The following is a 126,180-nucleotide window of genomic DNA, read 5'->3' as shown; positions in this document are numbered from 1 at the left end:
ATTCTGGACTCTCCATAAATTCACGTTCAGCCACTGTGGATTATCGTTATTTTCCTGGGAATTGTTTGCACTTTCCACTTTGTAACGTCAATGGTTCTCAAAGAAATCCTGGTCGTCGGTATGTCCGATCAAATTATAGGTTGAAATTCGTTCAGCGTGTACGAGAAACGCGTGGATCCTCGTGAAAGCTGAAATAATGAAACGAAACTGTTGGCGGACTAAATACCCGGAAACACGATAGGTAGCACTCGTGAATTATATGTTATTAATTGCTCGACGAACATTAACGCGCCGTTGCAACTTGATCTCAGGATTTCGGATTATAAATTGAACGTTAGAAGTTTACAACGATGTAAACAATAATAATTAGAGCTTAGACATTAATCAGAGCTTAGACATAACTAAGTTTCTGAGCTGTATTGAATTCCTGACGCGTACAATTTAATTACTCCTCTAACCGAAATTATAACGCATAGGGAGCATGAAATTCCGAATAAAGGAATTATAGATTTCAATCGATTAGAATATTTCTGTTCAGAGCTGAGAAAAATTTGGACGAAGAGAACTGAATCTTCAAGTAAACTGAATATTTTACAATTTTACTATTGCGCTGTGCGGTATTTATTCTCAATACTACACTTCTCTTCTAGACACGCTGAAAGTTATTGTCGCGTTGATCGAAGTAAACAGTTCATTCGATCTTAAGTTATTTTCGAAATCAAAGCAACCCATTTTCCAAATACTATTTCTCTTTCTACATTTCACAGAATTCTTACCCAAGCCTGCTAACGAGTCAATTTAACTCCACCCGATCTCAACCCCCATCCAACCGAATTCCCTCCCCCGCAAGGCACCTATACAAAGAAACACCCCTGCAATATCCATCCCCAATATCCAGCATTTGCACCAAACCCGCCCGTATACCCCGAAATTCACGCCACTCCGACCACCAGCAGTTCTTTAACCGCTCACTTTTCCAAACGCTCATCGAGCGCGAACAAAACCGCGCGCTATTCCCTGGGAAACGATCGCGCGCCCCGAAATTGCCCGCTTTGCGGGGTAAGTAACACTTAATATTCGATTCGACGGCGGCCCCATTATCGCCCCGATACCAGGCCGCGTGTTTGGGCGAGGCATTCACAGGCAAGTATCCCTTTTAGCTAGAAAATTTCGAGAGGAGCCCCTAGATCCCGCGCGCACCCCCGCCCTCGGTCGTGCCGGAAAAGCAAAAGGTCTCGGCGGAACGGGGCACTGCGCCAGTCTCAGCCTATAGCCGTGCACCGTCGTCGTCTACGGTATTTCCATTTTATCAGCTTCCCGATATCTAACGTCGGATTTCCCATCGCAATATTCCGCGGGGTTTCTCTCTATCGCGCCTTCCAACCCCGTTCGCCCGCCCTCCACCCTTTCCTGCTCCCTCGAGTGGAGCCTCGACCCCGGCTCTCGCCGCTCCTCCAGCGACGTGGCGCAATCGTTCGCCATAGGGAAGAAGCGAAGGGGGCCACTGGTAAACAGAATTATAGTAAGCCAAGTGGTGGCCGGTGAAGGACGGACTCCGTCGAGGAGGAGCCTCCGACTCGTTCCAGGGCCTTTTACCATCGGGAAGAGATGGCCGGACTCTATCCCGATAGGAGGAACCAGCCATTCAGGTTCTGTGCAGGGGAACTCGATTGCTCTCGGTGTCTCGCGAGGAATTATTAGTTACATCAGAGATGCGGTGTGTGAGAAATCAGCTGGTGTTAAGGTTCAGAGTAATTGATTCTCTAGGAGTCAAACAGCTGGCTGAATGTGTTTTCCGCGAGTCTAGAAGTCTATAGAGTCGGAAGTATAGCGACAGCACCAACCCTCCGGCCCGACCGCGTCTCCCGGATTTACCCTGTGCACCCCCCTTTTGAGTAACGGATGATGACCAACAGGAGGCACGGTTCGTTCGTTTCCCTCGAGTAATTATGCCATAGAATTTGTGCCCACCATGAAATCTTACAAATCGTATTTGTTAGATAGAAATAAGAATGCAAGTTGGCAGTGAAGGATGGACCTGAAGAGATAACGAACGAGTGAAAATATGGGGAAAACAAAACTCCGTGCAAGTTGTATAATTTGGTTCGTCTATACGCACCGAGTTCGTGTTACATTGATAGGCGAGAAGGTTCGAAGCAAGTGGAATTTATAGGAAGCAAAGTGGTAGTCGATATAACACGAACTTGAGAGTATCGCTTCTAGAACTCGAGACGTGACGCGATTGAGATAGTAAGCTCTCGTAAGATATACCCTGGCCCGAGCACGTGGAGCAGATTCCCCGGACTCTTTGGAAATTCTACACGAATCACGTGACAATCCACCGAAACCCTACTACCGCCATCGTACAATTTCTCAGCCGGTAATATTTCTTTAAAGAATTTCCTTTCGAATACATTTTGATCGAACGCTCCTAGAATTTGTGACATAATTATTTACCGAACGAACACGTTGGAAATAAACACATTGTTTCATCTATTCATACACTATTAATCCTCCGCGGGTTATAATTAATATTCCCAAATGTGCCATGCATCACACGCAAGAATCGCTAACCACAATTTGCTAACGTTAATTATTGACTCACTTGTGAGCATCTACATAGCGCCCACGATATTAAAGTTAGAATTCTAGGCATCGTTCTTCTTCATACTTCAAAGTAGACTAACTATTCTTAATCAATTGTATTTTCTGACAAAAAGAGAATTGAAGAGTCCTTGTAAAAAACCCTGTAAGTGCCCAAAATCGAATTCTATGCAATAATAATACCACTGGCACATAGAATATTTTTTGATAAAAATTTTTTGTTTCAATTTTTTCACTTACAGAGTTTCCTACAAGGACTCTTCAATTATTGACACTAAATGTTATTTACTCACTTTTCCACTGTCCAAACGAAGACCATGCCCTTCCTTCAGCTCACCTAGTCGAGACGCTCGCAACTCGCGATAGAGCCCCTGCGTTTCGCCACGGATATCCGCAGCATGCGTACCGAGATCTGAACACAGAAAGCCGTCACGCATTATTTCGACCGCGTGCGAATGGGGAGCCCAGCTAAACACTTCTGTGCTTGCGAAGCGAGGGCCGGAACGCGGGCGATCGACATGCTGTCGCGATTTATACTGACGCGGATGCTAGCATACCTGACCTCCGTACACTAGGCTGCCTTATGGCGTATGGCGTGTATCGATCCCCTTGTACCAATGAAATATTTCTTCTCGCTAACAGAAATTAAAACCAGACCCGCCAATCGCTAGGCAGGTGTGCTTCGCTCGGACATGAATAATTACTCAATTACTTCTCAGAGATGGGCAAAAAATTATTTTAAATAAAAATTTTCAGCTCGAGTAAAAGATACAAATTTTATTCGTTACTCGTCGAATAAAGATAACTCCGGCTAGGAAATTGCTATTACATATTCAATCTTCTTAGTTTTCGAATTAAATTTGCCCAATTGTTACATTAACGTATGTATGTATTTTAAGATGCGCATAAAGATGTTTCAATTAAAAAATATTTTCAATGGAAAAGAAACTGTCAAAGTTCACCCTGATTTTTCTAGTTCTCGGTTGCCCATTAAGGGGCGTTTATGAATTATCCGCCCACCCCATATGTACAAAGATATGGATATTCATGAAATGCGGAAATCTAGCACGAAGTTAATCCATATAAAGGCTTCTTAAAAATGTAGAAGAAAAATCAACATTTCATTCTTTTCTTTTAACTTTCGCGATCTACCTCGAGATTAATTACTACCTCTCTTAAGAGTCTAAAATCTAGGCAAACAACTTCGCGAAGAAAATACACTGTGACCAGCAAATTACCATAATCTTAAACTACCAGAATCCTTTTAATTCTCCCGTGAATCAAATGGAAGCTTTAGAAAATTTACGTCCAACTCGAGAATCGGTTCCTAATCTACCACTCCGACCCGCACCACGCGCGCAAAATACCGTCGTTATTAACTCTATCATCCCCCGGGAAAAAAGCAACGAAAGAAGTAGATAAAACTGTCGCGTGGTTCGTATTCCGTTAAATTTATCACTTTATTCAGTGGCTCCGAATCGAAGCAAGTCGACCCGCTTTTCTTGGCTGGCATTCGCCCGCTCGTAAGGAGCCCCCGGATCGATGTTCTAATTCAACAGGTGCAGGAACGCCGAAGATGCAGGCCATTCTGCGTTCGACGCGAATTTCTGGGAATCGTACCGCTGCCAACGGCCAGGAAAACCGATAAGATCCGCGGCGATGTTCGCGAAATTCCATCGGTGCCCGACCCGATACGGTGGCGAGATAGCTGAGGGCGATGTCAGCCCGAGAAGATGCACTGCTCGGATATTCGATCGTCGGGGAAGAAAGAAAGGAGGCAACGAGAGAGGGAGGGGGGGCTGCGCCCTCCATTCCATAAGGGAGCGGAACGACAGAGTTCGCTCGGAATAAATTTCCGAGGATGTTGCTGAACGTGGGCAGTGAATAAAGTGTCTATTTGTGGGAAAAGCTTTGATGATGGTTTAAACTAACTCGGTAGCACTGCTTTCATCCATTCGAATTGTGCAAGTCGATTGATTAACAGAGACGTGATGTTAAAGTGCGGAGGCTTTTTGTTCTTTAATTTCTGTAGATGCGCATTGATTTGGTGACGTTGGTGTATAGTCTGAGGTTTGGGTACTGGCAAGTGAGTGAATTTAAGTATTGCTTTCCAAGGTGGGTGGATGAAATGGGAATGGAGGGAAATGGGGTAAGAATGGAGACGAGCAGCGATTCCTCGTAAAACGGATAAGTTGTTGGGAGTTTTCTCAGCACCGATGACTCGTGAATTTTGCGGTAAACTAAAATCGATCGCGAGGACTATCTTCCAGGAGCATCCTCTCAGGAGGGAATTTGAAAAAGGAGGAGCCCTTTTCCAGTGAACAGATTATATACCCCTTTCTCATCTACCCGGGTCTATTCTCCACGATTAACATTCAAAAGGGAATTAGCAAACGAATATTAAAATGAAACGTAAACTTCAATCTGAGAACTTTAATTTATTCTTTCATCAACGTAGCATATTCTTCCCTCCTACAAAAATTTAAATACTTCAAAAAAAAAATTAATTAACACAGAACTTTCTATAGCTTCAACATTTTAGATTCCAAATCTCCGAATTTCCTCCTGAAGCAGTCATATTAAATCGCAGAGTCTAGTATTAAATCCGCTACGCAGACACGTAAAAATACGAGTTTCAAATTTCCTTTTGACCGAAGAGGCAACGGTCGTATTTCAGGTTTCGTTGCTGGATGTGGGAAAAGGGAGCGCGCGAGTACTTCGGATTGAGAACAATATTGACCACGGTTGACGAATGAAACGTTCCATTCCAGAGACACTCGCCCTACCTGATATATTCCCAGTAATCACTCATTTTCTCCCACGCTTGGGACCCGGGTTCGACGTTCGTCGAGCGATAAATGGCCGTCGCGGAAATCGGCTCGACGGCCTATGAAAGAACGTAACCAAAACGAGGATTTTCATTTTCGCGTGATATAAATCGCCGGGAAATATCGACGTCGTTCCGGCTCGATCGAGCCCCTGTCATTCGGCGTGCAAAATAGACGGAAGCGCTGAAGTTTCTGGCTCCCTACCGCGATTTTTCCATTTTATCGCAATCGACAGCAGAATCTGTTTCTGGGCATATGGAGTTGTTTAATCGATGGCAGAAACTATTTCTGGACAGATGTAGTTGTTTAATTGATGGGATCGGTTATTGACTCAACTGTCAATCGAAAAATATAAAGATTGGTATCGACGAATTTTTTTTTATTTCTATGTGCTGGAACGATACTTTTATTCGAATCGATTTTTGCAGAAGTTCGATTACCGTGTACTAAATTCTGTATCCACTTGCAACTTTCGTTTGTTCACTTAATATCGAATAATGCATATTCAAATTTATAATATACATTGGGGGTTGCCAGTGTTACCAATATAATACTTCAAGCTTTGTATTAACTCATTTAGTCACGAAGACACGTAAAAATGTGAGCTTTAAAATGTCTTTTCACCATCCCTGTACTTTGGCAAGGTACAAGTGGAGAGAAGAGGGTAGTACCTAAGTATAATTAATTGGTGGTCGAGTTTTGCACTTATGTCGTTCGTCCACACGATGAACACGCGAATGTTGGTCCTCAATGATGAAGAAGACTCGCTGGTAACTGTTCACACTTTGTTAGATAGGGTAAATTGAATGGAGAGGGTGGAAGGTTGAAGACAACGGTTTACGAAGTTTGTCCAGCCACGTGTTAATGTCAAATGAAGGCTTAAAGACATAGCGAAGCTTCGTAGGGGATGAAGCAGGCTGAATAGAGCAGCCCGAGTTCCACTGCCCGCGTTAATCCACTTTGTTAGCGCTAACGACGGGCGTGGTTTATACCCTCAGGTTTTATCGAATCGCCCAAGCACCGCCAATGAGCCTCCTTCGCGTTCACCAAGCACTTTGCGATTACCTAGTTATTTCGTCGACCCAGAAGAATCGTTACATCATCACGAATGCACGGTGGCGAGCAACCAGAAATATATAATTGATAGCTTCATAGGGGTATGTTTGCGACTAACTTTAATTCTTCTTACTAACTTAACTTAACTATTCATTAATACTTGAACATCTTCCAAACTGCATCTCGTAAATGCAACAGAAATCTTTAAATGATATAGTTTCATCGATGATGAATAATAAAGGTGATTTAATTTTTAAACTCACGCGTGATCGAAAATGGAAATCGTCAGTTCCTGTTGATGTGTTAATAACGACCCCAAAACTTGGAATTTAAAAGAAAAAAGTAAAAATGATAATGTGATTCGATTGTTCTAAAGTTCAACGTGAGTGTAATTGTACTTACCCTTGAATTGTACTGATTCAGGTGCATTTCAGGGAATTGTTTGAAAATGGTGGCTGATGGAAGGTCATGCTTAGATCTTGCAAGGATAATGGTGTACCATTATTTAGGCTCCCAATCCCCGTAACTGAACGTAAATCCGTTAATGTCCTGTAATATGAGGTATGTATACGTATTATCTAATTATTCCCCAACTGCGCTACTAATGGCCGACTGTACAATCGATCCACCAAGCATAACTCTCCTGAATTGCAAAATCGACCGACAGGAAACCACAATTTACGAATTAAACGTGTTTCGGGCATCGATACCGACCATCACCCCTCCCACATAAACTTTCATGGGTATTTTCTCAGCGTTATCGAAACCGCTCCTATCGTATCCAAAATACGACTTGCATACAGGGCGGAGCAGCGTGACAGTCTGATACAAGGATATTTTTCGAAATACAATTATAATCAAATCGGTGGGAAGAAATATTTCATGAGAATATATGGACAATTTAATTCTAAAGTCTCCGGTTTTTTCAATAACTATTTTAATTGTGGTATGGCACTAGTCAGTGACGCACTCAGGATTTAATCTTAGGTGCAGCCGCGTTGAACGGATAAAAATTCAATAAAATTCATCGGGTGATTATAAAAATTGATTTAAAGAATAAAATCCATTTTTTTTTCTTTTTACAAAGCTTCTTCTTTGGGAGTTGCGAGGGCCCCTTGCTCCCCACTCTGGGTGCGTCACTGGCACTAGAGCGAAAAGGAAACCAGTACCTTCTTTTTAAAAAAAACTAAAAATTATTTATCGGCATAATATTGTATATTTAAGGAGAGTTTAAGTCTTTTTGCAAATGCCCACGACAGATGTACCTATTATATATGATAATATAGATAATTGTTTAGATAATATTCATTTCTTCTAAGGGACCGAATTTATTCTTCAAAAAGATTGAAACCCTTTCAAATTTATTATCTCCGTGCCACCCTAACAGCGCCTAATTCTTTTAAGAACCAATCCAACTTCCCTTCACCCTTTCGTTCCTACGCGCGACCACCCCCTGTCGAGAAGTGGACTTTAAGTTTCCTTAAAACCTTAAATAAAATGAACTTCCGCGTACAATATTCTACTGCCTCATAATCGTAAGGTATAAAAAGTTCGTGTCAAAAGTGTTTTTTACACCATCGTAAAAAGAGGGTACGGTCTTAGCGGAACGTTATAGCTTCTCAGCTGCCTCTCGCTCCCCCTCGACAGTTCATAAAGAAAAGGGAGCCACTTTCGAGGAAATATATACTCAAGCTGCTAAAGCACGAGCAACAAACCTCGTCGACATTCGTCTGCAAACCGTTTCGCACATTCGAGTCGCCATTAAACGTAACTGCAGACGAACGTTCGCTAGGCATTCACAAAATTCGCGTCACAATCAACTTCCCAGCACCGGCAAAATGTTTCAGAACCATTTAAAGAAAAGCGTGCCTCAATAGCAAAAATTAGAAACAAGTAGCAACGTTATTATCACCAAAAAAGAACGAGGAAATAAAATTGAAAATGATAATGTACATAGCTCGTCGATAATTCATTTCTTTCTTTTTAATTCACCCCCTCCCCCCCCCCCCCCGCCCCCATTTCGTTACCACCGGAACGAAATTCCATCCGAAAGACTGTCAAACGAAGCGAGCGCATAAAAATCACAATGTAGTCTTTAGCGGTCGTAAAGCGCGAGGATTTTATTTCAAAAATGCCTTTCATACGATCATAAAATGGGGTGATATCCATAGCGGGGACGTTATCGCTGCACTCGCAGTATGTTGCTCGTAAACGGCCGTCAAATACTTCAACCGACGTGCGCCTGTGTGCGAAACAAATACGTTCGCGAGAACGCTTTTCTCCGCGTTGCTGCCTTTTTCAAACCCGCCTTTCCGATTTTTCTGTCTTAACGCAAGCGAAACACCTGAATTCCGACGAAAATTCGCCCTTTCAAAGGAGAAAAAATATTCGATATAAAACGCGCTGGTCTCTTCCGAGTAACACTTTCAGCGGGCAAGCTACTGCTCGGAAGTATTTCATCGCTCGTTACAGATACGGTTGAGAACAGAGAAAGTAGAACGCTCTTCCTCACCTCTTTGCGCCGATTTGGATCATTCTTCAAACATTAATAAACACGCTCGAAGCGAAAGATTGAATATAAGTTGTTAGGAGCTGAACAGTTGAATCACAAAAACAACCATAGTAGCCGTGCATGTGGATACAGTAGTGTACACGAAGGGTGAGGGAAAAAACAGGGAATGCCGCAAAACAGCTCTAGCGAGAGAATTAAATTTTAATACTTTAGTCCATTAGTAAAGAAACAAGGCTCAATGGAAAGGAAGGCTTTAATTTTCTTATATAATTTTCTTCTTAAATAAGTTCTTCTTTTACCTTGACGACAGAAGCTTGTGCTTGGGCAAAGACTGGGGACATTCTTTATCTTGTTGGAGTGCAGAGTGGACATTTTCTGATTTTAAGCAGAATACCAAATCTTTAACGTTATCTTACGGAGGTATTTGAATTTTATCACCCTTCGTGATGCGACAGTTCTGGGGACAAAAATGGACATTCCCTGTCTGTCCCCTTGCGCTTCATTTATAAGAGGCATGGTATATATTTTGTTCGTTACTATTAATGACAAGATACGACGTTTTAATTTTCCTGATATCGAGCTTCGTTTTACACTGATGAAAACGAGCAGGAGAAGCAGTTCGTTGCCATTATCTGATGGAACGATTCATTGCGTTCAGTGGAACACATTATTACCTTGCGGCAAACGCCAACAGGATTACTAATCGATATTAATGATAGAAGCCTCGATCCATTCTAATCTATGCACGTACGAGCACATTGCGAGGAAAAAGGTGGACTTCCCTTTCGTGAAGCGATACTCGTGTTTGCAGAGCGGGCCCACTAATTATTTCCTTAATTACTTCAGCTGGATTTCGATGAAAACTGGAATCCTCTGAATTCTCGTACACTTTTACATCGACGTCTACACGAGGGGATGTAAAATAAAATGTAAAAATCTGTTACAAGTGGATAGAGAATTTGCATTACACGATAATAATGTTGTAAGTGGATCGGAACCTGGGAATTCCTTTTACGATAAACGTTTATCCAGTTACGATCTCTGGACGTAGAATTAAATCGTGGCGATATGGATATCATGCGTTTTAATTTCGAATGATGTGCTAATTCGCATGGTACTCGATTCATTCTAACGCGATAAATAAAACACTTAAGTGTTTTTCAGTTCCATACCGCGCGCTATTTTATCAGTGCAAGTTTCACGCGAATTTCCCTGGTGCGGAACAGAAGATTTATGCGAATTTGGTAAAACGTTTCGATACGTTGAATTAGTGGAGATTTTGGCCTCTGATTGATAATATTCGTGCTACGGCGATAATTCACCGAGAAACGACATTTCCCAGCGTGGTTCGTAGTTTTTCGCGGTAATGGTATTCGTGCGTCGATAATGAAAGGCATTCCTAATCGAAAGCGCTTTATCACCAGCACGCGAGCCGTTTATTTGTCGTTTATCTTGCAACGCTACTTAACGTCAGCAATTAATTAGTACAAACGAGGTCATCAGTCAGCCCCGGTAAAACTCGAGGACCCTGCTTTGGATTTTGTAAACGCGCAACTGTACCGCGACTCTCGAATCGAAATCAAAGCAAAGTGGAAGGATGTGACAAAACTTTGAAGCCGTAGGCGACACTTTCTATAGAAACGTACGATAAGAAATTAACCACTTCGGACGAACTCAGAAAGTTAATCCAAATACCACTGACTCACTGACTGACTCATCAACATTTCTCTGGAACCGCTGATCCTATGACCATGAAACTTGGTAGGTACGTTTCTCTCAGCCCCTAGGTGGTTGCTAAGATTTTTTTTAAAAAAACTCCCTCCCCTTCTAAGTACTTTACAAGCTAAACTCTCAAACACCAAAGCCTGTCAACTTCAAAATTCCACCGCCGAAACAAACTTTATACCCTGCAGCTATATAAAACTCAAGAATAATACCATCACACACTTCCCACAACACACGTTACAGAAGAATCTCACCTTTCTTCCTCCTCCAGGAACAACTACCACGCAATCACACATCCACCCAGCACAGCTGTCTTCTGGATCGCCATGTTCCCTTGGTCCAACTAAATAACGTCCACTTCCGTACGCTTCTCTGCTGCTTTCCTCATTCATCCTGGATTTGATTCCATTCGAAATCACACGACTCTATTCAACTGGCCTGCAAGCGTAATAGAGCCCTGTTCTTCGCCATGGCGGCTTCGATAGACCCAGGGTCGCTGCACGGGGCAACGTTTCCAGCCAGCACACGCTGCCCTCATTTACATTCGAGTCACCGGTGTTATAGCAGCAATATAGCCAGGGTATATACATATCTGCCAGTACACTCGGTCTATGCCATGGACTGTATGGCATGACTAATTATACTTCAGCCCGCGGCGGATCTCGTTGGCTCGGCCCTCAAGAGGCGGGAAGCACCCCATTAAAGCTCGAGCTTCGGCCACCCTACGCTAGGAAGACCACGAGACGCCGATACGAGGACGACGAGCCAGAAGGGATGGAACGCGGAAGAGACCTGCCAGAACGTACATACGTTATTCTTTTTCTTCCAACGTCGCTACCTGGCTACGTGCTCAACTATCTTGATACACGATCCTCGCTACCTTCGCCCCCGTGGCTCTTCTTATTTTCAGATTAAATGACGCTCGTTTCATCCGCGGGATCTCCGCGTGACTGTCGCGGGACGCGTACCTAGTACTTGGATTTTTTATTTATACGAGTGTTAGATGTAGATAAATGATTGATGTGGGTGATCTCCAGGGGCGGATTTGTGTATGCGCTAAGTAGGCTGCAATCTAGGGCGGCAAATTTTGGGAAGCGACAAATTTGGTGAGCAGCCAAATGTGGGGAGCGGATAAATTTTGGGGCGCAAATTTGGGGCAGCGGTAAATTTTGGGGGGTTGCAAAATGTGGGGAGTGTAAAATTTTTGGGGGGCGCGAATTTCGGGAGCGATGAATTTTGGAGCGCAAATTTGGGGGAGTGGCAAAATGTGAGGAGCGTACAATTTTTGGGGGGCGCGAATTTCGGGAGCGATGAATTTTGGAGCGCAAATTTGGGGGAGCGGCAAATTTTGGGGAGTGGCAAACTTTGGGGGGCGCAAATTGGGAGGAGCGACAAATTTTGGGCCGCAAATTGGGGGAAGCGACAAATTTTTGTGAGCGACAAATTTTGAGCGAAAGAAACTGGGAAACGTTTAAACACAGGGATTCAGACAACTTTAAAATCAAATTCACTTTATTTTCTAAAAGGAGCCACTTGTTCGGAGACTAATGCTACACTATCCTAACCACTCCACATTAGCTGATTTCAAATTACAGACACCTTGCAACCCATCTGAACTCGCATCAACAAAATCCATCGCAATCCGACGAACTACCCTATTCCCTCATCAAACCCACCCCTAGGCATAGCTCGAGCTCCCCTGCTCGGGCGTTGAACGTGACGGATGAATCTGATCCTTGACACACCCCGTAGATAGAGGAATACGGGGCAGGGGGTGCGCGCGCGCGCGCTCCCGTACGTCCACACGTACACAAGTTTGTCGCACGTGCCACTTTGGCAGGCCAAGGAGGTGCGGTATATAGCTCAGCCAGAAACGATCCTCGAGATTGCTCGTTCTCGAGGAGCCGCGAGGGGACCGGAATTTCCATTACCCTAAAACATCGAGTGTCTCCGTGGTTTTCACGGCAGCTGGCATCGCCGACGGTGGCAGATCCTCAACAAGGGATGCTCCGCTTCCCTGTGATCGAAACAGAGCGTGCTCTACTCGGGGAAGCGGAGCACCGCCTCGGGATAGGATACTCCGCGCCCCGTTTTGCGCGCCTTTTACACCAAGTACACGGTATTCCACCGAACCCTCTCACCCCCTCGCCCCTCTTCGGTTGTTATTTGTGATTCCCTTTGGGAGCTGGCGTCACTTTACGCCCAGACGGAGGCAGGATGCGCTGCGTCGGTGGCAGGAACCCACGCGTCATGCGATAATTCAAGGCTCGTCGGTTTTGCCCCGCTAATGCGAATAATGGCACCGATCACTGGAGCTGCCGAGGCTGGGAGGGTGTAGCGCTTGCGAGTAAGGTTGGAGGAGAAGTTTCCAGAAAATTCTCTAGCGTTTGAGCAGACGAGAGACAGGAATGGAATTCTACTGTAGTGGGTATAATTTATTGACAGGAGAATTGAAGGGGTTGGGAGGCTCTCCTCCTTTTAGACTTCTTTGGGTTTGTGTGTGAGAGGCAATGATAAAGGGATTTTACAGGATTTTGTTGAGAACTGTTGCGAGATGATGCAGGGAAAAGTGTAGGTGTAAGGGAATTTTGTATTGGTTAACTATGGATAAATTGGATAACTATTTTCTAGAAGATTTTGATGAATTATGGGAGAACGAGTTGAAAATATTTTTTAGAAGGAACTGTAGCAATCTACACGCTGTATGGCGAGTGATTGCTGAGACTAAATAATACTGAACATTTGAATTTGTTGAACTCTGGAAACTCGTAGAAGCTCTCCACGATATAGGGGTTCCTGTAAAATATATTTCCTTCTAGGTACATAACAATTTTGCCCAGAAAATGCTGAATGTATCCATTTGTCGCGCATAAAACTGCCTACAGCGAGTGTAACTGCTGCGGTATCCATCATCTGGGATGATATGCCGCTTCTACGTGTAACTGGTGATCCTTGCAAGAGTGATATCTTACTTTAAGCTGATATATCTGCTTAAAGTACTTTCCACCGCGACGCTCGCTGTAGAATATAAGAAATTCGCCCCGAACTCACCATTCCCATTCTGTGACGTAACGTTATCGAGATCCCATTCCTCATACGAATGGCAGGCGATTTAGCAAAGGAAAAGTGAGCAGCCAAAAATCTAGGGAGCACTTCTCTCCGTACAGCTGGTATTTTTCGTCCGCGGGGACGATGAAAAGAATAGATTTTCGATTTGTATTAATCACGTAGGTATCATTCAGTTGGAAATAAAAGAGCAGAGAATCTAGAATCAAAGTAACATTTCTCTCTATACCGAGTTACTATATATAAGTCAATTTTTTTATAACTATGATTGGACAGTTAATTCTGAAGGGCAAAAAATGAAGAATGAGAATTAACAAATTATTCAATAAACACGAAAGAAGCTCCACCGAAATCGATTATAACGAATAATGAGCACGTTATCTGTGGGTCGCACAACATTTCATATTTTCAATTCAGATAGGCATCGGCTAATCACGAAATATGTTTCGTACCTATTATCCAAATTTCAAATTTAATAACATTCCCACAGAATCGTACCATTCAGTTGCAATAAATAAAATTCCCACTTACATATTCTGCTGAACGATGAATAACGTAGAAGCCTCCGACGCTGCGTCCAAAGGGGTTGCGAGCGAAGGGCGATCGCCGGAACTGTAGAATTAAATGAAACGAATGAAATAAAACATCTAAAAGCAGGCGAATCAATTAACAAACTAAACAAAAGATCGAATAACTATTCAGAAACGGAAAGTTGCGGTGTTTCTCGCAGGACGATATTAAAATGCAAAGGGACCCCGGAAGAGACGCAACCACCGGCAAAGGGATCTCACGGAACAAGGGTTGCAATCCAAGCACCAATGCGTACGCTTTAAATGCTTTAATTATTTATTTAAACAAATCCCAACATTCCAAACATTGATAGTTGTGTATGCATGTGTGCACGTGTACGTGTATGTTCCATTTTTAATTCTGTATGTGTAAATGACGCTGAAGATGTCGCTGTTCCGCGCGTTAATTCATCGAGAATCCTAGATCTACGGAGGGCCGTTCGGAACCGAAGAACGTGCCTTTTCGAAATCATCAACCGCGGGTCAAAATGAAACAAGGAGACGCGTCTTGTCTTCACTAATCAAGGATCCGTCGATGAATCGACGAGTTTCCAACGACAGGACTTTCGAACCACTCTCACTCGGCCTCGTTCTCTCTCTCTCTCACACACTTTCGCGCGCTGTTCCCCTTCATCCCCTTCTTCCTCGCGCTCGTGGAAAATTTCCAGCCAATGTCGCAGCCTGACAAATACCTCGCGGCCATTGAGCCTCGCCACTCTTGCGCGCTAACACGCACGAACTCTTTTACGACGGCGTTCCTTGACTAAACTAAATTAGTAGTTAGGTTACATACAACGTCTGGCCCCTCGCGCGGGTTCTCTCTTTCACTCACTCGGAATGCTCGCACGGATGCTTACAGCTACTCGCTTTTTGCCCTACCCTGCGAAAAGGAAATTGTCTCCAGCTCTCTTCGTCTTCCGCTTCGCCAATGGCTTCTATTTTCTTTTTCGATCGTGGTGGTGGGGGATTTCGGATAAATTGCGAAATAGATCTTATGGGGGAATTGGGGTAGCGAAGCTGAGTGAATAACGGAGGTGACGATGCGATGGAGGGAGACTCAAAGTGGGGTGGTGTTTGGGTAAAGAAAATTTGGGTACTTTGAACTTGGAATTGAATTGGAGTTAGTGTGATTATGGATGATGTTAATTTTGATAGTATTCTAGGTAAGAATTTTGAAACTGAAATATATAATGCAAGTTACTGAAATATTTCTGCGGACTTTGGAAACATGGTGATGCGTGTCTGACTAGCGCTGTTCGATACTACTTGCACAAAGAATAAGGCGAACGCATCAATTGAGTAAAAACCAGTGGCAGGTTTTGGGGTCAATTTTAAATTAACATACTGTCAATTATGTCCACTGTAAGCATCAAGTTATGTTGTTGTCAACTGTGATAATTAGAATTTAATTGTATATTTCCAATGTGATTGGATATTTTTAGAAATCACGAATTTTCAGAGGAGAAAATTATTTTGGTGATATAGTCGTGTAGTAGACTGAAGAAGATTCTAACTAGAAGCGGTGAAACATCGTTTCTGCATTCGGTGAAACGTAATCAAGGGTAAATTGTTCATGAGGCAGGAGGACAATGAGGAACAATTCACTTAAGCAGCAGTATTTGTCGGCGAGGATGGCATACACTCGAAACAATAACGAGGAACCTCGAAATTTACTGATTGAAAATTTCATTTACGTTTGAGAACTAATTTCACGATTCAATTGCCGTTTCACACGCTGCAGCCTGGATTCAAATTGTCGCGAAGGGGGAATTAGGGTCAGAAAATAACATTTAAACTCCCACTCGACTACTTAAATTATGAGTTCGACTTTTAAGTCTGGTTAAAGAAATATTTATCAAAAATATAAAAAGTCGCGGTGATAAGCTTCCTGAATCAACCAGTATTTCAGAGTTACAGATAGGAGATGATTTAACAAAGCTGCGATTATTGAAACTTAAACTTTCAAGAAACTTGAATTAATCAAAAATATATACAAATCTAATTCACAAGAAAATATCTGTCTGGCTCAATTTTCATGTCCCACATTTATAATTCTATATCATCTTCCCATCTTCGATATCAAAACCTACTGCTTTGAAACCCATCCGCGCGAAAATGATCTTTCATCAACACCATTACTCAATGCATGAACTTTCATGAATTTCATTAACCAATCTAGTTTGTATCTCCATTTCTGAAACACCTTGTAGAATTCCTTTTGAACGCACCAGTGGTGCCGTTAGAAGCGCTAGGAAACAAATTAGAAACGTAACACCATGAATATTATGATCAACTCACCGAACATCTAAGGGAATCATCCGCGTAAGCATCCTTAAGAAGGAAAGAAGGATAGAATCAGGTTTGTCCAGTCCACTGTTCGCGTTCCAAGCGTTTTCCACATCGAATACAATTTACAATTTTATTTAGTCCATTGCTCTCTTCCATGCCCCGTGTCACTGTCGATCTCTCGTTCTCTCCCACGCACACTCGGGTCCTTTCTCTCTCTCTCTCTCTCTCACACACACACACACACACGAGCGCGCTCTTTCTCTCCATTCCTCTCGCGCAGAACTAAGGACACACGCGATTACACTGACAAGAACTTCGACGATTCACCAATTCATTAGCTAGCAGGCTCCGTCTTCGTTCACCTGCAGTCTCTTCAGCTTGATCAGGTCCAGCAGCCCCGTTCGACTCTCGTCCCCCATCACGGGATCCGAAAAAGTCGGGGTCAGACCTTCCAATTCCTCGAGTATAATTCCACTTAGTGCTCCGACAAATCCGGATAAGGGAAGCCCGTGCCTCCACGGGCTTCCTGCGCGTTGTCTTTTGGGTTCCTGAGATTATATCAATCCCCTCGTTTCACGGCGTCGAGCGTCGCGACGACCTCCGCCGACGATTCAACTTCTTGTACGGATGCTCGACGAGTCGAACTCGTGTTCTCGATATCCCCCTTTCAATGGAATTCTCCCCGCCCTCCTGCTTCTTCCCCTCCCTTAAACCCGTCCTCCTTGTCCAGCTTATGTTCCCTCCTCCTTCCCCTATACCTCATCCAACTGCCTATACCGAAGCTCGCCTTCGAACGAAGGCAAAAGAACCGATTCTCCCATCGAGGTTCCTCGAATCCTCCGCCTCCACCCCCTCGGAGGAGCTTCCGGCAAAGACTCCGATGATCTCAATAGCCCGATAAAGTCTCCCACCCCCTCCCCTCCCCTCCCACCCCCCGATATCGTTAATCCCGAAGAACCCGAGCAAGCAGCTAAGGACCTTCGAATTAGGCGCGTCCCGCATCTACCGATAACGCTGAACGTGCGAAACACTTGTGCGCGATTAACAATGAATAAAATCGTTGGCAAAAATCCAAGGAGTCGCCCCACTCCGTGTCTGAGTCTTATCCTCTTCACGCTGTAAGAAATACTGGAAAATATTTTCATCGAACTCCGCTCATCCCCGTCTGCGACTCGGAATGGTGTAACAGTGTAACGCGCCAGCGTAGACAGTCCGCCTATCGATACATCGAGCGCTTCGAAGTAGCGAATTCTCGTTAAGGCCGTCGATACTTGTGCTCTTATTCGCTGTCGTTATCGCGCCCCTTTCGCGCGCCGCTCGAATCCCCTCGATTAAATCGCGGCGGACGTCGAGCCTGGAACCGCGCTGTGCGACGTCGCTTGCTAATGGTATAATCTTCAGCTACGAATCCTCCCGAACAAGACTCTAAGAAACCATAAGTACAGGCTTCGCCCGCGACACGTGCTCGTTCCACCGGGGCCTGTACCCCGCGAATTAGACTGCGTCCCTTCAGTCTCCGTCGAGGGACGTCCCTGACGATTCTCCGAATCCTTCAAATCCATGGCACGCGGCTTCGGGAACAGCTGGATGACACTAATCCCCTCCCGGTACTTTCTAATCGAAGCTCACCGGAGCTCCCCTATCCCAGTCCACTACTGCCAGCAGTAGCGACAGCCAAGGTCGCCGGAGAAGCTCGCGAGCGACCCTGACGAGTGACAAGCAGACCCGCAGTCCTCGGAACAGCCTTCACACCGAGATCTCTTGAATCTGAACACGTTTCTTGGCGCTGCCTGGGGTCCCCGGCTGCCTGAGGATCCCTGGGCAGGACAGGCCCACGTTGGGCGCTGGGACCTTGGGCGGTGGCGGTGGTTCGGGTAGATTATCATCGTCGTTGTCGTCGTCGCTGCTGTCCCCGTCTTCGTCGTCGTCGTCGTCGTCCATCCTGGCGGTGGTGGCGTCGACGCAGGGCGACGGCGTCCGGGTCCTCTGGACGCAGGGGTTCCTGCTGTACAACGGTGGCTCCAGGATCCTCTTGCCTCCGCCTGGCGGCGGGGAGCACTGGAACTCCTGCAGCTGCAGCTCCAGCTCCTGCGCAAGCTTCACCTTGTGGGACGGCGGGCTCGACGACGGCGAGTCCATCAGGTTCAGCGAGGACAGCCTCTGCTTCCCGGAGGGCACCTCGATGCCGGAGCAGCCGGCCTCTAACAGCTCCTCCTTCTTCTTGTCGCCGAAGGCAGAGGACAGGCCGCCCCCGGTGCTGGTCACGTTCCTGTCCCTCTGGTGGTAGATCCCGGCGAAGATGAGGATGTTCAGCAGTAACAGGAACACACCGACCGCTATGGTGACCGTCAGAGCTGTGGTGTAGCTCTGGTAGTGGCTGGAGGCCAGCTTCCGCAAGAGGTTATTGGGGCCGGGGCCTAAGTTCGAGTGCTGCAACGTCCTGGGCGTGGTGGCCACCGTGGTCGCGACCGTCGCGTTCGGCGTGCACTCGGTGGTCGATATCACGCTGGACACCGATGACGGCTCGGTGGGCGACGGAGCCGGCAACGGCGGCGCAGGAAGCGGTTGCGCCATCGACTGGGGCCGCACGGCCCCTTCGTAGAGGCTGGGACTCTCGGCCAGGTGGTGGTGGCGCATGCTGATCTCGTAACCGGGTCGGTGCAGCTGGGGCAACAGATTCAGCCACAGAGACATCTTGTGGCCCCTGTAGTGCGACCGCATTTCCGTGCTACGACCGGCCTCCAGGTACAGCTGATTTATCGAATCGTACGAGTCCCAGAACGGCGGGCTGGTCGGAAGCCCGTCCGAGCCTGATGTCAGCGGGCTGGCGCCGTTCGGATCCCTGAAACATCCCCGTGCACGGACGCTGTACGCGTCTGGATTCTGGATACGATGCGGATGCGGGAGGGGGAGGTGGAAATTGTGTTTCGGTCTGATCGATTGAGACACAGTAGCGGCACAAATCGAGGAATGGCCGTATTGTATATCTTTGCGACATATTCGGCGCTTTCGGTCGCACGGGATACGGGGGTTGTTTGAAGTGGCGTGCTGGGATGTCCGCGTTTTGGGGGGTGGGTATGTAATTTGTATGGGTGGACGAGGGATGTGCTGGTGGAAGAATTAGTGGTGATTCTTTTTCGGGTTGTGATAGGGAATTGGGGCTGGGAGAAATTATTTCATTAATGTCTTTACTTGTTCATGCTGGGACGGCGGGTTCATTTGTCGCGTCAAACTGTTCTTGGACCAAGTAATTACTAAAAACCGTGAATCGGAAGTTACATAACGATGTCCCGAGGCGAAGTACACATTCTTGCCCGAGACTTCTCCTCGTGTATAATAGGATACAAAGAGTACGATGTATTACGAACTATCGATCGAAAGAGCAGGTATTGAATTTCAAATCTGTTGAAAGAAATTGGAATTTCAAAAGAATGTTTACTCAAAGACTCGTGATTCATTGTATAATTTCGACTGACCACGACAAATCGAGTACTGCAGATTTTATAGACGACTCAAGACTAGATAAATACTTTGTACTCAATTTGTACGAACTTTGTGTCACTGAAATTAATCACACCAAGCTTCTAAATTTTAGAAAACTTCCCAGAACCTGTTAACCGTGGAATTTCTCAACCGAACCGTGCAACGACAAATGTGTAAAGATGAGTCAACACGTCTCACCCACAGCAAATGCGAACATGTTACAATTTATTTCAAATACAAATATACTGAAAAAATTAAAGACGCGGATTCTTAGACAAATAACTACCCGAGTAGAAATCTTTATTTCACTTTGCACGACAAAAATGTTACAAGCAGAACCAAATTAAAAAGGTAAACTTGTTTGTCATTGCATTAAAGAATAAAAAACGATACACAAATAACATAAATAAATAGAAATAGCTAAAACTATCATTTTTGTAGTGGAGATCAAAAATATATACCTATATCAACCCTTTCAAAACGACTGTAATTTTTACAAACATCTTTAAATGAAGAGTTAACTCGCTTTGCCCGGTTAACAGGTTGAATATACCAACGACACAAACGAATCGTTATATTACGGAGCCATTGCAGTTTTTATATCGCAAAACCGCCGCGAATGTTTCGCGCTTCCGCGGATTCTTTCCCTTTTAATTATTTTTCACGCTCGACGATATCGTTTCATTGTTCGATTTGTATAGCCAACGAAGACCGAGGAACTTGGACGGAAATTGCGTTTTGAAATTGAGTTGGCCGGGCGACTGGCTTTCCCTGAAACAGCAGGTGTCCTGCGATATCGCGCGGATACGAATGCAATTGCATCGTGTGTTTTCTGGCCCTCGGTGCACGGCTCAGTCAGGATTTTCCCTTCGTGAAAAACGACTGACCGCGCCGCTGGTTATAAGAATCGGAAAATATACGAGGAAAAGAGAGAAGAAAGACCCGTAACATCGATTTCACTGGCTCGAATGGGGGGAAAGGAAATCTAGGGCGACGCGATGCTCGGAGATAGAACGTCCATTCTCTGATTAAAGTAAATCGCGAGTTAGCCTTTCGATCGTTTACTAATTAAATGTAACCTACTGGATCGAGTGACGCACTCGTTCGGATTCTACCCCGATTCTTCGCCAGTGTTCCAGCCGAAATCGCGTAAATGTTTACAGAACGATGTGCGCAGTGTCCCTGTTCGGAAATTTGTTTCCATCTTTCGGGCCATTGGTGCATTCCATTAGAGTGAAAGCTTTTCGCCTTTGTTATCAAACAGCCGAGCCACGCAATTTTTGACATCGTCTATTTCCTTTTGTGACCTGACTTTACCGATTTCCACTGAACCTCGTGGAACTTGGAATAATTGGAAGCTTGATGGATTAACGTTCTGCGAGTGAATCAATAATGCAGCCAACAGTAATCATTCTTGCTGCAGTGAATGGCGACTTTTTTCTGCAATATTTCAGAATGTTATGTGCGCTTGTGAACCTGTGTGCTCGTAAATTATAGATTTTCGTCTTTAATGGAATTTTGGTCCCCGTTTTTCCACCAAGTTGGCTCGTTTTTTTTAAATCATCGGGCGAATATTCAATGGACGACAAGCACAAAGCTTCTGATAATTTCAGGCACAATAAAAGTAATTTTGGTGGAGGCTCAATTGCTCAGGACGATGCCTGCACCGACGAAATGTATTTGCATGGTAATTGCGTTCTGCGCTGGCCGGTGAAACTAATCATCTCGACTGTTAGCTCAATTAAATGCGTTATTCATGATCCGCAAGCGTAAAAACCGAACTCGATTGTTCTGGAATTGCGAAGCCTGTTTCGCAGAAAGATGTCTAGCTGATAATTTGCGCTCGACAATGTGTCATCTGTATCACTAATTTGCGACAAACGGTCGCCAGACTCAGACCAATAGTCGAAATGTAATAACATAGGTACTACTCGAATATCTGACAATTTGAAGCATACCAAATGAACACAATTGGATTCTTGCAAACCGAATTCTATATACAAAATTGCCCTTCCGAAAAAACGCACAACCATAAATTCCATTCCACAAGCAGGCTCCAGGGCTGGGGAAAATTTGAAATAGTTTGGGACGAAATACTATAAACTGAAATATTTCCATAAGCAAATACTGTTTGAAAATACTATTTCATTTAATTCTTTTGGGGGGTCGAAAATAGCAGATACAAATTTCAAAACCAAACAAATCCCCCAAATGTCGTTCGCTACCTTCTTAAAATTGCATATCTTCGGGGAAATATTTCTTGCAAGTATTTCTGAACGCAGGTATGTATGTTTACACACATTTTTTGTGGTGTCAGTTAGTGAATCAGTCATTATTTGAAATACTAAGTATTATTTGAACTCTTGTTACTTATATGAAATACCATTGTCTCATATTTCAATGAAATACTCATTTCTCAATAGTATTTGTACGAGTTAGTATTAAAAATTATATTTGAAATATTATTTCTTTATGTAATTACTGTTTCGAAGAAAAGTTTATTTGTTAAATCCTGTATCACTGGAAGAAATACACAGATTTATTTCTATTTATCTATTTCAAAAATCTATTTTCCCCAGCCCTGGTAGGTTCTCGATTGACGCGAGGTTCTTCCGCAAACGCTTCGTAAACCTAGCCCAGGGCCTGAGCCAGCCCCTAACGAACGAGCCTACCAGCGTGAAAACGCTGCCCCTGCCAGCCTCCCTAGAAACACCGCGATTCATTTGCCCCGTTTGTACTCCACCCTATTCCTCGAGGCACTCGTGGACCCTCCCCGTCGCCCTCTCGAACGGAACACAATAAAGCCCACGCGGCCAGGGACTTAAATATCATCCCCTCTGAGTTTCCAAAGAAACGGGGTCTCTCCGAACGTTCGCTCGATATCGCGCTCGAAACGCCGAGGGACTGTGTTCTCCTGGCAAATCCAATCTCCGCGCGGAAACTCGAGCCTCGACATCCACTCGGTGCGGAACAACGAGTAACGCAACGTTTGGAGGAGGGAGGGGGGATTGGAAGCGACGGGGTGAGAAAGCAGGGTGGATGGGAGGCAGGTCGTTGGGACTCACCCGCGCCTGACGAAGTTCGCCAAGTAGTGGACCAGCAGCTTCGACAGGTTCTCGTCGGCCATGGTGTAGTTGGTCGGGTTGAAGAAAACGGGCACGATCTCTCCGCGGAGGAGAGGTATCCCCAGGAGGTATGGGACCTCCTCGCCCCTCTGGCTCGGTCGATCGCCAAGCTGGAAATGCAGGAAGTAGCCCCGTCCGCCGGACGCGGAATGCAGCAGCGCCAGCCTCAAGAGGGGCGCCGCGACTTGGCCGTCGCCCAGAAGGGACAGAAGGCCCTCGCAAATGACCGGCGGGCTCAGCTCGCCCCTCTCCCAGTCCGTGTACTCGTTACGGAGGGTCGAGTAGATCTCGTGCAGGTGGTAACGGTAGGTGTTCCGCACGTAGGTGCGCAGAATACGGTCCCTCCTGGTCTCGTTCAAGCCGTTCTGCAAACAGAGTGGGATGCGACGCACCCCCTTCCCCGTTAGCGGCGGATTCCGTTTTGGAAGGGCCTTCGCTGGGCTAGTATTGGGGTGCCCAATAAGTTCGCGCGGCTCTCATAAGAAATTTCTCGGTAATTGAAGACCTCGCAGCAAAAAGCGTGCAGCTCCATCTTTACCAACTTCGAGTAAATTGGAGAAAAACTGTTATTTTAATTTAATAATTAATCTCTCTGTAACCACGGTACCTACTTTAAAGAATTTTTTTCAGTATACTTTATATCACCCGCACGTTTAATTGTTTTTATGAATTAAAATATAGAATGCTCGACCCAAATTCCAATGAATCACCGATAGGTGTATCCAGCGATTGGACATTCACGATCGAACATCTTTTGATGGCCACTGATTAGTGGTCCAAGCGAAATTAGTCCCGTTTCGAGGCATAACTACGCAATTCCTGTAAATGGACAATTGAAACTGTGCCGCGAAACGTCCGATCCCTATCAAATTGTCAAGGAACTGCGGAAATACGCTTTACAAGGTGTTCGCCTACCGTGACCATCGGATTGTCGATAATGCCCGATCGGTGGGCACGTTTTGCAGCACTGCGCCTAGTAATTACTAATTTATTGGGTTCGTGTCAATTATCAGTGCGCCAGCCTGCGCGCGTACACTTCTTGCCCCGCTAAATTGCGCGGCACGATTGAAAACAATTCAGCTCGAAATTCAAACAACAAACGGCTTCCATCTCCTTCGCTTGCACTAATTTCTCGACAAGCTCCCACTAATACGTTCTATTTTGCAACGCGCAAACCGCAGATTTATTGAAAATTGCACAGAATTAGTGGTACCTGTATCTCTGAGGAAATCATAGGATTAATAGACACGGAGAACTATTTCAAAATTATTAAGCTACACACTAGCGATAATTATGTGCCGATTATACTACCCTATTTATTTAAAATGTCCTATCTAGCATTTGGAAACGTCCGAGAAAACTGAAGTTTTATAAGAAAAGGTAACGCGCGTGTGGAACTTCGAATATTTCAACATTTCTTGAAAAACAGAAATATGCTAGATAGGACATTTTAACTAAGGACAGTATAATTGTACGACACACTTCTGTTCGCACGTGAAGAAAACAGTGTTCCCTCCTCATATTTCCCATCGCTAAGCAGTCGAACGGAGCAAGATATAATGAACGAAGTCCGACGTCTGACTACATGTAAAAAGAACATCCCCTCACTAGGGATTGCAAACCGGTAAATCGGTAAATCGGTTTGAAGTTTTTCTTCACTGATAACGTAGTAGATGTCGACGGAATTATGCGCTATATATATGCGCTACATTGCTATATATCCAATTTTTACCGGCAATTTGATAAATTACGTATTTCTCGATATTTGCCGGTAGATCGTGAGAAATTCGTATTTCTCGATATTTGCCGGAAGATCGCGAGAAATACGTATTTCTCGATATTTCCATAATTCCGTCGGTATCTGCTACGTTATCAGTGAAAAAAAAGCTTCAAACCGATTTACCGGTTTGCAATCCCTACCCCTCACCTGTATATCATCGTCGGTGAGATTCACCCAGGCTTCCTCGGACGTGAGGCCAAGCAGCAGGTCCCGATCGCCGAAACCCGCGAATTCTGTGCCCGGTCCTGGCACGAGGGGCATCAGTCCCGAAGAGGAGGCGGTGGGCTGGAAATTCTGGACGAAACAAAAGGGGGAACCGTGTTGGTGCGGAGCGTGGACACCGTAACGGATCGACTTCTCCGCGATCCCCAGCCATCCGCTCGGGCGCAGGAAGAAGTTGCGGGCAACTATCGATTCCCAGCCGGCTCCGATTGCGAAACTTGCAGTAATTGCAATTACACCGTGTACTTTATGGCTTTTAATTAAAAGTTCTCCGACGAGCAATTCTGCTCCTCGATACTATCGATCGGCTCGCGGGGGAAAAAAGACGTGTTCGATCGGCGACGGGGAGTCGCGATTAACGGCAACCGCGGGCAGAGGCTCGAGGACTTAATACCAGCTTCGGGGGACAGACTTCGCGACCATTCCCTCAGCTCGACATCTGTCAGTCCGTTGTCGGTCCAATTAGCAACCTCATCGCTTACCCGTCCACTGTGCCGCGAAGTCCGAGTATCTAAAGATTCTCTGGTGTCTATACACTTGCCACGTGACGAGTCGTTGACTTATGGAGGCGCAATTGGTTTGGAAATATCGTTGGAATAATTGCGAAGTATGTAATTAGTTATTTGTTGGTCATGATGCACTGAGGCTGGGATTTATAATATTGATCTGGTGCAAGTGAGACTGCTATCTACCGTAGGGAAGTTTGAATGCACGTGTTTTTTGCTTTTTAACTATTTCGTGTAATTTATTTTTTTAAATTTCGGGGCATTTCGCGAGTCGTTAGTCAGAGTTAGCGGTTGTTATTGTATCTCCGCTATGAATAAAGGAACTTTTACGCTGCTCGCGATCGGCAAAATAATGGAATGGAAGGATTTATGTGCTTGATAAGGGAGCGTTGATTAATTTTGAAGAGGGGGGATACTTTCTCCCTCAGTATGCAGTTTATGGTTCTGGAAGGGATATTTTTAGGTCTGCAAGTGTATTTGCAACTTTTTTTAATTTTACCCGTAGTTATACAGGATTTACTTTTGTCTATGCCGGTCGTCCTTTGGTAGTAGAAAAGGCTGAGACTTTCGAAGCGAACTCTTTCCATTTCTCATGTCTTGTTTTGCATCATTCTGTTTGGCAAAGTGGCAAGATATTTTCGAGAATAAAAAAATGACTCGATAAAAAAATCAATTATCAATATTATGTTTTAGCTTCAGCCCCGTTAAAAATTCAAATACTTTACGTCCTCTACCCCGAAAACAGATTTTCATGAAAAATGGAGGAAAGCAAAAAAGAAAAGCTTGAAGAACGTCTAGTACCTGATTCGTCGGCGGAGGCATGACCGCTCCATCCATAAAGGGAGCAAACCCAGAGGTGAATCTCGGCGGATCCAGCTTAACCGCGAGAAGTTCTTCCAGGCTCCTCAAACGAAGGCACGGTGCGATATCGTCGGCCTCGACGTCACCAGGACATCCGGTCTGCTCGGCGACACGACGCTTCACCATCAACGGATCCCGCTGAATCGCCCAGGGTGACAGGGCTGAACCACCGAGTAAAACAACCCTCTCGACTAGCTCTGTAACGTGAAAAGAAAACAGACTTGCGAGACGCTGATAAGCATTATGAACGCTTTTTTTTAATACCGTAAGTTTTTTTTTAATAAAGTTATTTTAATTAAAAATGTACATATTAATTTGATACTGAGAATAAAAATAATCTTTGCATATCTCGAAAACGCTAAAAGTGGATATACAATATTTGTACACTAAGCCATCGATGTACACTAAGCAGTGATCATTTTTAAGGTGCCACTTTATTCAGTTTATCCAGTGTTAATTGAAATAGACGTAGAGATCTGCATCTACTACTATTCTCCTTCACCCTCCTCCTCAAAAACTTGTCCCACGCTGCCTGCATCTCGAAGCACTTTTTACAAGGTAAAAAGAACAGAAGCTCAATGAAACAAATTTCCAAGAGAACCTTCCGCCCCTTCTAAAAACTTACACCACAGTATTCCAATCTAAAATAATTCATTACACAGTAGAAGCTTCCCCAAACAAACTTCTAAACAAAACACTCCCATTGAAATATTCCTCCAGCCACATAACACACGCTTCAATTCCCAAAGAATACATCCCCCAAAGGATTTCGCCACTCGCTGCACGGTACCAATTGGCCCGCAAGGTTTGAAACCACCATTCCAGGCAAGTTAATGCACAGGTACATGCTGCGTTCGATTCCCGCAAGTGGCGCGTGAATTTTCGACTCGTCACCTTGCGACGAGTACACTCGCTGCCGAGAGAGCCGGCATTAGGGGTGAACCCGACCGGAAGGGTAAGGGGGGGGGCTAAAACGCATTGTGGAAGGGCATTAAGGACAGACACGGGGTTGGGTTCGTTAGCGGAATGGAGGTGCAATCTAGAAACGCGCTGTGCGAGCCGCGACTCCACCCTTCACCCTCGCGCTGCGTTCATCCCTCCCCTGGCGCCTCTGTTACCCTTACTCCCCGACGAGCAGAGGGGGCAGGTTAGAGAAGGCTACACTCGAGGAAGCTTGTTAAGGTCTCTAGTGGCCGTCGACAACGGAGACGCTGATGACACCGTCGTCGTCGAGGAATATCCCCCTCGACTGCTCCCACGCATGTGTCCTGGCGCCTTTAACGCCGGACGACCGCGTACATACTCGTGGAACGCGATGCGCGAGGCGGCCGGAGAAATTGCCAAGGCCAGAACGGAATTGGGATACTAGAAACTGTGGTCCTCTGAAACACGAGGCAAGACGAGTCCAATATCTGGCTCCGATGCTCCGAATTCTGGGGTTGGTGTCGGTATTTCAGAACGCCTCGTCAGATCGATTGGCAATGGAATTATTTCTGCATTCTTTGGCAGCGTGTTCTCGGGGCTTTGTGATCGAAGGGGACGTGGAATGGCAAGAATCGATTTCTTTAAGCGTTTCGGCACCGAGATTGAAACGCCTGCAGTAGCTATGTCGCGTGCGGAAATCCTCCTATATATGTGCTCGTGGTACTCAAAGGGTTAAAGCGAATCGAGGAGAAGTTCTACCTCGGAGTTTTCATGTGTCGTTGTTTAGATTTGAAACTTTAGTCTGAAAAAAATTACATTGTTGGCACGTTAGTGCGTTGTGAACGAATTTGTGATTCAGTATGATTCTTTAGGTGGAGTTAGAGCGTTATTGGAAATAATTGCTAGTGCTTTTCCATCCTGCCCTCCGGTTCGACTTTTACAAAATGCAATATCGATTTTCGCGAGAAACATAATTCCTCTCACCTTTTGCCATGGGCGAGACGGCTAAAAAATTGGCAAGCGCAGCTCCAGTCCCGTGGCCAAAGAGCGTCAGTCGATCGGGGTCGCCGCCAAAAGCACCCAGATTCTCGTGCAACCAGTGAAGCCCTGCCACCAGGTCCATCAGGCCGTAATTTCCTTGTGCACTGCCCTTTGGGCCGGTTTTAAGAAAGCCTGCAAGCAATTTCGACGAATAAATGCGTGTCCCCTGAAGTCTTGAGTAAATTACATCCATTCGTTGGAGTGGGAATTAAATAGCTACTATGGAACTGATGTTCACCCACAAATCTAGTGGGGGAAACCACCCTTGAATTATAACTGAAAAATCTCCTTCCTCGAAGTGAAAGTCAACACTTAGGAACCCTATAAATCTTTTCGATTACGGGCTATTTGTAATGGATCTAATCAAATATTAGTATATTTTATACTATATTCGAATTTATTTATTCACTGAACCCTAATCCCTGATCTAGTCTGTTATCTTCACTCCTACTTTAATAACTCCTCGTCTCTACTCTTCTGATACAACCCCTGGCCTAGAATATTATCCTCATTGCTACTTCAAAACTTCCTTACCTCCGTTTAAAAGATCCTTCACTTTATTTCAGAAATCCCTTAGTCCCTCCTCAGATAAAGCTTTACCTCTGCTTTCGAAATCCTGAATAATACTCTACTCTATTTTACTCTCAATTTATTCCGAATTGAATACCCCGCGGAACTCAGACTACTTTCAATTTTTATGAATTCCCTTCGAGTTCAGATATACCTATACCAGCAGATTTAATTCACGTAAAAAGAGTGATAGTTCCTTCATTCCTTCTCCCCATTAGATACTTAAAAAGACACTTAAATTGCAGGTGAAGAACTCGTGACTTGCATCCTCAAATTCCAAGCTCTCGTTTCGAAGAAAATTTGTGCATCGCTTAAATAAATTACAGTAACTGGTGGCGAGTCACGCGTCCCTCTGGGACTTGGTTTAAAATTTCACGAAGAGTAGACGGGTTGGCGTTTTAATTCGAGCACGACGGAGAAGCGATTAATCCTGAACTGGAAGCGAACGAACTTTCTTATTGCGAGCATAAAGTGATCCTTTATGCTTTTTCTCGCGGCCGGGCGAATCTTTTACGAGTGGCTCCGAATAACCCCCGCGGTTCTTCGCTCGCAAGATTCGCCTTCAAACTGTTACGATGCGACGGTTAAAGAATGAATCTCGAGCTTCAAGTTTTTCGTGACGGAGATATATTGTTTCTACTACTTAGGTCAAGGAATCTATAATTAATTAAAGATGGGAACAGGCTTGAGCAGTATTTGAATAAAATATTCTAGAAATTATTATTCAATTGAGCAAATGATTTTCTTCTGAACTATTTCGCGATTTAGTTAATAATTAAACGATTATTACAAACAAAATGTATTCATTTGATCTTGGCACAAAATAAAGTTATTTTCTCCATGTTCCTTCCGAAGTAAAAATTCAAATAACATTATGTGATATATATTTCAAATAATTCTTGCTCAAGTCTGTATGTAATAATTACTTATATCTCATCTCTTTCAAACGTTACTGATGCGTGGTGTCGCCCAAAACCTTCCCATTTTATTTCGAACTGCACGTCTGACCATCAATTACTTCTACTACTTTCCACTTGTATTCTACTAAAACTTGCATTTCAATAAACCTTGCTTTACCACTAAACCTTGAATTTACGGTGGCATTTAAGATTTAAGATCGTAATGTTTGTATAGTTCCTTAATCAAGATAAAGCTTTCTTTCGGTAAGAAATTACAGCTTACAGGCAATAGACATTTTACGACAAGCACAGTGTATTCTCGCTACCTAAGGGGTTTAAAGGCTCAATTCTTCGTGGGCTCCTCAGTTGTAGCTCGTGTTTCTTGGTGTCACAGTGAGGAAACCTGTACCGAGCAACTGGTCCGCTTCTGGACGAACGAATTTGCCGTGATACGATTGCCTTCTTGCTTTGACGAAGACGAATTCTGAACCGCGCTCTTTGTTAACCCGCGCTTCGTTAGCCTCTACATCAGTATAATTAAGTTACATCCAGCTCCATATATTTAACAGAAACAAACCCCGCTTCGTGCTACAAGCTGTCGATAGAGGAAACATTGCTCGTGTCACGCGATAAAAGGGCAATTTGCTCAACTACTTCTGTATTTTCAATGAGCAAAAATACTTGATGCACAAGTACTAGATGAGTGGATTTTAGATCTGACTTGAAGTGAAAAATAATTCAAATTTTGTTTCCAGAATCTACTATTAAAGTCTTTGCAGAATCGTACTATAAATTTTGGTATCTCGAAACAAAATGATTCCGAGTAGGCATAAGCACTTTTATATAGTAATATTCAACAGCTTACAAATAAAAGATACAAAAGAATTATCCTCTGCTTTAATTAATCTACTATGAACGTAAAATCATTTTTATTACGGACAGACTTTATAGCAAAGCTATGCTTGATAGAATATCAGTAAACCAATGTAATATTACAATTCTGGTTAATAATACACTGAGCTAATATAAATATTTAAATAAGAATGTAAAGAAGCAGAAAGAAGGGTACGCTGGACCTCTAATTTCAGTTTTGAATTTTGAAGGGAGAATTCTATTTCAAGGGATAACGTAACAACCCTTCCGTCTAGCCGTTTCTTGGCTTCTTATGCAAATGCCACGAAATACTGAGGCATCGCCATTGAAATTAGTAGCACAGCACAAACTGTGATATGATTACTTCTATTATTTACCCGAACAATATTACATCACCGTGCCCGCGTAATTACTCAAAGCTAATCGCTCGTTTCATTAAATTTAACCCGAGTTCAGCACGTCGAAGCTTCTCAGTCAAGGTTATTCACAGAGAGCAATCAGAAACTTTGAAGCACAAGTTGCGCGAGGATATTAGTCCGTATATTTCGTGGTCGAATTCCAGAACTAATTGCTGATATGGAACTTCCCAATGAAAATGTTGACATCGACGTTCACCTCGTCGTTCTTTGGTCTCCTCTTTACATAGAGGTCTTGGTAGATTCTATTAACATCGTAGCCTACTTGAGCATCGCGATGGATGCACACTTCTCTTTTTATATTCAAATTTTCTTCAAATTATATATTTGGTTTGACAGAAATATGCGAAGTCAGATTTTTGATAACAAGAAAATTATTTTGTTCAAAACCATTTGCATTGCTATTTGAAGTTTTTGGATTCTGGCACAGATGTAATAAAATATTTATGAGTTTTTCAAATCTTTCTTGATACCTTCCTCGAAAAAGTTATGTTTTATAAACTTTTGCATTTTTTATCGAAAAGCCGGGCAATGAAATGGGGAGCTTGGTTTTTTGGTCGGGAAATGGAAAACAAACATCAGCCCATATTTAAGCTTAATTGTAGAATAATTATAATGCGGTTTTCCTATTTTAAATTTGCACTTCAAAAATATGCTGCAAAGTTATATTTAAGAAAAATCTAAATACCAAATGCAATAAGTTATAAGATCTAACATAAATTAATAATACAGTACAATTTTATAATATCTTATTTCTCAACTACGTCATGTCGGGCTAATATAGCCCTATACTACTTCCACCGCGTAAAAACTGCATGCATGCCCAAGTAAAGGAACCAACACCATCTAATAGAATCTAATTATTTATAGAACCTTCTAAACCTCTTTCACCTATACTTGCAAGATTAGTTACTTGCTTCCTTCGAACAGAAACATAAAACCTTTTACGTATCGATTTATTATGGCGACTTCGTAGCCATTCGTCTTTTCAGCGCCTCATCTGTTCAATTACGTCAGTACTGCTTCGAAAGTTCGATACCAGCACGGTCAGACGTGACGAGAAAACGAGATTCCACCACGGAGAAGCTACACAGTCGATTGTTCGAATCTTCCCTTCAGCAAGAACAAGTTCCGGTCCAGATTTACTACTAACTGTGATTTACGATTTGACTGGGCAACCAATTCGACCAGTCCCCTTGAATCACAGTAGTTTAGTCTTTCGCCGTTCTAGTTCAGAGTACCACTTCGACATAAGTTGACAATTGTTTAACTCCAAGTAGTATGCTGTAGTTTGGCGGAAAGCAAGCTCCAACCAGATTAGAGTTAAGTAACTCTGGAGCAAAGCAATCTACCTTCAGAACTACTGAAGATATTTAATACATATCGAATCTCGACAAACGTTTGACTTCTAATAGCAAATAACACTCTAATACATTTTAAACACGAATTTCCCATATGAAATTAATTTCTCCCCCACAATATTCACGCGAAGCTCACAAAACTTGGCATTTCTGCAGATAAGAAACACAGTACTATTAACAGTTTTGGAAACAGGGATATAGTAACTAGAAAGCAACAAGGGGATAAATTCTGCATCGCTCTCAAGTGTCTTTTCTCCACCTAAAAGACCAAGTGCTCATTCAGCACAGTTTCTAGTCATTAGCATTCCTGGAAACTGTGACTTTAAGATCCTAGGACATGGGCCACTGTAACCACACAGTTAGTTATACAAGTGCAGCCCAGCGATACGTGACGAAGAACTCATCTGACGAATTGCACCCTCAGGGATATCGCCTTGCACAGCACTCGAGTGGGTCCAAGGTTGGTCACTACGTTTCTGCAATGCAGACTGCTTGTCCACCTTCGTCCTCGACCTGCTACCTAGAGGGGACCAATTAACCCCTCACTTGGGAAAGCTTCTACACCTTCTGTCACCAAAGCTCAATCGTTACGCTTTAAATAAAGTTAAAGTTAAAGTTGAAAAATGTATTCGACGCTCCAGTTGAAACGCTGGACGAGTAGAAACATTAACTTTATTCAACACATGTCGAATAATATTTTTCGAAATTTGTATTTAAATAAAAATCTTGCCCATCCCTAAGCGAAACTTAGGAGTGTTTAGATGCGAGTGAGAATAGAATTCGCGCCGGGGCGGGGCGTAGCGAGGGTCTACCTTAAATCTGCAGGACGTGTGCTTAACTGGAAAAATGAGGCAGTTAAGAAGTCGAAGGGCGCACAGTGGACAAAGGTCGGCCACTAATCAGGACGACGACGACCAGTGGCAGCGTAGTGCCCCGAAATTCAGCGCGCCTTGAAAACAGAAGGGTGGGAAAGGGGTTGCGAGAGGAACAGGAAGAAATCGAATCGACAGACCGTGCTGGTGTATCGGATAACGCCGCGGGTGCATTGTTTCGCTTGGACGGCAAACGAAACGCACGGGACGGCTTCCATTCTAACAAAAGGCAGCGACGAAACAAGCCCTCTCCGCACTCGAGAACTCTGTTACACTCGGCAGCACACCGCCCAGGGAAGCTCAGAAATGATATCGCGATCCTTCTCCAACTTCCCGCCACGTCCCCCGCAATTTTTCTACGACGCTTCCGCGCTCCCTCTTACCGCCGCGATAAGAGGAACAATGGAATAATATAAAAGGGCCGTTCGCGTTATCGGGACGCACAGTTTTTCTTGTAACTGGCGGCTGTGCGAACGAAACGAACGAAGGAGGGAACTGTTTTACGATACTTCCTGACAGGAATAGGTAGGTATTCTCAACAATAGGGGAAAGGTGGAATAGTTGATCATCGGGGGTACACGATCACGTCAGTTCTTTAATTAATATATTGGCAATTTGTGCGTGCTGTCAGGTTATCGTGGCAATGGTTGCATTATCGCAACACTTCACGTTGCGGTTTTCTCTCGGGAGCATACAATAATGTAGAAGCTTCGATCTTGTTTGCAGCCAAAAATTAAATATTTCGGTCACCTTGTTCTTCCTCCTTTTCGACTGAACGTTGCATTTTCGACCCAACCACCAGCATCCCGAATCCATCACCGCCACTCACCCACTTGTCCTCGAACAACACCAGAAAAATTAATTCCTCAGAAGCCAAGCAGGAAGCGCCCTCCATAATCAAAAGCCGACCTCCAAAGACCTACTTCACTCTCCCGTGCAATTAATCGTCCCATCGTGCTGCAAGTCAGTAAAGAACACGACGACACGCAGAATCCCCAGAGAAATAGTTCTGGCTGGCGAAAATTACCGTGTCCTTTCTGAAAAAAAAGGCGAACAAGGCTGCTTGTCAAAGGGAAGAAAGGCGTTATTTTGCCAGCCACCCTCCGCCACCCTTGAGCGCACGGTGCGCATTCGGCCGCCCTCTCCGCGAAACCGCGACAGCGGAATATTTAAATTCCACCAACGATCTCGCCCCCGGGACGCGTTGCCTCGGCCGGATTGTGCGCGTGCATACGTGCCAGCGAAACAACGCATTGTGTCGCGGGAACGGGTTGCCCTGAATGGAGAAACGCCGGCGAACGTTGCCGCTCGATTTACCCTGAATTTATAGCCCGCCTATCTACATCGCGTTAATGCCAGATATCGGGTGGACGCGATAGGTCAATTACGTTCGACCGGCGGCAAAGAAGTAACAACGAGGAGGGGGTAGGAGCTGGCCTTTTGAATTCGCCTCTATCTTCGCCGCTTTTCATCCACCCCCTATTAATTCTGCCCGCTTTCCCAAACCCCTGCCGCGAGGACTGTGGTAGCTGAGGGCCAGAGTTGGGCATTATTCGATTAAACTTGGAATACAAATTTCGAATAAACTTGGAATAAAAGCTTCAAATAAAATAAAGTTATTTAAGAAGAACAAAAATTTTTTATCCGAATAAATTGATGCACCTGTAGTGGGATTTTTCAAAACCTTGCTTCACTCAAAGTGTTGCAAACACTGTGCCTTCAAGCCGACTCGCGCCTACACCGAAGAACTAAGTAAATTAGTGAGTGACGTCAGTGTAAGGCGATAAATCATACATTCCCCCAACTGCACTCCATCAATTTCCAAGCAACCCGCTAATTGATATCGGTCGTTCGACTACGCTCCAAGAACTGTCGAAAAACTACCATTATCAATTAACAGTCTCGCGCAGGAGTTATAATGAACATCCTCCTTCTTCCGCTCCGGTGCGCGCCCTGGTAATTGCCTTTTGCGCAGCAACAATTTATTACAAAGTCCTCGCGCGTAGATGCCCGATGGAAACGAAGCTCCATTCGCGTTTACGAGGCTGGACAAGGAGTCACAATAGCAATCACCGATCAGTTGACTGGCAGAGGCCGCGGCAGCGGGGATTCCAAGCTGCAGATGAAATCGAGCCTGAGCGTAATTCCGCGCGCGGAATGTTTCAGCGAAGCGGAGACAAGTGACGATCCCATCCCCCTCGGCCCTTGTTCTGTGTCCTCTGGCAACCCGATACCGATAGCGGCCCTATTCAACCCCCCGGGGCCGCTGATTACTCTTTTATCCCGGCAACTTCGCGTTTAAAACAAAAACCACCAACGTCGACCGCAGGGGGAACGACGGGGCCGGAGGAATTATGGTTCTCGATCCAAAGTGCGCTCATTTTTTTTTGCGGCAGCGCAATTCGAGGCAAGGAAAAAAGCGGGATAAAAAAAGAGACGAGACAGTGGAAGGGCTCGGGAGGGTGGGAGATCATGAACACTGGGAAATTGTGCTCGATCGTGACACTGGAGCATGCGATCTCCAGGGGCGAGAGATTAATCAAGGAAACGTGTGGACGTGGCGGCGATTGCCACAGTTACGAGATTAATATAAATGCCCCTCGGCTAAATTAGGGGTGAATGCTTCGAAGCATTATATTATGGATACTTAACTGAGAGAACTTAATGTTGGCTTGTATGTGGGCGAATCGAAGAGTTTTATATGCGTTTTTAAGGGATGTTTGGGGGAACTTTAGGGGAGATGCCTGTATGAAAAGATTATGTGATACGAGTTCGCGTTTGTATTAACGGGGCATATTTATCGAAAGTGTATTTCTCGATTCGGTGTTGAGCTCAAAGTACGTACAAAAAATGCATAATACAATTATTTTTATACAATAGATTGAATAACACAATATACTTTTCCCATCAATTTTTATATACCTCCGCCAGTATTTGAATAAAATATTCTAGAAATTATTATTCAATTGAGCAAATGATTTTCTTCTGAACTATTTCGCGATTTAGTTAATAATTAAACGATTATTGCACAAATAATTTCTAATACGACTGTTTTTCACATGAAATGTTTGAAATCAGAATAGTCCTGAGAGCATATTATGCTTCTGCTTTAAACACTTTCTAAACAATCTAAACCCTGTCTTTCAACCTCACGACCATGTTATTTTATTTGAAACCGCTAATTGAAGTAAAATGTATTCATTTGAACTTGGCACAAAATAAAGTGATTTTCTCCATGTTCCTTCCGAAGTAAAAATTCAAATAACATTATGTGATATATATTTCAAATAATTCTTGCTCAGGTCTGCATGTAATAATTACTTATATCCCATTTCTTGCAAACGTTACTGATGCGTGGTGTCGCCCAAAACCTTCTCATTTTATTTCGAACTTCACGTCTGACCATCAGTTACTTCTACTACTTTCCACTCTGAATTCCCACCGTGCCACGAAACGTGTTAGAAAGACACTCAAACTCACCAGCACCGTTTCCTCTACCAAATAATTAAGCCTCACATTAACCCTAAGATCTGTCCCCATTACAGCATCCCCTTTCGACCTCCCCTCTCAAACTCCTACCCACCAAGGAGTTTTTATCAAACTTCCTAACTTGATCGTCGAGGCTCGCTTGACACGATCACCAAAATCACAACGGAATTAAATCCAAACGTCCGCCAGATATCCCTGCGAGCCACCCCTAGCTGCTGGTATCTAATTCCCTATTCCAGGGTTCATTCGCAACCGTTGAATGCCCGTACAAGTGGCGCTCGAGTCGTCCTTTATCTCGACTGCCTCTTCCTTACAAAGCCAGAGCAATCTCTCCCTTTTTATCTTTCCCTGAAACTTCAATGGCCCCTCCTCGATACCGAGGGTACGTATCGCTGCCTCCGTGGCCAAACGTTCGCGTACACCTGGAAACTTAGATGGCCACGATAGAGGGAAGCCCTTCTGAGGCGGTCCTCGCTCCACGATGCTTTTGATTACGACGCTGAAGAGTGAAAAGGGGGCGTTCGCTGATAAATGGTAACAGCTCCCGTTCAGCCTCCCTTTGGCTCTTATTCAACGGGAAAATTGCTCGGTGAAATATTCACGCGGCGATTAACCGACGGTTAAGCCGCGCAAGCTGAGGATGCAGACGTCTGCGCGCTCGGCTTGCTCGAGACCTCGATTTCGGCAATCCCGGCGAGTACGATCGCTGCCGTACCTCGACGTCCCTCATGCGTGTGCTTTTTAATGGAAATCTGCTTCGAGGTGGCGCGGTAGAGTTCCGAAGGAGAATTGATGAACGTCGTTTTTCGCGGATCTCTTTTTGGAGACGGATACTTTGAGGATTTACTTGGGAAGGTAGGGTGTTCGGGGTGAATCCCTGGTAGCTGTTCTGTGCATTCCCTTTTAAGATGGGAACTCTGAGGATTCCTTCTCGAAAATAGGAAGTCTGAAGCTTCTTTCCTGGAGATAGATACTCCGAGGATTGCTCTTTGGAGGTAGGTACTTTGAGAAGCCCTTTCTAGGAACAGGCATTTCGAGGATTCCTTTTCAATGGTAAGTGTTTTGAGAATTTTCTTTTGAAGATAGGTGTTTTGAGGGTTTCTTTTTAGAAATCGAGACTGAGGGAATTCCTGTTTGAAGATTGATACTGCTGCTACTGATTGAGATATTTCAGTGACAGAAGAAGTCACGATGCGTGTGAACATTTCTTTTAAATAGATTTGGTTTAGAACGTAGGGGTTGGTGGGTGCAACGGACTCTACAGTAATAAGGGTTTGGGTTGGAAAGGAGGCTTCAATATTAAAGAATCAAAAAAAAAAAGAAACTAGAGCAACCCAGCACGCTCCCACTCACTTCGATATTTGAAAGTACATAGGAGTTCGGGGCTCAAACACTTCAGAACTCAAGATCCCCTGATTCTTCTAATTAACTCAAGACTATCGGAAATCTGACTACCCTATCAAAACTATTCTTTTCGAATGTAGTAAACTTCGAATACAAGAAACAGAGAAGTGTAGAACTAGAAGATGAATAAAGGGAAAGGGAAAAATTGCAAGCAGGGGGCAAGGAGAACAGAGAGCTAAGAAAGTTATCAAGAAAGGAGAGAACAGAATAGTCCAAGTAATTCGAAAGCACGGTAGAGGAAAGAGGCGAAACAGGAAACTAAAAATTCCTTTAGGAGGAGGGACTCGCGAGTAACAAAGTGTTGCTCACTGTAAATAGCGACTTTCTTTAAGGCCTCCTATTACAGACATTCGCATGCCCCAGTAGCCAGAAACGCAGCAGAAGCGAGCTATCTAAATCCCCCTTTTTCTAATGCGCGCTGCGCTCGTTAACGGACAGAAAGCTCCCCTCCTAATTCCCATCCTCTTGTCTCTCAAGAACGAATCTGAAACTTCAGAATTGGTCCGTGGAAACCACTTAGGATGCACTTACCGTGGATAATTAAAAGTTTAATCTTGTACAGGGAGGAAAAGAATCCTCGTTCCCTAGTAAACGACCGACGCAAAATTCAAAACAAAAGCTCCCCTCCAAGCAAGAAGTGGATCCAGCCGAACAATACCGTCTTTTTCTGCTTCCTTCAGCTCTTCCTGCTTCCGTCAACTTTTCTCCCACGAACAAGATACCACGCGGGGAACACGAAGATCGCATTTCTGTTGCATACACCTCGCTTCAAAAAAAATTTCGTGGAAGGAAGAGCAGAAACTCGGAAGGACGTGACTCTGCATAGAAAAGTGTCGAAAGCTTCGAAAGCGTTGTTAAGTAAAATATTCTTGACAGAAACGACTCCGAAAGAGCTGACCGACTTGGAGATATGAATTGAAGATTAAACGTGTGATTTTGATGATTTAGTAAAAATATTTTCATTGACTGAATTATGGGAGGATCATTGAATTTATGAGAATGTATTCAATATGAATCGAAGAGTAAAGATATCTCAAAACCTTGCGCCACTCAAAGTGTTAATGGATCTCGCTATAGATCAAACACAGCTCTCGTTGCTTTCGTATTTCTAACCGCTACCAATGTCACGGTTCAAAAAAAGGAATAATTCGTGTATAAAAAAAATACTTTTATTTCACTGTTCATCATTCATTATATCTAATGTGCTAAATCCGAGCAGCGTTACAGGCAGTTTGAACTGATATTTATTAGGTCTAGGGATAAGTGAGGCAATGTTTAAGTGCAACTTAAGTAGTCAATGAACCTTCAACATTGATTTTCTCGAAAATGAAGCTTCACATGGAAAAAATGTTACTCCACACTTGCGACTTAGTTTTTCACGCAGAATCGCCTGCATTCGGGTTGGACCGTCAGAACTGAGGCGCCCTGTGTAGAGCATAATTTAGAGAGAGGTAAACGCGACAGGCAGACAGTGTTGCAATAAGTGTGATCCAACTCGAGGGGAGGAGTTTGAAAAAGGCTATTCTTCTTGCCAAGGAACTCAGGAGGCTGCTCCTTTCTTTCTCGTTTTTTTTTGTACCCCTCCTTCTTTCCTTTCTCTATCTCCCACTCTCTCTCTCTCTCTCTCTCTCTCTCTCTCTCTCTGTGTGTGAAGGAGCGCAGAACTTTTTCTGCATCGATTAGCGATTTCTCCTCTGGAAGAACGCAGCGGCCGCTGACCGACTTCCAACTTGAAACCATTGTTACGGATTTAAGTTGAGGAACAAGGCCGATTGTCAGGAGGAGAGATGAGGATGGGGGATTAAGATAAACAGGAACGTCATAGTTTCAGCGAATGGAGTGCAAGAAAATCGATCGTAACGAGCGGGAACTTTTGGAATTTCGTTCGAGAGCTGCCTTCGTCTCCATTTCTGTACATTTTTTAGCATTCTTCTCATTTCGCGATGATAATGCTCATTGCGGTCCAAATGCCATACAATTTTAAGTATATACAGGGAAAAATGTGGAGGCAAATGGTTTAACTCGAAGGAGTTCAAGTTCCAATATTCACTAATTTTGCGATCAATTCCCAGCTGAAATGAAATTTAAGAATACAATTGTTGACTTTCTTAACATAAACCATTCGTGGCTGTTCTATGGAAGAGGGGACGCTAGAGTCGACGAAGACGGTGGAAAGAAATACTGTGCAAAGGAAGGAGAATATATTTTCTTAACTCACCGAGCACGCCGAGGCGAAAATTAATGGAAACGACGATAAGACGTCCATAAGCAGCCAACGCTGTTCCGTCGAAGGAATTTCCAGCGCCCCACGAATAAGAGTCACCGTGAATAAGAAGAAGGGCTGGTAACAAGTCTGGGGTACTACCTGAAACATTAAATAATTATTACTAATTATTCTACATCTTGATATACATAAATTTAGCATTTCTAATTATCGTATTTATTTCAGACTTTAACAGCATTTATCCTCATGGTTCTTCTTATGGTAGAGTAATTTATTGGGGGCAGTTAGAACGAGTGTATTCTGAATTGTTCATGAAATTATTTTAAAAAATAGTTATTCAAATAGGAACTAGGCTATGAAATAATCGAATTTGAATTTTATCTTGTTGAAAATCCTGAATTATTTCGAACGTTAATATTCGACAAGCTCGTTAGTTTAATTTATCCGTCTTAATTAAAATGTGTCCGTACGAAATCAATACGTATTAACAAAATCGGTATTTTTCCAATAATAACGGAAATGGATTTCGATACACACCCAATTAATGCCACAAGATAATACATCGAAATCTGCTCAACCGATTTTATTGGATATTTGTACAGATACGTACGAGAATTTTATTAGAGACTGCTGCCAATAACTTCTGAAAATTAATGCTCTACTATATTCCACCTGTTTATTTCCTAGATTTCTCAAGTTAGACTTAGGTCTAATGAAGCCCAGATTATTTATGAAAAAGCAACACAGAACATCAACGAATCTCAAACCAATCTCTCAATAATTACTCAGTAATTACTAAAAATCTGCAACTTGTACGACAAATGCTTCGTCACATGAATTGTTTATTAATTCATTAGCAGAATATACTTATCATGATCTAGATATACGCTCTTCGTATTTCCCGACAAATGTTGAATAAAAGTAAAAATAAACCCGCATACTTCAGCGCTCCATACAAGCAGAAAACCGCGAAGAGCATAACGAGACGAAGGAGCCGAAGCAGAAATTAGAAATTAACGAAACGGAAAAGAAAAACGTTCCGCCGCGCGACAGTTTCGCCCTTAATGGCCGTTCGTGTAAAAGTGCAGCAACAACTTTAATTTAGGAAACACGGTTCCGCAATTAACTTAAAAGCAAACCGACCACTCAGCTCCAATTGCGAATAACCCGCGTAGCTCTGTGCCCCTGTAACGTATCACGAGCAACCAAATATTGTCCTGCTCGTCCAATTTATAAATGGACGCTGCAAGAAACCTATTATTCAACGATATGTACGCACACCCTATGCATCGGCTACATTGTCGCACACGCTGCGAATCCCCGAGAATACCGAACCGATGCATCTAGAATATTAGTTACACATCCGCTGAAATTAAATCCCGCTAAACCCCATCCCATTTTACAAAATCCAGGAATAATGCGTTTTTGTTTGCAAAGCACTCAGCCCCGTAACCCATTTACCGATATCCTTTCAGCGCAAGCTCGACTCGTCTTTCCAATAGGCCAATCGATCTGACATTCCAGGAATCGCAGGCATTTAGAGATTTAATATTGCCAGGATTTAATGGTATTTATATTGGATCGGGTCGAGTTTAGGAAATTTAAAATCGGAGAGCACTTTGTGGTTCTGTAACCTTCCAGGGATATTGTACCTCTCCAGGGATTCCTATTTCAAAATGTTTAAGTTGATCGAAGTTTCATATCTGTGACTTCAGGGAGATATGTTTGTATTAAAAAAGTAGAAGCTATGAAAGGAAGTAGCTAGGAACCTTCAACTGAAATTATACCGACGAGGCACTGCATATTCCATTATTTCACAAACCATGAAACTTAATAGTTTAGACATTATTTACGTAGCCTGCGTCTTTTGAAGCCACCAATTATAATAATAGAATACTTACAAAGTATTCGAAGTGGAAACAATTTCCTCCGATCCGTCACTCGAATTACAACCTCCCCCGAAGCTAAATCATTAACAAGTTCCTCTAGCAATTACCAATACCTCCCACGTATTTATACACCATCAACCCAACTCGACGCGATTGATTGCAAACACGAATCACAATTTTCAGTGCCTAAACGGAACACCTCGGAATACAAACAACCGGAAACTCATACCACGAAGGACCTTTCAGAACTCAGTGTACACTTCAGCTGACACTCAGCCCGCATCCCGCACCCGCCGACGTGGAAGTCGTGAAAGGAATCGCCGAGGGACCTTTAACGCTAAATTATTACAGAGCGTTGCTGCCGTCCAAGTTATTTTCCCGGCGGACTCATTGGTACGGCCACGATTCATGAAATTGCAATCGTCCGCGAGCAGGAGCCACAGCGGTGTAGCTGTAAGTAAAGGCAGGCGTGACGAGCACGAGACGTCCACCTGTTGCGAATTTTGACACGACACGGCACGCTATCGTACCAGCACGGGCAGATAGGCGAACGAATGCCGGCTACTATCTGCCTGGCCACGTCTCGGCTCTCCATCAAGGACCATCCGCGATCCGGACATCCTATTTGTGGGAAATTTACGAGTGATATGGTATTTTGCGTTAGCTACGACGTCTGGGCCACCTGGCCCTGCCTTATCGCGCCCCATGTCTGATTCCAGGTGCATGCGTACACAGGCTGCGTGGAATCGTAGATGGAAGTTGAGCAGAGTGGAGCAGAGTGGAATAGAGTTATCAGGATTCTTCTGTGATCGAGTTTTTACAGGTTTACCATTTTAGAATGTGTGATTACTGCGAAGGGAGGGGTGTTTGGTTTAGGGGTGAATGAAGGTGGTCTGGACTTGGCAGGCTCGAGTAGTTTAATTTTTAGTGGGGTTAAGATAGATAGTGGCGGTGTGTAAACAGCGATGGAATTTTAGATTTGTGTCTGGGTCTATTTTGACCCATGTTTGCAATGTAAAATATGATGTTTAGAATTCTAAATTGCTGTAAGAAAAGGATCACGTTAGTAAGTGATCGAAAAAGAAGGAAAGGTGAATGCTGGAGATATTTATTGTTAACTTGTGTAGAGAATAGGTGACATGGAATGATAATAAGGAAAGATTGAAGATTGGAAACTATTTGAGGACGGTCAATAAAATAAATGGTAGTATAGAAGAATTTAGCAGAAGTACAGGCTTTTAGATTGCAAGAATAAAAACTACTTTACCTGATTCTGGAATGTCAATTATTATACAAAATTTTATTAAGTACAACCGCTATGAATTCTCACTAGTTGCTCTATCAAACCACGAAACTGACTTTTCAAAAAATCTTCAATTCTACCATCAATGAAACACAAGACAAAAAATTCCATAACATAATGGAAAAGATAATTAGAACACCTCGCGAAGCATTACGATTTATCAAAAAATTCCACTCGCATTCTACAAGTATCAGAACCTTGCCATCCTAAACTGAAGTGATATAAAATCCCACGTTCCACTCTGTCCGAGAAATTCGTTAGGGAGTGTGCAGAGAGGGTTCGATGATCGATTGACGTCCATGAAGTGAACGAAACTTCCACCCAGGCAAGTTCACCATCTCGAGATCTTAACGAGGGATCTCGAGGTCGTTAGCGAGGCAGAGGAGGCGCAGCTCGAATTTAAAAATATTCCAAAGGAAAAGGAGCCGGGTCGTTCGCACAGGGAAAACGTACGTCACCTTCGTCTCCCTTAATTACCTTTCACGAGGTATTATGCGAGAAAAAGAAGGCTAGGAGTGGAGGGCGTGGGAGGGAGAGAGATTTTCAAGAAGAATTAATCCTCTCGACCCCTGACCTCTTTTACACACGTCTGCCTGATTTTATCGAGCTGCATGCTCCCGGGACATGCAGAAATCCTTGGGAAAGGCGACATTCTACCAACGAAAATGAAACGAGCGCTACAGGTTTTTTTTCTGAGCAGAAATTATAATTATTCGGGCGTGGTTCGTGTAGTTTTTTTAGAAGGGTTGTTTGTTTCAGATTTGGCTTGAAAATTCTTCTTTGAGTACCGTTTTCAACTCTGCGAGTATAATGATATTACTTGTGAATATTGTGAATAAATATTTGGGTATATGTATATCTTTTAAAAATTCAGAAAGTGGAAACAGAATTCCTGGAACTTCTAGATTAATATCACTGTAATGAAATATCGAGGTCAATTAAATTTCATTATTTACAAAGTTGAGAACACCACTTCGTTATTCCTTGCCGTCTTATTGCTTGAATTAGGTCACACAGGCGTGCTATTACGTGTCTGTGCAGGGTGACCCGAATCGAAGACCCTTCGATTAAAAATGGCAAAGGGACCCTAACGCAATTACGCGTCACTAAATTTTTTATGGAGCGACAGCTGTAACGTTATAATCAAACTTTCATCGTTCTACCCTTGTTCGAAAATTCACGGATCTGAACAGTTCGTAAAATCAGTATCAACGTCACTAAAGTTTATCGATCGAAAAGTAAGATCACTGCGTTGTGTTACTGTTTTTCCTATTTCAATTACCTATCATAAATACGAAAGACGATCTTGTTACACATTAACTACAGATAGCTTTCTTCGAAATTTGTTAAACACAAAAATATTATAATCACAGAAGAATTATTTATATCGTTAATATTAACAATTGCGACGTAATACATGCTTATGTCAGAATTTGAAATATACCGCTACAGATATCCGCGACCTGAACTACTGGTCGGCGTCTGATCGAATATTGGGCGTTTCTACTGGCTCTTCTTATCTGGTGCACGAAAGTAGCTCACGGTGGCACAAAAGGAAATCTGTTCCTTGCCCCTTCAATTGCAATCTTTTCTAAGTAATTATAACTCTAATAAGGTACAAAGCTTTATTAAACGTGGCTTCACAAATAATCGGGATTCAGGCTTTATAATAGTGAATCGAATTAAATCGAATTAAAACGATTGATACTTTCAAAAAATTCTACGTGCAATCAGTAATTCGAAATTGGCAGTATATGATAAAGCACCAACAAACTTTATCATCACAAAATACTATCTCAAGAACAATTAGCTGAAGCCACGTTCTTTCCCTTCACGAATTTTATTATTCACTGAAAATATCTACGCTTCAACCTCGCACCCCCAACACGCAGTACTCATTAAGCCAGACTCAAACGCAATCCATCCGCTGAAATTGAAACTGAAATCACCAAAACACCCTGAACCCGTAATCCAAATATTCCAAATACTAATCGGAAGAATAGTCTGAATCATTACGCATTAGTCTTCGTCGCAGCGTTAGTGTCGCGCGAGTTACTTATTATACTTGTGACAGGAATACGTTCTTCGGCCACGACGCAGCAGCGTCCCCAGAAAAGCTCGCTCGGACAGCTCCATCTTCTCATCCCCCTTTGTCCTCGGCACAATACTCCATCTTGCCGCGTGGTCGCTGGTCCAGGGGGTAAGTCGACATCGACGCGAGGCCACCTCACTCCCGCGGTGCTTGCAGGTTCTCTCTCGTTAATCGAATAATCGACTGCAATGCACTACGGAATTGAAGAAGCAACGCGACCACAAAACACCCGCGTGCACACGCGTCTTCCTCCCATTCCTCCCGTGCCCTGGCCCGGGCTGCGTGCACCTCGGCACATCCTCTTCTTATCACTCTGTTTAGCCTCGCCTTTCACGTCCACGGCCCGCGGCATTCTCGCTCGGTGACGTTCAATTCTGACGTCATAAATGGAGCAAGAGAGAGGAGAGCAGCAATTTTCGCCGGTTCCACGGATAAGCCCGACCTCTCATCCGGCTTTCATTCTTTCCCTGCTGTCTTCGCCGTGCCCCTTTGATGTCGCTGAACGATATCCCCGCGCACGCGCGGCATTGTCGCGGCGAGATTACACACAGGAGTACACAGAGAGGGGGGCGGGGGTGCCCATAGTCAAATAGCGCGAGTCGTTAAGCGCAAAGTTTCGCGGAACGGAAATTTTACACAAATCTCGTACGCCCGTTTGCGCTGGGCAAATCTGACGGGGCACCGCGACGAGCGAACTCAAATAATGGCGGACATAGAGGCCGCTTGGAGACGGAGAAGTAGAAGCGTTACGACGTGTTGGGTGGGGTTGGAGATCAGGGGTGTCGTTGATCCACAATTTTTGGTATTATTGGTAATGAGTGGTGGTGAAAATTTGGGGGTGATAATGTTTAGGAACTTGGAGATGATTTAGTGTATGGAACATGGAATTCAGATGTTTTTTAATGGGAGTTAATTTTGCTGCCCATGTTCGTAGTGCTGATGCTAAGAATAATGGGAAGTTTGGTGTTTCGTAGGATGGATTTGGTAATGGAATATTCTGAGTTCTAAATAAATATGTTAAATGGAGTAAATAGCCACAATCGCTCGTTTTGTACAATATTCCTCGCACTCTCTTCGCCAAATATTATATGAGAATACTAATTTCGATTCACGATGATACAAATAATTCTTCTGCAATGTAATATTTTCCAGTCTAACAGATTTTCTAAGAAACAAATGTGTCCTTGCAGGTTTAGAAGAACATTCAGACACCTTATATTCCTTGTGAAATTCAGTTGGGTAAATACTTCGTTCCATTAATTTCATGCCACGTTCTACTATCCGATATTACCTATACCATAAGTGAAACAGCAATTTTAATAAAAATTCCTAACGATTCCTCTACTCTTTCTTTGAACCTCCAGCAACAGAGGAACAAAAATTCCCCACATCGTTTCAATGAACCAACACTCCCTGCTCCTCCAAATCTCCCCTCCACTCAGAAACTCCAAAACACTTGCCACGCATAATACCAATCCCGCGCATACCTGCAAAATCCTCCCCCTCCTCCCTCAGAACGGCGCAAAGAACCCTTTACCAAAGGAAACCGCTCGACACGTGGCTGGAATACTCATTTTTCGCCAGATAAGAGTTCCAATTAAGAAAGCGCCCGTAGATAACCGCTTTAATTAAAATTTATCCTTGTCTCCGCGCGGAATTAATCGAAAAAAGGGAATGCACCCCGAGGCAAACGAAAAAGACACTCGCTCTTCCTGCATTTCCCGCCGCGAAGTCTACTTTAACGTATTCATTGCGACTGTATCCTCGCGCCGGCGACAATTACACAACCAAGCTGCGTTTATGTAATTACTATAAATTTAACGCAATTACGTTGCAGGCCCCCGCGACGATAGCCGTGGCTCGTAGCGTTCTCGTTCTATTTACCGTGTTTGTTTCACTGCCAACGGCGCCATGTTGCCGCGGCGACTCCCTTCGTTTACGAAATTTCACACGTCCTCGGTTTTTTTTCCCCCAGCATCATATTTAAGCGCGTAAACCCCCGGGCGTTCAACTTCAGCGCGGTTTCACTTTGGCGCACTGCGCTGACTCACCTACCCCGCTTAATTCCACGCTGTAAAAAGAGCGTTATTTCGAGCAGCCAGCGCACAAAGCGTTATCACTTTTAATTACTCGTTTTCAGGCAACTTTTCAGCGATAACGCTCACCCTTTACTGCACGTCCGCGAAGCACTCCGCCGTGGCTGTAGCTTTCAAACATTCATGCTACAATGGAACATCTCTTAAGGTGAGATGCAATCAGTTTCGTAAGCGTGCCTGGACACGTTCTGTTGGGAAAGTCGTTCGGAAAGTCTTATGGTTAGGTTTAGTGGATGCAGACTCGGGCATTGTTTAAATCAAATGAATGTTATTTTTAAATATTCGTGGGTTGTTTTATTCGAACGAGTACCTAACTGAGTTGTTTTTTTTTTAATTATTTCGTTATTTGGGTACTAATCAAATATTATCGTTATTTTATTTTAAATTCGAATAAGTGTCTCTTGAAATTATTCTGATTTTATTGCTTTAACTGCGCGTTGAACTCGGGTTTCTTTGGACTCGTAGTATTCAACATAAACGTACAAAAGATTTTATTTGGATTGTTTGTGTTGTTCGTACTAAAATCTTAATTGCGCTATGCCACGCGTTGACAGTAACAGTACAATCAGATACAACATTTCATTTATGTGGCCTCGAAATAAAAAATCATTTTGAAGCTATTTTTTAATCCTCGCATAAAACAAGGTTACTTTTTCCCAGTTATTTTTTAGAGGCATGTAATAAATTAGATTCAAATAAAGGAGCAAAGTGGTTCCACTTAATTCCTGCCCAAATCTAAGTATATTTGGAAAATACCTAAGCATATCATTTAGAATTATTTGCTGCGGTATCACGGTAGTCCTCCGTGTTGTGTCTTAAGAAGAGAAACTTCCAAGTAAAATTGATATGGGTGGTCTATTAGACGGGGGAATTTGTTCCAACAGTAAATGGCGAGAATATCACGCAAAACTGTTAAGTACTATGGCCGAAGTTCACCAGCGGGTAACTCTGAATGCGATCTATTATGTGGCGTTACCGCACAGTGCCTTCAGAATCCGACATTATCTCTCGCGGAGCGTCTCGAATATGAAGCCAGTTCATGGCAGACCGATTTCATGAATCATAACAGTGAATTAACCCTTTCAATTCCAGCCATTCACGCTTAACGACCTCGACACTCCAAACGAAGGGGGCATTGGAAGTAAACCAAGCGAAAGCGGCAGGTCTGGAATTGATATTTTCGCTGGCAACCATCGGCTAGATTCTAGATTATAGCCAAAGAACAAGCTATGCGCTACGAATCGGCTGAAAAATCACTCGAGGAGATTCACAGAGATATTGATTGGAAAATGAAAACAGTTTTGAAGTTGATGAATTTCTAATAATTATATTCAGGTGATCCGAGTATTGCTCAAAGTACTTATCAGTTCTCTAAGCTCCTATGCAAATTACAGTTTTCTTCTCACACAAACTGCGAAGGAACTGTTACCTGTTATATCAACAACATTTAGAGTTTCAATTTCAAACACCGTAGATTAATAAATCTATTCGCTATTCTCTGTTAATATAAAAATGGGAAGCTGCCATTCAATTTACCTTCCTCCCACCCTCCTCTCCAAATAAAGATTTTATAACCTCGCTGTTAAAATCCAAATTAACATTGAAACTCCCCAGCGCCACTAAAAATGCCCCTTCACATTGCCCGACAAAATTGTTTCCATCAGTGTCACCGTGTTCACAAAAAATTCATTCGTTCCCTCGTTACCGTTGCCGAGAATGCTCTGCGCAAGCCTGGTGGAATTGGTGTTACGGAATTCTCGCCGGAAGCAGGCGAGCCTCTCCCCCGGCTGAAGCTCTGTTTGCCTGCGCCCGTTTTAAATCTCGCCCCCTCCATCCCCCCGTAAACTAACTTTCGGGATTCGATACGCGTAGCATGGCAATCGTGGCAATTACCCTCTTCCCAGCAACAAATGCCTGTGCACGGGGGAAACAGCGCGCAGCGCAACGAAGGCCACGATAATCCAGACAGCGCGAAAACTTAATCCCCCAATGACCGAAACTTCGAAACTAACTTCGAAACGGAAGCTGCCAGCGGGCTCCCCGATGCCGAGCGATCTCTTCCAAGGATTAAGGGGGCTAACCCGTGCGATCTTCATAATAATTGTCACGATTGTTGTCCCGTTACTACGGCCTCGCTGCAGTTTTACGATGGAGGCGCGTATACGTGCGCGTGAGTGGGCGTTGTAGCCGTACAATGAAACGGGTGGAATGGTTCTTGTCTCGTGCTTGTTATCTGAGCTCATTGTAATTGGTGTCGCGTACCTGTGCGATTTGCCAACGATAACGGGAGTTTAGGGTGCACGGGTGGCGCGGGGCGGTAGCGTAAACCGAGGGAAGTTATAATCTTTGGAGAGGTGCGGGGGTGTAGCGTGAAATGTGGGAAATTATGATCTTTGGGGAGGTTAATGAAAAGTTTGGAAAGGGGGAAATGGTGATCTATTCGGGAAGGTTAATGAAAATTGTGAAAAAGGGGGAAGGTGATAATCTTTGCGTAGGTCAATGAAAGTGGCGAAAAGAAGAGAAAATGGTAATATTTGGGAAGGTCGATAAAAATAGTGAAAAGAAAAGAAAATGTTAATATTTGGGTGGGTCGATAAAAATAGTGAAAAGAGAAGCAAATGGTAATATTTGGGTGGGTCGATAAAAATAGTGAAAAGAGAAGAAAATGTTAATATTTGGGTGGGTCGATAAAAATAGTGAAAAGAGAAGCAAATGGTAATATTTGCGAAGGTCAATAAAAATAGTGGAAAACAGGGCAAATGATAATCTGCACAGAGGCAAATCAAACTGCTGTAATCCCAGGAATTTAAAAACCAGCGACTCCATTAACGATAACTCTTTCGTCCCCGCCACGCAATACCTCTCGTCAATAAAAAATATTCACTCTTCTGTAGCTAAACTCTAAACCGAAAGTAAATACAATAAAACACAATTCGACCTGCAAACTCTAAACAATCAAGCCCCAAAGTGTTCCACCTTCGCCACGTTTCTACATCTTCGAAGCAATGTAAAACACCAAACGTCGACGACCCCAAATTCGAATAATAAAATTCCCCAACCCGTTCAACGAACGTACACACAATATTATATCCCATCTTCGAAGTTTCAGCGTGCCATTCCTTTGGCAGCGCCTGCTCGCTTAAGAGCCGCCAAACTCAGACCGAGCATTTCTGCGCGCGCCACGAATACTCCACTCCCGTTATTTATTAACGTCGCCGCTATTATTTGCGACCAGTTTATCTCTGTCGTTATTGCGCTCGTATTTCCAGCAACTTTTATCGAGAAAAATGGCACCGCGCGTACCTAGACGAAGACAGGCGAAGGTGGGACGGGAAGGTCAAAGGTAGCTCTATCACGTACGATGCATCGCGCGTATAAAGATACACGTGATAGACGATTATGGTTTCTGAGTATCATTTTAAAGTGGCCATTCGAGCCGAAAGCATCCCCGGCGTTCGCGAATTTACATCGTCGTCACGTATCGCGGCCAATGGGAATCAGGATTATAAAAATACTCGGCAGACACTCGAAAACATGCAGTAACTTTTATCGATGCTTTTCACGCGAAAATAGGCCACCGTTGCCAACTTTTCGAATCGACCAGCCGTCATCTCTTGCGTTTTATTAGCTTCGTGTACTGTCCTGTAGACGATTTGTTAGCCAGATGCCTCGCCACGCGACAGAGATTCCGATCGGTTCGAAAATTACCGTAATATGGCAGGAATAAATACATCCTGCGATTGGAATTTAATGCTCCATTTCTGGGTCAAGAGTACTCTGAATAGAATCTCTATTAGAACAGACTGAACAGGATTTATAGATAAACCTGAAAACCCTCCAGTATGCCTCTCCTAAAAGCATCTCAAAATAAAGCAGAAATTTTCGCACCACAGCCGGCGACAGGAGTATCCTCTATAAATGCATTAACACTCCGATTGTGAGTGGTGTCGGCGCGTTTCCATGTGCACGAGAGTGCACGAGAGTAGTGCTCTCACGCAGATTTAATGAACAATGTAGGATTAAACTCCCTCAACTTCCTCGGCGGAGCCGATCGCTCTGGGAGGCCTAGCCTACTTCAAGGGGAATTTTTCCAAAGCTTGCGCCGCTCGAACTGCCAATAGCCACTAGGGATTGCAAACCGGTAAATCGATAAATCGGTTCGAAGCTTTTTTCACTGATAACTTAGTAGATATCGACGGAATGATGCGGTACATATATCCGCTACTATTTCTCGAGATCTACCGGCAAATATCGGGAAATACGTATTTCTCACGATCTACCGGTAAATATCGGGAAATACGTGATTTACCGGTAAATATCGAGAAATACGTAATTTATCGAATTCCCGCTAAAAATTTGGCGAATTACCGGTAAAAATTGTATGTACAGCAATGTAGCGCATATATATAGCGCATAATTCCGTCGGCATCTACTACGTTATCAGTGAAAAAAAGCTTCAAACCGATTTACCGGTTTGCAATCCCTAATAGCCACGTTCAAGTTTCCATTATTAGGAACCCTCCGCACCAGACTAATATTTCCCACGTCTCTCTTCCCGTCTACGTCAAACCAGCACCATCCCTCCAACTGAAGAAAACACCAACTACGATCCACGCGAGTGTACCGTGTGAAAGGGCCGTCACACTCGTTAGCGCAGAGGGGAACGATTGGTCCGCAACCGCGCGAGCTGAAGATCACGGGTACGAGCGCACTCGCCGACACGGTGGAACGTATTACCGCTAATGTCGGGTATTACGTAATTTTCCGTGTCCCCGTGGCAATGCGTTAATCGGCCGGTCGGACGGGGATATTCAATATTTCATGAAAATCACTGTCACGCGTAATGCACCGCCGCGTTTAGGGCACGCTATCTGGCGCGTCCTGTCCGCGGTTCACCGAGATCTTTCATCGCTGGCGGAACGATTAGTCGCGCTCCGCCAGACGGAAAAGCGAAGGAAATAACGGGGGGGCGCACGTTCAAGTGGCACGGCGATCCCCAGCGGGGCCGCTGATGTGTTCTAATTGAACATCCTAATTAAATCATTCCCGCGGACTCGGGGCTCTGTTCCTTGAAATTAGACAAACAGGATATCACAGTCGAGGTGTTCCTGTTAAAACAATGTTCATTCGTCGTTGGTTACTTCGCGCGAAGAGTTTCCGCGGCGGGGTGGCGTGGATCTGTGCTTTAGTATTTGATATTACGTTCGGAGGAGTTTCGAGTCTTAGATAGTTTAATTGCAGGGTGCTTTCGAAGTGTGGCCGGAAGGCTTGTAGACGTGCGATGCTCGTTCAACTGAATAAGAAGTCTCGAAGCTCTATCGAAATTTTCTCGAAAATCGAGAGTCTCGTGAGAAGGCTCGAGTCTATAATTTCCACTTATTCTGCGGTGTGAAATCGCGAGGTTTAAGATCAGAAGTGACGAGGAATGTGCAGAAACTTCGGGTCATCGTTTTGGTTTAAGTTTTGCATACGGTTAGTGCTGGTCGTGTGTAATGTACCAAACTTCTGAAAATCCAGCTGAAAAGTTTCCCTGTTTCACTTCATCTGCGCGTAAAACTGGAACTACATGAAACATCTAATCTGAAAATATTGCATCTTCTAAGTACTAGGACACCTGTTGTATTTGCAGAGAATGTAATATACTGGTGCAGACTGAATACTTCTCACTACCTTTAATTTAAAATACCAAATAAAGCAGAATTATTCAGTGACCTTCAATAAATTCGCAACGTTCCTCACAATTATTCCGCGAGGTGAACCGTGGACACGAAAATCGTAAAGAAGGTGCGTGCTCGTTCAAATAAATGTAAACAATTCTGTTATTTTTCAGCCTTACAAAACGCAAATTTGTTTGTTTTGTTGCAAACGCAATTAGTGAATTGCGCGTATATGTACCAAAGCGACGTTAAAAACAAAACCTTGAGCTCAATTTCGCCAAACAATTATAACTGTTGCGCCACACGTGTCTACCACATAACTATACACAGAATTTCAGCGGAATTAGTGCTGCGGACCTCGCGCATTCGCCCTAAGACAATGAACCCGCTTCGTGACACCCAGCATTACGTTAATTGTCGTCATTAAATCGCATCCCCAGGCACGTGTATCGTACCGATCGCACTTGCACTGCAATCCAAAAGAAGGATCCCAGCCCGGACGTTACCTCAAACACATTCCCACCAGCGAATCTCATTTAAATATCCCGTCTCGGCCGAGAGTAGGAAGGGATCTATCTCGGGCGGAAGGGTAGAGCCTGGAATCTCCTCGGCCGACTGTTTTTTCCACGGTTATATCGGCGAAGGGAACGCAGCAGGGTAAGCCTCTTAGGCGATGACGACCCAGGAGAACCGACGCGACGCTCGTTTCGGGGCGGCGAGCAACCATGCACGCCTAAGACCCGGCTGAAATATCGCGGGGAAAAAGTGTGCCACGCTCGAGAGGAGAATCCCCGTGGATAAAGCGCGCCGTGCTTATCTGCTTTGCCTAAGCAGACCCCGGATGGCCAAGAATTTTCTTCGAGCTGGGGCTGGAGATCGTCACGACGCAGGTAAAGCGTGTCGAAATACGAAGCAGCGTTGTAAAGCCGACGAGCGTTTTGCAGATGTCGTGCAACTTCGTGCGATGTCATCGAACTGGGGATGGACGGGGTTGCTGTTGCGTTGCAAGGCCATGAAGTAGGTGTTATTCATTTTACGTGGGTAGACCCACTTGGGACGTAGAGTTTTATTAAATAGAAACGGAATAGTGTGCTGAAAAATATTACGTTGGGTGGATAACGTAATAAGGTAAATGAGATATGTTGATGTGGGAACTTTTGAACTTTTTTTGTTTATGAAGAATGTTAATATGGGAGGTTTTGAATCTTTTTATTTACGAAAATTGTTAATGTGGGAGCTTTTGAACTTTTTATTCGCAGAAAATGCTAATTGGGAGCTTTTGAACTTTTTATTTACAGAAAATGCTAATAGGGGAGATTTTGAACATTTTTTATTTACAAAGAATATTAATATGGGTGATTTTAAACTTTTTTATTTGCGAAAGATGTTAATGTAGGAGCTTTTGAACTTCGTTATTCAAATTTCACTGAAGATTTCGTAATTTTAAGTTGAACCCAATTGCTTTTTAAGTAACTTGACGATTTCTCGGGGAAATTCTATGAATCATGACATAAAAGTTTCTATTTTATAAATTGATGTGTTTAGCTGGCAGTGTAATGCATCCAGCGTTGATAGTACACGAACGTACAGACTCCGAGTGTTCGCTGGAATGGAAATTAGCATTGCAATTTCCTTACTGCTAGATTCCTCCGAATGTTCTTTCAAATCTCTTTCGATAGCCTGCACTGTGGCGAGGTGGATGCGAGGTGCTCCAATGCATCGGTAATGCAAGTGGGGAATATTATTGGAGGAAATTGTCTGCGGTGAAAAGAACGCAAAACTGCAACGGAAGTACTGATCCACTATTATTCCACGCATTATACAGACCTAACCCGAGTTTCCTTTTCGCTGAAACCTTCCACCGCTGGTGAATAAAATTCCACGGAAATTAATCGAAACAGTAACACAAAATAGCCACTCTCTGTGTCATAAAATAACACAATAAATATTTAAGTTTATATTAATACATAGTTTCGATTAATATAAAGTTTTGCATACTATTCTCTCTTTTTTTAATGAGCCCACTTTTCAAAATACTATACGCAAGGTTGATTTAGGATTTCTAAAACACGCATAAAAATATAGAAAAAGTGCTACTGCAACGTTGTATTGCAGTGTGATTTGAATATCTCCATTCAGTGTCTACCTCATAAAACTCGAATTTCCTGAAATACAAACATGTTAAGATAATTAATGGAAGTTATACGTTCCGTTGCGCTTTTGAAGCCTTGATATCACGGAACGTTTAAATTACTTGGTTTTTGTGCGAACGACAAGCTGAATTCAATCGCGCGTTCCGCGAATAAATTTCCCGACCGACCCCGATCGCCTCGATCCTTTCTTCGATAGCCCTCGATAATACGTTATTTTGATTTTCGAACGGCCATGAAATATGCATTATTTTTCGCTGCTACCTTCCACCCACCGCGGGGCGTCGGATATTGGACGGTGGCCAATTTCATTTCGCGCGAACAATGTGCGATTTCGATTTTCAAATAGTAATAAAATACGGATTTACGTGCGTGGCCCCCTTTCCCATGGGATCGAGCCTAAATTACTGGGGAATTAGTCACGTTCGGAAGATGCGTGCGCTATCAGAACTGTGACATTGTTGACTGCGCGACTGGCGTAAATCCACGAGCAAGCATTTCAATAAAAGGTTGCTTTTTAATGTGTAATGCTGAAATTTTTACGATATATCAGGTGCTCATCTCGAATTTTCTTTTTTGCTGAGGAATTTTTAATCAAATAATTGACAGTCATTATTTGGGAAATTTTTCTTCCGAAAACTTTAATAAACCTTGCAGTTTGTAGTTTCTGCTGCAATTATTTAACTACTGTGGCTGTAAATAAGATCTTTAAATTAGGTTGAATTATTTTTCATCTAACAATAGACAGATATTAGGTGAACGCGAATTATTCATTTCGCAGAACGCGCAGTGGATCGCTGCAAGTAGTACGAAACTGCATTGGTCAGACGCAACGTAATGTTCCGTCTACTTCGCTTCAAAATTACTTCTTCGTCCCCTTACTGACTTTCGTTGCACTAATCTAAATTATTTATCGAACTACTAACTGGTAGCATTAATAAATTAAAATCGATACATAAAACATACACGAACCTCGTTGCAAATGTATTTGATTTCAAAGAAACACGTGAAAAGATCGCAAAGCTAAAAGCAACAACACGTTTTTTTTCGAGAAATACCTTACTCCTTTAAATTTAAAAGAAACTTACACCCCTATCAAATATCATGGTCCGCCGGTGGAACGTGTTGCGCAAATAAAACTATTTTCCACTTGTTCCAATTTCTAGATACAAATCCTCGTAAACCAACATGATAACTAATAAACAACAAAGAAATAATAATCCACCCGATTTCATCACCCAACGCTGCCCTTTCGCTGACACTGTCCTTGCCACTAGTTTTAGAATAACAGCTTCCTTTTCCCAGGCGACACTAAAAATACCCCCGCTTATAATAAACAGCGAACAGAATCTCCCCAATGGGAAAATCAATTTCATCCCCGTTATGCAACAACCTACGCGCGGCGTTACGTAAAACGGAACGGAACGTTTAGAACAAAAGGGGGCTCGGTATTCCAGCAGACGCAAGAATGTCCTATCTGCGAGGGCTGCTCCACCTTGAGTCGCTTAAAGACCAGCCTCCAGCCTAACGGCAGATATGGCAGTCTAGATCCTCGCGTCGCCTCCTCGTTTCGCTTGGCTCACAATCAGAAAAGCGTCGCGTCGCGACGAGACGGACCGATCGATGCGTCCTTTTGTCGTTCGCGCTCCTCTCCTTTCTTCCGTTTTCTTTCATTCGCTCGCTCCTTTTTCCCGTTGCGCGTGGCGTCCCCCAACCTCCGCTCCCAAACGCAAGAAAATCAAAGTGGGAAACTAGTGGCGCGAACGGGGGTGGATGAAAAGAAGGGGTTGGAACGCTGGGGCAGCATGATTTTTGATAACTCACAAGGGATAATATCAAACCCGCACAGGCTGAATTTGACGAGACTCTATAGATTTGTAGAATAGTGGAAAATATTTGACACGTATTTTTACTTATTGGCAATCGACCATGCTGAAGGAGTGAAAACAGCCCCTAAAGTTGGGGGTCGAAAACATATTTGCTGGAATATCTCGAGAGCTATTAGACGGGGGACAATTTTTTTTTCTTTTTGAAATCCTACGCTAGGTCAAGGATAATGTATTCCTGTATATATATATATATATATATATATATATATATATATATATATGCATATATTTTGTATTTCCTTCTCGGATGATCCAGTCATTCCCGGGAGTGTGGGCCAGATTTTTTGCAGTACTCCGGGAAGCCATTTTGTCCGCCGTTATTTTGTAGAATTTGTCATAAAAAATATTTTCCAGCAGAATAAAGATACATAATTTAAAAGTGCATAAAAAATCCAAGCCCTATATTTTTATTTATACGAACAAATAAATCCCTAATTTTGTCTTTTGTTAGTAGCTTCAGGGTGCCCCTCCCTTAATTTTGCAAACTGGTACGTTGCTTCTACGCTTCTGACCGCGACACTTTAAGTTCTCACAAGCTTCCGCAGTAAATTGTGGTCTAAGTTTCCTGAATTACAACGCACATTGCAAAGTATAAATCATGAACGGCGGGGTGAGTTTAATCAGGTCGCGTTACTCGTGTATCAATGGTGCCACGACTTGCAAGCAAATTTTTCGATCAGTCGCGCGCTGCTGTAACATCCACCGAATTTTCTGCACACTCAACGGAAAATGCAACGACTACCGAACGACGATGAAGTGCTTTCTGCAAGAGGCTGCGACGTCAATTGCAGACTCGGCGATTCCCATCTCTTTCTCTCTCTCTATTTTTCAATCCTCGCACAACATTCCAAGTGAAAGAGAAATATACTTTCCGCGTCGACCGAGCCACCGAGCGCGGAGAAACTTCGCCCAACGAAGCGGACGAAGAATTCGACGATTTCGGGAAGACGTTTCAACTATGAACTTCGGCAACTGTCGAACACTTTGATTTCGAAACGGAGATTTATGGTGGAGCGACGACTATCGAAAGTCGGAAGGCACGAAGGGTCATATTTTAAAAAGAAGAATAAAATTCATTTATAATACAAGTTAACCCTGTATAACCGAAATTTCTAGAACGTTCGTGTAGAATATTAAAGATGGTATATAGATTAACTGGAACATTCCAGTTTTATTTGCTAAACATTTTACTGTGAAATAAAAGTCTGTGATTCCTATGTTACTATGGTTAACAATGCAAATTTTTACGAGATTGATTGATTTTAGAGAAAACGGACTTGCAATAGGTGAGTGTTTGATAATTTTGGCACGTTTCATCGTGGATAACCAATCGATTTCTTTAAAGTTATACATTGTTCGCTTTCCATTTCGGTGAGACTTATTTTCGTTACGAGTGCGCCTTCTTCCAGCCGATTTATCATTTCACGTTCTATTTCGAACGCTGCTGCGCTACCCCAGCCACTTCGGACAGATGAGTCGATGGTTAAAGTCTAAATCTGGGACAATCTGACTGGATTGAAAGTGACCAATTAATACCTGTTCTATACGGCAAACAACCGTCATTGGAGGTTCTTTATTCAGATATAATAACACGATAATTAACGCAGCCTGCTGTGGTATTAATAAATACACGTATCGCAGTAAATCCCGATTTAACGCGATACAGCTCGAAGATGAATGCCGTGCTATTTCTTTCAGAAATTAACCCATTTTCCTAACTTCGACAGCTCTAACTCTGACATTCGAAATCTTCCAATCTAAATTAATTGAATCAACTAATGCTCGTTCAATTCTGTCAATACCACACGGCAACAATATCCAAAGCCCTTCTTTTTCCAACCTCCTAGCGCAACAAGGTACCAAGGAGGATCTAGCACCTTTCCAAACCCTGAGAAGATTCAGTGGCGCGAGCAATGCGAGCATGAAATCGAATTTCCACGTATTTTGCGAGGCCAATCCTCCTCGCCTCGTTTCCCCTCGTTTCGTTTCCCATTTTCGTCTAATCTCTGCGCCCAATTGGACGTCGTTCGTCCAATTCCGCGAATCTGGCGCGTCGCGATCGCGGGACCGTTTTTCTCGTGGCGCGTGCTCGTTGAAATGAAGTTGCCAACTGTGCCACGGGCGTTATGCGAACCGGGAGGGTCGAACAGGTTGTCGTGTCCGCTAGATGGACTGGCCACGAGAAAGGGCGTGAAACGGAAGCGGTCGTGGCCGTAATCGATTTTAGAAAGACGATTCCGCGGCTCGTAAAATCGGAGCTCGCGTGTCGCGTGCGAAGGGGTAGTTTTGTTACGGCGTGAAATTATTCAGGCGTAGCGTGTGCTCGGTGTTCAACGGTCAAGTTCAGGGCGAGTATGGGCATGCTTGTGAAAGAGATTCTTGTCTAAACGAGGTTTCTCTAAGGTCTATAACTAAATCGTAATAGGGAGAAAATTGTACGTTGCGTGTTCCGTAAGAGCGTGATCTTCGGAATAATTTCAGCCACGTGAAGGCTGAAGTCTACTTGTGATCTTAGATTTCTGTTTTATGGTGAAATGGATTGACCACTTGTCGAATGCAGAAAACGTTACTCAGGGGGTTGATGGACGATCTGCTTTTGTAATGGAAGATGTTTCAGGTTTCGGTGAAAATTATTTGCGGGGTGGAAAATCGATGGTCCATTCGTGGCGAGAAAAAAAAAAATTCGTGTCTTTGGAAACTGGAAATTACGGTTCTAATTTCGTTTTAAATGATCTATCTTTCATCGCCAGACTTGTGCAAAGTGAACATGGTATTTCGTGGAAATGTTCAGAGTTCCCTCTTGATACATGGAATGCTAATGACATTAAGGAACTCGCAGTACATTTAGCGGTGAAGATAGAGCCGAATTAGATAGCTAGAATTGATAATATTCATAGTGACTTGTACTAGAATGCAGGAATGTGAGAAAATTGGATTTTCAAGTGCAGCGAATAATTTGCTAATGAACGTGCTCCACCCCTACGCTTTCATGAAAATTTACCAGTGTGCTATAAGAGAAGAAGCCAAGCCCAACCAGTGCAAATAATTTGCTCACACAAACACACTATCCCCACAATTACAGTACAACTTAACATAATAATACAGCAGAGAATTCACTTAAGGGGGAAGCCTATTTAGGACGCTAGGAATAAAGTGATCCTTGGGAATTTTTTTCTAAGAAACTGTTCAGCGGATCATAGAAATAAGAAAATCCTTGGTTTTTTTATTTCAGGGAAGAATTAGGGCCACCATTACAATCGCAAATTTGCAACTCCGGCGCGCGAGTCCTCACGAACGTGTTCATATATCTCCATTTCTACCGAACACTTTGTAACGAAAAAATTAATTCTTATTGTTGGAAAGTGAACTAAAATACCCTGAAAGTTTGGAAAAGATCCGCTTAACAGTTTCACAGAAAAAAATTCCCAAGAATCACCTTATTCCTAGCGTCCTAAATAGAGCTCCCCCCTTAAACATGTCCCTAGAAACATCAACATTAATCTCCCTAACATTCCATCCCTTAAGCTGCCTCCGCCACTACTGTGTAACAAAAAAAAACACGCAAATCCGCATAAAAAGAGGAAGAAGCTAAGAAAAATAATGGGAAAAGAGTGTCGAAGCGACTCACCATGAGGAGGTTTGGGCACGTAGAGGTTCAAGTAGAGGCAGTCTTCGCTCTGGTTGGCAAGCATGGGTGCTAGCCTCTCGAGGTAGGCGCGTCTGTGCCGCGGCTGACTCGAGTCCGGTTCCGGTGCCTTTTGGGGGCAGGCTGGCGGCATGGTGTCCGCCAGCTTGGTGCCACGCCAAGGCGTCGGCGTGACGGGTGGCATGTACCGCAACGCTCCAACGGGCGGCGTGGCGTATGGGACGCCGTAGTACGTCTCGACGGACGTCGACGAGCGGGCCTCGACACCGCGCAACGTCCCGTACCTGGTTCTGACCGTCCTGGTGCTGTACTTCTGACTACCAGCCAGAGCCTCCGCTCCCGCGGAGCACCAATGTCCGCACAGAAGCCCGACGAACACGATGATCGTCGCCAGACACTTCCTCGAGCTGTCAGCTCTATTCTCGCGGCGTCGTCCGCCTTCCTGCCACCCTCCGTACTTTTCCGCCCTATTCCTCGCGTCGCAGAAATCACACGCGGCCTGCTCGACGTACGCGCGAGCAGCGGCGAGATGCTGGCGAGCATCGCGCGAGATAAACGACCTGCCGAAACTATCGTCCAAGGGAGGCAGACTTTGGACAGGGTCGAGAGGCGAGAGGTCTTTCCTCTTCCTCTTCCTCGGAGACGAGGAGGAGGACGTCCGCATCGCGTCACGCCGCCGCGGACTGGCCCCTCCGGGCCCCGCATCTGTGGGGCCCTCCTTCTAAGGGACGACCCTCTTCCTTCTCACCCCTTTCCTTTTCTGTATCCTTTCTATCCTCGCGATCCTCTCCACTCGATTTATATCCCTCTTTGGCTCTCCCTTCTTCGGGGCCCTTCCTCTCCTCTTTCTGGTAAGTCTGCTTCGAGGCTTCTCTGCCGCGGCTATTTATTATCGTTCCCTGATCCAAGGGTGGTCGTTGCTCCAAGTCGCCCTTGCTGCTACCTTCTCTCCCTACCTCTGTCGATCCCCAATATCCCTGCTCCCTACCTTGCCCGATCGTCGCTCCCCTACGCTCGTCGTCCAAGGCCGGCTGCCAGTACGCGCGCAGCCCACTTCGTTCCCTCTGTTGCTTCCTGCCTATCCCCGCGACGGTCAATCCATTCACCGCGAACTCGCGAAAACTCGTGTCTAACGCGCTGATTGCCCGCGATGCTTTCAGTTCCATCCTCGAGGACGTGTATTCCCGGCAACGAGCTTCCGCGCCGCCAGGAAGTCGTCGTTCCGTGATGCCCGAGCACCAGTCGTCCCCGTTGTGCCAGCAATCAACGGCGAGCTCCAGTCGATCCCAGCGTGCAAGTTTGGGGGAACCATCGGCGACGCCAGGCTACGAGCGCGTATCTTCTCGCCACCTCGGAAGGGAAAAGTCAACGAGACTCTCTGTGATCTATGCGGAAACTAACACTGGCTCCTGTTACAGCTCGGGGAGGGGGAGCTTTGCTGTGATTCGGGGTGGTGCGCGGTGGAACCTCGACGGGGTGGCAGTTTTCTTTTTAATCCCCTCGAGATGATGTGTATATAAGGTATTAATCAATTCCTTCACGTTGGTACTACGATTCTAGTTCCTTTGCTCCTTGCTTCGCTCGTCAGCTCTCTGTAACAAGAATGAGAATAGTGGTTAGATGAAGTGTTTTTTGTGGCAGGATGGGTTGAATGGGGGTGTAGCAGAGAAGTTACAGTTAACAAATTGGGGTGGAAATTTTACGGGTCAAGCGGTTGTATGCGGGTGTTTTGAAAAATGTGGGATACTTTTTCAGGATCGGTTCTACTCATCAAAATTATAAGAAAAGTTGATATACGCATTTGTCCGATAACACAGTACAACAAATTTTGACTTTTTTCGGACTTGTAACGCTCAATAGCCGTTTCTTATAGGTTTTCGTGTCCTGAAAACGTATCCGCAACCCGTTTGTCGGCACAGGCGAGAACTTGATAAGAGAGCTTGTGGTGAAATGTTAACAGAAACGCCTCGTTATTCAATGAAAAACAATGGTGAATGTTAAAAATATTGTAAAGTACAGATATCGTAAAGAGAATGAAAAGAAGCTTTAGCACTATGAAAAATATCGGGAAATGGTGTAACCGCTGTAGAAAACATGCAGCTGTATCAGAGAAAAAGCATTAACTGCACCAAAAGCCGATTTCTGATTCGAAAAATTGAAGGATCCTCGGATCGGCACTGTTACGTCCAATTCAATCACCAACGTTTTTGTAAAAAATTCTTTGCGATGAAACAGCACGAGTGGTGCTCTGTACTCGCTTCTACAATGGTCCCTTTGCAGAGAGGAACTACGTGTATCGTAATAAATGAAAAATGCTTATAATTCGCTGAAAACATCCTGGTATAATATTAATTACATTTTGCAGTGCGAGCAAAAATGTCTGACGGTTAGAATATTATGTGACAATCACGAGGAAACTGAACGAAGTGTTTAATTGTTTCTGCTAATAAATTTGTGTAGCTCATAAAATACATAATATTCCCATCAAAAGGGAATGAATGTAATAAATACAGCAACGTGTACGAAAAGAGGGAATGAAATATATTTGAAAATCAATCACTGACTCTCTCACATGACGGAATCCAAAAATTACCAATACCTCCCCTGTCCCCAAAAACCTAAAGCTGCAACCTCGAACCACCCCCGAAACAATGAGACACCAAAGGGGGTCAATCAATATGTGCCAAAAATGTTTGCAAAACATCTCAATACTTCAAAACTCTCCAATTTCCACAAATAACGATTGCTCCACAAATATGCATCTGTCCCACTAATAGACATACCTACCCAAACAAAATAGGTAACAAAAAAAATTATAAAACACATCGGTTCTTCAAACTTTCTTAATCTCCACAAACAACGACACCAATCCTATCTGCCTAGTGTACAACTGTGCCCCACAGGAATTTATTTGTCCCATTAATAAACGTGCCATCGTCGCCCACCTCCCTCAATTTCCAGGTACGGATACGTGAACTTCTAACCGAATTATTAGTCGCGAGCTCGAATTCCATTTCGCGTAAATTACGCGCGGGAACGTGAGAAAATAATGGAATAATAACATTAATCTAATACCTCCACTCCGCCCCCAACGACACCCCGGATCGGAAAAGCAAGTGGGGTTGCTATTGTTTCGCGTTTCTGTAGACATTTAGCGGGCTTTTTCGGTCCAGCGGGAATTACGTCGGACAACTCAATTTGTAACGTGCCCCGTTCAGAGGCCGCAAATGACACGAAACCCAATAATACCAGGTACGCCAGGGCGACGCGAGAATTTCCAATTTCCAAGTAGAAGGGAGGGGGAGAGTGGGGAGGCCGCTTTAAACGCGATCCTTTGGTTCATCGTGTAACCCGAGAGTTCAGTTCGACAACTCCACGTCCTCCAAAGGGAATCGAGCACGAATTACCAAACGCCAGTTTCGGTGGAGGCAATTACACCGTGACCGTCCCGATACGAAAACAATTAATAATTGCTTCCCCCGTCCGGCCGTTGTTAAACGAGGCCCGTCGTACGAATCGCGTTTACGGCGACATCGGCGCGCCGCCCAGGTTACACGTACGAGTAATTAAGAATAAATAACTGGAGGTCAGGTGAACCGAATCCTGACGAATGCTCCGGCAGGATTTAATTGGGAAACGTAGCGATGCTGTTGCGACGGGCGAGATAAGGATTCGGGAGAAGGAGGTAGGCGGAGGGTTGGAAAGGATCCGGGGGAAGAGGTGTAAGGACACGTGGAATTCGTCTGGGGAAAATTTGTGGCAGGGAGATGCAATTTGGGATACCTTTCGAAAGATTCAGTTTACAGATTAAGGTTTCATTTTAGTCTGTCGAATGTGTGTTTCTGTGGTGCAGTTCTTATTTGCATTATCAGAAATTAAAGGGTGTAACCTTATATTTCTGGCGATATTACTAAAAAAAAATATGTATGATGTGAAATTCTCCAGATAATAATGAGCTGCGAGCAATTTAAAAATAAGATAATTATGCACATGGCCAAAAACAGTGCAATGGCCACAAACGGTACATCTACCCTAATGTCACCATTGACACGTAGAACATTTTCCGATACAAAGGATTTCTTTTAATTTTGGCTCTTACAGTGTATCCTACAGGGACTCCTCAATTCCTTTTGGATGCTTCGAAGCTAAAGTTGCACTAACCCTACTCGACGAACACCTGATAACTGCTTTCCATATACACCAAACCCTTCTTCTTCCCTAAACCTTCCCAACCCCGGCACTCGAATCCCTCGCAGAACCAGTGTCACCCCAACGTGCATTCTAATAACGCAGCAGCCATCTTGTCAACCAAGCAGGCCACACACGCGCAACAGCCTACTCAATAAAACTGCGAAAGTATCCAGAGTTCCTCGAAATTCAAGCCCATAAATCCACATACCGCGCGACTTTTCCGCGTTCGTCCGCGTTCCAGCGCGCGTAGAAAACGAGGGGATAACAAACGGCGGCTATAAAGAACGCGATTGTTGCCCGAACAACTGTCCGACCGTTAAAATTACGAACGACCGTTTCAATAAAAATTTATACGGCTAATACTCGACGCGGTGTCGCCGCGGCGAATAAAACTTAAGAGGAGGGGGCGTTTAAACCACGGCACGGGCGAACATTTATACTGGGATCGAGTCTACGAGCAGTAAACGACGCCCGTAGTTTCCTAGCTCGCGTTCCGTATTCCGCCCCCACCCTCCGCTTGTCAATCTACAGGAAAACTTCCCCTCCACCTCCCTGGAAATCACCAAGTTGGATCAAACTGTAAAAGCGACTGGCAAGAGTCTAACTACTTGCTGATTCGTCGCCTATCAGAGGCTTCCATCGTGAAAGTTGGCCGGTGTCGGTGAGGCTTTGCGACTTCAAAAGAGGATCAAAGTGTCAACGGATTACGCGTTAGATTCCAGGCGATGAACATCCGCCACCCCTGGTCCGTCGTCCCTCTGCGCGACCCTCTGTTCTCCGGCGTCATTGAGACATCGATAACCAAGAGCGTAATCGCGATAGGTAGGTGCACGAGGATAGGGCGGACGGGGAACGAGGAGAGTTGTTCGCAGCGAAATTAAATTCCTAGCCCGCGCTAATTGCAGGGGACGAACGGGGACGATTAATAATTCGCCGAGCCAGCTTGCCCGCTCCAACTTCCAAGCCGCCCGTCGATCGATCCTCCGGAGGGGGGAGGAGGGTGGGGAATTATCGAGTGATACGGACGCGACAGTCGGAACAGGCTGGGATCTATGAACTTTTCGGCTGCGGTATCCTCGAATCGCTGACACTCGATCTATACCCGGCGCGGGCGAACTGGCAACACGGAGCTCGCGTCCGATTCCTCCGGCGGAATTAATTCCGCCGGATTGCCCCGCTCGGAATTAGAATCTGGGAATAGCTGGTAGTGAGAGATCGGAGGCTTGTACGTGGCGAGAAGTCTGTGGTGTGATTTGAATAACGGAGGCTGGCGATGCCCTTTTAATAACGAGCGAAGGTTTTTAGAGGCAAGGAGGAATAGAGGGTGAAGAAGCTTGAAACGTCTGTTGGAATAAGAAGGAACTAGACCGCGGAAGCGAGGCTCCATTCTATTAGCTGTTACCCACGTTCGCGGGTAGGGAAAGCCGGCAAAGTTGCAGAGCCTTTTCAGCCGTGATTAAACCGTAAGCTAACTAAAAGTTCTCCATCCACCGCGTATTTGCATACCTTGGAACTTGAACGGCTTGAAGGAGAGGACCGAAGTTAACACTTGGCTAAGTAGTTTAGCATTAAACCATAAGCCAGGGGGGAGCAAGTTGCTCGCAATTTACATGCCGGCAATAGCGCACCGTCGCGCGAACCGGTGGTTAACATCCCGCCGAGTAACTAGCGAAGCATCCTGCTCCTCCAGGAGCTCCGCCGACGTACCGTTTCCCTCGTTTGCTCCTCAAAACTCCGTGGACCTCCGCGCGAGTCTCATCGAAGCCGTCGTTCACGGAGTCGCGACGGGATGAAAATCCATGGGGACCCATTCGCGCCGACAAGATTGGATGAACGGTGGGCCGCCGTCGGACACACATCCGGGCCCCAGTTCACACGGCACTCGTGCAGCTCAGCTCCATACTAGCGGCTCGCGAACAAACTCGTCCACCCACTCCACCACCTGCACCCTCACCACCACTAGCCACGAGGTGTCTTCATCTCTGGATCGCTACCTCGCGTCTCACCACCGCCGCCCCCCTTTCGACGATTACTCTCACGACGGCGTGGCCCGCGTCGCGGTAACTAGCAGCGCAGCACCCCAGAGTCCATGGATACGCGGCAACATTCGAGAGGTCGCAGCAGCAGCAGCGAGGAGCGTGTCGACCGAAGCCTGTAACCGATCCCGCAGCCGCGCAACCAACCGAGCGAACCGACCGACCGACCAAACCCGTTCCAATCCCAGGGACGAACCCGCACCCTCCGTGTGCGCGATCGGCTGTCTGTCCCGGGCTCTACTGACAGCCAGCCGCGCGACCTCCATGGAGGTGGCGGTGCTGGTTGCTGCCGCCGTCGATGGTGGTGGAGGCGGCAGCGATGGTGGTGGAGGTGGAGGATGGTCCGGCACTCGAGGAAGCCGGGGCATCCACGGCGCCGACGCCTGGTTTCGTACCGACCACCAGTCCGGTCGATAACGCCACGGCAACCCCCGGGTCGTTCCGGCTCTCCTCCGCCCCTCCCTCCACGCTTTTCACCCTCTTTCACCTTCCGCCGTCGCTCCACGGCGACTTTCTCCCTCGTCCATCTCCCTGCCTCCTTCCCGCTCCCTGGACCTCCTCCTTCGCTTTTCTGCTTCTTTCACGATCCCGTCCCTCTCCAACGGCTCCTCCACCTTCGTCTTCCGCGTCGATCCTCTCTCCCCTCCCCCCTGCCCCCGTCCTGCACGACTTCTCCCGCTCGACTTCCTTGTTCACCCCCTTCGACCCACCTGCCCTCTCCTCCGACGTCTCCACCTACGATTCCTCCTACTGCCTGCTCCGCGGAATCTCCTCCAGAGCTCCGTGCTGCTCCGCTCCTCCACATCCTCCCCGTTGCGCTCGCTGTTGCTGCACCCCTCGCCTCCTCCGCGTCGCGCCGAACGGGACGGAACGGGGGACGGAGGAGAGAGATGCCAGAGACGTCCTCTTTGTCCAAGTTGGCAGCAACAGACAGCCCTCCGGCTGGAAAGGGAGGGACGGTCCGCGACGTACGCCTTAGGTCCGTGCCGGCTGCACTGTCTGAGCTTGCCTCGCGATCAATTGCACCTTCAAAGCCCACCACCAACGCTCACGGCTGGCACGCGTGCACGCGATTGTTTTTGGCTGTGTCGCGTCGATAAACGGGCACAGGGATTAGTAAACACCGGAGGGAACCGCTGGGATGTGTTGGGGGGAGGAATCCTTTGAGGAAGAAGAGGGCAAGTTGCGGTCTCTCTGGGGTTAAGAATTGCACTGATTTTCGCCCTTAGTGGCAGGCTTTCGAAGTGGAATTTGTTAGAAGAGATAAGTAGTCGTTTTTCTGACAAGGAGAGTACTTTAGGTGTCCGCCTCCGATCAGTTTGATTTTTGGATATGTTATAGAGGACAGAAAAATAAGAAATACGTGTTTTTTTATTTTTCCCCGTTTTCATATTTGAGGGCTGAAAACTGCGTTCAAAGTTAGGGTTGAAAAATCATTTTGTGGAAGATCTCGAGAAGTATTAGAGATAGGGGAATAGTGTCAATGGACGAATTTTGTGTCGTTGAATGCGAAATATGACTGACTCACCAGATTTTCAAAAAGTCCATTTGTTTAAATAATACATAAAAAATTGTTATTTTTTGTTAATAATTCTTGTAAATCCTCATCTATTTTCATGGAAATTTATTTTCTTATACTTCACAGCCGAACCGAAAATACGGATAAATCAGAATTTGTATTTCCTACAAATCAACAAATATAATTATTATTGAAGTTTACTTATAGTAAGGTGTTCTCCTACAGGGAAATGTAGTTCTCAAGTTGTCTAGAAATAAAATTCTAAACCCTAACTTTGAACGCAGTTTTCACCCCCCAAATATGAAAACGGGGGGAAAAAACACGTATTTCTTATTTTTCGGTCCTCTATAACATATCCAAAAATCAAAATGATCGGAGGCGGACGCCTAAAATACTCTCCTTGTGAGATTAACTTCAACCCCGCCGAACAAGAAGTAGAGAAAAAGGATCAGTTAAGTAGGTGCTTGGGTATTAAAATAAAGATGCTTGCGGAAAATGGATTCGATCGATTTGGGTTGTCAAAGGCTCACTGATTTTAACTCTACTTCAACCAGAGAGATTGCTTTTGATGGCATTACTTTGGCAAATGAGTGACGGGAATCAGTAATCGTCGAAGAAACTATTGGAATGAATCGAGAAGGGCTCAGGTAGCTCAACTCGAAGTAACTTCGGAGAATGAAGGGGTTGAGGCGTGATTTCTCTGATGCTTGGTGAAGAATTGCGTATTTATCTCGATTTCCCATTACAGGCCAACATCGCCTGTAATTTTCCAGCCGTAAAACGAACCGGGTCAACTCTTGAATTTTTACATCAAATACTCCGGAAGATAATTAGGAGACTAAATTCACTTCTTTATTACAGTTATTCCGCACTGAACTATGAACGTACACAATGTATTAACTAAGGCCACAGAAAATGTAACGTGATCTGCGGCAAATGGACCTCCAAATGCACAGTAGTAGCTGGAGGTCTTAAGCACACCTTTGCATACAAAAGACTACTGCATTTCCTCGCTCAAGCAAAGAATGCAACCTTATTTTGCGCGCTAAAATTCGAGAAAGTACACTGACAATAAGTTGCATTAAAAACGAGGAAAGGAACTTGGAACACATTTCCAGATTATTTGAGGCATTGAGAGCGAAAACGGACTATCCCACATTTTCTGCGAAACTGAGTTAGTAGCAATAATGTATTCCAATAGGCTCTACTAATCATATAAAACAGGAAGAATTAATTTTTTTTTCAATGTGGGTTAGTCCGTTTTTCATATCAATGCCTCATTTATCCTCCAGAATTTATATAAACCACCCATCAATCGCCCAACCGATACTACACACAATTTACGACGAACAACGAATAACTTTTTCTCCATCAGCAACGAATAAAAAGGAAACAGGCTGCGCAAGAAAGAACCATTCCTGTCGACCCTGATGAATGACCCCGTAAAGACTAAAAATCCTCCCCTCTCATTTTATGGACAAACTTTCCAAACCTATTCAGCTGATTTATAACATCCCCTGCCCTTTGTAAAACTAACGATCGCGACCTGTTGTAAACCCTATCAACGGCGCAACACAAATCGCTCCACGGGGGCGGATTAAACAATAATTCACTAAATGACCAGCAACGTCTATCAGCGCTTTGAGGAGGAATCCTAACGAGAATCCCTGCTCAGCCAAGTGCATTACGCGATACGTGTTGGGGAGAAATCTGCTCCTATCCTTTGCCAGATTGCGTTTAGCCATTCCATGGCGGATACAGGGTCCATTTAGATCCATCCGATACATCAGACTCCATGTGTTACTTATATTTGTATCAGTTCATGGAAAAGATCAGCATTTTAGATGATGATAATAATATGAGAACCTAATTCAGAAGCTTATCTCGAAATCTATAGGAATGAAATAATGGGCCCTGCGAAAGTGAACCCTTCATCCAACCCCCTACATTACTGTATCGATTGTTCCAGGGTTAAACTCCAATAAAAAATTCGAAACAAGTGGGCAACGCTGATAATTCGTAAGTTACAGCGTGCTGGACTACGAGGACAGTAAAAATCGGTGGAATATTTAAATGATCGTCATCGGACCACGATACTGAAGACAGGAGCAAGACAGCTCGAGCACGAACGGAAATTGCCTCGTTGTCCTCGACGTCGACGTTATTTACGAATCTTAACGAGCGAAAGCTCACGCTTTCTCCCCTCATCAGAGACTAGCGCGAGTCCTGAGCAACCCTTCCCTTCCTTCCTTGCTCTCGGAGAGAGCTTCCTTTCCACGTTTTCCTCCGCTCCTTTTAAACCTGTACCTCCTTTCCTGTTCCTTAGAAGACCTCTGAGATTATTTTATACGAAATTGCAGTCGACGAGACATTTTAATTAGAAGGATACTATACAATAAATATATATATATATATATGCAATCCTATCAATAATAAGTATGAAATACTAGGCAGCTATTAAAATTCCCCACAACAATACAGGAAAGTCGTAAAATCGCGCGTAAGAGCAACAGATAGAACGTCACCAATACCCGTCTCCCTACGAAATGACTTTCCCCGAAATTGCCCCGTCCCTTTCACGGTTCGGCCCACGAAGCAACCGTTTCCTCGCCACACCGTCGGTCCATTCACGCTGTCTCCAATTTGTTGAACATTTTTCTTCGCGCCGTTCACGCGTATCTGCAAACAGATATCGCGGGTTCCTTTTAAATTACTTTTCTATTTACCTCCCCTTACCGCTCCATTTCCAAGCGCGCCCGTTAAATTCAACTTCGGTCTCTCCCGCTGTCGTTCCGTCATAGTGTCAGATTTTTCCTTTTTTTTTTTTATCCACAGGACGCGTCGTTCAGTTTCCAATTAACTTCCACACCGTACAAATGAAATCCCATTCGCCTGCATTCAATATCGACATTCTACCCCCGGCATAATTAACGCGGCCCCTCTTAATTGTCGAGCCGTTAATTGGTATTCGTGTAACGTCACCATTTTTTTCCATCCCCCCGCTAATTACACCGACACCCCCAATTTTCACGCCCCGCTCCCCCGGCCGCCCCATGTTTTTACGCCGATTATTCTATTTCCGATTTTCTCGCGGCAAGCGTCTCGCTTCTCCGCCGAACGCACCCCTCTGAATCGCGAATAAAACGGAGCCCGACTGGCCCCATTTGTTGCGCGAGTGCCAATAACATTAATTTACCAAACTCCCAGCGAGGTCGAGCCTTAATTATACGAAACCTGCCTCTTCATTTTATACGCGTTGGTTGTAAGCGAAACGATTTCTATTAATGGCGAGGTATTTGATTCGGTCGTTCCATGGGAGCACACTATCGGTTACTTGCGCTTCTGTCTGGGCAGAGATGATCTGTTAGTTGCGGTAAAACTGTAAAGGGGGTGACTTTCTTATGAAAGGAAAATTTTATAAAGAGACAATTTTATTTTAGGATAAACTTTCCGCGAGTGAGATTCCCTTTATTGCAGAAGATGGCTTCGAGACTCACTTGCTGCCAGGGATGCGAGTACCCGATTTATTCGAGTACTCGAATCCGAGTGAAATAATGACGATCGGTGCCTGAGATCGACGAACTGTTTGAGAGAAATGCAAGCTACTTGAGAAGCTCAAACGGTTCGAATATTCGAGCTCTCGACTTCGAGTTACTGGGCGTTAAATTTGCAGCTCGAAAATTTTCGAATGACTCGAATTACGTCGAGTCAATAGGCGTCTACAGTTAGACTACTTAGTATTCGATACGAAATGCATAAATATTCGAGTAACTTGAGTAATTCGAATATTAAATTAAAGTAATTCGAAGTCTTACTTGGGCTCGAATATCGGAGCCGCTTGAGCTTTCCTTTTCAAAGAGTTCCTCAATTTCAAGCAGCTCGGAAAATTCAGCCCGAGTTCAGCTGACCTCGTCAATTCCGGCTACTGGCACACCCCTACTTGCTGCCTATTTTCACAAATACCACTGCCAAACGATTGTAAAGGTATTTCGGCCAGTTTCGTCTGCGAAACTGGGAGATAAAGTCAGAATCACCACTTTGGCTACCAGAGGAGCCAAAGCAACTTGTGAACACAAGTGACCAAGCTCTCCCGCGCTAATCTTCAGCCCGGTGCACGAGCATCCAGCGGATTTCGAGAGTGCTTCTAGGGGAAGAAGAAAATAGAAACGAAGGAGGGGGAGGGACACGGCGAGATCCCTTCCCTGGACGTCGATTCGTCTCCATCAGTCCAAACAAACAAATGTCAGCCGAAGGGGCGGGTCGGGGGGTGTTGAGGAGAGGATTTAAAAAAAATCCCTTGGCCTCTCTAAGCCGTAGCGGCGGGGCTTTCGAGGCGATCGATCGATTCCCGTCGCAGTTAATTAGATCCCCTCAATCCTGTGCAATCCAGGGGAGAACGCGGATCCTCCTTCCGCGGACAAATAGATCGAATTTTCCAGCCGACGCAGGGGTAACCGTAACTTATGAAGCAAGCGTCCCGACGACTGAGGCTGTGGGCGAAAAAGAGGGAGCGAATGCGGGAGACGGGAGATCGGCTGCTCCTTATTTGCCAGCCAAGGAAGCGGTCCGTTAATTAAGCAGCTTGCACCCGGGTCGTAGTCATCGGATGGGAAATTTAGGGAGAGGGAACACGTCGCCAGGACACGACTGTTTAATTTACATTTCATTAGTTCAATAGCGCCTCGAAGATGCGAGGAGGACCTGTTCGAGGAGGAGCGCCTCGAGCACGTGTTGGGTACAGATATTTTCAGTGGCGAAGTAAGTACCGCGCAAACTTGTTGGGAGTGACGAAAGGGTGAGTGGAATTTGGGGGTGCCTGCGTTACAAGGAAGCATTCCCAGTAGAGTCGGCATATCAAGTAAATATTGGTACCTACCGTTCGAATCCCTTGATAACGAAGTATACAACGCGAGAAAATAGGGTGCAATGATTACTTCGTTCTCTTCATACCATTAATGTGGAATAATAACAATTTTATACATGTACATTTTCAATTTATTTGAAGAGCTCCTCGGTGCACCAGTCGTCATAAAAAATGAAGAAACGAAAATGAAGAGAATGAAGCAAACAGAAACTCACCATTCGTTGTACAGTTCGGGCTATTGTCCCCAGGGTTGACCATTCCACAAATTTGGAAAACTATGGCGAAGCACCCCGATGAATATAATAATGTCGCTTAAAATCCCGGTCGAGTGAAACGTAACAAACAAACAAATATATTGCAGTCCATGGACCGTTCGCGAAAGCTTCTACAATATTCAATAAAAAAAGAGAGAGAGAGAGAAGGATAAACTCACAATAGTAAAATTTCACGAGCCACGTTCGACCAACGCGCGACGATGCGGTCGAAACACTGATCGTTCCACGCGTTTAAGGACACAGTTCGCGTTTATAGCTGCGGTGTAAAGAACAGAAATTCCCAAGAAATCCACGAGAACAAATACCCCTTGGAATTGTGAAAATTTCGGGGAAGGACATTCTTAAAATCCAACATTACATTGCAATCAGAGAATAGAGAAAATTGAAGGGAAGTACGAAATTAAATTTAAATGGCATTTGGCGCCAAAAGCAGCTTGGTATGTTTTGTGGCTTGCTATTTTTGTTTACCATTACATTTGATGTTATATTGCTTTTGTAAATTAATTAATTAAATTAATTGTAAATTAATAATATCTTTAAAATAATAATGTTTCCCTGTAATAGATGGTATCTTGATTGCTTTTAGGAGAACGTAATGTATTCTTTGAATGATTAGAAGCATATGAGTTTTCGGTTTTAAATAATTGAAAAATGTATGGAAGAAATGTAAAAAGAATCCTTGATAACACTCGATATTGAATTTGTATTCGATTATTTTTCTTAAGACTGATTTTTAAAAAAATATGTCCATGTTAACATGAAAATTCACAGTAAAATTTGTAGTGGATGCAATGCTTCGAGTAATAAACAAATAGAAAAATAACATTAACGCGATAAAATTGCTGGGTGGAACTTAGCGCGACCGTCTTACCCACGCGATGCCCGCTTACGGACTGACGCTTTTCGAACGCGCGAGTGCCTCAGTTTGAAGTTCCTGCTTGGCGCCAAAATTCAAATCGCCGCGGAGTACGCCGTCGCACATTTCTCTCAATATCATTCCCTAAGCTATTCAGATATTCAGAAAATTTAAACGGAATCTCTTCAACTCATAATAGTAATGAATCCTTTAAAGAAACATACGTCGATTGACGTTACAAAAATTGATTTTGTAACAACAACAAAAATATTACATAAATTTCTCAGTTACATTTTTCGAAATTGAATAATGAATTTTCAATACCCCCCGACAGGATTGAGAGGATTCGAAGAGCCTGTAATACTATTTAATGATGATTTGCGGCTTCAAAGGTTTCGTACTGTCGAACAGAAAAGATCGGTGGAGCTGATGAAGGAAAATTTAATCAAGTCGACATGAGAGGAGCGCGGAACACGTTTCGAAAGAGTGGACGCTGGATCTTGTACGATCCGATTTAACGAAATCGCGACCTATTCTCCGCTCGCTTCGACAAGACCGTGTTTGAACGGAAAACACGGTAAGCGCAAAATCAATATCTCGCGGGTCCGGTGCTCCTTTGAACCACACTCTATGCGACGTGAAGTTCAAACTCTTCCAACTACAAGGGGAAAATAACCGTTTCCAGTCCTTAACTGCTCACACCGAGCTTCCTAAAGGGGCTTCTGTTTAAGCGTACATATTTGCATTCCTCTGCGTGCGTTCGAACACATAAGTAATTCCATAAAAAGCTTGGAGACAAGGAATAATAGAAATTCATTAAGTTGAACAACTTTTTGAAGTTATTTAAACTTTTAAGTTTTCTGTTTCTTTTTATTCTATTTATTGACTATTTAGTCCTAGCTGTGGTAATTAGTATGGAGGGGATGTGTCAGTATAAAACGAAGAGAATTTTAAGAGTTGAATATTTTCTAAACAAATATATATCTGTATATTGTGGATTAAAATATTAAAATTTGCAGTAATACAGTTATTTCCTCAGGTCTTGAATTTCCATGAATTCCAGAAGCATTTCCCTTCTAAAAAATGCTATCCCTGTACCCCAACTGAGATCGCAGGAATAAAATTTCCCTTCCTCGACTTGGCACCGCGATAAATCACGGTGGCGCATCAATTAACGTCCCTTAAAACTTATTCTAGACTAGCCTAATAGGCTTAATCAAGGCGTGAGAAATGAAAACTGATTTCATCCCTTCGCGATACGGTTTTAAATTGGAATTTGCCAGAGTAGAGAGTAAATGCGCGTTTTCCTGACGAGGTGTGTGCTACATGTTATGGACAACTCTGGTTCGGTTGGGAAATGGTCAGCCACAGTAAATCGAGATTTATTTCTAACCGCGTGTATCCCTTTCGTCGGGCCAGGATTCGATACGTCAACCGGGGTGTCGGGGACGTGCTCTAACAAAAATAAAAGGAGCCACGAAATATGAACGGTATCGGAAATATGATTCGATGAAAATAACGAAGCAAATAGAATACGTGAATTCCACTGGCTTTCGTTTTATTAGCACACCACTGTTTCAAGGCAGATCAACTTACGGTCTATTAAATTTCGACTTAAGCTCAAATTCGTTATATTGAAAAAATCATTCTTCCTTTTCTACGCGGAATTGTTATTTAACTCTAATTTTGCAATATAGGGATGTTGAAGAGGGAAAAATATTAGCTGTCAATAATATCGAAGGAAATGAACGCATGTTCTCGATGAACAATTTATCTCTATAACTAAACTCACGATTGGTGTTACTTTATTTTTGCTAATTATAAATCTAAATCGTGGAATAAGAATCTCAGTTTCTATATTTTCTATGTTCCTACTGATTCATTGCTCCACATTCAAATAACTTTTCACCGTCTAATTACATTTCAGAGATACTTAAATACAGTGGCGTTCATTTTCATAACGTAAATTTGTTGCTGACAAACTTATCAACAGTTATGACAGAATTATGCACAGATTCTGATACTTACGAGGGACGTTGAGTAGAACAGGCTTCCGCCAGGAACAATTAAACGGTACCTTTAGAACTGCAATTATAAATTGTTACGAGGCAAGATCCACCGTTGCAATTTCCCGCGATAAAATTTCACCCCGCTGAGATAGAACGACGACGATCATCATTTTCTGGGTCGTCTGTGCTTGACAGTTGTTTTCGCCCATTCTCGCCGCGAGAAATGCAGCAACGAAACCGATATAACCGGGAAGACAAACGATCCCGGAAATGGGGAGCGGTTTCAAAATAAAGTTAAAAGATACAGAAATGAATGCTGGAAAAACAAGTACGCGACAAAAGTTAGTACCTATAGAAATAAAAACAGAGATATCTAGGAATAGCTTTCGAAGGGGTTTAAATTAAATAAAAGCAGAGGGAATTACAATTTCTGAATGCATTTCAAGCGCAGAGCCGGTCATTAACCGAATAAGAATTATTTAAATAACGAATCGAATAAAAATTACATCAACTTTCGATTATTCGGCGATGTATTTAATTTTTTATTCGACGATTAAAGTTAACTTTTTTATTCCACACTTTTTACGTTTTGTTGCATTCGAAACTGGAACTCCAATTGACACATGCGTCGCGTAATTATGGTTTCATACGCAGCTACGTACCTTGGAATGCAGAACCTGTCTGGTCGGTTTAAATTGACTGATATTTGCTTTTTCCCCAGAATTATGCACAAACAAATTGGCCGTGGTACTTTGCTCGACGCAATTTAGATATTACTTAGATATGCGCAGGCTCGAGGAACATTCGTCGTTATTCCTATTTCAGGACTAGATGTATGAAGTCCTACTTTGACACTCGGATCTCTACACGCAGATACTGCGCAACTGTCAATTTATTATTCCCTACACTAAACCTGTTTAGTGAATCCCTCCCAAGCCTTGAAACGCAAACTGCATTGCCGCTCGTCAGTATTAGAACACCCACACTGTGTGGAATAATCCTGAAAAACGTCAGAAATTTATTAAAGAACTGCACGAAATTTTATATCGATATTTTAACCTTTCGAGGTCACAGCTTCTTATAATCACAATTTGGTCACGTGGGGTTCACTGCACACCAGCGTCATTTTTAAGTTACCAATTTTCATATGTTTCGTGCTGTGATAGTCTTTCCCTAGAAATGTATATTTTGATGTGATGAAATTTACATATAGTTTAAAAAATTCAGTGAAATTTAAATTTTAATATTAAGGTGGAAAATTTGCAGGATTATTGGCAAAGGAAAAAATACTAAACAGTTATTGTTATTAAAGAGTTAAATTGAAAGCAGTGAAAAGTATTCAATCGGTACCAAATATCGCATTTTCTATCTGAATAAGGTAAGTAACAGTAACTCTCAGTTTAACGTCTATCCAAGATGCAACGTTTACCAAGCACACTCGAGAAGCCGCATAAAGGTAGCGGTGGGATCGATGCAGATTGCTTTAGAAACGGCTCGAAGGAGCGTCTCCTCTCTATTGACGCATTGCTGGCTGCTCTTATCTGCGAGACCGCCCCGCAGGTGAAGGAGGAAAGCACTCATCGATTCGTGAACGAAGCCGCGACTTCACGAAATTGCCTAGCATTCGACTTGTCGGGACACCAGTCCCAGTCGTATACAACCTTTCAGATCCTCGCACCCTCTCCTACGCCGCCATTTTGCCCGACGGTTTACGTTTACGGTGAATTAAGGGTAAGTTACACTCAGCCTTCAGAGAATCAGCCGCAACCAGGGCATGAGGGTTGGATTACATTGGCAGCTGGATTATTTCGAGGGAAAAGTGCAAAGTTGTGGGCGTCGGTTAATATTTGCTTGATGTATGCACAGTGGATTCCATGGGGAATTGCTGGTGGGAGGAAGCCAGAAGGAGACTAGGTTGAGGTTTTATTGAGGGTTCCTATTAAAAATGTAATTCACACGTTATCGAACTAAAACTTAAGACGATAAAGGCGTTCTTTAACGACTTTGAACTTCAACGATTTATAATACAAAGACACTACCCTTATCGGTTAATATTTACAAAAAAAGTCACCCCTACTGCACACCTTTACACCACAATGTTTCATTATTGAAATTCAATATTCTATGTACGAAAATATCTAAATGTCTGCACAAATGGCAAAAGTGTTTGCTGGCTAAAGAATGCCCTCCTCTTCATCAGACATTAAAGTCACCTATGTCTAATAGCCATCTACGCTGCACCCAATAAACCAAAGAAATCCATCTGCGCCAGGGATTTCGTGAGCCACTGCATAGAATGTTAATAGAGTCACATGTATTTGACAAATGGGAATCTGCAGACACTTGTAACAGCAACTGGTACCACATCGATCCACGGGTATTCGCAGGTGCTCGTAACACTCAGCCGTAACACCAGCGATAAGCCATGGATCGTTATCCGCTCGATATAGTTTCAGGAAACGTATCGACACCGTTTCGACAAACGGAAACATAGGTGATCGCTGACAGCCCTCGCCAAAGGCTTAATCCTGAACAAGGCTCCACATGGAGTTTCAGAATTCTGCGCGAGGTGCCTGCGACTCCCTCGCCCTTCACCCCAAACATGTCTCGAGAAGTCTGTGTAGAGGTCGATCCAAGAGAAAAGAATAGATCGTTATGGTACACCGTAACGAACAAGGTTTAAATTGAATAAATTCTTCAAATAAATATATTCACCGATCTGCACCCTTCCTGCTGCATAATAAATTCCACTGAACTTGAAAATCATATTTAGAACCGATTTCCATCAAAATGAATTTCCAAATTGCGGGCTTTAATTTTCAAAGCAATATGTTGCTGTAATGATGTGCTATACCAACGTTGTCAACGATTTGCTGTCCGTTTAATGTTTACTCGAACCTGCATGTCAATCGGGTAGGGTTTAATTACACTTTGCGTGGAATGTAGGAGGTGTCGGGGTGCTTTCACGCGAGATATTTTTATGATCGATAGTTCAGACATATTTTTATTAAACGAAGCAGTGGCGCACTACCCAAAGAAAAAGGAAAAAGGAGCTTAATGTAAGAGACTTAAGTAATTCAAGAGCTTTGTAAAAAGGAAAGGGAACTGTGTTTTAGTCTTTAAATAAATTTTTATAATCACGTAATGAATTTTATTGAATTTGCATTGAAAATATTTTTTTTTCTGTTCAACTCGGCTCCTCCCAAAATTAAATCCTGTGCCACTGAAATGAAGGCTACCTTTGCCAAGGGAGCTTCCTTCGCAGAGGTATGTATGAGATCCTGATGATTGCTAAGCAGAAAGATGAAGCAGTAAGCCGAATCTATATTTAGAGGATTCGAGACCTCACGAAGCCGGTCAAACTCGTCCTGGATGTGCGAACGTCGATGTAGCTGTCGAAACAAGAAGCACAATACGAAGGCAATAGCAAAGAAGCCTCTGAACGTCCGGCCAGGCATGCGAAAACTATTAAGCTCTACTATTACTATTCATTACCCTCGACGTCTTCTTTCCATCTCCTTGCTCCCATTCTGCTCGTTGCCCCTTTTTGCGGGGCAGCTTCGTGACTAAGTTTGCTTTTCAGCGGTGCGCTATGTTAACACGAATGATGAATTATTGACTGCTATTTTGCATAGGAAAATTGATATTAGACTTCCTGGGAATGGAAATTGAAATTGGAAGTGTAAAAGGTTTAGATGGAGCGGGGATAGATATTGATATAATTGTGACAAGTATTTGTTGAACATCTCAGTAGCCACACAGGTGAATTCCACGAATAAAATTAAGGAATTTATAAAAAAGTGGAGTTAATGAATTTAAAGGTTGAATTTAAAATTTGAGAAAGTTATTCATCGGTCCTTGAAACTTCCCAAAGGATCGAATTCTACCAACACTTTATTTTCGAATAACAAAATAAAAGAAACTCCGTCGAATATGCAATCAATTTTCGCAAACGCAGACGTCAGAATTTTTAATATATTAACGGTACATTCTGCTTTTAATATGAACATTAATTCATAATATTAATTCGACGTATTATTTAACCAGATTAACCCAGCTTCATTGAACAAAGGAAGATAATTACAAATTTCAATCTTTTCATACAGACCATTCTCAGAAATTTATTATAATATTACGCAGTCAATATTATTATGTGGAACCTAGCACACTGAACTTTAAACTCAGGTGTAAAATAAAATTCTGTCTCTTGTGCTACAAAACGTTGAAGATCCAATCCTGTTTATGGATTCAAAAAGCCTGATTAATTAGATGATTAGTCCCCGTGGTGTCACACCAGTTCAAACAACTACTACTTCCATAGAAGTTGTAAAACAAGTATAACCTAAGACTAGTTAGGTGGTTTAGTTGGTCGATAGGTAACACGCATATCCCAGCCGTTAGCATAGCTGACCTACAAGTGTCATCGAATAATGATAGAGGGAAGAAAAAATAATCGACACCCATGGGGAAAATTGAGGAGCAGGTTTACGACGAGCTGATAATGTTACACTGCGCGTAGCAAAAAATCGCAGTGGCAAAAAACGGAGAATTGCCCTTCGGAATTATGCCACGTCCGTTCTACTCCTTGCAAATTCTACCGAGCAACTGTCATCTTTTCTTGGCACTTAAAAGCTACTTGGGCAGTGATAAATAAAGAAATTTTGCGAAGGAATCTGTGCACGCATCTTATGAAGATAATACCTGGACCACTTTCGATAAATTATATTAATGAGTGAACTCATCGTATGGAAACCTCCAATGGGGTAGCACTTTACGTAGTATTATAATTAATAGTATGTATTTAGGATGCCAATGCCTTGAACGAGGAAAATACTGCAGCCTATCAATGTCATTCCTCCAACAAATCATGCTACATTTTTAGTAATCCTATTCCATTCGCTGCACATATATTCCTAATTATACACACGTGGAATGTAACGAAGAGCCGGTATCCTAAATATCCCCAGACCGTATGACTTTAACATTTCCAAAAAAAAAGGGGACCTTATTTGTTTTATCGACGTCAAAGGCAAAAATGTTGCTGGTATTAAATTATTATTATAAAATAAATAACTCTTAAGCACATTTTCTCATCTCACCATAAACACCATAGTCTTACAAAACCCACCCCAACCACCTCCTCCAAGCCAAAACCATCGATGTAACTAGTTTCATCCCTCCATACTACTACAAACTACAAGCTGCGAACCAAATGTAATTTCATTATAGCAACCATAAACTATAAACCAAGTGTAACTTCATCACAAAAACTATAAACTACAAACTGCGAACCAAGTACAGTTTCGAACACAGAGACTAAAATTTGCAAAGCAACTCCCTGAAGCATCAGCGAACGAATAAATCACCCCCGAAATCACATCCGAGTGGCGCGCTATCGCAAATACAGTTCCCCGTTAGCCCATTATCGCGGGCCCTGTTAACAGCTTATCCAGACAAGTGATCGCCTACGTAAAACGCGTTCCAATCAGATTCCGCCGCCAATAATGCCCCACCTAATCGTGGATTCGGGGCCAATCGATTGCCAAGACAAGACGCGATCGCATCCCTCTGTGTCCTCTCCCATTCCACCCCCGTGAACACTGCAATTTTATCCCCCCCTTCGCCTCGTAATAACCGAGCTCGGCCAATCGGTTTGTTGACCAGTGGGTGGGCCTCGCAGTGGAAACGGGCAAAGAGTCCCCTATTTCTCTGAGCCCTGGGGCTGGGATCGCCGTCGTCCACCCCAACCCCCTACCCCGGACGAGTGGGTGTCGGTGTAGCTGTCAGGGCGAAGACAAAGTGGAGAAAGGGGCGAGGAAAAGCGCAGGGAGCGAGCTGAACGATAAAGAAGAAGGGGGAGCTATCGTTTTCAACAGCGTTCCGTGGGGTTAAAGGGGTGTCCAGGATCGGGGCAAGTGCGGTTACGCTCCCAGTCCGGCTTTCCCGATCTTCTCCGTTCCTTCCGCGAGAGCGGAAGGGAAAAAAAAACGGGAAAGTGTACCCTGGCTGGCAGGCTGGGCTCCATAAGCTTGGAGATTGGTCGTCGTAAACTCAGCCGAGGGGGTGGCAGACTTTTCGAACAGTGAAACGCGCGGTGGGCGATGAATCACGAAGAGGGTCTGGGTTTTAGGGGCGTAGAATGAGGCACGTCTGGCGTGACGATCCTGAAGGCATCGTTCGTTGATTAATGAGCTTCGATAAGGGTTAGCTGCGATCGGGGGATGCGATTGCGGCGTGGGGGGTGGAAAATATGTGCGAGCTTTGTTGTGCTTGATTCTTCGGGGACGTCTTTCTGTGGAGGGAAGGATTCTTTGGAGATTCTAGGTAGTTGCTAGGGATTTTAAAGAGTAACGCTTATGATGGAATCTGCTTGGTGTCTGTTTCGACGTGACCACCTTAAATATTTTTACTCTCCTTGATGATAGGAAAATCAGGATGAGGAAGGATTCACTTCTGATTTCAAATGTACACTTTCCAGTACCTAAAAGCTTCGGCTACTTATAGGAATTCTCGTGCACCCTGTTTGGGGCGCTAAGGAAATATTAAAATTCAGTATGACCAATACTAATTCCTCACCACTGACAGAAGTCTGCCTACGAGTTTCTAAATACCTTTCTGTTCAGAAACGAAGACATCCGTCCGCCTTAGAAGGCGGGGAAGAGCGTCGAGGGCCACGCCGAACGCCCGACCGTTCCCAAAATGAAATCTGTGTCGCCGTTCGCGATCCTAGAGTTTGAGAAAGGAATGCGCGCCTCTGATTCTCGTCTCTGCCGAAGATGTCCCGTTACATTTGCCACGGCTGGAAAGACGGCAGGTGCAACAGAGGGAATTCTACGAGGCGGGTTATGCACTTTCCGCGCTTTCGGCGCGGACACTAATTGCCGTCACGGTTATACGGGAGTCGTCTCGTAAAAGCAAGTCTCAGTCCGTCGTTCAGCCTTACGAGAGTAAAATCCTCTGGAAATACACCCTCCTCTCAGCTCTCTGAGCGAGCAGTCCAACGAAGACGGTTACTCGGCCCGTTTCCAGAGTCACGGTGGCATCTTCGCCGGCGATACCTTGCACGACTTCGCCGTGTGGCCTCGGCAGAGCGTGCAACCTCCGCGGGAATCGTCGTCCAGTCATTTTCGTGGCGAGTGGCCCGTCGAGCAGCCGTTGAGGACACTTTAGTGGCGTCCAGAATGGATGAATAGTGCAATGAAATAGGATAAAAAGCGCGGGGCTCGTGGAATGTGTGAAAATTGGCTGACAGGTCGTGTGATGGTGGGATTTTCAGAATACTGGACAGTGAATAGGAGTTGGGCTCTGTGAGGTGGAGTGTCACGTTCGCTTGGTAGTAAATTTTAATTACTTTCCTTAATTGTGGTTTCTCGTATCAAGTCAGTTGGAAGATGTCACACTATTCCTTGAATCTTGTACGAAATGTGTGGTTTGAAAAAATTCAAAGGCATTGGAAGTGTCGAAGGAAACGTGAATAGTGTCACTTGCGACTTACAAAGTGTCATTTTAAAATTCGAGTGTTTCTTAACGTTATTGCTTTAGAAATTAAGAATTTTGGAAGAGGCTAGAGGAATAGAGGGATGGTTTTTATCACAGTGATTCGAAAGGCTTTATTTTTAGGCGAGTATAGTGATCTATGATTTGGCAAATTTTCTTTCTAAAAAAAAACAATTTTTAGTGCTTTGAGTACAGTGGAATTACGCGTTTGTTGTAATCCCTACCGTAGAATTTTTGCTGGACAAGTTTCCAAGTGCTAAGTAGTTAATTTTGGAAATCTACTGCCTGCGTACTGTAGTCAATTAAATTACACTTAAATACTTCCCTTAATGCCACAGATCTATATGTCAGAACAAAAAAATTCTACTGGCAAATCGTAACACTAGACTAAACCCATCTTATTTCCTCTTTTCCGTGATTTAACAACCTAACAAAACTGAATAACTCTATGTTCACAGTGAAGAAAAGGCCAAAAGTTACAGATGAGCAAAGAAAGCCGATAAAAAGCGTGCCCCTGGCAAGATGGTGAGTGTACATGTCTCGGAACAATGTCCAAATATTCAAAACCTAAGAATATCCCATCCTTCCACCGAATAAAAACAAAATGCACCCAAGTACCTCCACTCAAACGACATAGCTACCCAGCGCGCGTGTCTCTCTCCTTTTTCTCCCGATAAAATAAAAAATTCTAAAAAGCACTACCGTATCAACCTTTCATCGATTATTCTCTCCACAGTGGCGAGGCGCGTGTAAGCCGGCGGCAGAAGAGCAAGGAAAATATGAACGAGAAGGAGCGTAACCGCGTCGCGCAGAAAATCGAAGAGACAATATCGAACAACTACCCGAGCAGCCGACATCAAGGAAACCAGAGACCAATAATACAACGCAATCACTGCTATTAACACTTTATCCGCCGCTGTCGCGTACACGTGACTTGGCGATTTCGATCGCTCGCCACACATCGGCCTGATAATTCAATCTCGGCAATGCCATCAGAGATATTTAAAAAAAAAATCGTCGAATAACTAGCCGAGTAGAGTATCGAGATGAGAACACTTCGAGCGGTTCCCCTTCGTAATCCCACTTAAATTCGCCGCAGTAGGTACCAGTTAATCGAATCAGTCCGGGGGAAGGCAGAGGACCGTGGATAGAATGAGGGGACGGGGCGGTTGAATGTTAAGGATCCTTGAATCGAGCGACGAAATAAAAGAAGAGTAGAGGAACGCTGACAAGGTCTGGTCCCGGCCGTTTATTTCTATCGACGGTGAATTTACGTAAGGATCAATGTCGCCGACGATCCCACGAGTCCTCGTGCTGTCGATCCTGCTGCTCCCGCCCACGACGCGAGCCGAGGATCTGATGGATCCGTTCGCCCTGGTACGGCAGACGCTCAAATATTGGCGCAGGATCTACAACATGTACCACGAGGAGGTGACGCTCGGCTACTGCTGGGCGGAGTACTTTTTGCAGCTGGGAGAGACCATGGAGACTGTGCCCATGCCCCGTCACGCGAGTCGGGGAGCCTGGCACTCTGAATGCACGAAGCACGAGGGGTGCAAGAAAGGAAACACACTATCCAGGGGGAGGCGAGAAGTTTGGGGTGCTCCGGTGGACAGGGGACAACACGTTCGAAACAAACGCTATTCAGGGATATCGAACCCCACCAACGAGGACGTGCGCGAAATATCGATGGTCCCTGGGAACAGCGCGGAAAGGAACCATGATATTTCAAAGGTATACTCGAAGAGAAAGTGGGATTTTAGGTGGGTAAAGTATGGGGATGCGTTGTTTCATTTAGGGACAGACAAAAATTGGGGGGTTTTAGGGTCAGATAATGCCACGACTTTTCTTCCGTTGTTGTTTAACCCGCCTCGAGGAGGATCTTCAAAGGATTACAAGGAGACAAAAGCTTGTACCCCAGGATCAGCGATTTTTAGAGTGCGCTTAAATAGCGGGGGTGATTCGAAATCGATAGACTGTCAGGATCAGGTGCCTAACCATATTCAACGACAGGGTAGTCTTACTTTCCCCCATTTTCTTCAATCTCGGTTGAAAGGCTCCCCGGAAGGAAGTTCGAAGATTTTCATCCAGAACGGAACAAAAGGTTCTTCCCCAAGCCCAGCCATTTCAAGCAACAAACATCATTTCAAATACAACTTGAAACGGCTAAACCTTGGCGAGCACGGCTTCCATCGTTTCCAAACACAAAGAAGTCATGAATTTTTTAGCCCAGATTCGGTCGAGCGATCTTCCACCTCCTCCCTATTTTTCTCCAATAATTCCGAAGAGATCTCCGAACCTCCTGCCGAAGATTCAGCATCCACGGGCGTGCCGGCGAAACTGGATTTAAAATCGACAGAGAACTCTTCCGTGGTCGATGTCGGAGGATCTTACCTCCCGTCTTCGTCGAGCGTCTCCCCCGGAAACGATCGTTCGCCGCTCTGGAATAGCACGAAGATCGCGCGCCCGTTCGATCTGAAATTTAAGGGGAGTCGAGCAGAAGGCGAGCGGGAAGTTAGCGGAAAATCGAAGCCCCTTGAAGTGGATACGCATCGTAAAGTTTTATACCCGAGGATGGGCCGCGTTGCTTCCGGTGGTTCCTCGCGGCGCGCCTCCCCGCCGCAGCTTCTTCAGCCGGAGGGCCAGGAGCCGCTCGGCTTCCGCGCTCCTCCTCGCTGGGTCGCACCCTTCGAGTCGCCATTTAAAAGCCGCGACACGATCAACGAGCTCGACGATAACACGGAGCCGGCCGATTTTCATCGCGATACGAAGTTCAACTCGTCGAATTCGGGACTGCCGAGGGCGCGGCGACGCCCGGGGGTGTCCAAAGGGAACCGGCGGAGGAGCTTACGCCGCAGACGTGACGCAAATGATGGAACAAGGGGTGCTTTCCTCAGGCCTCTATCAAAAAACGAGGCAGCCGCTCGTTCGCCGACGTACTTCGATAAATTTCTCAGATATCCCCCGTCGTCGGTGTACACAGAGTCGGGGAGCAACGTTCGGGGAAGGAAGATTGGATCGCGGTCGTTAGAGCCTGGGGACAGTGATGCAGGGGTTGGAGGAGGAAGGTGGAGGCCCAAATGTATCAGACGATCATTCGCAGAAAGTCCTCCAATGATCCACTCGAAATACTACGCGAATCTTGGAGCGCACAAGCCACGATCGTTTTTATACGCGGATGCTAAAATGGCACCCGGCGTCAAAGGTGTCTACGATATTCTCTCTTCGTTTAATGGCCCGTTATTTAATTATGTATCTTCGAAAAGTCTAACAGAGGGTGGTTGGGAAAAGGGAGGTAAACGGAAGGGGGACAGTGCCAAACAATTATGGATCGTGGAGGATAATCTGTATCAGAGGACCAGAGGCTCGTTTCTTCGCGAAAAGTCAGTTGCTGGGGCGGTGGAGGAAAAGGAGCTCGATCAGTATCCCGTGAGAGGGACCTCGTTACTCCCCGACAGCTACCCACGATTTATGGGGGATTATGGGAGCCCGACGAGCGGAACAAGTCGCAATTCGAGACCGAGTCGATCGTCGAGGGCCAAGGATCAAGGTCGATGGTCCTTGGGTGGCGAGGTCGAGGCACGTGGCGCTGGCAGGACTTGGCTCTTTGATTTCCGAGCTGCGCTCATGGGGTTCTTGAAGGCACTGGGGTTCCTCGTGCAAGTGGGCAGGCAAATCATGGACTACGTGGACTCTAATCCTGCCCTTACTTGTACCAGGGATTATTTGTGGAGCAAGGCTATTCAGTGGATAGAGGCATGATTGCTCGGCACAGTTGAGAAATGTATTGTGCAATTTATAGGGGAAGGTAGGATAAATGATGAAGAAGACATCTTTGAAGTAAATGTAAGAGTACACATAGTTGGTCCATTACTGTTTTCAAATATGCACCGTAAGGGAAAGTGGGCCAAGACCGCGTGGCTAATGTAATTTTCCTGCTAGCAAAAAATCAATGGTAAAATACACTTTACTGGACCAGGAAAACGAGATTTCTCGGAAGTATGCAAGTACTTAGACGGGTTTACCCTATAAGTGTGGGGTACCTATTAAAAAACGCGTAAAATATCATATAATTATAAAACCTTTATTCCTATTATCTCAGAAGCCATAAAAGAAAGTTACTTTAACAAATATTAACTATGACATAAATTCATTTTAATTTATCTACTAAACGAAAATCATAAATAAAGGTCTCGTCGCTACACAACACTGGAACTTTTCAGCTCGAAATTTTTAAACTTCTTATTTTTTAAGAGTACACTGTCTTTGCTCTGCGTTAGATCTCGCACCGTTGTGCATATACCGTATCATAACTCTTGTCTTAAAAAAAAACCAATAACATCCGGTTACGCCCCACTTTCCCCTACATCATACGCGTTCATATTTTTTAAGAGTACACGCGAACAATATTCAAAAACAAATCGCGTTATTTCTGGGATGATCTAATAAATAAAACACATTAAGTAACCCACAATTATAACTCCAACAGCTCCCAAGACATTACCTACACCCTCGGAAGTCGGAACCCTCCAGCATCCCCTACAAACCCTCGTTTCGCCCGTTAAATACTACCGATCGCCGAATGATACCGTTCCACCGACCAACGACGACCCGTGCACCAATGGAAGTCCCTGTTGTCGCGCGATATACCCGGCTATCTCGCAAAGAGTTCGAAGTCACTCGTAAAGGCGGCTGTAAAAGGATTAGTTGCCCTCTGGCCATTAACCCCCTCCAAAGTGTTGGGCCATTAAAACGTTGCCGCATTAATGAGCGTCGAACGAAGAGCAAGGGCCCCCTTGATACTACACGGCAGTGATTTATCGATGAACGGGGCCGGATGTAGCGCGAAACTGCGGCAAAGACGGCGGTGATCGTTAATCCTTGCTGCTCGCCGGCCCCGGCCGGCTGTTTCGTGCCCCGAGACACGTCGATGACGCTATCGATCGGCCCTCGTCGGCCGCATTCCTCGAGGAGGATAGGAGGACGGCTCACGACTTCGCCAGCGCGGGGGCGCCGTTCATGGGTCGACGGGGGCGCGAGTACCGGCGACGTTTCCGGGTTACAATTAAGAGCGCCGATCGATCGGCAGGAACAGGTGTCCGTCGTAGTCGATAGCGGGCATCGAGAATGAATTTTTGATGCCACCTGTTGCTGCCACCCCGGCTGTCTCTTTCTCGGGAGTCAGCCACCCCCTTCCTCTCGCTCTGTCCTCGCCGCTGCTCCTCGAGTTCTCCACCCAGGGGATATCGACAACCGCGGGAGCGAAACAGCATCGATACCGCAGCTCGGAGTTCCAAAGAATTGTCCGGATTCTTTGGATGAATTCGGGGGGAGATTTTCTGGCGGTAAGGCGCTTCTGTGCGTGGGGTGGTGGATTCGCAGGGTGCCGATTAACGTGGGATAAGATGCAAAGCTTTGCTGTGGGTGTTTTTTGGAAGGGAGACTGATTTTGCTAGTTGCGGTCCGCTAATCTTGTTGTGTCTCTATTGTCATGTAAAATTTATTTTTTGCTTTTTTTCGAATAGTGGCATATGCTTCAAATGGATAGTTTCTTTCCATGTATGCCTTCTGACCGAGGATTTTCCACTTAAACTAATATTTCTGATCAAATTCGAAACTTTACTAGGATTATAAAGCCTGAGGGTGGCCTAGATCCTAAATCATCCTAAGCTTTCGGTCGTCGAACTTAATTCTAATTAATTGTCCTACCATCTCCAACTTCTACTTCAAAGATCCCCAAAACACTGTGCATTTCCCTAATCCAGTACTAATTCAATTGCAATCCTGCCCTGGATCAGCTCAATCAAATTCCAATTCTCAGGCTTAATTCGATTCTACCTTAGTCCACCGCAAGTTCGATCATACTTCATTTTAGATTAGTATTGTTTCAATACAGGCCTGGAGTAAGCTCTGTCACAATATAAACCAGTTATGTTTCGTGATCTTTGAGTATTAACGAAATACTTGGTATCAACTTTTTACCTTACTTATCATAGAGAACTGGAAATATTTATTCCATCCCTAGAATAAACAATTTTATTACTAGTACTAGCAAACTACTATTGCAAAAGTGTGTAGCTCACTATCTTGGCAAAAATAAGTTGTACACCAATCACTTTATATCACTGCAAAGAGTGGCCCAAGAAATCTATTTTTAGTCCCACGATTTTGGAACTGAATTTTGTGCCAAATGATACCTTATAACGAGACACTAATCACACCAAATTTTTGTTAGCAGTCAGCAAAACCCCTGGGAAGAATTCTTTAAATTATCGGACTGACGCATTAATAAATTTTTACCCCTTTGACCTCCTTTACCTCAGAAACTAATACTCACCCCAACTTGAAAATTTGTTATGATTGCTATCTCATCGTAAGGTATCATTTAGCACGAAATTCAGTTGCAAAATCGTGGGACTAAAAATAGGCGAAAACATCCCTCCTTTTTGTACCCCCCAATAAATATTTCCACCACCATATATCCATCGCAAACTCAAAATCAAAAGCCAAAAAATTCTGATCCAAAGAAAACACTGCAGATAGCGCCACCAGGAAATCATCCGCCCAGGACCACCCTTCAACTGACTACAAGCAACAGTTCCAAGCAATTACCCTCGCATGAATAATTACCTCGGGACAAAGCCTCCGCGCAGATGCCCCGACGCGAAACGACACAGAAAGAAAGCAGCTTCTCGAAGAGCCCCAGACCAGAATGAGCAGCCTGAGAAGTCGAAGCCACCCTCGCCGCCATTACGCCAGGATATAAATAAATACTCGATGTTTAAGCGGATTCCTTTGATTCGCCAGATTCGACGACACTGGATACCGCCACTCTTCTACCCGTCCGTGAATAGTCGAGAGGGCGGGAGGCGCGAGAGGGTGGCGGCGGATGCTCATGAAAGGATTAAAAGTCGTGAATAGGCTCGCATGAAGAGCGCCAGAAAGATGAAACAGAGCGGGTGGGGCACCAAAGGGGCAAGGTGGACGATGAAAGGCGGAATGATAGGGGGCAAGGAAATAGGAGAGATCATTTATGTAGACGGTCGGGGTGGCGCGTGAAACGAGGACCTCCCAACCTAACCCAACCCCTTTCTCTCCTCGGACGACTTGTTGACATTGTCCCTCGCATAGGGTGGTGGCCGAAGTGAGATGTTGATTAAACGCAGCGGAAACTCCCTGTCTCTATGAACAGGGCTGCACAAGGAACGCGTTTATTTCGCCGGTGGTCCCTCCCTCTCACCGCTCACCTTCGTATTCACCCTTGATCTTAGATTTTTGTTTGCGCGGCCGCGTTTGCACAGGCACAGAGGGGCACACACGAGCCACGAGCCTGATGAATTTCTGGGGCCCGGTGAATTCTCCTCTTTCTTCTAAGAGATCGCGTGTAAACGCGGGCCTGCAATTAACGGATGTCGGCTGATCGTAAAGGGCGATCAAAATATTCTGCAAGTGGGGAAGAATATTGGGGGGGGGGAGAATTTTGGTCGATTTTTTCATGGTGAAGTTTTTTTTCTCATTTCTTTTGGGTGGTTGGTTTTATTTAATTAGGTGAGAGTTGTATTGTTTGCTACGCAGGTTATAATTTTGATGATCAGTAGTGCTACTTGGAGATAGAAGTAAGACTGATCGAGCTTGTAACTTGATGATTTTATGCACTGGAGATATTGACTGCAACGCGCTGAGTCATTGACTGTTGTTTAGATGGGAACTTAAATTCTGTTATAGTATTATATGGCTCAATATAGTATAATAGTTCAATTATTAGGTAATACACGGCTCTGCTCTTGACACAAAAGCTAGAGAAAATAAAAATAACTGAAAGAGATAACAAAAGAGCAGAAAAGATAGAGATATATAGTTCAAAGAAGGTCAGAAGATTACCACCCAAAAAAGCAAAGAACTCAACTCACCTGAAAACCCCAATATTAAATAACACTGATCCCGAATCAATCAGAAATTCACTCACACACGGTGCCCACATAGATGTAGCCTGCACCCAAAGTTTCATGAGCGAAAAGAAACCAAACCCTTTCCTGCAGCCTCCAACTCCAAATCGATCACCATTAATCCTCCACCGGAGCGAAACTGCCAGCCAAAAAATCACAGATTCATCAATGCCGCTTCCGAAGGCAACACAGATGCCTCGAAACAGGCGGAGGAGGGGCGAGCCGAGGGGAAAGCGAAGACGAAGGGACAAGAAGTTAGGTCGCAGACACCAAGAAGTCCATCATTCACCGGCACTCATCTGCACTCATATCCGCGGTCGCGCGGCACATTCAATCCGGGACCCAGGAGGAGAAGAAGGGCGGCGCGGGGGCAAGTAAGAGGGTGGCGCGATAGCATTCAGAGGGGGATTCATTATTAAAGATCTCTTAAGGATCGTCTTACAGAAGACAGTCGGAGCATCATCCCACGGCAACGAGGTCTATTGAAAGAAGCGAGGGACGAAAGACACGCCGGCGCTTTCGCGCGGCGTACGGTGAACCGCACCTATTTCCGGCCCCCCTTTTCATACCCCCGGCGTTCCTATTCAAGACGAACGACGTCGTGAACGCGGCTGGAATCCCCGGCAGGGCGGTCCGGCCACGATCCACCCGTAAATATTTAATTCTTAATCACGCCATACACCGGCTGACTGTGGGGGTTGGAGAAAGGGGAGGTGTAGAGAGAAGCGACGCCTCTGTGTCCACGCGACCCCTTCGCATTCGGTCCACGTAGCCACCTGATTACTCTGGGTCTCCTTTCCAGGGGCAGCGGAGCTGTATCAACCCCAGTATCTCTCTCTGGGCTTATAACGCCGCCTGTTGTAAGCATTGTGTACGTAACTAGCCCACGGGTCGGATGAATGGTCCTCTAACTATCCGATAGGCTCTTGGACTCTTTTGAGGGTAGGTGTAATTAGTCAACCCTCCCACCTTACGCTCCGGTGGCGTTTACCGAGACTACGGAAATCGCCAGGAAACGTTGCAGGATCTTGGGCGTTATAAAATTGAAGAGGGGGTTGAAGAAGCTTTGATGGGCGGATGAGGGTTGAAGCTTGAGGGGGTAGGTTTGTAGCGGTTTGGAGCGGCGGGCTTTTGTAGCGTTGATGAGGAAAGTTTTTTTAGTATTTGGTGGGGGATTGATGGAGGATTTTTAAATCTAAATGTTTGTGGTCGAGCAGGGGCTGTTAAGGGGTTAGAGCACCTTAGTCAGGTCAAGAAATATCGCGTCTTCGGGAATTTATTTCTAAGTGACAAGAACACTTTTTTTTATTAATTTTTATCATAGAAGATAGAGACATCTTTGAATAATATATAAAAAATTCAATATTTTAATTTTTACTTCACTTTTGATTACTGATTCTCTTACACACGAAACTGAGCTTTTTGCTTCGAAGTGTAGCTATTTTGTTATTTTTTAACCTATCGAAAAAATTGAATTTCGACCGATAGACAATATACATAGTTTTATTTAATATTCTATTGTTAAAATTTTGTTTCAAAAACCGTACACACTATAGTATACTCTCGATCGCCATATTTGTTTCTAGAAAAAATTGAAAAAAGAACACTAAACGGTAGTGATTTAATGTACTGCGTTTCGAACAGTTAATACGTGTGAATATTACTCGATTTAATAAAATAATAAATGAAATGTCGATCTGTTAGCACACACGATGCATTGTGAACATTTTCTACGCTGCTGTTGAATAAGAGAGCCAGTTTCCTTTTTGGAATATTCGGAAAAAGAGAAGTTAACCTGATCTCAGTAGTATAAGTCGGGAATTGGTCAGACGCGGAGGACCGATGATTAAACAGGGAAATCTGATGTGAAATCATATGTAGAATGATGAGAAACTATCTATATCTATATATGAAGTTTTACAAACTTGATTTTATGATTTTTAAGAATTATTATATACATTTTTATAGCGGTATCGTGAAACCATCTGTAGCGTTGCATGTTGCGAATATTATTCCGTATTATCTGCATTAATGCGTACGAATTTTACATTCACATTTGGAACCTGTAATGCTCCGAAAGCACAAAAAGATTTGTACATGGTTTTTATACATATCTATGTATAAAGTTATATTTGTCTGAAGCACTACATTTTGCAGCGTAGTTGAAAGCATTGTGAATAATAGACACATACATCCAAATCCTGCGATTTTGTTGTCAAATAAAACATACCACGCTGTTTAAACAAAAATGAGAAAAAGACACGTAGATGCCTCTCGGTACTTTAAAAAACAAAAACTAATGAAAAACTCATGTAGCCATTTCAAATATAAAAATCAATAAAATTGTATTATCCAAGTGAACTTTAATGAAATAAAAAATCTACCGTTGTAATTATCTCGTGAAACAATTTTAAGACCACAAAATGTTCCTCAAAAGCCCTCCTCCGCATTACACCCCAGTTTCCAGAATGGAAACAAATATTGACTACAAACATTGCCACATTCGATACAACATCAGTAATACATCAGTACAATATTAGCATTCAAATAAAATCCCGAAGAAAGCAAACGAATAACCCAAATTCCCAAAAGGCCAAATCGCTACTTTCTCTGGCCAATTAACACTCCTCGCAAATTTGCCAATCGGGCCCTTTCAATGCACCCGTTTCGGCCATTAATATGCTATCGGTCGTAATTAAAAATCGTTAATTAAAATGTGAATCAAGATCCGACGACTTCGATATTTAATATCCAACATTCCGCATCGCCGCAACCCCTTTCTTTACCTGCCTCAAAACCGCGACAATTAAAATTCGAGCCTCGGCGCGGTGCAATCAGGATTTCGTGTAAACACCAGAAAGTCACGGAGCCCCGTCGATAAACAACCCCCTTGCTCGCCTACCCCCCATCGCTGATAGCAAGCTTTGATCATTCCCCTATTCAATATGTAATATCTGATATTGAATATCTCGATGACGGAGCATCTGTCCCCCGAATCGACGTTTCCGCATTCGAGCCAGAGTATTTCGATATCGAGAATTAATCTTGTAATTGAACTGGCATCCATACAGCTAACCCCTCCTCCTCCCTCTTTCTCCGAAACGCTGCTAGAATCTCGCAGGGGGCCGTATCAAACACTAAATCGATAATGTTCCGGCTGTTTGATTTAAATTCGCTTAATTACCAGCAAACCGTGCCGCTTTGATTTCGATTGAGAGGGTTTGCACGAAATCGTTGAAATCGAAACTGCTGCCCGCCACCTGATTCCTAGCGGTTTACTGTTAATGAGACGCGTCCCCACGGGCAGTATTGTAATGTTTATAATTCGGTTTATACTTCGAATGTTTATACTTCGATCAATGAATGCGAGCGTTACGAGTAGATCAATGAACAATGGTAATGACGATCCAGCTGGACCTGAATGGAAGCCGCAAGTAGAGGAGAGCACGATATATCAGACATATATTTGTGGCTGCCTCTAAAGCAGTACGAACGTGAAATATGATCGACGGTTACGATATGTAGTCAGTTCTGACCGGAGTGGGGGCATTAACTAAATAAAAAATTATTTAAATACCGGGTTAAATAAAAGTTACTTTTTATTCGTCGAGCGTTTCAACGTCAGCGTCGTATAAATTTTTCAACTTTTACTTTATTCGACGTGAAATAAAGTTGAAGTTGAAGTTGAGGTTGAGGTTGAAGTTGAAGTTGAAGTTGAAGTTGAGAAATTTACTCAACTCTGAAGTTGAAAAATTAACTTTATTCGTCAAATTTTGGGGAGCGGCAAATTTTGAGCGACAGAAATTGGGAACGGTTTAAACACAGAAGCTTAAGATCACTTTAAAAAACAATTCACTTCTCTGTCGTCCCGACTCTTTTAAATTAAAGTACTTGATGCTATTTCGCGGAAAAGACGGCAAACGCATGTTAGCCTAGGTGAGCCAAATCTCCAAATCTCCAAATCCGCCCCTGATGCTCTGTCACAATGCTAAAAAGAATAAAGTCAAAACCCACCGAGGTTCTTGCAGTCTTTAAAATTCGAATAAATTTCCGAATTTTTGCTGCGTGCTCGACGCGATTCGATGCATATTAAACCCACCGCTGCCTCCAACTTCGCAGGACACGGATACGACACCGCAGCTTTCGTTTTTCCACGCTACTCCCGGCACACATCCGTGCACTTATTACTTCCTGGTGTGAGCCGTTATGATACCGTGTATCTCGAAAGGATCCATTGTACCGCGCATGCCGCGCCAGCGTGGAAATAATTGCGAGTTCGTTTCGCCGACTACGAGTGGCCGAAAGATCGATGCGACGAAACTTTCGCGCGGCGGGGAAATTGCGGCGTATAGATTAAGGTGCGCGATTCATCATCCGCTAACAAAAGGGGCTACGCCGCCTGACGCAGAATGTATCGTTGTTTGAATATCAGACCCTTTGTTCGACGTTTAAGGCGAGAAGCGAACGGGCTGTAGACATTAGAGGGGCAACTTTGCGAAATTACACCCGCCATACTTCACACCGCGACGCGAGATCGTTACGACAAACAACGCGGCACCTAAATCGAACCTTAAAATATTTGTGCCGGTAAAACGTAGTTTGCAGATTCTATCATTTTACATTAGACTCTAACTGTACCTCCGTGCTCCCTCCGTAATACACTTTACTCTACTTGGCACTAACGCGCCTGTTGTTGATGCGCCCTTGCAGAGTTAGTCACGGGTTTGCTCGAATAAATTTAAACGATTAATTAATCGTGAAAACCGCTTCGTTGCTTCTGTAACAACCGCTGTCTAGTCTCTTCAATTCCGATACGTAGAATCGAATTATGTACTCGAATAATTTTGCAGGGAGCATCTAACTGTCCTCTATTAAGGAGTCTTTCCACTGTAACACGGTTCCTCCAAAATCGACAGCGCAATCGAGGCGTCTTTCTTTTTACAGCGCATATCACACCCACCTATTTCGGCGAGAGTGTTAAGAGTGAGAGTCTTTATAAAAAAAAAATGAAATTTGTTTGTATTCTCAAATCACGAATTAATAAATACAAAAAAAACTCCATTTAGTAAACATATTCTTTTTGTAAATAAAAGTTCCAAGCAGCGGTAATTTTACATCAGATTTTTCATAAAAAATTGTGAGTCAGTATATATTATCGAATGCAACAAAGAATCAATATTGTTTTGTTTCATGAATTTTGAGATTCTTCGGCGAAAAAGGTGTGGATTGTAAAATCGATTCTAACAGTAATAGCTTAGAAAGTACATTACAATTACACTAAGGGGGTCAGGAAACTAACGCCGCGCCCCGACGCGGCGAGTAAAAATCGTGGATTCGTCCTACGACGTTATAAATTAAAAAATCCCTCCGTCCATGGAGCGTTCCTGGATTAACCAAGAGGAGCCGCGGAATTTAATACCGTGAAACGTGGAGGACGGTCCATGGGGAACGATCAGAGGTGGGAGCAACGATTATGAGGATCGGCCCCGATTGAAGAATGGCGGGAAATAATATGGTTATCGGGGCATACCGTGGATCTGGAACGGACGATGAGCGTCGCGTGCAGCTCGTCGAGCCGTGGGAGGAGGATCTTATAGGTGGAACGTGTCTCAGAACAAAGGGGATGTTTCTCGGTAAATGGGGTGACGAGTAGACGACGAGGCGTAATACGCCGTGCAAAATCGTGGCACAGGGAGGAAAGGGGGAGTGGGCTGGGAGGGAGGATCTTACACGATGAAGCTTGCTGATACGGTTAATACCGTGCGACATCCAGGAATGCGATTTTCCCCGAGACGAGAAGCCCCCGAGAAACAGCCCATCTACGGACGACGACAGAGAGAACGAACTCGATAACTCGATGAAACGGGGACACGGTGAATGCGCGCCGGCGACGGGCTGCGCGAGTAATTCGACGACGATTTAATCCGCGTAATTGTCACGCGACCTTGCGTTTTACCCATCGGCTTTAAGCACGCCGTTCTCCCTCGAGGGGCGCTTAATCGCGAGAATCATTGCGAAGATAGAGCAATAAGATTTTTATTTATGGAGACTCCGGCGTGATTAGGGTGCTCTGACACCGTTGTAGTTATCGGGGTTTCAGGTGGTAGATAAGGGGCTGATTTAATTTAGAGTCGATTGGGAATGATAGGGGTGGGTGTGTATTAAAACAGGGTTGGGGTTCAACTAAGTAAAAAATTATTTAAATAACGGATCGAGTAAAAGTTACTTTCACTTCAGATTATTCGACGAATAAAGTTCATTTTTATATTCGACGAGAATTTATTCGACACATGACGAGTGACTTTTTTTTAACTTTTATTCGTTATTCGAAATTTTATTTAAATACAAATTTTGCCCATCGTTGAATAGTTTCTACCACCTCTTTTTACAAGTCACACCCTCGAAGGAGATTCCTATACGAAGTCAGCCTCCGTCTCAGGGCTGAAGCCAACAGAACACACAAGTATACACATGGAACTCTTATTGCTAGTAATTATCCTATACCGTATAATTTCAGTGTGAAAGTTACCCGTCATCTTTTTGCTCGTCAGGATTATAGGCTGAAACGTTGATTCATACAAGGATAATCTGTGAAGAATCTTGAAGCGTGGTAATATGAGTGGACTATGGAATGCTCGGTATACCAGAGGACATAATAAAAAATTCCGTCTGGATGGTAAGGAATATTCAGAGCACGTAATTACGCGTAATGCCGTTCCTCGCGGACGACGATCGGCTTACACGCTGCAAAATTCAATATTCCCCCTCGCTAAAGCGGCAATTAATGCAACTCTATAGAATGCAGTTATGTAGGCTATAACGTGTTAATACCAGCAAGTGAGCACCTATGCCCCGCTATGAGCAGCTGTAACGACCGCTAAATAATTTCATTCCGTTGTTGAAGCTACTCGCAATTTCGATTCGAGCTTGTGTCGAATGGTAATGCAACGAAGTACACGCCATGTGTACAGCTTGAGAAAGTCCCTCGTTCTAAAAGTATCTAGTGAATAATCTTAAAGCCTGTAAACGTCGATGGTGAGGCACCTGGAACACAAAATGGAACGTTTTCGACTCACGGTACTTTTCTTCCTCGGTTCGAACCTCGCTCAACAGCGCATCGACCAGAGATGGGCTAAATTCTTATTTAAATACAATTTCTAGTAACGAATAAAAGTTAAAAAAAAATTATTCGTTATGTCTCGAATAAAGTTAACTCGCGGAACTTTAATCAAGTTAAAAATTTTGCCCATCTCTGCCACCAACCAAACAGGGTGCATCGATCGCAACGATTAGAAGAATACCAGTCCTCCGCACCAAGGGAACCTGAAGCCTGAAGAACGGCCCTAATTCTCCCTGTATCGACGAAGGATTTTGTAATCAGTTCCAGTGCCACTTGCCAGCGTACACTTAGCGCGGTATTCCCGCGGCGGCCCAATTACTGGCGCGCGCAGTCGGCAATTTCCGCAGCTGTTTCGTCCAGTCGCAGCGCGAAAAACATGCGACCACCCTTTAACTCCGCGGCACTGGCCCGAAAATGCTAGGGTTATTTACATGGCGTGGGGATGGGGTCCTCTCGAGGTAGCCACCTGTTGTGGTGACACGCGTCGAACCAAACGACGCGACGGCCATGCCCTATTTGTTCGTTCTCGGCAAACAAACCGTTTGCACAGCGTTAATTAACCGTTTCGCCGGTCGCCCGCGGACCCCCGCGATCGTCTGCGTCGCGCAACGATGAAAACACGATTACCCTTGAAAAACTGCCGCGTCGGCTGGCAGCGGGGCAGACGAGCTATTTGCCTTCGTAATTGATCGATCCAGGAAGCCGCCGAACAGGCCAATTTGTATATTTCCTGGAACCGTTACGAATACCCGTTGTCTCCTGCTCGCTACACGAGCCCGGAACAGCGCCGAAGACAGCCGCGCCGCTGGAGTTATGATTAATCGACGAGCTCTGCTAACGACGTCGGAGCCCGGCCAAGTCACTGCCTTCGCTTCAACTCTTCCCGGGACAAGTGAAACGCGTGCAAATACTGTGGCACGTAATTCCCACTCGTCAGAGGACACTGAACGCGCATCTCCCGCGAGCACTTCGATATTTCAACTGCTGATTAGGAATTGTCACAGTTTAACGATTTAATAACGCTCGGCGTACGTAACGCTTGCGTTCGGCGACTTCAACGAACGCAATATTAGCTTCAAGAGCTCACCTAACTCGATCGCCGTCCGCAAGTTAAAACAGTGGAAAGATGCGCGCTTCCGGAGCAGTTTCAAGTGCAGTTACAAAGTTCCGGAGTTATCGCGTAAATTTGACAAGCTCCGAGACTTATAACGCGAGAATCGGAGCGCTGCAGCTGAAAGCGCAACTGATTCCGAGTTCCAGCTTCTCTATCCAGGTAAACAGACCTAAAGGAGCCACGACAAGATCGTCCTTGGAAACGGAGCGGGGGGGGAGACGTTCGCAGCGGGAGGAAACGAATTAGAGGCATCGTCTCCAACGAGGCAATAGAAACTTTTATTCAACGACCTGTACGGGGTGTACAAAACCGAGCCGCGTCGATCCCTCGAAATTTCAGCGAGCTGGTAAAAAGCAACAGCGCGGAACTGTCCACCGCCCCCTGATTTTTTGCAACAGCGCGCTCGCCATGGAAGCAGTCCCGTTGAAAGCCGTCCTTAGCCGTGTTTGCCGATGTTCAGCCCTTTTTCGGTCAGCCAGGAGGACTCGATGACAGACAGACCGCGGAGATAACATCTTCCGGTGGCTACAACCTCCGTGAACAATATTAGCGGTGGCTTGGTACCATGTAACGTCGAGGAAGGATGTATAGCCACCGGCTGCTTCGAGCTCACCTACACAGACGTACAATCCAATTACTCCTAAATTCTCGTTACCCCCGGCCGCTCGCCGAGAGAAAACTTACTTAAACTGCGCCCTATACACGGCAAACTTCGTTTAAGCTTCGAATTCCCGTCATGACAACAAAATAACGCCAACACCCCCTCCCGCTCCACCCACACACACTTCCCGGACGCAGCCGCCACCCCCTCGAGAAATTCCCTTAATCTGGCACAGTAAACTTTTTGCCAACTTCCCGAAGCGTCGACGCTTCCTTTCGTCAACGAACCGGACCGGTGTTCTTCGTGCAACGATAGACGATTGACTCCCTCGAAGTCGAGGTCTTTCAATTAACGGGAGACACGAGAAAATGGCGCGCTTCTCGCAGTCGAACCCCTCAGTGATCGATTACGATAGCTACTGTTTCGCGTGTAGGTGGAGGAATTGGGTCGGCGTACTAGTGGATTGTTGTAAAATTGTTTTTAGTGGAACGGTGGGGTTAGTTATTTTATAGCGGTGGACGGGGTGGGGGTGTATTTTCTTTGGATTCTTTTGGGCAGATGTTATGTTGCGCAGAGGCTGAGTTCTTGAGTATTCAGAGGTAATTAATCAAGAGTTCTGAGGAAATGGTGGCGGTGATAATGAAATGTTAGAATTAAGGGTGCGAACGGTACTGCGGGGGATTGAATATTGAATTTTCAATTTATGAATCGACCTCAATGACCTATTTCATGGACACCCTGCATCAATCAACTTAATTCTACATTTCTCAGCTAAATAATATCAAGTATTTTGCAAGTACATTAAAATTCTACGAGGACCGCAGTGTCGTTCCAAAATGGGCCTCAATTATTAATCTAATTGACATCCATGAACATACATATATTAAATCTGAATCTATCATTAACTGTAATATATAAGTTCCCAACCAAATTGAAAATTTCACTACACAAATTCGCGAAAATTATTCAAATACTCTTAAGCAGATATTAAACTCGATCCCACCACTAACTGCAACACGTAAGTCCCCAAACTAATTCACCATTTTACCGCGCAAATCTGCGAGGATGACTGGAATTTTTAATTCGCCTGAGGAACACCGACCCCTTGGAAGAAGGAAACAAAACGGTGAATAGCAAGTGGATTACTCACGGTGACGTAAGTCTGGTCCCTCTGCAATTCGGCGAGATTATCGTAGAGGCCCTCGAGGAGCGCTTTCCTCAGATGCTCTGTATTCGTTCCGCAGCTCGCCCTCTCCAAATTCGCACGTTTCGCCAATGCGGCGAGCTGCTGTCGCACCTCGGCGGCGTACTCCAGATTTCTATGATGCAGAAAGTTCTCGTGACACCAGACCTTCTTCTGCTTCGTGTTCACGTATGCGCGAAAAACGTTCAGCATCGTGACATGGTCTCCCTCGGGTGAAGCGAATCTGGAACGAACGAAACACCAGGCAACCTGCCACGTAACAAGCTACAAGTATCGATCACGCTTCGGACTATTTGACGTGTAAAAAGAATACCCAGACGCACACTTTCTCCCCTCATCTCTCTCTCTCTCTCTCTCTCTCTCTCTCTCTCTCTCTCTCTCTCTCCACCCCTCTGCCCTAGATCCGTGGATTTTTAAACGACGCGACATCGAAGGCAATTGAGAGCTAAATGAATTCACAAGGGCAGTTCGTTGACAACGCTACGAAGTGACTTCCGAACTTTGTCTACAAACCCTTGGAACAAGCCTGATCTGGATTTACTATTCAATGCTTGAAATTAGTTTCTTAGGTTTACCTCTCACAGAATTGTGTGAAGAAAGGCTTTTAAGCTCTTTCATCTGCGAAGATAATTGAGAAATAATTAAGCGGATCTAGTTAACCCTCTATAACGTCGCTTTGGGGTTTATATTGCAAATCCTAATTCACAAAAGTTCCATTTCGCAGTGAAATTAAAATGTACCTGCTAATTCACACGCAATCCTTAATAATTACTAATGTCCTACAAATTTTCGGTACAGAGGGTTAAATGTCTGAGCTACAATAACAATCACTTCTCCCTTTTTATTTGAAAAGACAACATACGCGGTATTATTCTATTAATACGAAATTTGGAGGTGGAAAGAGTAACAGAGACGCAATGCAGGAAAATTAGCAGCACCGCGGAATATCGGGTAAAAAAGGATTCCAGGGAGAATTCTGAGGATATAAGTGTTTACCTCGATCTGGCAATGTAAGCCTGTTGTCTTTTTGCCGGTGGATCGGTGAAGATGGATTCCCCAGATAATACAGAAATTACTGTAAGCGCCTCCTCGAGGCACTGATGCTCTACAGAGGCAAGGATCACCTTGGTGAACCGTGGATCCAATGGGAATAAGGACATCGTCCTGCCGAGTGTAGTCAGCTGCGGCGGAGAACCTATTCGCGTGAAAATCGAGCAGGAAAGTTTTATCTGATATGGTAATGTCGTACAGCGACGAGCTGATGGGCTGAGAATCGAGGGAACTGACCCCAATCATTCCTGCTTCACGACATGATTGAGTTTCTATCACTTTTATTCGATGCCTCCAACTGCGGTCGTTTCTCATTTTTATTGACGGGCAATGATATTTCACTTCTGTTTTTTCCCGGTCCATGGAAGCCACTGATAATGCCAGTTTCTTTGAATGGGACTCAAGTAAGTGAGTTGGGGAGGATTTTACTAATTTCAATAAAATCAAATGACTGTGTTATTAAATTGACTAGTACTTAATATAGAAATTTGAAATGGACTGTTTAAGCCATGGAACAATTAGAAATTATTGAGGATTAAAGGGATGATTGTCTGAGATAACATTGCCTTGAAGAAAATATAATATTTTAGAAGTTCACTTGCAAATTTAACCCTTTTTCATTTTTCATCGTTGGCTATAAGATTCTCTAACTTAGAACTGGGTTTTTTTTATGGTATAGGGTATAGTGTATACAGAAAAACTTAAGTAGATGACACTGTTTAAGTATGCCACTAATTAGCACTCGATATAGAGGGTTAATTTAACATTTCTCCACGAATAATTAAAAAAAAAACCTGCTTCATTCTTTCGGAACTCTGAAAAATATTTCAGACGCTGCTTTAAAAGTTTATTTCACGTGCTTCTTAATATCATTCGAAGTATCCTTCGTAAGTTCCCAACTCTTACCCAACTCCCTACTTTTACTAATTCGGAAAGTTTCCCCTACGTTCAATAATGGATATATAACTCGTAATCAGTATAGAACCCTGTTATCAATCATCGAGGAATAACCTCCTCGGTATCAGCCTCAACAGCGTCGAGCAGCACTGCAGCAGCTTTCGCTTCAGACAAACGCGATGCGGTTGCGATAACAAGCAACATATGAGATATGAAATATCGCTGCTCCCCAAAGAAACACACCGAGGGAACGTATTGTTTCCCAGAAGCCAGATATATCCACCCCCAGCCTCGACGTCGCTTATTTGAATTTCAGAATCTTCTTAGAAACTTTCTAACTCTGCCGAGTTCGCGGAGCTAATAATTCCGTCGTCTGCAGTGGCGCAACTCTGTATGCAGTTTATTTAAACGAGACCCCGCGTTAAAACGCGAGCGAAACTCTGTTTTCAGCCACCAGGCGGTAGAAATTGATTCTCGAAATATCTTTGACAGCATTGGAATTAAATTAGCTGGATTTAAGAACGGAACTGAGAAACTGTCTTTCCACCGAGTATATTCTATAAATTTCTGTGACTGTCGGGTCCACGGAGTGTTATTGATGGACCCGGAAAGCTGAACGTTAAAGCTCCGCGGAAATCGAAAAGTTTGCGCGCCGTTCTGAAGAGAAGGCCAACTTCGTAAGGAGCGTGCCACAAGTATTGCATTGTAAGTCGATGACGAAACACGGTACGAAGAAAATGAGATTAAGAGAAGCTACTTGAAGTCATACAGATTCTAGACCGCCTGAAAGCTCTAGATCGATAAGGAATGGTTTTAGGCTACTTTACCTTTACACCCTTCGTCCAGCTCCGTGAGCTGGATAACACGTGCCAGCATAAAATTAATTATACAATTCGTTTGCAGATACCATACCTTTGCCTAGATACAATGAACCACGAGTAGCTACTTTTGACTCCTTCAGTAGCTACCTATTCCTTACATCTCTAAATAACTATATTTTGTGCTATAACTCGCGAACTGGAAGAGACAGGAACAAAAGTTTTCAGGACAAAAGTTGTTTCTTTTAATTACGGCTATCATTTGGTAAAACTGAAAGATTTTCAGGGTCAATTTCACCGACTTAGAGTGAATTTGGGCAGCAAAAAAATTACGTAATAAATATCTATATATCCTCTACATATCCCCAAAGTTTCATAATTTTTTATTCGAATTTCCGTCTTGGGAATCTTCCGCTGTCAGTCTGCAACTCAATCGCTAGACAACCCTTCGACGTATCTATTCCATTTAGACTCGAATCCCAAGACCAGCAACTCCCTCGCTAGACCCCCACCCTCTCCGGCATAGTCAGACTCACCCTTAACAGCGGCGAGGTTCTCCAAGCAGGCCACAGCCACGTCGACGGCCTCCTTCGGCGGTTTGTCCATAAAATCAAAGGTAGTGATATCAACCCCGATGGCGAGGAGCTGCAGCGCCACGCCCGCCAGGGAGCACCTTTGTATTTCCGGGACCGGCATCTCCTTCATCCTCTCGAACTCTTCTTTCGTGTAGGTTCTGTAACATTTCCCGGGCGCCTCCCGGCCGGCCCTGCCCGTCCTCTGCCAGGCCTGTGCCTTTGATACTTTCTCCACCCTGAGCACATCCAATCCGGTCGTCGGGTGATGAGTTCTCGCTTTGACCGCCCCGGTGTCGATCACATGTCGAATTCCTGTGTAATTTCATCGGGTGGAGGGGGATCTCTGTGTACTCCGATGCCACAATTCCCCCTCGCGAATGTAATCACGAGAGCGCGGCGAGTAATCAAGTCTGTCACGACGAACGAGTACCCGCCCCGCCGACGGGAGCCCCGGCCGTGATATTAGCAGATTGCGGCGCTCGCGGAAAATGAAATTGGCCCCTCTGACGGGGCGATCCGACGAATTAACCCGTTCCAAGACCATCCCGCGTCCTGCGCCCGGCCGTGATTTTTCCTCGCCTCCTCGGTAGACACCCACATTCCCACCCGTTCATACCTCGTTCAAGTAGGGAGGGAAAATTGTTTTGAGGAAACTTTCAACCCATGAGAAAGGGTATTAGCTATTTTTAGAAGCTTCAGAAGCCGGGGACCGGGTTAAACGAAAGGAGTGGATCGACTGATTGTTGATGAGTAAATGAGAGCTTTCTAGGAACTCCGTTGATGTTCACTGTGCGGTGATATCTGGTGTTGTGCGAGGAATATAATTCGAATATAATTCAGAATATATTTGTGCAGTGTTTTCACTGTAAGCTACGCGAGTCTTATGCTCACTTTCATAAAGGTATTCTTGGATTCTTAATGTGTGTCGGATCGTGCAGGAGCTCTTCGTGTCTGGATGGTTTTAGATGGTAAAAGTATGTTGAAATAAAGAATTATACACACCAGTATTTTAATTTTGGGCAAGCAAGCACAGACTGTGGAGAAATATTGAAGCAATGGAGGTGGATTTTGTTCTAGGGTACCTATCGCTTTCTATACGACGTGTTACTCCTTTAGGGGTGGATTTCAGGATATTTCGGCAATGGATTTTTCCTGTACTAGGCGATATCGGGATATCCCTGCTCTTTGCTAACACACTTCTAGCCTCTCGTACACTGCTCGCGAAATTGTTACACACCGAAAATAGGATGAAGAAACTCCTACCGTATTCATCATTTCCAAGGAAAATGGAAGCTTCCATTGAAAATTATACACGAGCCAAATAAAGGAAGTAGAGATAAAGATTGCACGCTACACTGCAATCGTCAGGAAAAGAGGTAAAAATGGAGATCTATTCCTCACGACGATATACTATAGACGAAAAGGTGTTCGCATCGATGGAATATTATAATGAACACCATTCACGTTACAACATTCCAAATTTATACGGCTGATAATTAAAGACAACGAGATTAATAGCAAGAGACTATTAAAATTCACCAAAACGACACGCATTTGCATAATGCAGCCAGGTATTCGTGAAATCGTAAGGGAGGTCTCCAAGTACGTTCGGCGGTGACGTAAATTAACATATAATTGAATTGGCTTCGTGAACTCTTACTCACCACCGATGGTAACAGAGGTCTCGGCCACGTTGGTAGAGACGACCAGCTTTCGCATTCCAGGAGGGGATGGTTTAAAGGCTTCCAATTGCTGGTGTGTGGGCAAAGCCGAATACAATGGAAAGACCTTTAATGGTGGATACCCCTGCCCGTCCAATTGTTTAGCCACTTGTCTTGCGCTCGCGACCGCGGCTTCTATTTCCTCCTGGCCAGTTAGGAACACCAAAATATCTTCGCTGGAGAAGGGGAACAGGAGATATTAGGAGATCGCCCGTTTCCCCTACACCTAGTTCAAAGTTCTAGGCCTAATAAAATTAACAGATATAAAAAAAATCCCGGACCTCGTCACGAGCTTGGATAGCTCAGAAATTAAATTCTATTTTTTATTGCATTATTAGACAATATCGATTTTCTCTTGCACGTGATATATATTGTGAATGAATTTCGCATAAAAGTCGCAGCAATGTTTACATGAGCCTTTGAATAATATAGAAATGATTGTATACAGGCTGTTTCGTAACTAAATTATTTCGCATATGTTCAGTTCTTCGGGTCGCAAGCTACTGTACAATAAACGACCTCAACATAAATGTTTCATGAGCATTGAATTATAGACCTGTCGCGGATAAATTTTTAATTTCCCTCCTACAAAATTCAGTAGCTACTGCAGCTACTCTCGTCCAAAAAAAAGGGGGGGAAAGTATTAGGGAATGGCTGGATACGAACGGCGCGAACGCGTTCAAGATTAGAGACGGACAGGATTCGAAACAATAGGGGGAGAGAGCAGGGGGTGGCCGAGATTCGTGGCAATAAGAGGGAAGGGGGTAGATAAAGGTCTCGCTTACTTGGCAGGATTATCGCGATGAATCTGAAAAGCGGTAACAAGGGCGGAGAACGCATAATCCTCCTGCGACTTGACGGCGTGATAAATCTTCACGGGATGCTGACGACCCTCTAAGTATACCGCCGGCGCTTGGAAATATTTGGCGAACTTATCGACGTCCATCGTCGCCGACATCACCAGCAGCTTCAGCGCTGGCAGGTTCTTAAGCTTTCGCAAATTTTGTGCCCGCCGCGCCACCCCGACCAGCACGTCCGTCTGCACCGATCTCTCGTGAGCCTCATCGAGAATCACCACCGAGTAATCCGAGAGTATCTCGTCGGTCATCGCCTCCCGCACCATCATCCCGTCGGTCAGATACTTGATCCTCGTCTGAGGGGAGGTGACGTCCTCGAAGCGCACGCAATAACCGACCAATTTACCCGTCTCCACGCCCTGCTCTTGCGCCACCCTCCGCGCCACGCTCACCGCGGCCACCCTCCGGGGCTGCGTGATACCGATGCAACCGGACGTCCCGGCTATGCCGGAAGTCAGCAACAGCTGAGGGATCTGCGTCGTCTTTCCGCTGCCCGTCTCGCCGATCACGATCAGGGTGCTGTTCCGGCGGATCTCCTCGAGCAATCTGCAATTAACGGAACGGAGATTAACACTCCGAGTGGGGGAAGGTTCCGAGGAATGCCCATTCAAGTCGGCTGGGCCTTTCAAAGCAATCGGCTCTGCCGAGAAAGTTTCGCTTGAGGGTACTAGGCAGCCATTTTTGTCGAAAATGAAGCATTTCGTTTTTAATTAATTGCAAGAAAATGAATTTAAGCTGGGACTTGTTCCTTGACACAATTTTTATTGGCATCGTAAGCTTTAAAGAAACATGTTGGTTTAGTTAAAAATATAGATTATACAGGGCTACAAAACTTTTTTTTAATTGATACAAACTAGATCACGTGTCCTGTACGCATTTTGGGTAGTTATGTAGTTAGTTAATGGGGGTATTGATTATTCGTTTGTATATTAAGGACACATTTTTTTAAGTAATTGCGTGTCTTTGGACAGTGAAGTTTGTAACTTTTGGTGGTAGGGGGGGGGTTATTATATTTTTAGTACGTACTAGGGAAAATTATTAAGTTTAGTGGATGAATACTTTTTGCTACTTCAGACAAATCATTTTTTTGTGATACAGGTTTCTGTGTTATCGACGAGGGAAATGTTTCCGAAGGGTGTATTAAATAGGACGACCATGTAATATTTCAAAGAGCTCGTGGTAAATAGGCTAAAGCTTTAAACGAAAACGAAGTTAAAAGTGAGGTTAAAAGGTGGTAACAAGTAGAATTCAATAGGTAATCCTAAAGTATTTTCTATCAGAACAACGACCATACACTCAGAGCCTTGAAAAAAAATCTCAACTATAATATCTCATTAAAAATCGAAATAAAACTTATCGTAGAACGGTTATCTAACACTCGAACGACGTTTTCTAAGTCACACCTATTCTCTGCCACATAATTAACACCAAGAATTATATATTACACATTATATTTAACTATTAACACAATCCACATTTCACTACTTAACTGTAGGAACGCCTGGACTAATGAGGCACTATTTCAAATATTTCCAATAAGCGCTCTTTCTAAACAGCCTAGTGCTGCCACCTACGCAACGAACTAAGCTAACCAAGGGATCTTCCATTTTGTTTTACAATACTCCGCGTAATACGGTCGTGCAGGATATTGTTCCAGAGACGGGACAGCAGAATAAATCAGCGGAAGAAATGAAAGAGAATGTTGCAGAGCTTACCGCTTACGAAGCCTGTAGACTGGTAACGATTTCCTTTGTTGTTGTATGCTAACGTTTCCTTTATCCGCATTCTCCGCCTGAACGGTTTGGCCATCCTCGTGTTTCTGAATCTTGCTCGGGCTGTCGTTGAATAAGACTGTAGTGGGACGCTTTGGTGCCAATTTCGAGAAACTCGACGTGCCCAGAACGTTGTACTTGGAATCCGCGTTGTCGTGGACCCCCATGTCGCCGAGAATCGTAGGAGAAACGGCGAGGTTGCGATCAGTCGCAATGCGTCCACGGGCACGCACGTGTTGCGCACTACAGCTGTGTACAAATACGTGCCCTGACAGAAGCTGTGAGCCAATGGCGTAGGCTCGGTAATTTGAATCTCGAAATTACCCACCTTACTTTTTAACTACAGACACATATTTTATATGGCAGTGAAAGCAACTTTTCTTTCAAAATCTGCAACAGCGATAGACATTTATTGATTTAGGGTAAATAGAAAAGGCAGTTTGGGAATAAGCAGAATGCTAGATTGCACAGGAGATAATTTTCTGTTTACCATACTATTTCAAGTAAAAGTGAATATAATAATGTATACATATAAAATTATATCTGTACAGAAAAGTAATTTGAATCATTTAAATTACACTTTGCTCGGCGCAATGGTGTCTGTCGTGTACTTGACATGGTAAAGGGGCATTTGCGAAATGAACTGTTTAATTTAAAGTTATTCCGCTACTGTACTTCAAATTCATATTTGTGGGTGTAAAGGAGAACAGTGCATAACGATTGGTACAGTTTTTGTTTTGATTCAGCCACACATTAAATGTACATTTTAAGATACACAGACATATTACAACGTATTATAGACCTTACACAGTAATAAGTAATTTAACATCGTGGCGTGTTAGGTATCTGTTGAAACAAGAGGTAGAAAATAATTGATTTATTCACATTGCAAACACGTTACTCCACGACGATCGGTAAAGTCGCGTTATCGTTAAACTTTACAATTGCTATGATTAATGACGAAAAACAAATAATATATCTCTGTCATCTGTTAGCCGACACGTCGATCTATTTAAAAGAAAAGCGTCTGCTCGTCGACTTGTTAAAAGCGAATTGTTAGTTAGTTTCGAACGTATCGATTACGAAATTATCACAGATTAACGCTGCGTAAGAGGAAGACACAGTGAGCAAATCCTTCAAGGAGATTTTAAACGACATTAGCTATTTATAGTCCAAATTTTTATCTAAATGGAATGCATCATCGTAAAGGCCGATGGATCGGCACTCTGGCGCAAGGGGGCACCTGAAACGATAGAAATTATATTAACACGTTGCTGGATTATTTAAAGAGAAAGTATTTGCTAATTTAGCAAGATGGTACCATTGCTCCAATACGAGATAAATAACGATTTCTGATGCTAATGTCGGATTGTGGTTGCAGCAGATCATCGGCCGACAAATCCGAAGTAGATTCCGGAGATAGTAATTTCTCCCTCTCGAGACTCTCGGGCGTGCGTCGAATCTCCTCGTATTTCTCTCTCTGACCTGGCGTCATATTAAGGTAACCACCGCTCGTTGCCATGTCGCACACCCAAATCATAACGGCGGTTATCAGAGAAACTGTTGGGAACACATTAACCGCTCAAGTTTTGCACAAACGCCTGGACGACAGTAATCAAGTCGCATGGGAAGGAGAAGACGTACCCCATAACCAACCCAGAAAGAACATTTCAAGCATAAAGTATCCTGCACGGTCCACTATCATACCAGCTAAGATCGAAACTATAGCCAAGCCCAGATTTTGTACAGACTGCGCACTGGAAATAGAAGGTACCATAAGATTATCCAATCGCAGCGTACCTAGGATACACTAAAGTGGAATCTTATTCTTAAGAGATACGGATTTAGCTCTACTTACATCCCGTAAGCAGTACCAAGCTGATATTCTGGGATAATGAGAGCAATTAATGGCCATAAACTACTGGCAAGCATGGCGTACGCTAATCCCATAAGAATCATGCACACGTAAGGATTCACATATGTGAACGCAAGTAGTCCATGAGCAACTATGGTTGCGAGAATACTGATAAATACCCATGAAACGTTCTTCCCAGTCCTATCAACCATATACCCCAAAATGGGAGACGCAATGGCTGATATAGAATATACAAGGGAGTTCACTGTGTTCGCGTTTGATGGCTCGTATGCATACTTCCGTTCGAAGAACACCCTGGGAACAAAAAAGAGTATGGAGTACGTGGAAATGTGTGGGGTATGATTGCGAGTGTTAGGTCTAGCCCATACTTACTTTCCCAAGGCGATGAACGGGAATATCGCGACGTAATAAGCAATGCAGATGAGGGCTACCAGCCAGAATATTGACCTAAAGTCCTTAACGTCTGTTAGGCTAACAACCTCTGTTTCTTGCCCCTCTCCTCGCCTCAGTAATTTCTCTGCACGTTTATCCATAATACCCAGTACACATGCACAGATCATAGAGCCCACGCAAGTAAGGGCAGCGAGGAAAAGAACTATCCCAATACACTGTGGTCCTTTGTAATACTGAGATACGTAATTGTAAATCGGCTCCATCACCAAGAAATTCACCGTCGATCCGACTCGCGCGAAGCTCAATTGTAAACCGAACACCATGTTCAGCTCTTTCCCCTTGAACCACAGAACAGCGTAACTATTCTGGGCCACCGCCAACGATTCTGCACCAATGCTGCAAGAGACATCCAAGTTAATGGTAATAACATTGATATTTGCCATTAACGCGTGGCGGGTGACGTACCCGAAAACAAATCGGCCAAGCATCATGAGCCAGAATGTGTTAACTATAGCTCCTGTTGCAAATATTACTTGGCCAATTAAAGTGAGCCCCATGTATATAACTGTCCCTAAGCGAATGCCGAAGACACTGTCCAATAAAAATCCTCCAATAAAACAAAGAATCACATTTGGCCACGAGTAAATCGAATAAAGTAAAACAAATTTACTGGTTGACATCGCCAGGTCGGTCTTGAAATTGTCTTGCAACGCACCAGGATTGTCGAAGCAAAAGTAAGAGCCTGGAAAAGAAGCGAGCATTGAATTACATCGACCGACGCAAGGGACGAGAGTGCATTGTTGGAGATAAACGGATCGTGATCGGGCGGGTCGATGACCCGATTGTCCCAGCTTGGAAGGATATTCGAAAATCGTGATTCATACTTCAGCGGCTTGAAGGCGAAAGGCGCGCGCGCGCGGCATTATTTTCCGAGATGAATCGAAACGTCATTTCGATATGGGAAGGCGAACGGAAGAGAAGAAAAATAAAATTTCGCGGACAAAAGAGAGCTGGAATGCCGATACACCTTATCTCGGGAAGATGCGAAGCGAAAGGAACGTTATATGCAAACTACTAATATCTAGGAGGGTACTGCTCAAATATGTATGGCACGCGTGTACCGTGTACATATAGAGCCGCTGATATGCCGCGTGTGTGTTCTGCCCTACTTGGCGAAGCTGGGAAAAACTAAGGCTCGATTAAAATGAAGATACCCCAGATGCGTAAAATTTTTCCAAGGCAGTTGCTAAAATTAAAGTTCTTTACACAATACTTCAGGATGAATAATACGTTTATCGAAACTGCAAAGTACGTTATTCCGCGACGCTTCCGGGAACTTTTCTTTGTTGCGAACGAATTACGCGAAACAAATAAGGATGTGTTTTCCAAATAATACACATGTGTTATGAATCAGGAATTACAAAATAATTTAATAACTCAAATGTTTACTATGTGAACCGTAAACTAAAGAACATACATATTTAGTAAACACACATAGTAAAAAATGTAAATATCGTGAAAAACTATTAGTCAAACTGTATAAGTTATTAAAACTTATACAGTCAACGTCTTTTTTCTTGGATGCTAATACTAAACACAGCATGTAGTATTCAATTAAAAATCAAAACTAATTAAATTACACTAGAAAAGTGATGATTTTCCTACATTCATGACAATTATAAACTCTTCAGTGCTAGCCCAATTTCATTAAGATTAAAATTCTATAACACTCCATGTACGTCGCGGAATAAATTCGAACAATGGCAACAGTGATGTAGATACTCCAATTTGAAATTTCTTTATCATAATATTCTTAGGCGTAAAATTAAAAAACTCTAATAAGCCCGAGATAAGCGGATGCCGCGCGTTTAATGAGGTTGCGATGTAACGGAACAAAAGCAAAACGTATCGCATAAACAGTGGCCATTCGGTCACGTTTTAAAGATAATGTTACAGTGACAGTCGTACCAAAGCCTAATAGGCACATCAATGCCAGTCCAAGGAATCTGTACGGTGGCTTTTTGGGGCTGCAGAATCCTTGCAGGGCGACCTCATCGTCGGATCTGTCCAGAGTGGTCTCTGGACTTTCCAATACGCCTCCTTCCATGACCAGGCCGCGTCGATAATATTAGTGTTTACAAGTGACAGGCACAGCCACAGGTGCCTCGGATCTCAAACGTTCACTCGGGTTCGCCGAACTGATCATCACACATTGATAGAACACGCATGAGCGGATCCCTCTTAAAAACGGAGCAGCTGCAACTCGATTAAAAGAAACACAGGATTACGCCAGAGGAGATCAGCCCGTGGACGCTGCCGATTAACTACTCGAGCGAGTTAGGCACGACCAGACTCGTGTCATCACTAATCTGTCAATCCTATGTATATGTTATGCGAGTAATCTAACGTACGCCACAAACAGACTACCAAACGATTAGCGGAAAAGTCACTATGACGGAAGGATGATCAGACGGAATCGTTGCCAACAGCAACATGTGTGGGCTCTAATTTTCTAGAGATACTATGATTTTCCAGTCCGTGGCGCCATCATTGGGAACCCTAGTGGAGACTACCGACCACTAGGTAGTCGGTAAAACGAACGCGGTTCGAAATGCCCGCGGCATGTGATTTTTGCGCGATTTATTGAGAAACATAACTTATCGAATGTACATTACTGATACTTAACACTAGGCGCAGGTTACGCGAGAATTATCTTAAGCTTAGAGATCGAGATGCGAACGAGTGGCGGTTGAAGGCTCGTTCTGGAATTAGGAGGCGACTTCCTCCGTTGCGCCCTCGAACTCGAGCTTCACTTGACACTCCTCTGGTAGTCCTTCAACGTCTACCTCCGACTCCGGCGCGTTTAACATATTTAACGTTACTTCCGCCGATTTCCCCATTAATCCTTGGTTCCCGCCTTGCTGCTTAGACACTTGCTGCTGGACAACCGCCGACTGTTGCGCCGATTGCTGTTGCGACAGCATCTGCTGCCTCATAGGCACCCCCGCCTCCTCGAACGCTTTCTTCTTCAGCGTCGTCCGGATCTGGGAGCTGGAAAATCGGATTCGAACGGGTTAACGTTGGATCGTGACTGACGCAGAGAAATTGAGGGACAGCCGTGGGCTCGATTCAGCCTTGCCAACTTACACCGTTCGTCCCTTGATGTGCTCACTTATTTTGTTCAAGTCTTCGCTGAAGGTCTTTACCGAGTGACGGAGCATCTCAATTTCCTCGTCAGTCCACTTACTACAGGTTAAGCAACACGAGGAATTAGGTCTGGGTTAAATACAGCCGGCATATTCTTTCTTTTTTTTGCGGTAAAGCAATTGAGCCAGCTTTCAAATCATAAATGCCATTGAAACATGAAGGAAACTTGGCGAGATAATGTTTGATCTACATGCATTATTAACACAATTACACAGAGCACTGATTTGACCAATGAATATAAATGATATATACCTTAACCATTCTTAAATTAATATAAATGATTTCAAATTACATATTTACGAAGGAAGCGAGAGGCGTTATATAATGATGTCAGGTAGCTTTTAATAGCAACTACAATTTATTCACGCCCCATCATTTCATATTCGAGATGTTTGCATAAAGCTTTTGCCTCGCGCTTCCCATTGGGCGACACGCACTACCACGTGATATCTCCCGTGCGTTTCTCTAGCGCAACTTTGGAGGTCGTTGGAGTGTAGCAGGTAAGGTAGAGGATCGGAAAAGAGAGGAGTCCGTTTCGTCGCGGGTCTGCTAGAGGGCTCGTCAAAGTAAGGTGCTGGGCGAAACGGGTATATATACGGAAGTGAGGATAAGTAAGGACGTACGAGAGGGAGTCGGGTTTGGTGGCCCTCTGGCGGAGACATACGGCCACAGCACTAAGCGAAAGCGTTTGACGCAGCGTTATTGCTCGCGACGAAAGGGATGTATCTGTTTCTCAATGAATTACCCTGCCGGTGAGTCCGTCGTAGGATGCAGCTGCATCGTTAATTCTCCGAGCTTGTTGAATGCTGCCCCAGCCGCGGTGAAGATCTCACCCACCTGAAACACACGAATGAGAAACGCTCGTCGGTGGTTCGAACAATCACCACTGTTTGATACTTTTCTTCTCGCACAAGGTTCGTCAACCGATCAAATGCGCACAGCTCGCCGCGATATAACAAGTAATTCGATCGAAAGAGAAAAAAAAATTGTAAAATTTATCTTGGTCCGATATGACCATAACCTAACCTTCTGACCGCTTACAGACTCCATTGCTAGAGTACTCGAGGATAAAAGCACGTGACTCTCGTAGAAAAAGGAAGACGAGCGGGTGGGGGAGAACGACCGTTAAGTGTTATATGGCGGGAAACTGCCTAAAATCAGCGACAACTGCCGCCTTTCCTCTTACCTTGCTCGCAGAGTTCATGTCAGTTTGTGTTGTGCTTGTGCTTCGCCATTCAGCCGATCAAAACGTTCGTACGGTATTGCCATCTCGCGTCGCTCTCGGAATCATTCCTGGTCGAACAATTCTAACCTCTACTTCTTCTCGCTCGTTTTTTCCCGCCATCCGTCTGCAAGTGTGTTGCTCTCAAAGTGTCTCATTTTACCGTGTTGATTTGCAGCGTGCCAAAATCATCGGCAGAGGCAATAAATTCAAGGAGCTCGCAGTAAGAAGTTAAAGAAAATACGTTCACGGCCAACTACTATAGAATATGTACATACCGTTGAGGTATTTATTTCATTGTTCTTGCTAATGAACGGTTTTATTCGCTTGTATCTAGTTTGCTAATGAAAGGTTCAAGAGGGGTGCACTCTTTCAAACTTTGCCGACTGAAATAGAAATTTCGAAGCATTCGTCGAATCGGAAAATGTTTCCTACAAAAGTCACTCGATTTGTAACATAAAAGAACGTCAGGGTAGAAATAATTGATTTTCAACAGTATTCGGAAGATGGCCCCACCCCTCCTTTATTAAAACGAGCAATATTGATCTTCCGATACAATGTTATATTGCACATTCCGCAATGAAAGGAACTTTACGGAATTAATAATTATTCCATGCACACTGACGTGCCTCTGCCCATTATCAATTAATTTATGTAAGTAGCAAATTGAATCCCTCTTTGACCCCATCATCGAGGACTACCGTAATGGCTTCAAGACTGGCAAGCATCCTCCCAAAGACTTCGCTGATGCCAACCGTCTTGGAAACCTTGATCCAGCCAATGAATTCATCGTGTCCACTCGCGTGAGTTGCGAACGTTCAATGGAAGGCTACCCGTTCAACCCCTGCCTGACGAAAGCCCCGTGTAAAGAGGTGGGGGAGAAGCTTTCCAGCACTCTATCCGGCATAGACGGTGAACTGGATTGTACCCCTATTCTCTGACTGACACAAGCAAGAAGGTCTAGCAGAAATTCAAGGAGGACGACCGATTCTTGCAGGCCGCCAGTGCTTGCCGCTTTTGGCAAACTGGCTGTGGTATCGATTAGAACGTTGCCTTAGGGGTATGGTGCAGCGAGGAGGATCATCTCCGTATCATCTCGATGCAGATGGGCGGTGACCTTGGACAGGTGTACCGTCGCGGGGTGTCCGCCGTGAACGAGATCGAGAAACGGGTTCCCTTCTCCGACAACGACCCTCTGGGTTTCCTCACCTTGTGCCCGACGAATCTGGGCACCGCGGTGCACGCCTCCGTGCACATCAAGGTGCCGAGGCTGGCCGCCAACAGGGACAAGCTGGAGGAGATCGCCAGCATGTTCAACTTGCAAGTCCGCGGCAGTCGTTTGGCGATAGCACCGAGGCCGAGGACGGCGTCTACGACATTTCCAACTAGTGACACTCACTGTGAAGGAGATGCGCCGTGGAATCGCCGACCTGATCAAGATCGAGAAGACCACATCACCCCCCTTGGTGAAGTTATGAGTGCGCTCTTAGAATTAATATACACACACACATATGTACAAGGGAATAGAAAAATGAGCTTTATTTCAGACTTACAAAACGGCAGATTCTTCTTCCTCTCCCATTACTCCAAAAATAAGACAATCTCCAGCCATGAGACCAAAAGGATAATGCGTACCTATCTCAATCTTTCTTATCCACGGTCTTTGACTATTCTCAAAGACTATTCCTCCTAACAATCCCATTAACATTCCCGGCGGCAGTCGCATAAAAAGTCTCCATTCATTCGTTTGACGTCGATTAACGTACGGCGGCGCATCAATCTTGAGGGCAGCGGTTGCTCACGTCCTCTCGTAAATTAATAGTCTCCGCTTCCACTCGTTGTCCCCGGTGACCGTCACTCTTCGGAAACTACACGATTCCGTTAATATATGCTCGATGTGAGCTGCGGGATCGCCCGTGAGCTTGAGCGTTTTCAACAGTGGGAAATCGTCCCCCTTCGATCGCCTCAGCCGCCTGGACGCGTTCCTGTAGCATCTCCATGGCTGCGGCTCGATCACGATCCTGTCCGCGAGCGAGCAAGCTTTCTTCAGGAATTCCACCAGACCGTCGTCCCCGCGGTTCAGGTGGATCCACATAGTAACGGAGAAACAGAACACCACGTCGAATCGTGACTTCTCGAACTGGCCGAGGTACCGCTCCAGCGTCCGGTCGCGATCGTCGGCCAGAAAATCCAGGCACTCGAAAACAATCCGACCTGCTCGTGGGTTGCGCTCCCGTGCCCGTTCGATTAAGATCGGATCGAGATCCACGCCGAGCACAGAGATCTCCGGCCGATCGGCCGATAAGGCACTCTCGAGGAAGTCGTGCAGGACGAACGTTAAATCCTGAAAGCAGTCCCGTAATTCACGATTCTTATGCCAGCTCCACGGCTCGGGGCACTGCGTGCAGTCCCTTGCCTTGCGTATTTTGTTAGAACGCGAAATTGGTCAGTTTATATGAAACTTACAATTAGTTTGATAAGACACTGTAACACGGATGCTGTAGTTTGATTAAGTATGATTTAGTACAATTTTTTGTACGTGTAGATCAAATTGTTTTTCAGGAAAGATTAAGTTACGAACTATAAGGGTTCGAGTCACTAAATGGGCTCAAATTTTGCTGTAATTAATTCACGTCACGTAGAATAATAACGTGAACTTTAAACACGTAGGGGGTACTATCTAAAATTGTAGGAGGAAATCAGGTTGAATTTATTGTTGTTTCGTAAACCGAGGGCCAACTTCAGTCTCTAATCCAAGAAATAATTCGGAGAAAGCTGAGAAAACGACAATACTTTCAGCCCTATTCCCTGAAATTGTTTGTGCAGCCCATGCATGTAATAATTGCACAAAGTGCACGAGAAATTTCAAGGAAACCGACGACCCGAACTTCCTACGCGCCGTTTGGGAGACGCGCGATGGAGTGTTTGTAACAAAAGCGTAGGAATTTCCGGAAGCGGTTTAGTTGCTCGCGTTTCTTGAAAAGGGCTAGCACCGGTTTAAATTTAGACCGTTTGTCGTTTGTAATTTCGGATCACGGCCGAGTCATCCTATTTTGTCTGACAGCTGTTTCAGTCTCACCCCCGCATTACAGCCGACGTCTAGGCCTACGTATTTCCGGTCCGGATGGGCCGACCGCCACACGCCACGCGGAAGTTGTCGCACGCGCTCTTCCGCAGGATGGAATTGGTAATAATTCATGAAGTTCCCGTGCCTGCTCGCGCCCGGATCCGTCTTTTCCTCCTGCCTTTCCTCAGATAGCTTCTTCGACCCGTCGTCGGACATTTTCCGGAAAATCTGCAACGGGGTGAGTCACGCGAGTTAATCGATAAATAATTAACTATCCTACAAACTGTCTTTTAACACTTTGGGGATTGGAAAACGAAATTATATAATATGTCTCTGCATAATTAGGTACATAATGTTTGCGAGCTGCGGACATAAAGCTGTGTTTTGGTAAAAAACATTTTTGCAGGGGTTGCTTTGGGGTAGGTAGATGTTTGTAGAGATTGTACAGTGCTGGAAGTATTTATTGCTCACTCTGAAAGTTAATCACTCTCAAGATAATGAGCTACAGATTTTTCCAATAAATATTTTACTGTAATATTTTCCTGCTACTAATAATAAGAGAGGTATAAGTGTTAACGTGTTCTTATATCTTTTTACACAGTTTAGGGATTTTGTTTTCAAGAAAATTAAACGATTTAAAACACATTTACATTAGCTAATTAAATGACAGTAAATTTGATATTCTTCATATTCATTTCTCATACCTTCGCATAGTTCCATTACAATAAATTTTTAGTGGCTCTGATTATTTCAAAGAAAAACGAATTTCGAACAGAAGTACCTTTGTATACCCTTAATCACGAAGAATATCATTACGTATTTGCATTAAATGTCTTACACAACTAAATTAACAAATAACACTTAAATAACTTCAAACTTCATAAAAACCTAGTAAACCCGCACTTTTAAGTTTTAAAAAGACAGACCGCATTCAAATTATTATACACATTTCACGTTAAGCAGTCTTTCCAACGCCCAATTTTAAACAAAATTTAAGCACCAGGTGACAGAAATTTCTCTTCAATCCCTCCACCGTTATGTAACAATAGGCACATCGATGTATTGCCTACTAAATGTCAGTCTTTTACACGATTAGATCAGTCAATAAGAAAGTCGCAGGGCAGCTAGTTCGTTCGCGATAAGCGTTTCTGCGTCTATACGGCTTTCATAAATTATCCAGCGCGAGAATCGCCGGAGAAAACAATGCCTACTAGTCGCGAGACGATAAAGACTGATAACCAGAGAGAAACGAGGGAGTCGGAGGCTTGGTAACAGCGGAAGGATCGGAGAGATAATTCGCTGGTGTCCGCGACCCAAATACAGGCAGCCTTCGATCGGCGCTCGTGGTTGGACACGAGGAAGGCCTGAGAAATCGATGATGCATTGTCTTGCTAGTCGCGGCGAAACTCGTTTTCACCACGTTCCTTACAATATTCCGGCCTCGGACTGATCCCAGCATTGGGCTTCGTCTCCCAAATCTTTCGAAAACCCTCAACTGTCGCATTGTAAAAAAAAAAACACTTCCCATTGCACACCTACAATGAAACCCTCCCAGCGCGAGAATTCTGCATTTAATGAAACTGTTTTCCTCTACGGGAATTCACTCCGAAGGGGTGAAACCAGGCGTTAAAGTTATCGCGTTTCTCTGTTTTCCTAATGTAACTTTATTCTTCTTTCCGTAACGCGATAGAGCATAAAAAAAACTGGCACCGTTACAAAGCTATATTAAAAGAAGAGAAGTCGATTCGCACCCCTTCGCGAGTATATCTCCGCGGGAGAAAAAGGAATCTTCCCAAGAATTCGGTTTCCTTGTTAGAAGCAGCCTCGTGTTAAGTAGGACACCGATCAACATTACCAGAATCGATGGTGGAACAGACGGACCTTCGATGTTCCCACCCAGAATTCGAATACTCTCGCAACACTCGGCATTCAAGGAGCACACGCAATATTTAAGCAAACGCTATCGCGATAAGATGGAGCGTCTCACCAAAGTAATAGCGCATCCATTTCTACCCGAGACGTCCGACCTGTGTCACAATAATTTGGCAACCGCTCCACCTATACGCCTTGCGAAACGTCCCCTCTCGGAGCGCCGTTTTTACCCATACACGTGTCCAAGATTTTTTTGCACCCCCTCAGGTGAAACCGGTCATACTCTGCGCGGAGTTTCGTCACGTCAGGTGTACCTCTTAAGCCTCCAGAACGTGCCCGGACAATGGACGTATCCAGGGCAGAGGTGTCCGTATATTCGACGCGCGTAGTCCGTGGTTTTGAAAAAGGGACGCGCCAGCAGAGGCTGGGACTGGCCAGTTTCCGGAAATTTCCAGCCAAGGCTGACCGTAAAGCCCGCGGGGATCAGGTATAACCACCGAAGATCGGCGGACGGGCAGCACGAGTCCCGCTCGCTTCTCCTTCGACCGTGTCCCCCTTTTTATTTCGCTCTGGTCGATGCCAGAAGGTAATCAGGGGGAAGGAAAGGGACCAGGAACCGAATAGCTTACGGGGCAGGTGTTAGGTGTGTACGCGCACCGGTCCAAGAGCACAACGTCCATTCTCCACGGGTCTTCCAGCGGCAGATGTGCCTGCAGGCCGGTGCGGAGGCACGCAGCGCGAGATAACCGGGATTACGGGGGATACCTTGGAGCAGGCAAGCTGCCAGGGACTATCGATGTCCCGTGTGCTCTGCACAGGCGGCCGCGCTCTTTTTTTCTCGGTCCGTGCGTGGACGGGCTCGGTGTATCCAGAGTATTCGTGTCCGCACCTTTTAGCATCGGGGGTGTAAAAAATTGGGCTATTTGGCGGGGCCTGGATTTGTATGCACTTACAAGGACACCTCGAAAAGATTCTCATTGCTCCGCAAAATCCAAAACCATCCGACCGCCCTTTTCGCCGCCCTTAATCACATTTCGAAACGCCGTATTGTCTCAGCTGAATTTGCGTACGTGCCCAAAGAGCATGCAGCGAGATAGGCAGAATCAATATGCAAAGATAACATGGGTATTAAAAACGTTAAAGCAAGATTTCGGAGATAAGACGCCAAGATCACACTCCTCATACTTTGCACATTTCATGTACACTCCAGAATATTCCAAGGCCGCGTGCGTGTCGACACACAGATAATGCAGAGAACAAATAATAAAGCAGCTCTTTTTGCACTAAAATTACCACGACTCGCTAGGGAAGGAACAAGGCCACTCTGTCTGTGCAGGTGTTCCTCCGTAAGCATATTGCAAGGAAGCAGGTTAAAAATACGCGTTCTTGATATTCGTTTTTTACATAACACACGCGACAACTAAGGCCACTTCCCTCTGGGAGATTTTTGCAGTTTCTTTATTCATCCCGTTTATTCTTGGCCCGCCATGTGCAGGGACACGCGGCTCGAGATAACCGAAGGATACCTTAGAGGTGGCAAGGTGGTAGCTCATATCGTATCTCGCATTCTTCGCGGACTCATCATCTGCGGTTCCCCAGCGAGCAGCGTGCGCCGCTAGTCGCTTGGAAAATTGTTCCACGCCCTGGAATGCGCTTTGGAATTCCGTTTCATTGCATGCAGAATTTTTGCACCACGACTCCACCAATCTGCCTGTGAATTATGCAGGGTGCCCTTCGGCGAGTCCTGCAACCTCGAAGAAAGGATTCCACATGGGAAAACATTTTGTTTAAAATCTGTATTATAAGTCTTATATACCTGTCTCTGTTTTCGAGAGACTCGAATTCTTGCAGTGCAAGTGCTTCCGACTAGCGACGTACCAAAAGAAAAAGGGAAATAGAGATTAATGTAACCGCGACTGAAGTGATTCTTCAAGACAGGAAAATTGGATTTTATTCTTTAAAGAAATTTTTTATAGTCACCTGATGAGTTTCATTGAATTTGCATTAGAAATATTTTTCTCCGTTCAAAGCTCGTCCCAAGATTAAATCCTGAGTGCGCCACTCCATCTGACGATAAGCTTTTCAAATTTGAGAGAATTCCTTGTCTCAGATCGATAATACTCGAGTAGGGGCGACGCGAAGGCAGAGATGACGTTTTTTTCGTGTTTACCTATAAATGTGATCAGAATCTTTTGTCTACTGAAAGATTCACAAAATTGAATTTCAGCGCCAGAAGAATTTTCGTCTAACCTTTGTATAGAGCTAAGGCACCGAAGGGTATTCGAAGCTTGATTTAGTCGTTTCTATGGACATCGAATAGTTAGTGAGATATCTAACCATGAAGATAGTATTTCACTTCCTGGTTCGCCAACTTATGACTTCAGACTTCTTCGAAACCAGACGATGACTCAATAACTAGGATCTAGAATCGAGACTGCATAATTCATCAGATTCAAATCTCTCCGCGATACATATTTTCTCAACACACTTCGTTGGAACTCAAACAATAATTCCGTTGACGAGTAAATTCATTTCCCTATAATTTGTAAAAGGAACCACAGAAACATTCAATTTTTGTCTTTAGAAGTCCTCACGGCAGCTTCGTAGCTCTGTAATTAATGCAAAATTCAAGGGGATTTGGCAATACACGTATACCTACCTGGCTCGTAGCGATTTGGCAATACAAACAGACCCAGAAGTCAAACGTCGTCGTGGCATACGGGATTCAATATTTGCTAATACCCTGATTTGGGTATCCTGACGACTCCTCTTAAAACGAAGTGTGCACAGCGCGGCACAGTGTCTTACAAAGCTCCTCGCGGATACTTCACTCCTCGCAGTAATACAAGTTATATTCAAGAAAAACGAAGCAAACGAATTCATTTACTCCCAGAAATAATCAGACGCTAAGCAGGTGTCATTAAAACATTAATTAAGTTCATTAAATTAATTTACATATTTTCAATGACAATCATATCAATCATACATAACGAATTGTTTATTGTTTTAATACAATTTCTGTATATAATCATTAATTAGAAGATATATATTTTTAATTTAATCAACACCCTGATTAATCCCAGTTTAATTTCTATCATTAATATACATGTTATATACAATTATTAAATACTTGTTCAGTTATTCATTTATTTATCTCACGGGCGAGGTGCCCGTTTCTGACAAACTAAAAGAGCGAAGCTCAAATTTTTTGCAAATATAGCTTCTGTCGTACCGCTGACTGCCAACGTAAATACGGAAATTTTGCAAATGAAAAGACGTCGGTGCGCAAATAATGATACGTAGCCCCTGCGCATAGTGCAGGTGGAATTGACATTTGGAAGAGTTGATATAAATTCACGAATAAACCCGCCTCGCCGTTCGATGTTGCGACACACGCTGCAATGGTTTGCCTAATTACGGGAGGCCTCGGCGAATCGCGGACAGATTGCATACCACGGCATAATTAGCCTCATAACCTTCGTCGAACAGTCGGGTCGATCTAGTAACTCGGCGTGATAGTCTAAAGCGGCGTAATAATCGCGGTTGGCAGATGAAAGCTCGATATTATTTCCATCCACGTTTGCCAAATGCGGCGCGGTGCGTCGACGGCCGCGAAAAAGAATCTATAACGTCGTTTCCCCTCGCCTAAATAGGTGAATGAAAAATTCACACCAGCAAAGTGGAAACAGATGGGACTCCTCATGAATTTCGCATGCATCTTTGAAGATGTTACCTAATGATAGCAAGGACGGGGCCGAGAAGTCTGTGCGGCAAGTACGGTATCCTTGAAAGAAACTCGTTGACATAATTCTTCGTGCAATTCTCTTCAATCACGTTTTTCTCCTATTCTTTCTTACGCGGTGGATGAAGCATCTGATGTTAATATTTCATCTGGGAGCCGCGGGATATTCTGTTTTCCGAATTTCGGTAGGCATCCACTGATCGCGAAATATTCTTCGCAATATCCCGATTTTAATTTCCCTAAAGTGTATCCCGCAGCAAATTCTTAAGAAAGCAAGAAAATAGTTTAATTGTAAAGACCATTGGATTTAAATCGAGGGTCCCAGTGGGAAGCAAGCACATGCCACTGTTCTATGATTTCAGAGGAAAGCAAGTTGGAGGAAAAATTTTTATAGTAATTATTCTAAACGGTACTTGAACTAGATGGCAAGTGACAACTATTATCAAATTTTAGCCGGA

At 44.3% G+C, this 126,180-nt stretch overlaps 5 protein-coding genes and 1 pseudogene across 14 annotated transcripts in view; 1 reads left to right on the top strand and 5 right to left on the bottom strand.

Annotated features, from left to right (window-relative positions):
- Nucleotides 1-14,614: 14,614 nt before the first annotated feature.
- On the bottom strand, nt 14,615-75,148 carry LOC143369441 (neuroligin-1). 3 transcript variants are annotated; one of them, XM_076813376.1, is made up of 8 exons: nt 74,247-75,148; nt 61,404-63,013; nt 40,694-40,840; nt 28,535-28,723; nt 26,567-26,823; nt 25,185-25,331; nt 23,198-23,622; nt 14,615-19,491 (listed from the first exon to the last, which is right to left on the bottom strand). In XM_076813376.1, exons 2-8 carry the CDS (start codon nt 62,083-62,085, stop codon nt 18,396-18,398), a joined length of 2,943 nt encoding a protein of 980 aa, XP_076669491.1. In that variant the 5' UTR covers nt 62,086-63,013; nt 74,247-75,148; the 3' UTR covers nt 14,615-18,395. The 3 variants fall into 3 exon arrangements, with proteins under 3 accessions (XP_076669491.1, XP_076669490.1, XP_076669492.1); XM_076813375.1 differs by lacking the exon at nt 74,247-75,148 and adding an exon at nt 67,320-68,131; XM_076813377.1 differs by lacking the exon at nt 74,247-75,148 and adding an exon at nt 67,119-67,299.
- A 25,956-nt stretch (nt 75,149-101,104) lies between these two features.
- Ath (ATP-dependent RNA helicase DHX33) lies at nt 101,105-110,616 on the bottom strand. Of its 2 annotated transcripts, XM_076813384.1 has the most exons (7): nt 110,287-110,615; nt 108,500-109,117; nt 107,658-107,890; nt 105,955-106,305; nt 103,650-103,848; nt 102,600-102,876; nt 101,105-101,461 (listed from the first exon to the last, which is right to left on the bottom strand). In XM_076813384.1, the coding sequence occupies exons 1-7, from the start codon at nt 110,508-110,510 to the stop codon at nt 101,285-101,287; spliced, it is 2,079 nt and encodes a 692-aa protein (XP_076669499.1). In that variant the 5' UTR covers nt 110,511-110,615; the 3' UTR covers nt 101,105-101,284. The 2 variants fall into 2 exon arrangements, with proteins under 2 accessions (XP_076669499.1, XP_076669500.1); XM_076813385.1 differs by lacking the exon at nt 101,105-101,461 and having other exon boundaries at nt 102,697-102,902; nt 110,287-110,616.
- A 589-nt stretch (nt 110,617-111,205) lies between these two features.
- LOC143369452 (lysosomal dipeptide transporter MFSD1) lies at nt 111,206-115,096 on the bottom strand. The gene is made up of 7 exons (XM_076813408.1): nt 114,581-115,096; nt 113,078-113,354; nt 112,592-113,008; nt 112,202-112,513; nt 111,988-112,100; nt 111,665-111,903; nt 111,206-111,586 (listed from the first exon to the last, which is right to left on the bottom strand). Exons 1-7 carry the CDS (start codon nt 114,717-114,719, stop codon nt 111,542-111,544), a joined length of 1,542 nt encoding a protein of 513 aa, XP_076669523.1. The 5' UTR covers nt 114,720-115,096; the 3' UTR covers nt 111,206-111,541.
- Nucleotides 115,097-115,237: 141 nt separating this feature from the next.
- On the bottom strand, nt 115,238-117,152 carry LOC143369458 (BPTF-associated chromatin complex component 1). Of its 3 annotated transcripts, none has more exons than XM_076813422.1 (4): nt 117,006-117,152; nt 116,565-116,656; nt 115,760-115,858; nt 115,238-115,663 (listed from the first exon to the last, which is right to left on the bottom strand). In XM_076813422.1, the coding sequence occupies exons 1-4, from the start codon at nt 117,021-117,023 to the stop codon at nt 115,381-115,383; spliced, it is 492 nt and encodes a 163-aa protein (XP_076669537.1). In that variant the 5' UTR covers nt 117,024-117,152; the 3' UTR covers nt 115,238-115,380. The 3 variants fall into 3 exon arrangements, with proteins under 3 accessions (XP_076669537.1, XP_076669536.1, XP_076669538.1); XM_076813421.1 differs by lacking the exon at nt 117,006-117,152 and adding an exon at nt 116,846-116,977; XM_076813423.1 differs by lacking the exons at nt 115,760-115,858; nt 117,006-117,152 and adding an exon at nt 116,846-116,981.
- A 692-nt stretch (nt 117,153-117,844) lies between these two features.
- On the top strand, nt 117,845-118,519 carry LOC143369457 (arginine kinase pseudogene; annotated as a pseudogene).
- Nucleotides 118,520-118,551: 32 nt separating this feature from the next.
- Nucleotides 118,552-126,180, bottom strand: part of LOC143369456 (putative RNA methyltransferase CG11342) — a 44,917-nt gene continuing 37,288 nt past the window's right edge. For 4 of the 5 annotated variants that reach the window (XM_076813417.1, XM_076813416.1, XM_076813419.1 and 1 more), the window contains exons 2-3: nt 120,121-120,336; nt 118,552-119,385 (exon numbers count right to left, since the gene is read on the bottom strand). In XM_076813417.1, coding sequence (XP_076669532.1) covers nt 118,840-119,385; nt 120,121-120,324 — 750 coding nt within the window. In that variant the 5' untranslated portion in view covers nt 120,325-120,336 and the 3' untranslated portion in view covers nt 118,552-118,839. Of the gene's footprint in view, nt 119,386-120,120; nt 120,337-123,506; nt 123,686-126,180 lie in introns of those variants that run through there. The other variant, XM_076813415.1, reaches the window with a different exon arrangement.

This window comes from Andrena cerasifolii, chromosome 5, assembly GCF_050908995.1.
Source record: "Andrena cerasifolii isolate SP2316 chromosome 5, iyAndCera1_principal, whole genome shotgun sequence".
NCBI classification, from domain to species: domain Eukaryota; kingdom Metazoa; phylum Arthropoda; class Insecta; order Hymenoptera; family Andrenidae; genus Andrena; species Andrena cerasifolii.
The sequence above is the reverse complement of the archived record's forward strand: the minus strand, read 5'-3'. Positions and strand labels throughout refer to the sequence as shown.

Coding starts and splice junctions, on each gene's coding strand:
- LOC143369441 (XM_076813376.1), bottom strand. CDS start 62,085: ATGCGGACGTCCTCCTCCTCGTCTCCGAGGAAGAGGAAGAGGAAAGAC. Junction 25,332..26,566: donor TGCCTCCGCCGACGAATCAG/GTACTAGACGTT, acceptor TGTTTCGTCCAG/AATTTCCAGCCCACCGCCTC. Junction 23,623..25,184: donor TCACCGACGATGATATACAG/GTGAGGGGTAGG, acceptor CTCTGTTTGCAG/AACGGCTTGAACGAGACCAG.
- Ath (XM_076813384.1), bottom strand. CDS start 110,510: ATGGGGGTCCACGACAACGCGGATTCCAAGTACAACGTTCTGGGCACG. Junction 107,891..108,499: donor CATCGCGATAATCCTGCCAA/GTAAGCGAGACC, acceptor CCCCTTCTCCAG/CGAAGATATTTTGGTGTTCC. Junction 102,877..103,649: donor GCTTACATTGCCAGATCGAG/GTAAACACTTAT, acceptor CGTTCGTTCCAG/ATTCGCTTCACCCGAGGGAG.
- LOC143369452 (XM_076813408.1), bottom strand. CDS start 114,719: ATGGAAGGAGGCGTATTGGAAAGTCCAGAGACCACTCTGGACAGATCC. Junction 113,009..113,077: donor CTTGGCCGATTTGTTTTCGG/GTACGTCACCCG, acceptor TGTCTCTTGCAG/CATTGGTGCAGAATCGTTGG. Junction 112,514..112,591: donor CCGTTCATCGCCTTGGGAAA/GTAAGTATGGGC, acceptor TTTTGTTCCCAG/GGTGTTCTTCGAACGGAAGT.
- LOC143369458 (XM_076813421.1), bottom strand. CDS start 116,869: ATGGAGTCTGTAAGCGGTCAGAAG. Junction 116,657..116,845: donor AGTCTGTAAGCGGTCAGAAG/GTTAGGTTATGG, acceptor CGTGTGTTTCAG/GTGGGTGAGATCTTCACCGC. Junction 115,859..116,564: donor ACGACGGACTCACCGGCAGG/GTAATTCATTGA, acceptor CTTAACCTGTAG/TAAGTGGACTGACGAGGAAA.